Here is a 144,179-nt window from a genome sequence, read left to right as displayed (position 1 = left end):
CACCATGAGCTTCAAACAATCCTAAGCTACATGTATTCGATACTGTGCTATCCAACTAGCCACGTTTTTGTGAGACCAATTTGTGGTTTTTCCTTTTGTAGACACTGACCCGCGATCTGGAGCATCAGGCAACCATGCTCCAACAGCAAGCTACGGGAGAGACAGGACAGCAGGAGGTGGAAGTCCCCTCAATCCTCGTCAGTGTACCAATCATAAGGGCAAGGTCTGTTAGATAGCCAGGTTTCTCACAGTCATAGAAAAAATCCTGGAAAATCCAGGATCCAATTTTATGGTGCTGCTAAGGCCAAAAAAAAAAAGTCTCCGGCTTCTGGTATGGAGCTTGCCAAAAAAGTGGTGCGGCGAGGCGACTATTTATTTTTTTTTACCTGATTTTTTTGCTTCAAATGTCGGCTGATGACTGCAAATGGTGCCCGACTAAACTTAGTGCAAATATATGGGAGTCCAGAGAGGCCACATAAAGCTTATTCTCGACCATAACCCAATCTAAAAACACGTTAAAATAGTGCAGCAGCAGGATTCCAGTCAAACCAGTGAGTTTGGCGGTTTTGAGACATCATCTTTCATTGAAAAAAAACCTTTTTCATTTTGCCGACGCGCATGGTTACGGCGAGGCGCGCGCATACCAGAAACCGGAGACTTTATTTTTTGGCCTAAACACAAAATGTTCTGCTAACAGAGCCTCTGTATATTCCATGAAGACCGTAAGCAGTAAAGCACGGCAAAAGGCAGGCTTACCTCAAAGGAAAAAGTTGCTTAAATCAGTGATGTAACAATAAAAATCTCGATGTACGCACAGATGTAACACATCCACGCCATGAAATAGTGCTTGAGGTAAGCACAATTTTTTGCCACAGTAAGCACAACTTTTCTGCCAACTGTTCAGCAGCGCCATGGGCTACGTGGCATAGACTGCAAGAAAACACACTTCTTTTTTATTAAAGTTTCTGCAAAAAAATGTAACAACCCACTAACATCCTTGTTTTTTTTGTTTTGCAGATTAGTCAATTATGAACCAGTCACGCCGCTCAAGAACCTCAAAGCAAATTACTACGGTAGGTAAAACATGTTAATTTGGCTTCAGATTAGCTTTGTACAACGTACAACTGAAACTGAATGAGTTCCAATTAAAATTTATATTTTCTTCTACCTCTTCTTTTTCTTCTTCTTCTTTATTATTTCTGGTAATAAAACCAAGGATTCCTCAAAAGTGCCCTAGGCACTGTAGCTCCCAAGCCTGAAGAAACCTGTAGAGAGAAGACAATGAGAAGAAAGTACAGTTTTAGAGGTGGGAGGAAAACCCCAGAAGAATATGCTGGGGGAAACCCACGGAATCAAGCAAGGGCTGAAAACCTTATCCACATGTGGACCAGGGCAGGAATTGAACCCGGCCACAGAGGTGGAAGGCAAGGAAAGAACCTTTGTGCAAACCTCTTAGGTATCTCTTAAGAAGAAAAGGAATGACATCCATGAAACTGAAGCAGTTGTTTATCTTATCTACCCTCATTTTAACCAGTGTTGTAGTCAAGTACCGAATACTGCGGAGTACTTAGGGTACCGAGGACAAGTACAGTGTTGTAGTCAAGTACCGAATACTGCGGAGTACTTAGGGTACCGAGGACAAGTACGAGTACAAGTACTTGTACTTCTGAGTGGGAGAATGAGTACTTCCCAGTACGAGTACGAGTACTTGTATTTCCGAATACGGCCATACGGCAAATGGTTCATTGTGCGTAATTGGCCCAGGCCCAGTCAGACCGATACACAGACCCACTCATGGCTAGCTGTTAAATGTGTTTGTCCTGATGTGCACAGAGGAAACTGAGGAAAGTTCGATATCTCCGCAAGCCAATCAACCATTTCAAACTGAAAGTATCGATAAAATAAGGCCGTCATAAGTCAAGCTATAATACCATTTTGTTTTCGAGTACTGCTATTCGAGTACGAGTACTTTGATGATCGAGTACAATTTCCACATGTCGAGTACGAGTACTCTCCTTTCCGAGTACAAGTACCGTCATTTCGAGTACGAGTACTTTGTCACTCGAGTACGAGTACGAGTACTCTTAAAAAAGTACTCGAGTAGTACTCGAGTACGAGTACCGAGTACAAGTACTACAAACTGATTTTAACACTGACTTGGGTTGTATTTCTCCCCCAGGCAAGTTTGTCACAGTAAGAGGAACTGTTGTCAGAGTGAGCAACATTAAACCTTTCTGCACTAAGATGGCGTTTCAGTGCAATATGTGTGGAGACATACAGGTATGTTAATTACAAACCAAACTCCAAGAACCCCATAAAAAAGCCAAAGTCAGTTGCAGTAGTTAATACAGCCAATAGTTGCATGCGTTCACTGAGGGTATAGGCAGTTCACCTGTTTCACTGTTAATCTTTGTGCAAAAGTGTAATGCAGCTCATATGTGTTGAAAAACAGGGTGAGTCAAAAAAAGCGAAACCCAAATGTCGGAACTATTGTTTTAGTGAAGTTGTGCATGTAGCACTTTCAAAATCTATTAATCTAGCATATGAAAGCCCAATTCATAAGCTTTTTTTTAGTACAAGAATCATTCAAATCACTTATGTGCTTTTCAAGTTACGGAGTTTTAAACACAACCACCGTTTTAAAGTTCTGTCCACGGATCACAAAGAAAGGTGTGCGTTCTTTCAGCAAAACGAAAACAATTCACACACATCCTTAATATGTGATTTGTTATCGTTTTGCTGAAAGAACACTTACCTTCTTGTGATCCGTGGACGAAACTTTAAACCTGTGGTTGTGTTTAAAATTCCGTAACTTGAAAAGTATGTGAGTGATTTGAATGAATCTTGTACTAAAAGAAAGCCTATTAATTGGGCTTTCATATCCTAGATTTTGAAAGTGCTACATGCAGAACTTCACTAAAACAATAGTCCCGACATTTGGGTTTCGTTATTTTTGACTCGCCCTGTATACTATAATTGTGTCATAAGAACCTTATACTAACTTTTACTCATAGAGCCAATTAGGCCCATTAGTACTTGACTTATCTTCTTTTGAGGCTGGTTCATACAATGTACTTCCCTCAAATGCAACTGCCATAAACACGTGTGGCAACAATTTGTGGCTGAAACTATAATGTGTGTGTTTGTCTGAATTTGCAGTGTACGAATAGTCTCATTTGCATTCACTTTCACACTAAATGTGAACTAGCCTTTACACTGTACTTGCCAACTGCTGGCAACTAATGTTTCAATTTTAATGAAACCTTTCATATCAATAAAAAAATCTTTATCATAATTTCTCTGTTTTGTTGTCACATTACAGATCGTTAATTTACCCGAGGGGAAATATACTTTGCCGACAAAGGTGAAAGAAGTTGAGTTATTTAGAAAAGTGCTGATTTAGGGTGTAAATCACAGTTTAAAGCCGTGTAGAAACATTTGCAATTACCCCAGAAACGATTTTATAGATTTGCCGAGAAGATCTTTGCTCAAAGTGAAGATAGGACTGGTACCAAATTCCTTGTGTAATTATTTCGTCTGAAATGATTTCATTTGGGAGAAATCAATCATTGAAGGTGGTCTATAAAACTTTGCCTGCGAGCACAGTTTTTTTACGTGCCTTAGCAATGGAATCTGGTCACGACACCCCAAAATTGTGCACAGGTTTTTTCTGTTTTCTCAAAATGTATACAGGCATGCAACTTTTCCTCGGATCAGCTGATAATTTCCTCTTTTTTTACTTCCCATGTGTGCCATTGAAAATCGAAAAACACTGTACAAAGTCTTGGAAAGATTTGAATTTCCTCTTTTTTTTGTGACTTCCCAGTTGCATGCCTGTGTATAGTATCCATTGAGTTGAAATGCTAAGTTAGCTGTTATGCACCCTGTTGAGCGATGTTGTTGCTTCACTAAAAAAAAAAGGCATAAAAAGCAAATGGTCCTAGGTTGCTGTAAGATTGGAAATGCATCGTTACAGGATCATTTTGACAGAGTCAATCCTAAGAGAGCACTTTCTCAGATTTAAGGAGGTTTTTTTGTTAAAGAACAATTGTAGGTAATGGCCCTCCTTTCACTGTGATTGCACCTTTATCAAAGTATATAATTGTATTTATTTATTTATTTATGAATCTTTGCAGGGATCAAAAGAAAAACCATTTTCAGCAGCCATTTAATTGTGCTAGTGTTTAATTGGTAAAGTTTCACAAGGGTAATTCTTCAGGAATTTGTTTTGATACAAACGGATATAGACTGCAAATTTCTTTATTTTGTAGAATTTTTTTTGGGGGGGATAAGGAGTATTTGACCAGATAAGGAGAACCGGCAGTGCCTAGTGTAAATGAGTGTGTGAAATCTTAACCATAATCAATGACATGATCATGTACTTACTATGTTTGCAGCATAGCATCAACCCTAGTCAGACCAAAGGTTTTGTGCTTAATAACGAGCTGTCAGATCCCCCCCCCCTCCCCTGTGGTTGAAAATACCCATATGTTGTCAAATTGGTCAAGGAATGTTATTTGTAGGAAATATCAATTTGTGACTGAGTTTTTGAATTGTTATTGTCAGTGTCTTGCCCCGGGTTGTCGTGGTCGGTCCTTCGCTCCCAAGCAGAGCTCACCCCTGACTGAGACAGTGGACTGGCAAATGATAAAAGTACAGGAGATCATGATGGATGGGCAGAGGGAATCAGGACGCATCCCTCGCACCGTGGAGTGTGAACTCACCTGTGATCTAGGTACAGTGCTAAATTTGACCATAGACCCCCTCCCCCGCTCCCCAACCGCAAGCCCTAACTCTGCCCTTCCTCCATTGTTGAGTGCATGGTCAAATGGTTACAGTATCCGCTCCGTTTACAAGTACTCCCTCACCGGCAAACAAAGTACAGTTGGAGGTGACCGACTGACGCCATCTTGCCTGACTGCAATTTTGCCGCGACGCGTGACCGTACCACTGCGTGTACAAGTGCAAATCCCCTGGTGTACGTGCGTCACACACACAAGCAACGGTGCACGTCAACCAGCTAAATGTCCCGCCCATGGGACGTGGTTGCTTGGTAAAAGGGCGCCGTCTTTCGTTGGCGCACGGAGCTCATACCTGGGTGTGAACCCGGATAGGGGAAGATGTGGCTTGTGTTCTTTGGCAAGACACTTTGCTGTAATTGCTTCTCTCCACTCAGGAGTATAGATGGGTGCCTGTGAGTGTAGAGACTTATTGTGCTGATCTGGTGCTGCTGCAGAACACAGGTTCTGTGGCATGATGAACACGGGTAATAATTGGGAAGCACTTTGAGAAATTAGTATAAAGCAAGAACAGTTGGGGGTGACAGACTGACGCCATCTTGCCTGACTGCAATTTGCCGCGCGCGAGGCGCGGCTGTACCACTGCGTACATAGTACAAATCCCCTGGTGTACGTGCGTCACACACAAGGAACGGTGCTCGTCAACCAGCTAAATGTCCTACCCATGGGACGTTGTAGGTAAAAGGGCCCCCTTTTTCGTTGGCGCAGGAGCCCATAAGCAGCCCATTATTATAATGATCATTATTACGGGGAATGGTACCTTAGGGGGACATTCCCATAGTGTTGTGCATAAAATTTTTCCAACTTTAATGACCCCCAGCTAACCCCAATTTCAATCCCTCACCTACCCCAGGAATTCTGGTATATTTACTTTTTGGACCATGAGCAATCGATCTAGTCTATTTGCAACATTAACATTTTGCCTCTAAATAGGAGTTGTGACATGAGGGAGACATTGAAATGTCTCCTTAATGTCCGGTGTCTCCCTAAGGTATAACTTGTGACGAAAAGTGTCTCCATAAGGGTACAGTAACAGGAATGACATTTGACCGTAGTTATGCAGCTTGTGTACAATAAATAGACAATTAATGACTGAACTTGCACATAGAAATTAGGATTTGGATGATCGCCAGAGAGTGCCCTCATCTTTAATTTCACTGCCATTGGAGGGCTGAGTTGTGTGAAGAGGTAAGGCCTCAGTCCAGCATAGTTCGGGATTCTGTTGACTGCTCTTTTTTTGGTGCCGTTTTCCCATTTAGTTGACTGCTGTGTTCCTGGAGATGTGGTCACCATCGGGGGAGTTGTCAAAGTGTCAAATATTGATGAAGGTATGAGAATCTATACCCTTGGAGGATAAATGGTGAATGAAGTGTCTAATATAAAACAACCCAGACTTACAAATAGAAAACCGCATTTTTAGAATACATTATACGTTTACACTTGCTGTCCAATTCGGGCGATTCACAATACAGTGCGCCACCAAGAGTTTGCCACAGAGAGTTAATTTTTCCCAGTGCATTGTGGGAGACGGTCGACAATTCGCAGTGCGGGACATTTGAATTTGTTTGTTTTTTTCCGGTCAGTAGTTTCATAAGCATATGATTCGAGTACATGTTTGCCCTTTACTTTTCTTTGTATCAATGTAGTGATTTTTGATAAGGCGGCAGAACACTATGCCCCAATCTATAACAAATTAGCTCAATTTGTCTACTGATACTTATTCAAATGGGCCATGTTTTGTCGACCGTAAACTTGAAAAGTTGACTCTCCATGGCAAACTCTTGGTGGCGCATTGCATTGTGAATTGCCCGAATCGACACACACAGTCTCTCCTAAAACAGTTTGGTTTGCTTCAATATTGTCCTTCACCGACATAATTCATATATTGACTGTATATACTACGTGTCAAAAAAATAGCCCCACTTTTGATCCTATATAACTCTGTTGTTTACGAATGGAATTTAACCAAAATTTAAGATCATGTAAACAAGGTATGACATTTTATGGAGCAATTTTCATCAGCTTTGTGCAAGAGGGTGAGATTTAAATGCCATACAAAAAAAATATCCCACTTATAGATTGTCGATACAACACTGGAGACAGTGGCAGAAGGGGCGTGCTGTGGCCGAAAGCTTCTGAAGGAATGCAGGATCACCCCTGATGTCATTGCACACCTCAATCGTTTGGCGCAACACCCGATCGAGGAGGTGTGCAATGACATCAGGGGTGATCCTGCATTCCTTCAGAAGTTTTCGACTGAAGCACGCGCCTTCCACCACTGTCTCCAGCGCTGTATCGACATTGGAGGACGCCAAGTCAAAAGTGGCAGATTCTGAAAGTGAGTATTTTTTTCGCATGGCGTTTCAATCTCACCTTCTTGCACAAAGCTTGAAACTCGCTCCATAAAATTTGTCATGCCTTGTTTACATGATCTGAAATTTTGGTTCAATTCCATTGGTAAACAATGTCAGAGATATTTAGGATCAAAAGTAGGACATGTTTTTTTGACACCTAGTACTTTGTGCTGTATAAGTGCATTGAAGCTGGCTTGGGTGGGACTCGAACCCATGATCTCCTTCAGACGCAGACATCTTTATAATCCAAATAACCACGAGGTCGTTGGAGTTGGCTGGTTGGTTTTGCATCCAATGTGGGCAGCGGGTACCGCAATCAACAAGTTTTGATGGAATTGCATAACCCATCGGTCCCTGTACTGCCGAAAACCACCCTGCCTGTTACTCCCTGTACCACCCCAAACCGCCCCAGCACTACGTTTTATGAATTCATCTGGGAACAAATACAATGTAATACAATGTAATACAATGTAGTAAAGGTGCTAGTGGAAGTTGGTGAAGGGCAAATCTCAGTATTAATTTTTATTACATTCTGTGAATCAGAATTCCATCAAAAATGTAGTTTTTGTCCAAAAGTTTAAAAACAATCAGTGCTAGGACATCCTCATCTCATTACTTCCAAAATTTTAAAAACTGAAATTGAAATTGTTATGCCAGTACACAGCTTCATATTTACCAAATTTAAGACAAGTTTGCGGTAGCACCATGTGAATAAATCTCTTTTGTGAGTATGTGTGGTTCTGAAAAGAACCGGAGGGACTCAACCTTTTGAACAGTATGCTCTGCCCGTCATCAGGAGAATTTATTCACATGGTGCTACCGCAAACTTTTCTTGTCTTAGTATCTTTCCACCATCATGCAAACCTTCAAATCTCATTTACCAAATTTGCTATGTCTCAAAGAATGCTGAAGTGAAAGAAAATAATTGTCCCCTTTTGTAGGGCACGGACGTAACAAAGACAAGTGCATGTTCCTGCTGTACCTGCACGCCAACTCGGTCCAAAACCAGAAGCGTGGCAAGAAGGCTGCTTCGGCTGGTGAAGGCTCCCCCTCTCGCACGGGAATAGCCATGGACTTCACCTTGAAGGAGCTGTATGCCATTCAGGAGATACAGGATCAGAAGAACCTGTTCCGTCTCATCGTTGGGTGGGTACTAACACTGACATTTAACAAAGTTATAAAGCATGGATGGATAGCTTTAACCAACAGAATTTGCTGTACGGCCTTAATTAGTATAAAAATATTGAGTGGCTCAGAGTGAAATGGGAGGAATGTTTTCGCATGGTTAAAAATCTGGACGTTTTTTATTTCACGAGGCGAAGCCGAATGAGATGGAAAAGTCTAGATTTTACCGAGCGATAATATTTCTCCCATTTTACAATTTAAAGCCACTCAATATTTGTTTTATAATACTGTCAAATAGATCCTTGTCATTTGATTTGAACTTCTTTTTCAATATAAAATTGGTGGGAAATGTATTTCTCTCTTTCAAACCACCCCTTCACGGAATGTCTGAACCCAACTGGCTCTTGGAACAATACGTGCTACGCGCAATGCTCAACGCGCACACCAGCATGCATTTTGCACACAAATACCGTGCCATGGAACAAGGATGATCCTAACTGTTGAATAGTAAATCCCATTCACCATGGGCGAATGGGACTTTTTGAGCCCCGGCGTGAATGGGAGCATTAATGGATCTCACGTGATGTGAGTTCCACCAATCAAATGACAAGGATCTGTATGACAGTTATATAATTGTATATATGTGACCTGTTCTGTCAAAATCAGACTTTTCTGGGCATAAGGTCGAAAATGATATTTTTACATATTGTTAACATATGTTCTTTTTCCTTTTAATTGGTGGTTTAATTTTTGAAACCAGTCATTCCTAGGCAGAGTTATGCTATTTGAAAGTTCATTGTGTCGAAAAGTAGAAAACAGAGAAAATGGCCATGAACGTCATAAAACAGTTATTTCTTTAACTGATATACCTTATCAAAATCATCAAAAATAGTATATGTAGAATTCAAATTACGGTTTCAAACTTTTATAATATATTTTAGACATGTTCAGGATTACAAATATGCAAAATTTGAAAATCGATAAAAATCACCCCCCACAGCATTTTTGGCCCTATCTCAATTTCAACCTCTGCCCAGAAGCGTCTGCTTTTGACAGAACAGGTCACATATTTCGAAAACATACATGGCACAGAATGAAACAAATACTTTTGAAAATTGATCAACAAACCAGAGAATGTATACAGGTTACCAAGATCTTATGGGCTCCGTGCACGAACAGCAGATGTCTTTTATTACCACTTGGGAAAGCCCCAGTGGGGGAATTCACACTGCATGCGCGCGTACTGGTTCGCGCAATGGTGGCACGAAGTATACCCAACTAGTTTTAATCTGAGTGTGGTTGCATCTTTGCGTGAGCGTCAAGCGCCAACGATATTGCGTTCGGGCATCCGTTCCAGTGGTCTCTCCAAACTCTCTCTCTCTGTAACATTGAGGGGGTACTTGTGCGCGGAGCCCATACAGTACCCGCTAATATCATATTTTACTGATCTCATAACAGGGTCAGCCTAGTGTCCTCTCAGTGACTGACACTCTGACTCACTGACTGACTGCCACTTGTGTGAGCCGAGCAGTGCTGTTGTATAGGAGCACCCCGTAACACCAATGAATGGGTTAAATCTGACCTTTACGTGCAGACCAGATTCATGAAAAGACTTGTGAATAGCCATTCTGAATCAGTTGAATGAAATGTGTGCTCTGGGAGTCTTGTTCCATTTTTTTTCCATTCATAAATACCTAAGACAGTTTACCCATTCCTATTGGTCGAGAGCCAGTCACGTGGATGGTTTTAAACGGTTGATAAAACACCACTTTTCCGGTGTCATATCAAATTTGGACTCCTCTGAAATGGTTCCTTTAACCCTTTTATTGGTTGAATGTTCACAATCTTCACTTAGGCATGCGCAGTACTACCAATGAGTCCGTATTTCGAGAGTCCTAAATTTACACTACACTTGCACAGACGCGTTCCGCGCCACATCGCACAGTACGCACGTACCAATCTCCATATAAGAAGATATTTACGACAACTCGTATGAGGCACATACCATAACATAGCTAGAGGGGTATTTAAAAAACATAAAGCCTTCGGCTTGGGCCATTATCAACGCCCAGGCCCCTGAGCCAGTTCTAAACAAGTACGTTTAAAACCTGTCAAGCACATATTTATTCCAATAGTAAAAGATAGGCCAGGATTTTTTTAAAGCTATAGTCCATCATTTGCAGCTATCCAAAAAGTAACCGACGTAATTATTGTTGAAAAACGTGCTTGGTTGAAAGATAGTAAGGGAACTAAACTCCCTGTGAAATTATTCTTTCTGGCAAGCTGTCATTTTGAAGAAATTAACGAAAGAAATTTCCGTTAGTAGTTTGTTTGTTTTATTCGGCGAAGCGCGCGCAAGCGTTCGCACTACGCACACGCGCGCACGGTTGCTATAATTTGTTGGATTGGTGCGCGACATCGCGTACCGGTAGCTGCATTCGGCTCAGTGAGAACGTGTATCGGACGCTGAATTCAGGCCCAATTCAAAACATCATTCAGCAACTTTTGATATGAAATCAGATCCTAGAATGCTGTTTTTCTCGGAATACACAGCTGAAGCTGAGCTGAAACTTCATCAGGTTAGTTGTTCGGCACCCTTCATTAGATTTTGAGCACATTTGTTGCTTCAAACGAACAAAATGCACAAATTACAAATGATGGACTATATCTTTAAGTTAATAGGGAGACATTTGAAGATGCTTAGCTACTATACTATACTATTTTATGTCTCGGGAATAATCAACAAATACATGTACACAAATTACTAAAGTTACAATGAATACATAAAACAAAAGCTTTAGATACAAAAATAAACAAAAACACCCCAAAATACCATTCAGCTCCCGAAGGATTGCCCAAAAGAAACATTGTTTCTGTCTAGGGGTTCTCCAAGCTGAATGGCATTTCAGCTACATGAATAATCAAACTTTTTTTCACACTTTATTATACGTAAAAAATATGAGATGAGTATATTGTAGGCATGTAACTTGAAAACCCTTGAATATCTTGATATTGACATCATTTTGAATAAATGCCACCATTGACTTTCCCCCTCAGGTCCCTATGTCCAGCCATCTACGGTCATGAAATGGTCAAGGCGGGTCTGATCTTGGGCTTGTTTGGAGGAACTCATAGGTTTGTCAATGACAAGGTGAGTAAATGGGAATGACCCGCAGTGAAACATGTAGCATCCACATGGTAAAGATTTTATTGTAAGGTTTTGCCCTTCACCTCCAGTTTACCAATTACCATATCGGCTGCTATATTAAATTCAAACTGGCAAGCTGACCTTGGAAAGCTTAACGGTCAAGTGGTTAGACATCTGCACTAATAAGCAGGATGTCATGGGTTCAAGTCCTACCTCAAAAAAGTTGAGAGGTTCTGCTCTCACGCAACTTAACCGAAAATTAAAGTATCAATGTTCATTTGTAAGCAGTAAATCTACAGGGTGAGTCATAAAAAGCGAAACCCAAATGTCAGGACTATTGTTTAAGGGAAGTTCTGCATGTAGCACTTTCAAAATCTAGGATATGAAAGCCCAATTCATAAGCTTTCTTTTAGTACAAGAATCATTCAAATCACTCATGTGCTTTTTAAGTTACGGAATTTTAAACACAGCCACCGTTTTAAAGTTTGTCCACGGATCACCAAAAAAGGTGTACGAATACAATTCACACACACATCCCTTTGTGATTTGTTTTCGTTTTGCTGAAAGAACTCTTACCTTTTGTGATCCGTGGACAGAACTTTAAAACGGCGGTTGTGTTTAAAATTCCGTAACTTAAAAAAGTACATGAGTGATTTGAATGATTCTTGTACTAAAAGAAAGCTTATGAATTGGGCTTTTACATCCCAGATTTTGAAAGTGCTACATGTAGAACTTCAGTAAAACAATGGTCCCGACATTTGTGTTTTTTTGTTTTACTCATCCTGTACAGTCATGAGGTTCTCTGTGCTAATGTATGCACTGAATTTTAAATAGCTCTCGTGTGCAGTTTTAAATTTGACTGTCAGCTGAGTGTTGAAGTAGAAAAAAAAAAAAAAATTCAATGAAAAGAAGAATTGTGCTGGTGACTTGTTGTATGGAAATAGTTTTGACAATAGGTAGCACGATTTATACAAACTTTTAAAAATACCAGTAACAATTGGACATACAACTGTATGTAGTTGAAGCTTACTGAGTTACATGTGGGAGCTGTTTACTTAGTTGCTTACGGTTGCTTCAAGATTGTTTTGTTATCATACATATACTTTGCATGATGCAGGGGCGAGATTTCAGGTTCAAGATTTTTCTTGATTTCAGGATTTGTAAAGAATCCCTTTCAGAATAATCCTGAGATTTTACCATAAAGGTGTTTTTACCTGTAAAAATGTATATAAAACAAAAGAAACGGGTTATTTTACGGGATGCCTTTAGGCAAATACAAAGATAGACCCTATGTTACTTTGGGGTCCTTGGCAGGCCCAAACCGTCTACTGATTATTTCATGAATTTTTCATTTTCTTCCAATCTCACCCCCGATGATGGTAAAATTGGTTGAGTAAATGGCTCTGTATTGTTATAATCTCTTGGATTGTACAGAACCGTATACCAGTACGTGGAGATCCACATATTCTTGTGGTCGGTGACCCTGGACTTGGCAAAAGTCAGGTAAGTGACTCCCAAAGAAGCTTTGTTCAGAGCCATCTCAGTAAATATCGTCTCGCCCACTATGCGGGGGGAGGTGGCTTCGCCATGTGTCGCTCATGAACTGCTCGTGAACAACTCATGAACACACAGGCACATCTTTTACACTTTATAGTATAGCGTTGATAAGTCGAAGGAAAGGTTTATCCGCAGTATGCCATTTGTATTGGATGACTACTTCACACGTGTAACTGAGATAAAAGTTTCTTATTTCAAATTTTCTGAAGTTTTGTGTACAATGTACAATTGTTGCCTGCTGTGATGAAGTCCATGGTGTTCTATATGCCTGTACAAAGCCTAGGACTCACATGTTTTGAGTTTTAAGAAGTGATAATATGATAATTAAAATATCAGTTTCGTAAAGACCTGATTTTTTTCTGTTTTGACACCGCTATGCATTTTACTGTAATTAAAGAGCCCTATTCTTTGGTCTTTGATGAAATTTGCATCTGCGTTGATTCATGCGCGGTTCTGCATTGTCACGCACATGCCCTGGGTAACATCACCTACTTTGTGCGCAGGGTCTATTCTAGCTGTGTTGTACAAATCAGCGGGGACCAAAATGTTCAGTGGTCTTTTGGAATGATGAAAGGTTATGTTCCCGGGTACCATGAGGTGATGTACTCCGCAGAGTCCATGATACTATACGTCATGTGAACAGCTCTCAGCCAATGAAATTTCATAATCTAATACCATAGTTAAGATATTAGGGTTAGATTAGCTTCTCTAGTAACGTATTACATATTTGGATGCTCGTTATACAGATGCTACAGGCAGCATCTAACGTGGCTCCACGAGGCGTGTATGTCTGTGGTAACACTACCACCACCTCTGGCTTAACGGTCACCTTATCCAAAGAAGGAGGGTCTGGGGACTACGCACTGGAGGCTGGTGCCTTGGTGCTTGGAGATCAAGGTAGGCTTAATGTATCAGGTCAAGTTGGTGCTGTGGTCGGGTCGGCAGTAGGGTGCTGAGAAGTCGCCAACGCGCTGTATCCTCAGCTGCTCTGATGCAGGCTGTGGCTATTGTGTGCCCGGTCCAATGTTTGCTATCGTGATCCAATGCATGGATGGTCTGCTTGGAGATCATTTGCTTCTAACATCACCGGTTAAGATTGTGTTCTCCAGACTGTGTTCTCCAGTGGAGTGTCGTGGCCTAGCGGTTAAGAGCATCGGACTCATACTCTGGTGTTTCGGAGGCAACAGTGGCGTTGGTTCGAGTCCGGGTCGACACTTGTGCCCTTAAGCAAGGCACTTAACCAAATGGGACGTAAAACCGTAGGTCCCGTGTGTTGTGTAATGCAATGCACATTAAAGAACCCGGTAACACTTATCGCTAAGAGAAGGGGTTTACCCTGGTGTTTCTGGCCTCCTGTTAAAAGTCCCACACGGAGTATTTAGGAGAAGAGCCAACCAAGAACCAACCAAAAACTGATGTGGCCAGAGAATCTTCAGCTTTTTGTTTAAGTGTAGCAGTTGGTGGGTTCAACATATGCGGTTTCGCCTGTTCGTTGAGTTGTAACTGAGTTCCAGACTTGTAACTGAGTCAGTCACAAGTCAGTCACAAGTTAAATCACAAGAGAGATCAAAAGTCAGGCCACGAGTGGATGATCAGTGACAACGGAATGCTTTTGTCTAATTCATTTGAATAGCTTGTGATGACTTGAGACTGAATTTGTGACAGAGTCTCTAAGATTTATTGAATGTGTCAGTCAGTTTCTAGAAGGGTGTTGCCAAGATGAAAGTCGCTGGGATAGAAAACCGAGACACATCTGACCAGTGTTCAACTAACGTTGACTGCCAGTGTTGTATTATCTTTGAAATTGGACTGTGTGATTTTTTTTGTTTTGTAAAACCTGCTGATTGGTTGTCCTATGATTATCTTGCCAGGTTGCTGTTGTATCGATGAGTTTGATAAGATGGGCAATCAGCACCAGGCTCTACTAGAAGCTATGGTAAGCACAGACCAGAATCTGTGGCTGTTTATAAATTTCACTTCATTTGAAGAAAGAATAGTGTGAAGTAAATTAACTTTTGATGGGGCTGCTAAGTACATGATTTTCTGCTAAAGAGTTGTCATCAATTTCAAAGAGACAGAAGTCACAACAAAAAGCACTCCGAGGAAGAATTGCAAACCGCAATGTATATATACCCAAGCAATATCACGTCTACACTGGAAACACCCTTACAAAAAAATCTTTTGCATTTTTTCGGCTATATTTCCTGCTCAATAATAAGGGAATAAATGTGTGCTCCGGAGGTTTTTATCACTCGTTTAATACCGCTTAGAGTCTGGGTGCTGATAATTACCCGAGCCGGAGGCGAGGGTAATTATCAGCACCCAGACTCTAAGCGGTATTAAACAGAGTGATAAATACCGACCGAGCACATATTTATTCCCATTCATAAATACCTTATCCGTAAAAAAATATCAAATAATTCGTTCAAAAAATCCCGATTTTGTTCAACAAGTTCACTTCATGCTTTTTGAAACATCCCTCTAGCAAAATAATGGAGTGTTCAGCTGGCGAGTAAGATGTAAACAACCCTTTTATGGAGATTGACGCGCGCGTAACATGTTCTGCGCGATGTCACGCAAAACGCACCTGGGGCGTTGCGTTTTGAATTTAGGACTATAAAATTCTGACTCGCTTGTAGTGTTGCGCATGCCTACGTGAGGATTGTGAACGTTCAACCAATGAAACGGTAAGAGGCACTGGATTTTTAGGAGTCCACATTTTATTGTGACACTGGAAAAGTGTTTAAGACCAGCTAGCCATGTCTTTATCATCCGTTTAAGACCGGCCACGTGACGGGCTCTCGACCAATAGGAATAGCTAAACTGTCTGAGGTATTTATGAATAACCATTAAACGGTGCCGTTTGGCTCGATTCAGTATCTGCGATAGGATGCAGTCCCTAAAACGAACTTGTGAATGGAGAGTTGGAAAGTTATGAGGTCTCGGATGTTGCAGTGGTTTTTCCTCAACTTACATTGCCTGCAAGGTTCATAAATACTAAGTCAAGCACTTAGGATGCCATTTACATAGTGCATTCACTATGTGAAATGAGTTTCTGTCAAAAGGTTCAACTCGGTGCCCTTATCAGTGTGCTTTGAAGACATCAGGAGAATTATAAACACCTTTGCCTCTTCTCAGAAACAGTTTTCTTTTTAGATAGTCGCTACACATGGTCTATCCATAAACTTCTCCCATACTCTTTGCCATGTGACTGTCAAATTTCATTTGAACAAGGTGATACAAATTTTCAGTCGTTCTGTTCTTTGCTCTTCATAATTATGAAGTTCCCGCTGCCATAAACTCTTGAAGTTTTGTCTTTTAATATGCTGTGGAACAGGAACAGCAAAGTATCAGCATTGCCAAAGCTGGTGTGGTGTGCAGCCTTCCTGCAAGAACCTCCATCTTGGCTGCTGCCAATCCAGTGGGGGGACACTACAACAAAGCCAAGACAGTGTCTGAAAATCTCAAGTAAGCAGTTTATTCAATCCTGCACCATGCACATGATTAAAGCAACAAATTTGTTGCGCAGCTGCGCAATAAATGTACGTTTGATTTTTATGAAACTTGGCGTATCCGCGAAACGTTTCTTGTTAGGATAGCCACGGCTTTTTGTGGAAGTTGTAGGTTTATATTTTTGCATCAGTCACAAAGCAGTTGTTGCTTCACCCCTGCCTGCCTTATTGAAAATGGCTTTGTACTGACATTCTTTGGAACCGCACGACAACTGTCTAAACTGTCACTGTTAAAGTGGCATTTCATTTACCTCAAAACTATGAATGTGAATTTCTTGTAAACACCGCAAAAAAAGACAGTCCACACTCATTGGAGGGGTCATAATTTTGAATCTGATCGTCTTATGATAGCGTCATTTGTATAGACCTTTGGGGAATTTTTTGAGCTTCATTTTGCTACCCCGTTTGCTACCAAAGACTGTAAATCGTCCAAGATTGACAACGGTTTATGAAAAATTATGCAGTTTGAAAACTTGCAAATTTAAAGATTACGTGAGGAGAAATTGCTAATTCAATTCGCGTGCTCCCATGCATACAAGCACTGTGCGATCGGTATTCCCTGCCATTCGTTTCGGGCAGTGTGACATTGTCACACAGCAATTTCCACTCGTCTACTCTTTAAATTTGCAACTTTTCAAACTGCATCATATTTCATTAACCGTTGTCAATCTTGGATGATTTACAGTCTTTGGTAGCAGACAGGGTATCAAAATGTAGCTAACAACATTCCCTAAAGGTCTGTATAAATGACTTTATCGTAAGACGATCAGATTCAAATTTATGACCCCTCCAATGAGTGTGGACTTTCTGTTCTTGCGGTGTTTATTAACCTAAAGTGAGTAGTATTTCATTCTGTGACGAGCATGAAAAGATAGTCAAATTGTCTGATTGGTATTTGTACGCCTCAAGACTTATGCCACCTAAAAGGACTGTGTAAAATACGCTGTTAACCCTCACCACCCCAACCCTTCAAAATCCAACTGCACGTTTTGTTGGAATCTGTTGGGGTGGGTACTGTTCTAGTAAACTGATTATTCTTTGTATGGGGTCAGGCATACCACCAAAATCAGAGTCCAACAGTTTGGGTGTTGAGTTTACCATAATGGTGTTGGATTTTTGCAAGAGTGAGGAATTTTCCTAGTAAATCACTCAAAGGGATTAGGGTTACATATAAATCATAGACTGATGCACTGCAAGACTTTCCTGAAGTGCATCATAACTGAAATGTTGCTCGACCTACACACTAAAATGTGGTGGAAGTGGAGTAACACCATTGGATAAGGTTTCCAGAAACCCAGAGGGCTAAAATTTTGCGTGGTATATTTTTTAGTATAAATGGTCTGATGCAATCATTTTCATGTCTGATACGACCATTTTTATGTCTGATTTCAGGATGGGCAGTGCACTCTTGTCTAGGTTTGATCTGGTCTTCATTCTCCTGGACAAACCTGATGAGGAGATGGATTCTATGTTATCGGAGCATGTCATGGCCCTCCATGCAGGCAAGAAAAGGTATGGGTCTCATCAGCTAGGCTGCCATCGGAACCAATTCAATGGAGCCTCTTGGCACAGTAATTTGTAAAGCTCTGAATAGCTCTGTTGAAGGGAAACAGATTTCCATCACATCACTAACAAAATTTGCTTGAAAGTCAAGGTAAACCGAGCCTGTTCCCAGAACCAGTAAAAAGGCAAACAGTTGATGACAACCAATTTGTCAAAACTCGGTCACAACTTCAAAATATCATATTTGGCTTCTTTATCATTTCTATGATGTTTTAATCATTTTTAAACATATTCTGCGTTAAAGTTTATTTGACTAATGGTACGAAATTTGTTTTTGTGTGTCGCCCAAACAAAGTTTTGGAAACACTAGTCCTAAATTATGTATGACCCGTATGACTGTGGCCCGTATGTAAGTTAAAGTTTAGGTTGAGTTTTTGAAAAAAATGTATAAATTCTACATGCTTTCCTGGTTTTTGATGAAACTTGGATGCAGTGACCCTTGGGTGGAAAGACACAATTCTTCATCAGATTACTGAGGTCAAAGGTCATGTAGGAGTCATTAGAGGTCATTGTTCAAATATGCTTGAAATGTTTCTTAGTCTATAGAATATCATGGATTTTAATATAACTTGGGATGGAGTGATCCTTGGGTGGGTGTTCATCACATCTCTTCCGAAATTGGAGGTCAAAGGTCACCTCGGGGTCATTTGAGGTCGTTGTTTAAAACTGCACAAAATATCACTGTTTTTACGAACACAAAACATATAGAGATCGATCACAGAAAAAGGCGACAAGTGCGGTGGGCGGATCACTTGTTATAGTCCTTTTTGTACCTATCTCACTGACTGACTGACTGACGTACTGACTGACCGACTGTCACTTGAGACTTAATAATAGACTGGTTGTAGACTGGTGAGGAGAGCTGGGCAGTGCTGTTGTATAGTATCATCCAATAACACCAATGAATGGGCTAAATTAGACGCATTGTGTAGACCAGAAGCATGAGAAGACTAGCAGTGAATATCCGGTCCTTTTCAATTGTCATTTTGTAGCTAATGTACGCATGTTCAAAATGAGTCCAACAATTGAGAAGCACATGGTCTGTTTGCTGCCACCAAGAGTCTCAATAGTCTCCCATTGAATGGAATCTCGTGTTGCCTAAGACCAGCCTTACTAGGCTTTCCTTGTTTTTTTTGGGGGGGGGGGGTTGAAATCCCTGGTTGTAGCGTAGTTTTCACTTGTCTGTTTTCCCCATAATTTCCAGAGCTACAGAAGGCGCCCATTCATCAATGGACGCTCAGGCCACCGATCCAGAACAAACCCAAGCCCTGAGGCTGTGGGAATCAGACAGGCCTATATCGGAGCGTCTCAAGGTTGGCCGGGGTGAAGCCTTCGATCCGGTCCCACCCCAGCTGATCAGGAAGTACATCGCCTACGCTAGGAAGTACGTCCACCCAAAACTGAGCAGTGAGGCCGCCACTGTGCTACAGGTGAGTGGAAATATTTAGAAATGGTGAGACTGCTCAGTGCAGTAATATGTAGACTCCATGCATGAACTGTAGATGGGCTTTGTGATCAAGAGATGGTAGGGACACATTGGGTATTAGAATACTGCATGGGCGGTTCATATCCAGTCAAGAAGCACTACAGCGCGTCCCAAAATACCTGCGCCTTTTTTTGCGAGGCTGTAGCGTCGGCGCGGAAACACGTACCGCCCTTATTTTTATACCATTTTAAAGCTTGGAATCTTAACTTAATCCCTGCTGAGTATTGGTTTGATTTTCAAAAGGGTTTTGAATTATTCGTGTTCAAATAAAGGCATGTCAAAAACAAACTCAACCGATTTCAAGGAAAAATCAATCATGCGGTACATCAGATGCAAACTCGAGTCAGCAAGCTGTTGAAAGAACTAAAAAAACCAGTTGATTTTTATTAAAAACACATTGAACTTGAAAGTGTAGTCTATGTGGATCGAAAAGAAAAGGAAATGAGATCGTCACATCATGAACATGATGAAGCATTTCCACATTAGCTGCAACTTTATATAGGCCATACTGTTTTAGAATTAATGATATAATTATTATGTATATTTCTGTTTGTTTTACTGTCTTTGGAATTGTAATTGTAACTGTGTACATGTGATGTTTTTGTGTGTATTTTCATATGTATATGTAATGTTTTTAGGCACGCAAAATCACAGAGCATTTCACTCTATATTTGTGACAGTAAATAAATAATGAATGAATGCATGAATTAGAAAAAAATGCGCATGATTGATTTTCCTCGAAATTGGTTGAGTTTGTTTTTGACATGCTCTTATTTGAACACGAATCTTTTCAAAACCCTTTTGAAAATCAAACCAATACTTACCAGGGATAAAGTTGAGATTCCAAGCTTTAAAATGATATAAAAATAATGGTGATACGTGTTTCCGCGCTGACGCTAGAGCCGCGCTTAAAAAAATGTTGCAAGTATTTTTGGATACGCTGCATAATGATACCAAAGCACAAACAATTTGTCTTATTCATGTTGTATGAAACCATCCTACACTAAACAAGATTTTTCTATTCTAATGAAGGATCACTGAAATTCTGTTTACAATTAGTTAATTTCCATTTCAAAATAATCATAAATTCTGTTTCAACCATACAAGTTAAAACAACTTATTTGCCACTTCACCCTTCGTGTGTCATCAAGTAGATGTTAAAGATATATTAGGATCATTTCCTTTTCATGCATTTTGTTTGTTTCCAATAGAACACCACTCAAAATCCAAAGAAGAGCGTTCAAACTTAACCTGTTGAACTTTCAGCTCAGTGGATATTACAGTTTCAGAAAAACTGAAAAACCATGTACAACGAGATTTTGTCCATAGCACTCTTTATTTCCAAAAATCAGTCACTTGACTGATCGTTGGAAATCACCCACATTTTTTGATTTCTTCTAAATGACAGCTAGTCAGATGGAACAGTTTCACGGGCCGGGGTGTTTAGTACCAGTCCGATCTTAAATGCAAATGATCCTTTAACTAAAAATAATTGTGGACAAAGGTTTCTGTGAAAACAAGTTAGCTGCAAATTTAAGTGAACAATTGTGCCTCAAGCGGTACATTACGATTGGAACTGAAAATGTGTATTAGTTTTCAAGTTTTTAGCTTCTTTCCAAAATGCTCAATTCCATTTCAAAAACGAATTCTGTCAATTAAACCTCCTGTGCAACATACATTCTGTGCCAAGTAGTCCTTTCAGTCAAAATCAATCCACTGTATCGAACAGTTAAGAGCTCTCAGCCTTCATAAAGCAGGTTTGACTGGCTGTGACTGTTTATGTAACTTGATACAGCTTTGCTTTGACTGGGGGTGATTGATAAGCCAGCTGTGCCCACAACTTGCCTGCTTGGTCTGTTCATGGTCTGTTGACTGAGTTTGACTAGTCACAGTGCTTGCTTGACATATGATCTGACTGCTGGTGACTAGCCTTTGTTAAAAGTATAGCAAGGGAAGTGGATGGAAATTTTGACTGTCTGTGACTCTTAAATAAGCAGGAGGGTTAAGCTCCCTTTTGTTGGCTGAACCGGAAGGTCGGTGACGATCCTAATACCCACAAACCAAAGGCATTGGGGAATGGGGCATGACCAGCCAAATGAGTTCTGCTACATGTATTACTTTCGTCATCTGCTTAATACTCTTACTCGAGGAAGTGATTTCACTTCACTGGATTTGATACAGAACTTCTACCTTGAGCTGAGAAGGCAACACAAGGGACGAGACAGCACCCCAATCACCACCAGACAACTGGAATCACTCGTCAGACTGACTGAAGCCAGGGCAAGACTAGAACTCAGGGAGAAGGCAGAACAACAAGATGCCGAGGATGTAGTAGAACTCATGAAGTTCAGGTACTAGACCTTGCCATGACAGGCACATCATGCATGCCATGACATCAGCATGCTGTGGGGTTACAGACCAGTAAATAAATTGCCATAGACCCAATGATAAATGCCCTCACTTAAAAAAAATCAGGAAAAATACTCACAGCTCTCCAAGGTGTTTGAGACACACATCAAATTAAAGCTTATACAGGGTGAGTCAAAAAAAGGGGAACCCAAACCCTCAAAAATGTATTTCGTATTTAAAAAAATAAGTAGCACCAAAAATAATGATGACTGGAAAGCCAATTTCAAAAGCCACTTTTAGATGAAAAAATTACTGAAATTGCTCAATCCGTTCAAAGAATATCACCATTTAAACGCAATGACCCCAAAACCTGTCTCGTCCAAAAAAATCAATTTATTGTGTGTTTTTGACTGTTTGGAACAACAAAGAAAATGACACAGAATACTTGTTTCAACAACTGCCACCAACTGTAGCACACAATATTTTGATTAACAACCCTGGTTATGCAAACAATATGATTTATAAAATCTACTTTTTTAAAAGACAGGCCTTCAAAAGGACTTTGTTGCATATTGTTAACGTTTAAACTAAGATTTCATCGCTGGTGATGTTTGAAGACAATTGTGATGACGATTGTTGAAATCGCATTTTTTGGACGAGACAGGTTTTAGGGTCATTGTGTTTAAAGTGTGATATTTTTTGAACGGGATTGACCAATTTCAGCAATTTTTTCATCCAAAAGTAGCTTATGAAATTGGCTTTCCAGTCATTATTATTTTTGGTGCTACATATTTTTTTAAACATGAAATATAATTTTTGGGGTTTGGGTTCCGCTTTTTTTGACTCACCCTGTATCATCTTACGCTTTCTGTTCAATTTTTTTGGGGGTTAACCAATGATTTTGTGGGGGAATTTTTAAGGCAAAGATCATCACCCCTAAAAGTAGGTCTGAGATCTGTCGCCATTTTGAAAAACGATCCTTCCTTTCCATTGGAAAATAGAGCAATTTTGGGGCCTAATTTCACCCAAATTTCATAAAAATGCAAGCTCAAAGTCCTGCGAAGAGCCTCCACCCTTCCGTTTTAAAAATGCTCAACTGCATTGGCCACAAAACCATCAAATAACAGAGAATTTGAGGTCATGCAGATCGTGATTTGACCCCCGCAGGAAATTGGGGCCTAGTTAGTGGCCTGCAACCTTTGCGTTGCAAGCTAAGTCCTTACCATGAACAAGGAGGCGTTTAAACCCTAGCACTGCTCTTTGGTAAAGTACCCTCAAATATGAAAGGAAACTTGTGTTTCGTTTTTGTTTTTATCGCTAACTTTGACATCTTTCCACGGGTAACGGTAATGTCACTCACGTTTGACATTTTACATAGGTAGATATGTACATTGGTACAACCCCAAGTTAACTTTTTGCAAAAGTTGTATTGTATGTGGCATCTTAGGGGCCATTCAACATTTTCAGTGTTTTTAAACTTTGATTTTTTTTCCTAATTGTTTTGACCCACCCACCCACCCCAATTTTACAGGTTGCCTAAGTAGGTTTATTTTGTTGACGCGATTCGTAACCGACACTCATGGCGTGTATTAAGGCAAAATGAACCTGGTATCCCGCTCCATTTGTACGGTGCACTGATTTTACGCATGCTTTAAGTCTAACTTCACTGGTCCCCATGCATATGGTGCTCCGATTGACGTATACACAGTCCATTGCACATGTACCGGATGCATACTGTACCCGTATGGTACGGGCAAAGGGTTTACGAATCATAGGGAACGCAGAGAGTTGAATTGGCAAGTCAAAAGAGCTATTTAATATCTTTTTAATTGAAAAAAAGTGAATTTCGATTAACAAAAATTTCAATAAACTAATTTGACCCACCCACCCACATTTTCGATTTTTTTTTTGAAATTTAAGAACATCGAAAATTTTGAATGGCCCCTTAGGTCAGGTGATCTACTGGTATGTTCATCAGGAAAAGTAAGAAGCAAAGTTGGATGAATTTAATCAGCCCTGGGTCTCCTATCCTGGCTCTGCTAAATGAAAGCAAAAGATTTCCCCACAAATGGCATTCAAAACCTTTCTTTTTCATTGTTTGAGAAGTTACTATTGAAGTAATTTGGTTACTGGTACCCGATTCCATAATCCGGAACCGGTTCCTGACATCAGCAGGCGGGTACTCGGGTACCCTGTTCGGATGCACACCCCTAGATAACTTTAAACATCTTGAAGCTACACCCTTAGTATCAACATGATAGCATTCAATTTCAGAAAACTACATTAATGTTTTCTCTGTTTTTTGTTTTCTGCTAGTATGATTGACACTTATTCAGACGAGTTTGGGTTTCTGGACTTCCAGCGATCACAGCACGGCTCTGGCATGAGTAGCCGCTCCAAGGTATGATGGCAAACTTTCAAATCCTGAAAATTCCTGAATCCTAAAATGCTGAAATCTCTGTTATTTCAAGTTTTCAATAATGACAGCCAAAACAAGTTTTATATTCTCTAATTCCATCAAGTGTTGCAGTGTAGTTCTTTTTATCCCTGAGTCTGACAAGTATGCTCAATTTTAACATTTGAAAAAATGTGTAAAAATGAGTAACTGGTCTTTTTTATATTTTTGAGGAATCTAAGTATTTGGACAAAAAGTAATGTAAAGATTGTCAAGGTATTAAGCCACGTATTTTGACCACATGCAATTTTTTTTTAGCACAGCTGCTTGTCCAACACACATATTCCTACTTATTCAAAGTACTAATTCAAAATAGCTTTAGCTGTTCGACTTGATTCCTATTGTATTATTTTTTATTTTAGTAATCCTATGTGGACTTTGGATTAAGACGAGTCTATAGAACTGGTCTCAGACTTTCTGTCTTTTAGCACTTTTCTGTTCAGAAATTTCACGTTCATGATATAGAGTGACAGTTTTCTTCAAGTGTTCAAGTTTGTTTTCTTTGAATCTTTTTCAGGCCAAACGCTTCATCGCCGTGTTGAATAGGGTGGCTGAACAAACCTACAACTCGCTGTTCTCAGTGCAGCAGATGAGAGACATAGCAAGGGTGGGTAACACTCTAGAATAGACAGGCTTAGTTGATGTGGCTATGTGTTTTACATTTGCTTTTCTGAGGTTTATTTTTAGGGGAGGGGATTTTAGCTCCAGTGTCTTGACTGCCCTGTGGTTAGCTGTATGGACTCTCATACAGCCAACACAAGTACTTCAATAATGGACACCATTTGCAAAAAAATGCACTTTTGCCAATATAACATATGAAGCAGGTTTATTGAAAAACTAACCTGTCAAATTGTAGGTTAAGGAGAATACACAAGAAAGTGTGAATTCGTAAATTAAGAATCCACATTTGCGAGTGTATTCTCCGACTTAAACCATTGCTTCAAAAGAAGTATTTAACAGTCCAGTGAGTCGTGGCCATTTAATAGGGTAATTTACAAGGGAGTTCTTCGAGGCTCTTATACGTAATCAAGCATTGTGGTGTGTTCAGCATGTGTTGCCACACCTGTACAACCAAGTTGTTTTGTGTGTAGGCTCCTTCCGTCAACATGGATACTTCAGACGACGATTTCTTTCTGACAAAAAGTAGTTTTTGCAGTGTCGGTGGAGAATCTGACAGTGAAGATGCATTGGTAATTCGGAAGGAAAGTTTTCATGCAAACGGTCGTATTAATGCTCATTGTGGAGAACAATTGTCCAACATGTTCAAAGTGTGGACTCGTTATCCCGAATGCACACTTTGCTAAAGATTCGTCGTTCCGAATCCACACTTTGTGACCAGTGTAAGATATTCGTAGTTTCGAATCCACACTTTAACAATAGTGTGACGTCATAGCAATGGTTTAATACAGTAGATATCGTACTTTTTGAGAAAAGTGTGAAAATGCAACATCATTTTTCTTGACGCAAAGCAAGGTATCCATTGAAAGATGGTAAACTAATCTAAATTTCATCAATTGGGGGCAGAATTGGAAAAAAACCTGAATGAGCCAAGGCGTAATTCCTCTTTTCTTGAAAATGACAGCATACCAGGCGCAGTGATTTCACAGGCAATGACAGTATGCACGATCCTATCCACTTGCAATCAAGTAGGACAGTTCATACTGTTTTTAGCAGTTTCGTTTTTGAATGATTACAAATGGTGTCCCAAATTACCAATGCTTAGTTGCAATTATCCCTAGTACAGTTTGCCGGTTTGATCAATTTCTTCGTTTAACATTGTTTGTTGAGTAATTAATGTTGATTGTTTGAGGTTGCTTAACAGTGAATTTAGCCAGTTTTCCCTTTTGTTGTCTATTTCATGATTTGTGCTGGTCCCAGAGGGCTAGCCTAGTGTCCTCTTTGTGCTTGACTGGCTCACTGACTGACTGACTGACTGACTATCACTTCTGAGGAAGACTGGTCTCGGACCAGCTTTTACGAGGATTTCCTATTCAAGTACAGTAGACCGTTGCTATACAGAACACCGCTATACCGAATGTTCGTACATGTGCAGGCAGTAAGTCAAGTCTCCATGTGAACGGCAAAAGTGAATGTTAAATTTCCATCATGTCACCACTATAGCTTTTCAGCCATTCTGAATCAATCAATTGGAATTGTGTGCACTCTGAGACCAGCTTCACTAAGCTTGCCTCGTCTTCTTGTTTCAAAAAAAGATCATGGGTATGCCATTGTGGCCCGGGTTTGATTCCCGGCTCGGGTAATATGTGATTCGAGTTGTTGGTTGATTGTCTCCTATGCCAGGAAGGTTTTTCTCCAGGTTCTCCAGTTTTCCTCCCTCCAAAAAAATATACACTTTCAATCTGGCTGTGCTCCGTGATCAGACATGGATCGTATGGCGGCTGCCTAAGGCGCCTTTACATGCCTTTGGTTTTACCACATATATATCTGCCTCCTTTACAATTCAGCTTCTGCTGCAAGTAAGGACAAAATTCTCAGTATCTTGCCTTAACGTCATGAACTCTTTATTTCTTGACAGGACGCCAACATCAGCATGCCTGACTTTGAAGGCTTCGTCGCCTCTCTCAACAACCAGAACTACCTGCTGAAGAAGGGCCCCAGGGTCTATCAGCTGCAGACGGCCTCGTGTTGACAAGGGCGGATCCAGAACACAATTTTGGGGGGGGCCAAAAAAAAATTTGGTCCCCCCAAAAAGTGGGTCAAAAAAATTTCGGCGTGGGGTTCGGGGCCCGTAAGGGCCCCGAAAATTTTTTGGATTCTAGATGCTCTGTGGTGCGATCTGAGGCAATTTCTGACCACTTTAACCAATGTTTTTTGAGGAAAAGATGGTGGTGTACTCATTGCCTGCCTTTATTGCGATGTCACATGAAAAAAAAAAAAATTGGTTTCGTTTTGGGGGGGGCCATGGCCCCCTTTGGCCCCCCCTGGATCCGCCCTTGCGTGTTGATGGAGGTGAATCTTTCCTCATGTTTTGAATCTTCCTTCAAGGAACACAGCTCACAATGCACCACACTTGTACATGCGTTTCCAACTTGGAACAAGCTGTTTTTTGCAGCACCCTATTTCATGAAACTCATCGTAACTTACGATGCATAGCAGCGTCTTATCCCTACGATGCGTCGCAGCTGCGACGTGTTCTGTGATCCATTTCACAAAACAAGTTGTAAGTGTGACGCGTCGTATGTGTATTTATAGCACAACTCGGTGACTGTTTTATGTATTTAGTAGCGTACAGTTAATAGTCGTCTGATATTCAACAAAGAGTCGTTGGATCTCCGCTTGAAAAATGGCGGCCGTGTGATGCAATTTCAGGGGAAAACAAGCTCTCAGTGGACTGTGTAGCTACTTTGAAAGTTAAACTGCACTATTCCAGGCTATAATTCATAATTATTCAATGCATTTTCTATTTACAACTTCACACACATTGCCTCAGAATTATAATCTCGTTTTTGTAATGTTTATGGCATAAAACTGGCTAAAAAAGGACTCCTCTTATTTTGCGATGACCACTAGACACGTCGTAACTTGCGACATGTTTTAAGCCATTGTCAAGGAGCTTAGGACGTGTTCAACTCATCGAATGTTTCGTGAAATGGATGATACGACGCGTCGCGAGTTGCGACGTGTTACACGTCGTAACTCCAGTTTCGTGAAATCGGTTGCAGGTCACAGAGGGCCAGCGTAGTATCCTCTTTGTACACACGTCTTTATAACTCACCTCTGTCCAAAATATAAAATAAGAAAAGAAACTTTTCAGGGTTTTACAATCGAACTGTTTTAGTTCAACAATTAACTCATAAGCACTTCAACTATGAGCAACTCAACAATTAAAGGAACGGTTTTAGTTTTGTTAGATTGAGTTATTGAGTTTGAGAGAGGGCGCTGTAACCAGTCAAAACATTTTTGAGTATAGTGCCCGATCCTGCACTATGCTTCGGAAACTACATGTGCGCGATGTCTTGACGCGCGTCTAGTTGACACTGACACAAATTTCATGCACTAGCCTATATTAGTGAACGTCACGTGACCGTGTTTCAGCCAACCAGGATAAAGAACTAGCAAGAGGTGTGTTATAATGTTTTCTATTGACCAGTTTACTTCATTGAAATCGTTGCGCCTTTTAAACTCCAGCATAAGTGCTCAGTCGTGTTTTGTTTACACGTATATTGTTTATTGTTTATAAAGTATAGCAAAAGTGTTTCAAAAAAATTGAACAAGAAAGATGATTTAGATGAGACTTTGTTTTCATGTCTGAGAAAGCTGTAATTTATTGTTGATGTATATTTGCTGTAAATAAAATCCACAAACTGGTATACTGAGAAATTTGATTCTGCCGTGTAAAACCTACAAATAAAACCTAAAATCAGATAACCGTTATGCGGTTTGAAACAAAAAAATTGGGACAACCAGATTTTGATATCTGTCACCACTCCAAAATTTGGCTAATTCTAATTGTTTTATATATACCTATAACAAAATCTCTGATTTCTCCCATTATTTGGCATCCGTGTTTCCAGGAAATGTTGACAATGTCTTCCATTGAAGAGAAGCTTTGTGGTTGGGTCGACTCTTTAACCCCATAAAGTAATCATGCTGTAGATATCTTTTTTCTCTCAACATTTCCTGTCCGTATTGCAACACTGCTAGATTTTTACAGTGTTCCTCAACAGGAGGTTGTACGTGCAAAACGTCATGTCGGCTTGTGTAAATGAATACAGTGGACAGACTCATACATGTTGGTAGATCTGGGTCAAGTGGAAGGTTATCATTATATGATCATGTTGATGACATGGAAAGTTCACTGAACAACTCGATTCACCAGAGCTCTAACCAAATCCTGCCGGATTAAAAGTCAGGATTTTAACCACAGCTTAAGTGCAAAACCGTGTATGACAGGATTCCACGAATGAGATAATTTTTTTCAGGTATTGGTTTGCATGTGAAGTGGAAAAACATACCCTACTTTTTGACATGTATCTGAATAGGTGAAGATTATGTAGGTGGATGTTGACTGTTTCTGTTCAGTTCCATTGTGCAGGATTTGTAAATAACAGAGTCTTATAGAGCGCCAATATCTGCTCGAAAGTGCTCATGGTGCTTGCTCAGAACATGTTGTTTCAACAGACCAGATGCACTGAACAATGTCATAATGATTTAACAGCTACTTCTTTAGTTTGTCTGGGGTTTGTCTTAGAGCCAAGACACACTAGGCTTTCCCCCCCCCCCCCCCCCCCGGCATCTTGGAGCAATCAGATGCAATACAAGCTGTATACATCCCCAAGACGAATGAACTACATTTCATGGAAAGTCTTGAGATCATTGCCAGGACCGAACATTTGCCCGACGTTTTCTTTTAGGAGATCGCCTAGACCAAGCTGCTCTCCTTGTTTATCATGGACCTTGTATCATTTGTTTGTTTGTAATTTTTCGGCAATTGGCCGGGATAACCTGTGAAAGTCTTCCGACTTATTTCCAGTGGGGTCCGTTGGTAGAGGATGTGGAAGGAAACTAGTTTTAGTGGTTGGAGGAAAACCCCAGAATGGTATTCTGGGGAAAACCCACGGAATCGGGCAGGGACTGAAAATCCAATCCACATGTTGGCCCAGGCGGGATTCGATCCCGGGTCACAGCGGTGGAAGGCAAGGAAAGTAACCTTTGCCTTACTTGTTCAAACTGCACACAATTGTATTATTGTCTAGTTAAAAAGTGGTTTATGTGAGTGCCTGGTTAAGAATTGGTCTATGTGAGAATGCAAAGGATACCTTACTTAGCTAATTGCAAATTTAAGGGTACTAGGAAAAAAAAAAAAGGGTAATTCTACAGCATTTTATAGCACTATCCCTGTAACAATGAGGAGCGTTCAACAAGTCTGTTTTACAACCATGTTTTATTGAGTTTATAACACAACCCTATAAACAACTTGTATCATAACTACATTACTCATTACTCAGTCAATTCAACAGAGCCCCCTGTGTCATTTAATATGAATGCCAATTCACATAATTTCAAGTAATGCTTATTCTTACAATCTGGCAAGGGGAATTTTCATACAATCAGTTAACAATTTAGTGGAATTAATCTTAATGAGAGCCTAATATCAACTCCCTCTGCCCTCATTAAGTGTTGGTTTAGTTCAGTTTTTTTTTATAATTAAAGGTAGCTTTGTGTGGCAAACACAATAATGGCCCTATGCCATAACCATGTCGTAAGCCACCTGCATGTATATCTGTCACATGAACTTTGGGTTAGCATTTTGTGCAGTTTGTTTTTCTATTGAAGAAACAGAATTGCTCAACATTTTCAGTAACGTGCACAACAGCTAACCTGTAGAACTTTCAGCTCAGTGGATACTATACATTTTGAGAATATGGAGAAAATGTAACTGGATTCCGTTGTTTGTGTACGTAAAAAAAGTGCTTTGAAACCACCTTAAAAAATTGTCGTCTTCAAATGATACCATTTCAAATGGAATCATTTCAAAGGTTGTTTGATACCAGTCCTATCTTCCCTTTGAGTAATGTTTCTGTTATTAAATCAGTAGGTACTATTCTCAGAAAATTGTAAATTATCCTACATGCTTCAACACTTTTAGGGGAAGTTTTTTCCCCCCCCAAATCTCAGTTTCAGCTCCACATTTTTAGGCCACTGAATCGGGGCCTTTCAGCGTAATTAGCTCCGTTTTCTGGAACAAGAACACTGAAATCATCTTATCGGATGCGATTTTTTTTGCACTTGGTCCTGAAAATTGCTTCAAAAAGATTCAGGAACAATAGCGTTGGATGAAGCTTGAGTTTTGGACATTGTCATGAACCCTCACCATCACTAACCCAGTATCTTCTTGTATGTACTCAGATATTACAAAGTTGCTGGTCTACTTTTGTAGCCAATGCTACAGTTTTCAGTTACAGTCAAGCTACAGTGGGCATTTTTACATTTACAGCATTGTATTGTATTAAACTAGTTCATTTTTCAGGCAGTAAGCCTGTCCTGCATCACATGTCTAGCTATGGCACTTAAGATGCACGGGTAGTTTTATTCAATCCAGTTGAAGATATATTTTCAAAATGGTTCTGAATGTTACAAGACAGAGGCAGACTGATAGAGTGCATAAATGTAACTCTTCCAGATCAGCCATGTTTTTTTAACAAACGTGCAACTTTTCCTCAAATCAGCTGATTTCCTCGTTTTTTACTCCACACTTTTGCCTTAAAAATTGAAAAAACACTGTAAAGTCTTGTTAGGATTGGAAGTTCCTTCTTCTTTTTGTGAACACCCTGTTGCACGTCTGTTTTTAGCAGAAAATTGGTTTGACAATCATGTGGCAAGTGTACTTTTTGTGTGTGAATCACAAAATGGGAATATATTGTCAAGAGTTTCCCCGTGTTGCACCATGGCACTCAACTTTCCTCCATGCATGTATGTGCACACTCTGGCCCTGTAATTCAGTGAACAAGATCAGAAGCCATTATGAGGTGGAACCATGTTCGCATGCTGCATGCCTTTAAAGACGAGGCACGCATGCATTTTGGTAACCGTATTGGTTGAAGGAGTCGCGAGTTCATGCATACTACCTAAGCATGACTTGCTCAAGCCTGGTTCCACCTCCGACAATGGATGGCGCCAAAATAGTCTATACTGCTATGTGATGCAGTGCATGCCAAGCTGGAGTACTTTTTTGTTTGTCTGAGCATTTCAAATTTACAGGCTATGACTCTGCTATAGGCACAATATTCAACATGTCCAGAGAACTCAAAAACAACAATTGCTTCAGACCAATCTTGTTATGTTAATGAATATGTTGCGAGGAAGGAAAATTGAACAATCCTTTTAAGTGCGAATGAATGTGCCAAATGTGTTGTGTGCAAAATACTACAAGGCGAGTTGAGGTAGATGCTTGGCAACAGATACAGTGATACACCTGTTGTATTGGTCAGTTGTGCCTTAAGACTATTTAGTGCTGCACTGTAAGTTTAGATCAGGCACATACACAATTTCCTACTGTGCTTAACTCTACGGAAACAGGGTTACAAAAGTCTCTCATATTTGTGTATTTTAATACAGACCATTAGTTACGTGATTGAGCAACACCTGCTACAATTACATGTAATTTTATAGCTAGATCACATTATTTTACAGCTAGATCACATTAGATTATCACTGTAGTCGTTCAACAAATCCAGTACACCTGCGATATAAAGGTAACGTTACAAATATACTTTCAGCACCACACAAGGGAGCGATATTAATACAACTGTTTATTTTTTAAAAGGTTATATATATACTTCAGCCAATTTCAAAGGTAACATACTTATACAGCGATTATATAGCTATGCTCTTTTTTTTCGCCATAGCAGATCAAGGGCAGTACGGGACTGGATTCCTACTTACAATACAAACCACAGTATTCTCAAAATACCAAAAACAAGTCAAATGGTCTTATACACCAGTTTTTATTTTCAGAACTTCTGAACAATATCACGCAAGGAAATTTCAAATAATACAATAGCTTTTCCCCCACATACAACTACTTTGAGTTAATTCACGCAAAACAGTGTCAAAAATGAACGCAAAAGATTCAAAAATTGTATCTTAAAAAGAGTTTAATTTCAACTTTGAAATATTTCATTTATGTTCACGTGTCCTGGACAGCTGGACTTAATAACAGCGGTTTCTCCTTAAACTCGCACAAAAAATGCCCTTCTGTAATAAAACACAGTGTAAATCAATTTGTTTTCTCATTAAAATAAAGGAGTAGATACGATTAGTAGGCCATTGTTTTGATGAGAAATATGTATAAACGTGTTCAAGTGGTCAAATACTGTGCATGCACTTTTAGTATAATAATTAACACTGTATTCCACGTTTCGTTGTTGCTGTACAAACAGCTACATAGTATTAGGAAGGCATATATAATAAAGGCAATGTACACCATTTGCAGACATTCCAAAACGAAACGGTCAAAATATTATGAAATAGCTTATTTGATTGTAAGTAGATAATAATAATGTGAAGCATCCTGTGAAATCTTACTAAGACTTAGTGCCTGGTATGCTGGCAATCTCAAGAAAAAAGGAATTTTGTATCAGATGGTTCGGACAGAACCACTGCTGTGAGAAAAAAGAAGAATTTCAAATGCTACATCCGTTAATATTTTCCATGCATGGCTCCGGAAGATACTACAGTTTGTAGTACAGTTTATAACATGGGCCAAACTTCATACAGCTATTTGCTGTCAATAGTTCAACGCTGCTTAAAGGGGCTCTCAACACTTTATTTAGCTATGTTTGAATGAGGAATTTGTGAAATATGCAATTTTTTTGACGCAAAAATTTCGGACTAGTTTAAAAATTACTACTCCACTAATCGGTCCATTTCATGAAATTATGACATATGCAAATGGTGTACAGTACCTTTAAGAAGCAACCTAACTTGGGCAGTCATATGTATCAACAAAAAAATTTAACCAAATTCTAAATATTTGCAATTTACAAAGCTTTTTTTTTTGTATGAAAATACTTAAGGGTTAACAGTGGTAAAAGTTTGTGCTTTTCTGCACAAATTAAAACACAACATTAAATTTGTTTTTACTAAACTGGCAGGCAGCGAATGTACACATAGGTATTGAACCTTAATGTAAAATCGTTCTCTTTGAATAAAATGACAAATTGAATAAAAAGGGGGAAAAGACATGTCTTACACTTTATTTACCTTATATTTTTTCCGTATTAAAAATACTTCTAAAAAGCTGTTTTGTGCGATAATGTGTAGGTAACCACTGACAAAAATCGTACACTGCCTTTGTTTTTTACTAAAATGTTAATAGTATGCCTTAACCCCCCCATAAACTTCAAAAGACACCAATTTCAACACCAAAGAAACTTATAACAGAATCTTAAAATAGAGCCTCCCCCTCAACAAAAACATAAATCAAACATTGCCTTGACTTTGTGGCTGTAAAAATGGTAATGCATACTCTGTGGTCAGTAGATTGATCCATTGAGTACTGTTGTATGATGTTTTGACTAATGAAAACCGTGAATAGTATCTGACATGCATGCACAAAAGTCCGACATGCTTGCACAAAAGTCCGACATGCATGCACCTGCAGTGTGGCATGGGAGAGGCCCACAACGGATCACTCTACTGTGTCACAACCAGCTCACAATAAACAGTTCCCCTCCTGCCTTCACTTAACACACCAACCAAAAAAACCCACCATTGTTCAAACCATTTCTTTCAAAATCATTGTGCAAATAACACGGTGAACGATAAAACATATACATGTACCATACTGGTACATTACAATTCATTATTACAATATACGTTGTAAGTCAAGTCGGCTAAACACTACTATATAGTTTGTATCATAAGCTTACCTTAATACAAGAGTAATTTCATGGAAATAATCTCATCAGCAGAAACACACCTCATCCCTGGCTTGAACATGTCAGAATGTTTACCTTGATCAAAAGTTTAGATGTGAAGCTTTGCGTTCACAGTGTATACACTGGTACACATTTCAAATGTGCACGTTGGTGCTCATTCGTAGTGTGCTGACACATTTACATGGCATACAACAAAATGGCATCCTGGCGCACAAGTGTTATACAAATGTATACAGTTACATGCATTCACAACAGGCAATCAACAATGCATTATATGTGTGCAAATTGTCTAGTAGTGCACATTGTGAAGTGTGCCAAGGTTCACATCTACTGAGTGTTTTTGTTTCACATTCAAACTAGATATCAGTCAATGTGTGCAATTGTAGTGCTGCACACCATCCATTCATTCTCACATTCCTTCCTTTGATTCATGTACAGTACTAAAATATATGGATTCAAGTTGGTCACCAACACACTCTATTTACATAGCAATTTTTGTACACAGGTGCAAGGGTGATTTTTTTTAAAATCACATTGTGCAGCCGTCAGCGACTAGATTCCTTGCCGTACCGTTTAACTTCACGGTACGTCCAATGCTCTCAGCAGCTCTTCACCTTGCAGGAGACCAGCGGAGGCCTGCAGGGGAGTGTTGACATCCAGGTCATACCTAGCAATCAGGGGCAGGTAGCCGCCAGCCAGCAAATCCTCCGCGTCCTCTCCGGGCGAGGGCTGGGTCTGGAATTTGGGGAACAATTCCTGCTTGCCGCTGGAGATGGTGGCCAGCAGGCCCGCGTTGTTGACACCGCCACCTCGTTTGTTGACCACCTGTCAAACACAACAGGACACCACCGTTTTAATTCTACATGAATACATTCTAGGAATACACTGATCCATTAAGGCTCCACCACTGCACCGCCAACAACACGGGCGTCTCTTCATTGCTGCAATGCATGTTCCAGCCGTATATGTCAGGCATGTGCGCGTATGTCAGGCATGTGCGCGTATGTCAGGCATGTGCGCGTATGTCAGGCATGTGCGCGTATGTCAGGCATGTGCGCGTATGTCGGATTTGGCGCACGCATGTTGGACAGTTATCACAGCTATGATTTGGCAAAGGCGTCATGGAGCAGGGTGTAATGGACCAGAATATTGTGCCTGTGATCAAATGCCACAAATATAGTCTTGTTTTAAGACAAAAAGATAAGAAAACAAAGTTTATCATTTTCAGTATTTTCCCACAAAAAAAAGGCCTACAACTTCTTACAAAACCCCCAAAAACCTTCAGGTTCACTCCTCACCAAGGAGTACTTCACTCAATGAGAGTAAAAAATATGAAAGACTACAACACGTGCATTTCGAGACAAAAGAATCTATTTCATTGTACATGTGAAATCTATTTTATGACGTGTCAATTTTAAAGTTACACTTTCTTCATCACTCTCTTCATTGAAATATAAATTGTAATTGTCTAGTAAAACTGTCTGTCAAAGAATTCAAAAACATTTGAATATATATGTGTGACCTGTCATCACAAAATGAGCTTAGATTCAGACTTTTTAAGAATTGAGATACTTAGTTATTTGGATTCTGCAGAACAAGAGCTTTCCAATGGTATATAATGTTTAGGGGCACTGAGTTCAGTAACGGAAATATAGACCACCAACTTACTTGAAGTTGTAAACCTGATTGAGAAAATGGCATTGAAATATCCTGCAGTTGTGTTACAGTGAATGCAGTCAACTAATAAAACAGGATGAAAATAGGTTTCAAAGAAGTTTGACAGAACTAAAAAATCGGACCAAGGTAAAACAGGACTAACAGATTGAGGTTCACCTGGAAACAAAAAAAATCACCAACTCTTCAAATTTTGGCTTTGCTCCAATGTACTGCAAAATTGCATTTTCCGACTTTAAGCTCATTTTGTGGTGACAGGTTACATATTCAAAAGAAAACTGCACATTTCAAAGTATAATCCTTTACAACGCAACCCAATTTCTTACCTGTTGAGCAACTTTCTGCAGCAGCAAGGAGTGGCCAAAAGGGTTGTTGATGCTCCTCCCACCTGGCTGAAACAACAGCGACTGTAAAGTGCTCCTCTCTTTACCGCCTCCTGGTTAGAAATTAAAGATCATGAACTTTTATTTTACTGACTTTAAACTAGGCACAGACAAAGACCCTAAGGTTAAGATGGTCCTAGACAAGTGACATCATCTTCATGGGTCATGTGACGTCATCTTAAAGGTGATAATTTAAAGTCTTATATCTAGAGAACTATAACTGATTGGCTTGAAACTTGGTATGTACTTGGTCAGGGATGTGTTACAGGTAAAACAAACGAGCAATGTCACGATGGCGTCATGATGGGTCATAAGGCGTCATCTTAAAGGTGCATATTTTAAAGTCCTATATCTAGAGAACTACAAGACTTGCCGAAACGGCTAGTAAGTCATGGAACTAAGTTTGTGCCTATGATTAATTTATGTACAAGAACAAACATAAACTCAGGAATTGACCTATCGCTGTTTGCGAGTTAGCCACGCCCCTTAGACAACCATATGGAATTTTTGTACACTAAGTTTTGTTTGTCTCAGATTTTGAGTGTTCCGCCTCCATTTTGTATATCATGTAATCGGACACCATTTCACAAGCTGCGTTGACGCGATTCTGCAGCGATAGGTCAATTGTCTTAAGTTCTACTCCAACTGACCTGGAGGCTGCAGTGCATCCAGCTCCACACCTCCTGGATTGTTCCCACCCCCTGAGTCTCTTCCTCCCTCGTTCAGTCGAGCCATTTTGCTGTACAGGCTGCCGTTACGGGTCTCCAGTTTCCTCTTCAGAGCTTGCTGTACCTCCGGTCTAGGGGGATGCTTGCCGGGGAGAGCTGGGCTGATCAGTGGGGAGCGGGTCGGAGGAGAAGCTGCCAGTGGAGACTTGTTGGTCTCCCAGTAACCCTGCTGCTTCTGCTGTTGTGGTGGGGTCGGCCCGACCAAGTCGTCGTCACGGCACAACCACAGGTTGGGCAGGCTCTGGCACAGCTTGTTGACGGGTGTAATCGGAGACCCGACTGACTGGGGGCTGTACGGGGACAGGGACTGTGGACTGTAAGGGTTGCCCACAGAAGTCAGGGAGCCAGATGACGGACTCAGCAATTCTGGCTGCTGATCTTTGAAGGATGGCGATATCATAGAGTCCATGCAGGCAGTGCTGTTCCTGTGCGTTAGAAGAAAATGGTCATTCTTAAAGGGTCCATGCGATGACTTTTCTTATGAACATATTTTTAAAAACTTTCTACCTCTCTTAAATATATGAACACTATTTGACATCCCTTTTTGGTTGATTTTATTGAAAAATACACTTCTTTAAACATTCCACACTTTTCCAGACAACTGAGGGCGCTGTTGCTGTGATGTCATTTCAGGAAGACACCGCTCAGTTAAGGGTTTTTTTTAATTAAAATTGTGAACCCAAAATTTACTCATTTTGTGAGAAAGGGTTGCTCATTGGTTTACTGCCATGTACTTACACAACAACGAATCACCAAGGAAAAGAAAATTTATGACGGCAATATATCCAAAATTGTAGCAACTTTTTGTTCTGAAATAGCTGTAACACTGAGGTTTCTGCCCGGAATGTCATCACAGTTTTGCTCATGAATATGGAAATTTTCATCAGCATAAAAACCTAAAAGGCATCAAAATACCCTTGAAAATGGCAAAACGAAAATTGAAAATAAGGATAAATGGCACTCAAAGGTGCATTTTCAAGGATAGCATTCAAAAAATTACATTGCATGGGCCCTTTAAAAATAGGCACATAAGCAAAATATAGTTTTTTGTAATCCATTTGGAAAAGATACAGTCAAATCATAGGGCTGTCATTATACAACGACACAATCTACAATTTCAGTTTTAAGTTTCAGTAGACTTTTTTCCCCAACCTTTTTGCAATTTTAGACTTTTTCATACGACCACTTACAAATTGTTTCCAAAGAGATCCACGGGCTCCCAGGTCTCCGGCAGCTGGGTGTCCACCATCAATTTGTCCCCGCTGAAGTCAAAGTCGTCACTCATGGAGATGTAGGGCGCCCTCATTGCCAGGTCATCGAGTTGGCCACCAGCCTATGATAGACACAGAATGAACGTTAAGCGCGGTGTAAAGTTGTTTCAAATGTTCACTCATGATGCTAAAGCATTACAAATTGAAGGCATCAGCAGGTTTCAACTGACTGTGATCATTTGCAGCATTCCAACAGCATTAGGTCTCTCTTTCCCTCTTTTTTTTTGAAACTATCAAATCAACCACCAAAAAAAGCCACTCAAGTTAAAGAGCTTCTAAAATAAGGAACAAAGACGGGCAAAAGGGTCGCTTGCAGCTATACCCCAAAATTACACCTGGGCAGAGCAAGACCTAATCTGAAAGCATCCACGAAGGACTCGTAACAGATCATGTTCCATGAAGAACCCCTTGGCCAAGGACAGGTGATCAGCCCAGTTTTTGTGACGATACCTCTACTACCCAAGTGAGTTTGGATATTGTGTAGTATGCAACTGCTGGCAGAAGTGATCAATGCTTCACTACAAAAGGGGTCCCAGACTTACCTCTGCGGTGCAATCCAGCAAGAGTGGATCTTTGCTGGAGCTCATGGGGGAGTTCTTGTCCGGGAGAATCAAGTCAGGGGTGGCCACATTCCGCAGGGAGGAATCCTACACAAACAAAAAACAAGCAAAAAACGACCAAAGAGACTGTCAAAGGAAGAAGACTAAGATGTATTTCAGACATCTAGAAATGCAGCACTCGGCTTGTGCAGTTTTGGACAGTTGAAGACTGAAATTCAGCGGAGAGACACTGATGCTTGTGTCCTCAAACTTTACACTAACTTGATAGTTGGCAGCTGGATTCAAACCCCTGACCTTCTGATCATGAGTCACAAACCCTAACCACTAGGCCACACTCCCACCACATGGGTCTGATCCTGATACGCTACCTCTAAATCTCTCATTTTCTCCTTGTTCTCACCTGGTTCATCATGACTCCCCCGTCTTTAGACTGCTTTTCCTTGTTGCCAGGAGCCAAGGGAATGAAGGAAAAGAACGGCGTAAACTCCTGCTGTCCGTCCAGCGGCTCTGGCTCCTGCATGAGGTCAGTCTCGGGGATGCTGGCCGGAGGGCTGGGGAAATCCAAGGGGACCATGGCGCTGCCCGGGGTTGGGGCCAAGTAAGTCAGATCCTCCGGGTTCATCACACTGCCTGAGGCAACAACGAATCAAAAAAGAATTCACTCAACTTTGGAAGCCGACAAAAAGTTTGTTCATGTTGTCAGTTGGTGTAGTGACAACCAGTGCAGTGGTTAAGTCCATCATGAGTCCATCACAAGTCATCCAGTCCTGAGATCATTGTTCGTCTTGTGCTTCTTGTGAATAGACTTGTGAACTGATCTGTGATTTATTTGTGACCGAGACTTGTGATCGGACTCATGTTGGACTCCACTACAATACTGGTGACCACTGGCATGCGTTGAACGATGGACGTAGCATGCAAGATGCCAATGGCAATATTAATTACATAACTAGGTGCTCAGTTCAACAGTGTTCAGTGTTTAGACTCGACTGAGAAACTAAACACACTTGTTTTGACAGTGTCTTCATTGGGAGGGAGTCGGTGAAACTAATATATTTAGTTTCAATTTGTTTTTTTCTCAAAAACAACACACAAAATATACACTTTGAAGCGTAGTGTTGGATTTGAGGACCACACAATAAACGAAAGTAGCTAGTCTGTCCAGTATGTACATATCAGTAGTTTGAACTGCATTTAGAAAACTTATACAGCAATGAGTGAATTTTTACTGTAAAAAAGATCGACCCCCAGTTGACTTAAAAAAATATTGATGTTATTGGCAACCAAATCTGCAGCATGACAAAATACTGAGTTTCTTTTAAGAGGCATATGTTTAGTTTTCAAAACATTAGTATAACTTCACAGATAAAGTGGATAAAACGATTAGTAATGGAAAGTTATTCCACAGTTTCCACTCCTTTTAAAGTTGTCTACCCGTGCTATTCAACACATTCAATATTTTGTCTCCAAACAAATTTTGAATTTGTATGTTTCATTTAACTGGAAAAAGCTACTTTTTTTTCTATTTTGGATGTTTTAAACCCACTGAAAATAGACTTTTATTATGGGTTTGTTGTGCTTCGATAACGCACAAAAATTTACGCCTGAATTATTGCAGGCCGCAAATAATTCAAAATTCGTAAAGTACATTGTAAATATTTCAACGGATTTTTTGTTCAATGTCTCACTCAAAAGTGAATAACTTTTGTACTGCTTGAAAAATATAGCAAATGTAATGAAAAACAGAATCTATTTTCAAGCTAAAACTTGAAAAAATAGCACAGGGACAGTAACTTCAATGGCTTCTAATGCTACAGGCCCAGTAAGCGGCACCAGGCCGGCCTGCCGTCCCTCAACCACATAATCCCCCTTATAATCACACCACTCCAAAATTCCAGACCAAAATATGTATATCCCACCCGAGGCAAGGAACGCGCGACACATTCGACCCAGATCCGACTTCACCGCTGTCCACATCATTGAATACGTAATGTAATACACACAAGATTATTTGAAAAGGTCGCAGGGTTAAAATCATGCTCCGGACTTTCTGTGCCTACACGGCTTAATTCACTGGAAAGGACCCTCTCCAAATGTACACGGTCGAACAAGCATTCTGAACATACGAGGCCAAGTCAGAAAATGTTGACCGATAAAAATGCATTCAAGCTCTTGTGGTTATCAAAGTCCTTCAATTTTTTTCCAGATACATCAAAGAAGCAGAAATAATCTCCCAATAATAAAAACAGCTGCTGTGACATCCATGCATGCATGTGTGAGTGGGCAAAAGTGAAAGACTTGTATTAAATAAATGTAAGTGAAGGAGAAAAGTGGACGGAATAAAAAAAATACTGCGAACAAGAGGCCTGAAGACATCTTGAAGTGATTATCTCTGTGTTACCCATGACAATAACAGCTGTTCTATGAATGTGGGTCTTTGATATGCAAAAACCAGCAACAAGACTAATCATATTACTTCTACAAATCGTCTAGAAGGATACTTAGCATTGGAATAATAAGAGAACAGGTTACAATAGACTCCGCAGAGGTGGTACAAAGTTGATCCTTTTTCAGTATTTGTACTTTGAGCATTTCAAACTGTATAGCATGCCTACTGTGCTCGCTACATTAAACAAATATAACATGGTTTGAGGGTGGATAGTCGATATTAAAAGCTCCCTGAGGTATTTGAACTTGATTAACTAGTTTCCGAGGAGAAGCTGAAGGAACTAGTTTGTCAACTTCCAATACCGAGGGGAGCTAATATCGACTATCCACCAGAAATAAACCATGTTGTATTTGTTTTACCATACCTCATACATATTCAGTTGCCGAATTTTCCCGTAACATAAAATCCATAGAATAAATAAAATCTTTGGAGAAACTTGTCCAGCTCACCAGAATAATATTATTGTTCAACCTCAGAAAAAAATCAGTTTGTTTGCAAAACAGTAACTCCTAAGAGTTTGTACTGCATTATGGACAACTTTTTTAGTAGAGGAGGCATCTTTATTATCCACAATGTTCTCCAGTTCAGCATCCACTGAGCTCGGGAAAACGCTAATTAACATTTACGTGTGCCGCCATCTTTTCATGTGTAGCTAGGGCGATGTTCACACGTGCGTACTACACCCGGGAGATAGTTCCACGATTGCTTCGGGTAATGGTGAATGGACCAGTGAGAATTCGGCTCTCGCTCATGAATATGTATGAGGTATGTGAGTGCTGGACCCAGGTAGAAGCCGTGTGTGATTCTTGCTAGTGTGACAGGGGTTCCTGAAACTTCCGTGTTGGACCCGGGGTCAAACACAGAGATGTTTGGATAGTGTGAAAGGCCCTTTGGCTGCAGTCTGGCACTACTTACTCTTGGATCCTGTCAGGTAGAGTGGGAACTCATCATCATCCATGCCATCTGGCCGAGGCATAAAGGTCTTCTCTGTGCTCATCTGCATGGCTTCATCAACCTGGTGAGTGGACAGCATTACGTCCTCATTCTCCACACCACTGGAAGAGGGGACAAAACAATCAATCAATAATTGAATAACCGTATCGGTAAGATCAGGGCCCAATTTCACGCCGCTGCTAAGCACAAGATTTTCTGCTTACTGAGCCTTTGTCTATTTTGAAGCGACTGTAGGCAAAAAGCAAAGCAACTAAACTTCAGAGGCAGAATTTGCTGAAAACAATGACGCAACAAAAACAAAAAGTATCCAAAATCCTGGAATCACCTGCAGGATTTCGCTGCGTTGTGAAAGTTAGGGTTCAAGGAATCGTTACAAGTACTCAATCGATTGATGTTGTATGCTCTTAAACCAGATTCAACATTTTTAGAAACGAGACTAGGCAAGCCTAGTAAGCTGGTCCTGGACCAGCCATACAGCGTTTTCGAAATGACTGGCTTTGGCTTCATCTTCGGCTTAAGGAGATTTTAGACCCCCAACTTCTGGAACTCCAGCTACATTTTGGCGCCTGTTATGCTTCAGAAACATTCAATCGGTTGATAGGAAGCCAAAAGTTGGAATATTTTTGTTTAGTTTGCCTCTCAGTGATTCAGAAGTCGGAGGCAAAGCCGAAGCCGAAGACGAAGGAAAGGTTTAAATAAAAAACCCAAAGTCAGAGCACACAAAATCCTATTGAGTTGATTCAGAATGTCTATTCACTGGAAGTCTTTTCATGTATCTGGTCTACACAATGGGCCGGATTTAAGCCATTCATTGGCATTACGGGTAATCCTATACAACAGCACTGCCCAGCTCTCCTCACCAGTCTGCAACCAGTCCGAGTCACAAGTGACAGTCGGGGAGTCAGTCAGTCAGTGGAAAAGTTACAGAGGACTGGCCCTCCAAGATAAAAAAAAAATACTTAAGTACGAGTCAATTAGGTACCTGATCATGTAGTTCACACAGACCACGCACTGTGGCTTGTTGGTCTTGTTGTTGTAGATGACCGTGGCCTGGGTCTCCATCCATGCAAAGCCACTCTTCTTGGCCAGGAAGCGATAGCGTCCACTGGTGGCTTGGCCCTTGGCAAACACTAGAAAAACAAACCAGGAATTTCAGACAAGAAAATTAATTTTCTGGCAGAATTTCTACGAAGGAAAACTGTAAACACAATTCACAATATGTGTTACAATGCGTTACCAAGCGGTTACCACAGAAAAGGCTGTTTTTCACAGTGAAAAAAAAATGGTACGAAAGTTCATATCCACACACAAAACTGCATTCTCATTGCACAATGACTTACCATTTTTGGTTTTGTTTTGTTAATCCATGTGAATTTAGATGGAATTTTGAGGGCATTATAGTTGCATTTTTTAATCAAATGTGAACACAATCGATCCGGACCAATTGTAAAAACATAAGAAGTTAATTATAACTTGAAAGACACTGGCCAACAGGTTACTCATTTTTAGGTTTTATTTGCCAGAATATCAATATTTTTGTCTCAAACCAGGTGGGGTCACAATCTAGTTTTTCATCTTCAGGACTATCCAATGCCCCGAAGCTCCCCCAATTAACCATGCAGAGTTACTAAAAAAAAAAAAAAACCCACACAAGGGCTTTTCAGTCTGTTATTATGCTGCTCATTAGTTCTACAGAAAAAAAACACCACATATGAAACCCATTGCTGCAAATTAACGACAGGGCATCAAGCCATGCATGCTAGCATACACAGACTTTATTTAACCTGCTATAAAAGGGGACTCATTAGCAAATGGGCAGTACACCGAGAGTGCTTTCTTTTCCCTCGTGAGCCGCGCGGTGGCAGCGCAGCGTGAATAACCCAACAGTGTTTTGCACTTAACAGAATTACCGTTATTTGTCTAACGTCGGTTGGTGGGCTAAGTAGTGCATTTCAATAGGGCGAAAAACACAGCACCCTACTGAATTGACTAAGGCTACATGTGACACTGTGGGTCTAATCAGTGAAAGCAGGCAAGAAACACCAGCCTCAAGACCAAAGGCACTGCCCAGCAAACCTTCCCTTGACGGCTCGTACAATTGTATTCATAAAGTTCATGGACTGCAAAACACGAATGACCCACAACTAGATATGGCAAGAGAATCCACTGGAGAATTAGTTTGAAAAATATTTTTTTTATCCATTTCAACAAATTTGCCCACTACCTACGTCTTTTTCCAACAATACATGTTTTTTTTCTGGAAAACACACACTGTAGGAGAACCGTTTTAGGCAAGAGACCTGATTCTACCATTTAGCATTTTCTAAAATTAAACTTGAAAGAAAAGTGAATGACACAAGTGATCTGGATGCTATGAAGGCTTTTTGTTTTTATAACCATATACAGGTAGGCCTGACAACAAATATTACTGATGTGAAATCTGACACAACAGATCAAGCCCAACTGATTTCAAGCCGTCAAATGCACTTTTCTTTCAGTACAAAATATGGTCAGGCAAGTATTGTAAGTTTTGAATTTCTGACCGTAGATTTTGCCTAGTGATACCAAGAAGTTGCTTATGCTCAGAACACTCACAATCTTTGTGGAACCTGTCGATGGTGTGACTGTCCAAGGCATGGTAGAAATCATAGAAGGACTGGTTCGCCAAGTCATCGGGATCATAGCCAAGCAGCTCTTGAATTCTAGGAAAAAAAATAAGATTAAATAAAACAATTAAGGATGTATTGTCCTTGCTATTAAATTTTTCTCTCCTAACGGATTTTAACTGTTAATAAAAAAAAAGCTGCATCTTCATTCTGTGATCCCCATTTGCTATTTCCCGGGTTTGTTGCACTGCCTATATGTTGCTAGCATCGTGACTTTGGGTGTGATCCCTGGCTACCCTGCATACACGGGTTCATGGTTTCTGACTAGCGCCCCTTGAACAAAGACATAGACAAACTGGGGAACCACCAACATAGAGCTGGGTAGCTCAGTTGGTAGAGCACCGGAACGGCAATCCGGAGGTCGCAGGTTCAAACCCCACTCCAGTCAATTTCTTTGTTCAACTTTAAAATTAAGAAAAGTACTTGTTTCTTTTGAGGCGTCTGCAACACTCTGAAAAAAAAAAGAAGACATTTATTTGGGGTTGATTTTATCCACAAACTGATGCGCTCCCTAATTATTCAATCCCGACAGGATTACCGGAACTAGTTTACCCTACGAACTGAATAATTGTTGAGTTGCAAATAATTCATTAATTAGATTTTGTAGTTGGAAGTCCTATTGGGAAGTGAACAACTAACCGTTGGAGTTGCAAAGTCTCGCAATTAGGACAGACAGATTTCTATTCGTTTTTAAATCAGATTGATTATTTTCCCCAGGTCTTTGCCTGCTTGTTTTATGGCTTCTTATCAAATGTAGACGAAGTCCTATTTTATATTCCACTTTGTTCGAGACTGTAATTGCGTGAAGCATGCGAGTGTGCTATAATATGTGCACTGAATTGGAACATGCCTGACTGTTAATGCTGGGCGCATGTGATCAATAATCCTTTTTATCCAAGGGGCAGCTCAAGCTGAAATTGATTAAATTTAACAGCAGGTGGAATGTGATATGGAAACACCTTTCAGGTATAAAAGTAATTATCTCCAGTTGTTGGTGCTTCCAAACAGTGCCGCAAGAGAGATCTGCACAAACATATTTTCTTTTTTACCATTTTTTGTTTTATCCTGCTGTTACTATTTTTACAGAAATTGACGGTGGCGCGTCTGTGTCAGTTGTCAAAGGAATGGTTCTGAGACTTTACTTCCCTTTAAAAAAAAACTCCATAGTCATGACTCAGAAAGAATAATTCCATCTACTGCAATAAAAAGAAGGATTTGATTTTAAACAATGAAACTAAGAAAATGTATTTTTGGGAAACTAAAAAAAGTCCTCTCGAAAATTTGTACCCTGCACCTTCAGCATATATTTATCTTATTGAGCTACCAAATTGAATTGCTTCAATTGATGTTGCGATTCCGTAACTATATCCGTGAAAAAACGAGTTATGACTTCCGTAAAAATTGCCACTTCTGGGTTTTTTTGTTTTTTTGGGGGGGGGGGAGAAAGGCTCTTAAAACAATTGTCTGTCTGAACCAGCATGCCTTCCAAATTAATTAAAACTATGATTTCAGATGTGAATAGAAAAGGCTAGATCTTAATTTTAAAAAAAATAATTAATTTGCTATTTGTTTTCTTTTCATTGTTTTATAAACCTCATCCAAAATACTGTATTTGTACTCAACTGGTACAAACATATAACAAAGAAATTTTATTTTGTGTTTGATTTTAAACACGGAAATAGTTAAAATTCGTGAATTTTGAAAATCTAAATTAAACTTAAATTTATTCTATTCAGCGTATTTGGCTTTGATGAATAAATAAAAAAAATATAAAATTATTCTAAAAATACCGAGCTTGCTTTGAGAAGAAACATGCAGGTACTGCCCATCCCAAAGCATTCAGTACATGTCCAATATGACACCGCATAGAGAGGTACGGTGTACATGGCTGCCTATGCAATCTATTGATCCAGTTGAACTGTTCAATTCAAGGGTCCTGTTGTCAAAATAGAATGTACCTTGCTGGTTGCATGTTTCACATTTCAGAGGTTTAGCATGGCACAGCAGGTGCAGTGTGAAGGGCAGGGACTCTGGCGTCAGCACTGTAATACATGACGCAGCCGCTTCAAAAGGTTCTTGACATGAGGTTTAAAGGGGCACATCTTCATGGAATGGCTGAAAATTTATGTTCTATCAGATAGTTTTTACTTATCCAAATCCAAAAGTCAGGTTGAGAGGAAACTAGCCTAATGTCTCACTGTTCCTGAGAAAAGATGATATGAAAAATGTATGAAAAATATGAAACTTCCCTTTTGTTTTGTTTTGTTTTGTTTTTTTGTAAAGTGCACTTTGGAAAAAATTAGAAATGTTCCATGCTTTGCCCGACAACTGAGAATGCTGTTATTGTGATGTCATTAAAGCACACAGTCCTTCAGTTTAGAGGTTTTCTGTTCATTGTAAACAAACAAAAACTGCTCATTTAATTTTTTTAGGCATACAAGTAGTTTGCTCATTGACTTCACTGTCAAGTACCGAAACAACAATGAATCGCAAAGATTGGAAAATTTACCACAGCAAAAAAATCTGGCAACTTTTGGTCTTTGAGAGGTTGTAACACTGCAGTTTCTGCCTTGAAAGACATCACAATTTCGCTCATGAATAACACACAAAATAGGCACCAAGTCACTCCAGAAAATGAAAATTTGAAATTTGAAAAAAATTGGAATTTAATGGAATTTATTACAATTAAGGTGCATTTTCAAGGATTGCATTAAAAAAAGTTTTTGAATGGCCCTTTGAAGCCAGGTGAACCCTTCACACAAACACGTGCACACCCACCGAGCAGGATGTCCTGCATATGAAACCATCCTTCCAGGCTCCTGTAAATGTTGAATTTATGGGCCAAAAAACAAGAGCAGCCTTGAACTGGCCCAGGTGCCTCACGTATCATATTTCACTAGAAACTTGAGACCAGGAGAAGAAAAAAAAGAGACCGAAAATCTAGGGACAGTCGCGACCTGATGTCAGTATGCACATTCAAGGATGAACGTATTTTAGTGAGATTGTTTAATTTTTTTAAGAGGGCAGGAGGGGTTACAACCATTCACCCTATAAATTTTGACTTCTTCAAAGTTCTCTCACTGACAGTGTATTGTGTAATGTGAAGTTCACCTAGACCTCTTGATGCAGCTTTCTTACCACTGGTTCGTTCGCGAGGGACGCCCAACGAATCTTTATCTGAACCAGCTGCGTCAACACACGAGCTTCCCACACCAAGCAATGCATTTAAACATCCGTTCTAGTGGTCTCTCCCAACTATCTCTTGTAATTGTTGAGGGGTACGGTACTTATGCACGGAGTTTATAGCGTTACACATCAGCCTAAGGCGGAACCGGGTACCCGAGTACCGGACAGTTGATGTCAGGAACCGGATCCAGATTGACGGATCGGGTACCCATAATCAACTTTTCAAATTACTCAGTAGGTCCTCAGACAATGAAAAAGTAATGTTTTGAATGCCGTTTGTGGGGAATTTTCAAAGTGATAACCAGGCTACATGGAAGAACAAAACAGGTGTCACGTTTGTGACGCCTGCAAAAGTTGCAGTTTTCACCATAAAGCTATAAAACTCACTGTACATACATGAATTGCTGCATTGACATGGGACATGGGACATGTACCGTAATTTTCGGAATATAAGCCCCGGCTTATACGTTGATTTTGCCCATGAAAATGTTTACTGCGGCTTATACACAGGGCGGCTTATATGCTGAGCCTTGAAGAATAAAAATGAGATTCAAATGTGTATTTAATGTACTGGTATTTATAATAAAAGATCTGTTGCTGATTTTATACATGTACGTGCCACAACAGACGGCCTGCTGCACATACGGCCATGCGTGAGTGAAAGCTGTATTCATTGGTGACCGTACCATCACAATGATGTGGTAGTATTATCTCACCAACTTTTATAAACAATCTGAACAGATACTTCCGAGATTTGAATTTTTGGGTTAGGTTTCTTTAACAGATACCCGATTTTTTTCTCAGGACTCTCAACGGTGAATTAGACTTGTTCCAGCCTCCCCTTGGCCCACAAATTTGACTTGGATGACTACCTAGAACCCTTAGGCAATTGGTCTGGAAACCAGTTTTACTAGGCTTGCCGGAAAAGTCTTATTGTTTTCTTACCTGTCGTCGCAGTATGTGAACTTCATGTCCATGCTGTGCCTGGAAAGGAAAGTCTGTTTGTCCATGGGTATCTCTATGTTAGCTGGATGGTGGATGGGCATAGCGATGAGGGACAGACAGCTGAGCTGAGGCAGAGGGTAGCCGTTGGAGGTCATCATGGATGGGGCCGCCTTCCAGATTCCATTGCAATCCACCACCTGAGTATTCAAAATACATTAGATCAAAACACAAAAAATGAGAATGGAACATCATCTTCATGTAGTCATTCGCCCTGAATGTCTTGGCTTGTTTTTTTAGGAATACATTTTTGTAGGTCTTGAATCCTCAAAAATTTCCCTGTGCAGGAACCCAAGAGACCCATTTAATGGTATTAGGCTCCGCCCATCTGGCACCACAGAAATCAACAACAGCTATTGATATTTTCACCCACATAATGCCATACTCTTCATTCCAAATTTAGGATTACATATATTCTTTCTAAAAACTAATAAAGGGAAAAAAGGCCTCAAGCCTCATTTCGTAAGATCTGGTTGCAATTTTTATGCCTGAATCTTCCAATCCATACGTGAAAAATTCCTCAATTAGTAAATGTTGATCCTTCAAAAAAAAAAGGGCTTAATTTTGAAGTTGATCAAAGGAATTGTATGAAGTAGGGTTTGAACCCGCTACCGCTATCGGATCATCGTTCCAACACTCGCCAACTGAGCTATCCAGCCCAATGTTGGCAGTTCCCCGTTTTGCCAATTGATGTATTTGTTCAAGGGCGCAAGTCAGAAGCCATCAACCCATGTATACCATGTACCAAGGGATAACACCCAAAGTCATTGGATTACGCCCAAAGTCATGTTGCCAGCAATATCAGCAAAGCTGCAAATAACCTGGCTTTTCTAATAAAGTAGTGCTAGTAATGAATTATCTTGAGGTATCGGACCTTGTATGTGGCAGCCTTCAGGGTGACGATCTTTCCCTTGGCCGTCAGCGTGCACTTCATGCGCATCAGGAACCGGTGCTTCTCCCGCTGTTGTCGTTTGACGGTCTTGCTGCCGTTGGCCTGGCCCATCCAGTGGTGGTCGGCGAGATGCTCCCTGATCTCCTCATGGTCACAGGGATGGGAGAAATCGTAGATGCTCTGCCCGATCAAGTCAATCTGTCAAAGAGAGATAAATAAGTCAACAAATACATGAATTAGGCCAAAAAAAAAAATAAGTCGGTCTCTGGTCAGCGCACGCGTCGATTTTAATCATGCTCGTCGATCTTTTTTTTTTCCAAAATGTTCCGCGGTAGCTCCAACAGCGCCCTCTATTTCCGCACCTCAATTTTTTTTTACCAAAGAGCACCAAGGAATGGGAAATTGCACCAAGGCAAATGATCGAAAGCACCAAGGCAAATTATGGAGGACACCAATGTACATGAGGACACCAAAAAAGCAAAATAGTACCCACCTTGTCTGTACAATCCAAGCTTGAAGAAAAAAAAAAAAAAAGCAAAAAAAAAAAAAAAAGCCGCGTGGCCGCGTCAATTCCGGAACTTTGGTCTGACCAGAGACCGAATATTTTTTTTTTTTGGCCTTACACAGATTTTCTATACAGTTTCTAGCTTTCCATTTGAGGAAAAAAAATTGAGTCTGTGCAAGTTTTGAGGTGCAATGATAAATGTGATATTTCAATACTGATTTTACATTTCACGGGGAAAAAAATCATGACAGTGAAAAAGGCATTTTATCATAAATTAAAACTACCGATAACTATGATAAAAAGTTTGACCCACAACAGGGAATTTCATGCCATTAATGTGGCCTTCCCCGTGCTTTTTTGGACTTGCATCCCCAAAAACTAGATTCCTTTTCGAAGTTGCTATTTCTAGCTAGCAATAAAAAAATTATTCACTTTTGAATGAGACATCAACCAAAAAGAAATTTGCCCAAGTTTAGTTATTGAATTTTTACTTTACAATTTTGAATTATTGGCTGCCAGACAATAATTCTGTTCTGGTGGGGTAGGCTGGTTCCTGCCCCACAATCAGTATCAACAATGTACCGGTATGGACCGGGAGCCAGTCAGCTCAGACATGTCAGAAAATGGATCTGTTTGTGCCCAAAACAAAACCCTTTTTTCCCCAGAGGTTTGCAGATGTCCAAAACAGAGGAAGAAAAAAAGGAGACTTTTGGTTGGAATAAAATATACCTGTGAAAACTTAATTAACAGACAAATAAATTGAATTTGTTCAAGAACACGGGAAACGCTACTTTAACAGTAGACATGTACTGAACATGGACTATTCTCATAATTGTATACTTCGTGTTCACAAGTCACTAAAAAAAAAAAAAAAAAAATTCCTAAACTTTACAAAACTCACTGCAGTGTTTTTCAAGTTTTGATAGCATACAAGAGCAGTTAAAAAGGAAGAAATCAGCTGATCCGAGGAAAATTCAATGCCTGCGTTCAAACATCAAACGATCAGACACGTCCTTTGTTAAGGTCAAATTGTTGACAAGGGAAAGAGTTTTTCCTTGTCAACTTCCAGAATACTCTACATGAACCCAAAATGCACTAAATACTATGGGTACTTGTACACACACCGTAATACACAGATATGCATCACCGCACAGTTTGGAGGACATTCTAGATAAAAAGGCCCAGACACAAAAGCCTGTAACCTGTAGTTTGAAATGGGTCGATTCAAAGTCCGCTTTTTTGGAAACAAACAGCCCTATTATGTTAACAGCCCCATTTTGCCATCTATGTACATACATTTGACAGAAACAAATAATTAAAGAAAATATTAATCACCACAAGTACATGTAACACATGTAGTAGGGCCTATAAAAGAGTTTTCAAAGTGAGTTGTACATGTAAGGAAACTTTTACATGGAAGTCCATTAATACATGTATTGCACATGACATGTTTTTATCAATACATGTACATGTACATGTACATATGTACAAAAACAAACATGTCATGTGCATGTACCATATGCATGCACATACATGTACATGTACACTATACTTTGCAGAGTGCATTTGCTGTAGCTGACGTCATTTTTTAACATGTCCGGTTGATAAAAAGTGATTTTTCCAGCATGTCCCGGAAACTTTTAAGGACAAAAGTATAGGTTTCATGTTGATACATGTAGTCCCTTTCTCAGAATGTCCACAATACGATATCTAGCTTTTGGTGGTTTTGAACCCAATTGTGCAATACTATTCACATTCTAGTCATTCATGTCATTTCAGGTTCAACGGCCCATGTTATTTTCCCCATATGCTTTGCTCATCAATTGACACAAAGCTCTTGGCAAAAAGCCAGGTAGGTTATTGACCGCATTGTGTGTACAAATATGTACGTCATATTAACATACATGAATACCTTAATTTTGAGTATAAACGTACACTTTACATATACCTAGATATATGTACAAATGTATACTGTACGTTCAGATTTCAGATCTTGAAATCGTATAAACAGGTTCATTGTACATGTTCAGCATGGTGAAAAAGATTTTCCGCATTGGGCACATGATATCCTCAATCACTGGAAACCACAAAGGGTAATGACTTCCAGGGCAACAGGACGAGGCCATGTAGATTTTAAACTTTGCTTGAAATACTGTAGGCGATTGGTCCATGTTTGTTTTCATACAACGCAGTAATTAATTCTTTACACAAATGAAACTTAAGGTTCAGTAACTTCCACTATGAGAAAAAAGCTCTCTTCACAAGTCTTCACATTTTTTATTGCCCCTCAAAACAGACTCAGCAAAAAAAACAGAAAATCCCCCTGAATAGGTGCCATTACAAATTGTACGTGTACAGGATACGTATACAGCTAGGGAAAAGTTGACTATGACATCACCATTTTGTATGATAATTTCACCAGACTTAATACATTTCAATATTTTGATGTAAGATATACATTATGTACATTGCCACTTCCGAGCCACACACATGTATCCTTTATGCGCACCATTTTCTATTGGTACCTAATACATTCTCACAATTTATCGGATGGAACTGAGTCTACAGTGCTTACACTTATAAACTTACAACAAAACCCAATGTTAACCCAAACAGAACTCAACCCATCAAACCCCAACGGCATATTTTGTTGGAATCTGTCAGGATGGGTACAGTACCCCTAGTCTTTTACATTGGGTTGGCACACCTCCAGAAAGTCAGAAATATGTGACTGCAGTTTCCCATATGGTGTTGGAATTTGCCAGGATGGGTAGGGTTGCTAGTAAATCAAGCTAGGGAGTTAGGGTTAACAGAATGCTATGTAGGACTTTCAAAACTTGTCAAATAGTTAAGAATTATCAATTTCTACACTTAGGCCAAGTAAAAAAAAAGAAAAAAGTTTCTCGTCCCAGCTTAAAAAAAAAATGAAAGAGGCCACCCCCCTTCCCCCCCTTCCCCCCCCCTCAAAGATGGCAGATGGATTCTTCCATTCTCTTCACTCTTTTGCCGATACAAAATTGTGACCAATGGAGCCGTCAACCTTTCTACATAGCTACAATTTTGTTGGAAACAAACAAAAAGGACAATATATATTGATAATATTTGCAAAATATATTGCAAATGTATGAAGAAAAAAAAACCCCAAAAAACAAGGTGCGCGGGAAAAAGGAAGCAGGCAGGGATGAGAAATTGGTTTTTTTTTTTTTACTTGGCCTAATTCGTAAATATCAATCCCATACCTGTTTGAGACCCATGTAATGCGAGACGTTTTCGGAGATGAAGATGACGTCGCCCTCTTGTGACAGCATCATGGCAAAGCCGTCCAGAGCCTTGAGGTAGTAGTTATCGATGAGCTGCTCGGCCGTGAGCGGTAGGTCTTCATCGACGTCCACCGGTTCAGACTTGATCGCTGTTGAGATAGTAAGACAGTCACGGCAAATATTATTGTAAATGTCAAGGTTAAAAAAACAAGATGCAGTGGTCACAAGTTGACATGCAAGTTCATGTGTATGCAGTATAGCACATGCTCTTGGCTGTCCATTAAATAATTATACATGTACACTTTTCACGTAGACTCTTTATAGTATGGAGGTTTTTCCCCAAAATTTTGCCTGGGAAATTTGGAATTGAATCCGAATGGAATCACGATTCCCAGACAGAATCGGAATCGATTCCAAAAATTGTGGATATGGCCAAGTCTCATTTATACTAAGCCTCACCCCAGTGAATCCTGCAGGTTCCCAGGGTTTGAAATTAGCGGTAGCCCGCTAGCCAAATGCTAGTCAAAACAGCGGAGGGCTAGTCAAACTATTCCAACTATTCCTTAAGTAGCCCGGCTGGCGAGTCAACAAATTATTGTGATATGGCAAAGATGAAAGGGCAGGAATAAATAAATCATTAAATTCAGAAAGCAAACCTGTGTCAATTTGTGTATAATTTTATCAACTGTTCAAAAGGATTACATTATTAGATCTCTTTATTTACAACACTGACAAGATTGCCTCAGAATAGATCAGAAATCACTTGGAAATGGTTAAAAACGGATTTTACTTATAAATACTAACTATTTTCGTTACAAGGTCCGTATGGATCACGTCTGTTTTCACATCGCATACTTGCGTGAGAACGAAAATGATAACGACGCAAACATTTACCTGCCTACATCTGATGGATTCTAGATTTATTCAGGCTCGTTTGGAAGTAAATATCCATGAATGTCAGAAACTGTACAAGTACATAGATGTACATGTAAAAATATAATTTGACCAATTCTAAAAAAGGTCATACAACATTTGCAAACATAAAAAACAAACCTACCAACTTATTATGAAATACCGGTACCTTACTGGACTGTAAGTGAATAATAGTCTCAAGCATCCTGTGAAATCATGGCACCTGGTGTGATGTCATTTTCAAGAAAAAGTTGAATTTTTGTATCAATTTCCAACAATGAACGGCCGACCATCAATGGAAAAATACTGACTTTTTCAAATACTGTATGCCCCCCATTTACCAAATTTAGTTAGTCCACATTTTGTTTGCAATCAGTTACACATCCGTGAACAGGTGCAAGCCAGCTAGTCTAGTTCCCTCAACTAACAATTCTCCGATAAATTGCTCTGTTTCGTCTAATGTACATGTAGGTTCAGGGAACCAGACTACAAGAGCAGCATTTTTTCCCTTTGTTTTCCAGCATGTATGAAACAATAATTGCTGTAAAATACTAACCCACAAATCCATTCATTTCTGAAAATTACAGCAAAAGCAAATGTTGAATGTTATCTTAAACTATTGTACGTACATGTACATGTACACATGTACTTCATAAGTACCAATGGAGATCATTTCATGTTCGTTACAGGTGGAAATCATTAAAACAAATTTTATTTCCTGGAAAAGATAACACAAATCTGTTTTCAATATATACCGTACCGATGGACTTTGCAAAATTTGGATATCATTTACAATTACCAAATTACAAAAGAGAAGATGACTACATAAATTGTAGTTGCATACATTGACACATTTTAAAGCAATTAAATTGAGGGCATAAGTGCAGCGCAGCGGAGGGCACATTATTTCAGTGTCAGGTCATGAGTTCGGTCGGGTCACAATGTTGCAATAACTACATGTTCACGTCCATAAATCACAATTTCCTGAAAATAAAGATGTACATTGTATTATGCACACGTACACACACCAGTGAGCTATACATTTATGTATCCTGCATACAGTACTAGGTACATGTACGTACATGTATTTGTTTACTTGGAATCTTATAAACTGTAACAATGTTGATTGTTCTCCAAATGCTACCATAAATATTACACTTTATGAACATCAATTGGCAAATATTTCACACACAAAGGAGGGGTGGGGGGTGGGGAATGAAGAGCATGGTGTGCTATTCAAAACAAATACAACAAAATTCTAAATGTGTTTCCTGTATGCCTTCTGATAGACCTTATGCATTGGAGAAATCTATTGAGGGTTTTCTTTATTTAAATGTACATGTAGTAATAATTAACACACAAAAAGGCAACTCCTGCCTATCCAAGCAAGACAAAACCAGTGCCCTCCAAATCCGCCTTAATGCATACGTACGTGTACATGTAGGGTCTGTTACTGATGTCTAAATTAAGATCATTGTTAAGGCAAAAAAAAAAATAGTTCTGCTTCCGGTTACCCTACCAACCCTTTTTTGACAGCCCTACCCTATTTTTTTTGGGGAAAAAAGAGGGAAAAATACATGAAAACCATCAATTACTACCTTTCACCCTTTACTACACGTAAAGTTACAGACATCTCCATATGAACGTATGTAACCAAAAAATTGCCAAAAAAAAAATTAATTTCCCTACCTACCTACCCTATTTTCAAATGCCATGTAATCGGAAGCAGAACTATTTTTTTGGTGTGGCTTTATTGATGACAAGGTATCGTGAATTTTAAACTTGACAAGTACATTCATACATCTAGGCTACGGGAAGCACTACGCTTGTCACGGCACAGTTTTCTCTCGCAAGTTGTGGGACATGTACACTCAGTACTAGTAAACTGTAAATGTACATGTGCAAGCAAGAACATGTGCACAGGACAATATTTCATGACAAATGTTCGGACTTCAAATTCTTAAATGTTTGGGTCCTTCTTTTCCAATGTGTGATACCCAGAGAAGAAAGAGTGGAAACATCATGTGACTCGTCACGTGATCTCTGTTTCGTTTTTAGTCTTACCTTTCGGTGTGAAATGTTGGATCCTGAGGTAGCTGAGGAGCAGTCGCATGATGCCAGCTTTGTCCAGCTGAGCGCACATGCTGTGTGGCATGGGCAACTGATGGGCGAGCTCATAGAAGATGGCCGTTTCATTCTCGCGTCTGGTCCGGGCTGCATTGCGCGATTTCAACTTCCTCTTCTCCGAATTCCTGTAAGGCGAGAAAATTGGACAGAGTTACCATCCACTGGAACATGCACATGGAATCTCCACTTCAGCTTTTCCTCAACAAATTGTTAAGATGTTACACACATGAACATGTGTACATTACGCGTATGCAAATCCGAAACTCTAAATCATCGCTATACTATAAAGAAGAAAGGAATGTGTGTCAGTTTGTCTTACAGTCACTACGTGGGCATGTGAAAAAAAGATGTCCACATAATGCAGGTTGTGTTAACGTTATGTGGACTAAGCCGTGTCCACATAATAATTATTCGCCCTCTCTGGAAAACAGGTTTAGAGGCATTTTCGGGTTAGGGTTATACCGTCGCAGAATGAAGAGAAACATTCAAGGAAATCAAAAAAGAAAAATTGGGGTTTGAAAGAGTTTTCCCAGTTTAAGTAAAGTTATTTTTTGTACCGAGATTCTTAACTACACGAAAACAAAGGAATGTCCACATAGCGTATGCAAAACAAGCAAGTGTGTTTTGGTTGCTCGACAGTGAAGCGGGCAGGCATCACAGCCTACATACTGAACAATAGCCTAGGGCCTACCAAATGATGTCCAAAATACGGAAATACCGACAACCTCAGTATGGAATTTCTTTACTGCAATTTACCATCTTTAATGTCGTCAGATGTGTGCAAAATCCCTTTAAACAAGTGACAGAAACAGTCCAAGTCTGCACTATATGGATTTTTATTGTTTAGATGCCTTGTCAAGGTACCGGTATCTAGATAAGATAAAACTTGTGCTTATTTAGTTGTCCAGCAGAACCTTTGAAGTTCTGCCCATCCTGCCTGTTTGCAGTTTCCCTATCACCGTGTTGTATTTTGACAACATAAGAGCCAGCCCAAAAAAGTACCTAATAATATCAACTACCGCGATATTTTTGTGACGGTATACCGTGGACTCTCACGATACAACACCGCACAAGCCTAATCCATGCATACTTAAATAGTAATTAACAAATGTGTTCATGTATATATTTTGTGTGTACTAGCTCTATACACTGTACATCATGCGTAATGTAAAATATACAACGTATCGGTAAGTACGGACACTGAAACTGATCTGACCAAATCAACACCTTGGTTCAACTGAATAACAAACTGCACTTCCTAATTACACTGTGAACTAGGATCACTGCTAATGAACATGCAAATCTAATGCGTCATACATTGTATGCAGTACATGTACAATGTACATGATCTAATACACCGTGCCCTCTGGAGACATGCACACAATAGGGAACAAAAGATTGTATACGTCTCCACAGGGCAATTTCTATATAGATGACTACATGTACGTCTCCACAAGGTTTTTACAAAAAAGATTCTAGATTTTACTCAAAAAGTAGGAATTTCCAAGGTGGGTTGATTTGTCGCAAATGGAAGAGTTTTAGAAAAGGGATATTAAGTCCGAATTTCAGCGAAGGAAATTAATTCTGGTTAATAGGCCTATAAGAGCGGTTTGAAACCACACTTTCAAACTCAAAAACTTTACTACATGAGAACAAAGTAATGTCTCCACAAGGGATACAAATTTCAGAATGCGTATACACTGTACATGTACACACTTTTAATTCTGCTCTTGTTGGGTCAAGCATGGGTCAAGCATCGGTCAAGCATGGGCCAAGATGTATTCTTGTGAGGATGTAAATGTACAGGTACAATGCATTGTACACTGTACCATATAAAAACGATACTAGCAAATATTGTGCTGGTAGTTTGTTGCCAACAGAAAGCCTATTTGCAAAATAATTAAAAGGGGGAGATCAATGTAAAAATTGCATATACATGTATTATCATTGATTTTGACAGACTTCAAATATTTATTTTAAACCAATCACAACAAATACACTATGGTGATGTTCTTACAAACTTATCCTTTTTAAGTACTTGTATGTACATGTAGCTATAATTTTTGTTTTCCTTGCCAAATTCATATGAATACCAAATAGCAGAGAATGCTGTTTGTTACAAAGAAAATACAATTGAAAAATCGAGAGGTAGATATTGTGAAATCACAAAATATATATTTGTTGAAATAGCTAAGATTGTTTACATACTATGTACAGTGTACACGTACATCTGAACTAGCCCTAACCCCCTAGGCCTCTTTGCTAAGAACCATCCTCAATCCTCCAAAATCCTCCAAAAGCGCCTAAATTCTTCAAAATTTTCAGACAGTCCTGCCTCAAGATGCATTCATCCTCAATCCTCCAAAATCTTCCTCATCCAAAAATGTTGCAAGTGCTTAAATGTTCAAATGAAGGGTACCCAGCCCCTCAATCCTTCAAAATCTTCAGACAGTCCTGCCTCAAAATACCATTCAACCTCAATCCTCCAAAATCCTTTTCTGAAAAAATACCATTCAGCTTCAATCCTCCAAAATCCTTTTCTGAAAAATACCATTCAGCCTCAATCCTCCAAAATCCTTTTCTGAAAAAATACCATTCAGCCTCAATCCTCCAAAATCCTTTTCTGAAAAAAATACCATTCAGCCTCAATCCTCCAAAATCCTTATCTAAAAAAAATACTATTTCAGCCTCAATCCTCCAAAATCCTCCAAAACCACGAGGATGATTTTGGAGGATTGAGGAGGGTTAGGGCTAACTGTAAAAATGGAGGATTTAATTTTAATAAAAATTAATATGATTCACGATGTGTACTGACTACTCTCATAGATTACCACAATCACATTCACTACGGTACCAGTATTCTTTTCAGTTGTACTAATTACAACTTTCATGAGAAAACTTTTAGTCTTTCATTAAAATGGAAAAGAAATCTGAAACAGAATGTCATTTTGATTGTGATGTCTCAGACTGGGACATGTATCCATGTTGCGTCCTGACTCCACTTTTTTCATCATATATTATCTCAATGAAGGTCAGTCATTGCAAAAAATTGTTGAAAAATGCACTCAACTCTCCATAGACTTTGTACACAAGTGGCGTCAGGATATTTCTCTTTCCTGCATGGCAATGTTTCTTTAAAACACACTTTTTAACAATATTAAATAAATCCATGTTTTACACTGGGACAATATAAGCACATATGCCAACGTTTAATTACACGTTTGCTTGAAGAAAAAATCAAGAACGGCAGTTAACGTCTTGGTAAAAGTGTAGTTTAGGACAAGTGACTTTAGTGATCAAAATTACAAAAACCTGGCTGGAAAATTGATAAAAAAGGAAAGATTCCCATGATATAACTGGCTATCACTAATTTTTCCCTTCAGTGACTTAATATCAGCCATCAGAATGTGATAATATGTCCTAAAAAAGTCAAAATTACCAGGGACAATATTAAGTGTTGACTGAGAAAACAATTTCGAAATTTTCAGACCAGTCTAATAATAGCGTTTGTGCACAGGGTGACAAGTGATAAAGTCAAAAGTCTTGAGGCTAAGGCTGCAAAAGTCAGTTTGGAATAAGACAGTCATTTGCAAAAGTCATTTTTGAATGGAACTAGTAAAAAATACAGGTGTCCTAAACTACATTTTCACCAATATCTTGACCTGCTTATTGCTAATGCTAAACCAAAACTAACCTCCACGACAATGACGACCAAGTGTAGACTACCCATTGTGTGCTCTGTTTATACTGTATGACAGTACGCGTATTTCGACTTGCCATTGACCGGCGTACAAAAACGTGCTCAGACCTCAGTGGTTGAGTAATTAAAATTATTCAAAAGACACAATTTAATGAATATAAGAACCCTAGGCCTCATTACAATGTATATTCAACTATTACTAATGAATTTAGAGGCAATTAACTTCAGTATTCACAGTTAATAATACAAATTACAATACAAATTTTAAGGCAATATTTTCAACTCACCTCCTCTTCTTTTCTTTTGGTGGCGACGTTGAATTTGAGCTTGGACGATGCATAATTTCGGTCCTTTTCCCGCAAACTTTCGTCCTCGGTAAGTCGACTTGTGAATCCTAGACAAAGGAACTTCTTCGGATCAACAGGTTATCAATCTACCTATCTGATATGAAGAGATTCGGTCGTGAATAAAAAGTACTAGTCCAACATGTAATGCCACAGTCTCAGAACACTGCCAAGGATTGTCCGCATTGCATGTTACCGTACGTTCGTCTGATAAACTACAGTGTGCGAGATAGAGTCGAGTGCAATCTAGAAAAAATAAAAATAGTCTGATATGACGACATTGTGGTAAACTTCACACAAGTCCTCAGTTCACGCTGAGGAAGCCTGTTCTGATCGAATAATAATTGGAAATTCAGATGTTTTATTAGCGAATTCTGATTTTGTTTACATGACATTTCAATGACTAAGTTAGTTTTGAATTACACCCTGTGACGCTTACGGATTGTTTTAATCCTGTCGGAGCTCATAACACCTGGACTGAATCAAGTCTAAATATCACATGGCTTGGGCCCTGTTTTCCAGTGTGGCCTAGACGCGCACGTTGACGTCACGGCGGTTTTCTCCCCCAGGATGTTAGACTTGCGTTCTAGCCTTGTCGTGGTCGTCGTCTGTTGCGCACTCGTTTCTAATTAAACATTGCGCGTCTGATCTGTTGTCTCCAGCCAGCTCTGTCATTGGTCTCCTTGTTCAGGTCTATGCTGCCTAGGGGTTTGAGGTCGTTGTTAACAATTGTGTCTAACCATGTTCGTTTCTTCCCCCTGCCGGTCTTTTCACTTTCTTTGTATTTCGTCATGTGCAATCTTTGCTGGTGCGTCTTGTAGCAGACGCAGTAGATGACCGAGCCAGCTCAATCTTCTGTTTTTGAATGATGTTTACACTCCACGGCTTTTGGTTGGTTTCAGCATGGAGAAATATTTCTCCATGGTTTCAGGTCTTCATTTGATATCTTTTCTGGCCAGCGAATTCCTAGTATGTATCTTAGATGACGTCTGTGGAAAGCATCAATTTGGTTCTCCAAGGTTTTTGTTCAAGTTGAAAGTTCACTGTTGTACAGGAAGACGCTTCCAGCATATGCATTGAGAATTCTTATTCTCAGCTGTGGGTTGATTTTCTTGTTGTATAGTATATATAGCCTTGTAGTAGCAGTATAAATATTCATACGATAACGATCGCGGCCAAGCCACATGAACCAACGTGAACAACATCAATAACGACTTGAAAAGAAGTCTAGCTTTGCAATGGCGTTGTTGGCCCAGATCGTCAATACGTCCTTGCCCTTCTATGCGGATGCACCCCTGTATTAAAATTCCCATAGACACCAGTGCTAAAAGCCCATACTTCAAAATTCTTTTACAAATACTACAAACTCTCACATGTATTTAAGCTGCACAGAAAAATGATGATCAACATGTAATCTTTTATTTTATTTTCATTTTTATTTTGTGGCTGACCATTGACTTTTCGAGGAGTTCTCACTCAAAGAAGACGACCCCTATTTTTCCCAAAGCGGAAAAATAGCCATCTTGACAAACGATCCCTCCACAACATGGCAAAATAGCGCCACTTTCGAGCCCAATTGCATCCAGAATTGGAAGCCCCAAGTCCGGGCCAGAGGTTCATTGCCATAATCTCTTCAATTCCCCAATTTTATCAGGCGCGACTCCAATTTTTTTCATAGAAATACATAAAAATAATATGACCCCCCCCTGCTCTGACCCACTGCAGAAATTCCCGGATCCACCCCTGTTTATGGCTCTCAGAAATCTCTAGTGATATAGAATATTTTGAGGGTATAACTTTTATTCATAACTCGCCTATACTAGTAACATATACCCATACAATGTAGTAACATACATGTGAAAATCTCACATAATTTTGGCCTAACCCAGCAGGCACCAAACGTCAGACTGACGTTGTATAACGGTTGTATTATGGTCGCAACGTCGGATCAACCATTCCTAACCGAAAAACAACGTCTTTTTGGTAGACCAAAGAAAACGTTGTCATTATAACGTCTGCCAGACGTTGCTTTAGTGTCGACAATTTAACGTCAGAATTTGACATAACAACAACGTCACAATGTAGTAGGAATTTGGTCACAAATAATACGTAACATAGTTTCAACCATGATATGACGTTGTTTTGTCAACGTCTTTACAACGGCCTGAAAAACAACGTTGTATTATTGTCATTATTATGGTTCCCTCTAAGACGTCACAATTATGTTATGTTTTCAACCAAGATATGACGTTCGCTTTCTAACGTCGTTTCAACAAAATCAAAACACGACGTTGAATTGTGGTTGGCCGTTGGTTATAATATCTGACGTCGTACATATGTCATGCTTTCAACCAAAATGCAACGTCCGTTTTTTTACGTTTTTTCAACTACTAAAGCATTGACGTTGAATTATGGTCGGCTGCTGGTTACAATATTTGAAGTCGTTATGAGGTCATGTTTGCATCTAAAATATTACGCCCGTTTTCTAACGTCGTTTCCACGATTCAAATAACAACGTTGAGTTCTGGTCAGGGGATGGTTAAAATATTTAACGTCGTTATTATGTCATGGTTTTCACCAAAATATAGCGTCCGTTTTTGACGTCTTTTCAACGACTCCAAAGCGAAGTTGAATTGTGGTCGGATGCTGGTTATAATATTTGAAGTCGTTATTAGGTTATGTTTTTAACCATGATATTACGTCCGTTTTCTAACGTCGTTTCTACAATTCAAATAACGACGTTGAGTTCTGGTCAGGGGATGGTTAAAATATTTAACGTCGTTATTATGTCATGGTTTTCACCAAAATATAGCGTCCGTTTTTGACGTCTTTTCAACGACTCCAAAGCGAGGTTTTATTGTGTTCAGCTGCTGGTTATAATATTTGAAGTCGTTATGAGGTCATGTTTGCATCTAAGATATTACGTCCGTTTTCTAACGTCGTTTCCACGATTCAAATAACAACGTTGAGTTTTGGTCAGGGGATGGTTAAAACATTTAACGTCGTTATTATGTCATGGTTTTCACCAAAATATAACGTCCGTTTTTGACGTTTTTTTCAACGACTCCAAAGCGAGGTTTTATTGTGGTCAGCTGCTGGTTATAATATTTGAAGTCGTTATGAGGTCATGTTTGCATCTAAGATATTACGTCCGTTTTCTAACGTCGTTTCCACGATTCAAATAACAACGTTGAGTTCTGGTCAGGGGATGGTTAAAACATTTAACGTCGTTATTATGTCATGGTTTTCCCCAAAATATAACGTCCGTTTTTGACGTTTTTTTCAACGACTCCAAAAGCAAGGTTTTATTGTGGTCAGCTGCTGGTTATAATATTTGACGTCGTTAATAGGTTGTGTTTTAACAATGATATTACGTCCGTTTTCAGACGTCGTTTCCACGAATCAAATAACGACGTTGAGTTCTGGTCAGGGGATGGTAAAAATATTTACCGTCGTTATTATGTCATGGTTTTGACATTTTTTTCAACTACTCGAATAGTGACGTTGGATTATGGTCGGCTGCTGGTTATAATATTTGAAGTCGTTATTATAGGTCATGTTTTCAACCATAGTTACGTCCGTTTTCTAACGTCCTTTCGACGATTCAAATAATGACGTTAAGTTCTGATCGATGGATGATTAAAATATTTAACGTTGTCATTATGTCATGGTTTAAACCAAAATACAACATCCAAACGTACGTCTTGGCTCCGAGCCAAAATTCCTGCCCCGCGCGCCAAATGACCAAAACATCGCGCGCACCGCGCGTGCGTAAGCATTATTTATGCCCTGTATGTGACCGGCCTCTTGCATTCCAATGCTACACGAGTCTAGCAACTTCGAAACACTTCGGGAAAAGACGTGGTGGGTCAACATGTGAAAGTTTTGTGGGCACATTGCAACAGTATATTGTCCTACAGTATATGCCACTTGTTGACAAGATATTGTGTTCCTGCTAATCTTAACTTCAAGTCAAGATACGACATCAGGATGTATGGGACAAGCACAAGATTTTGATTGAACTGCAATTATCAAGATTTATAGAAGTATGCAGGCCTAGGCTACATGGTCGGCTTTTGCAATGTACCGGTCTGAAAAACGGTAAGTTTCTAATGCGATTGTTTCCGAGTTAGGGATTTGAAATTTCTTTTTAAGGACGAGATCGAGTAGTCTTGAAATGTTATCCTGACAGTGATATGTACAATGGGTTCCCTTCTGTATGCCTACTTACTTGTGTAACATAAAAATCAATGGAAAAATACTTCAACTTCTCATTGTTGAAAGTTGTTAATGTTAGATGCTATTGTCAATTCTTATTTCAAATTCAAAGTTACACTTACGGTGCCCTTTATTTTAAACATTGAAATCTAGACAATCTAAGCTAATCAGCAGTCATGCATGTTCTGCCCGCCTTCCATCATCATGTCCAAGCTGCATTTAAGCCTAAAACTGCTGTCATTTAACGCACATCTCAACATGAGACAAATTTCCTACACTATGTTGATCGATAACTGAAATATTCCAAATCTCACTACCGCACTAACTCAAATGAGGACCTTGTGATGCTTGCAGTTTTTAAAATTTAATATTCTTCTAATTTTTAAGTTTTGTTTATTTTCTTGGAATCGCATGGAACTGCCCAGTATACTTAATATGTGCATGTCTTCTTCATAAGAATAATTGTTTCCTTCGGATCTCCGAAAATAAAATTGCCGCTGCACTTAAATTGGCTTACATAAAGAATCTATTTTGTTTTAATTATTGACGAGTCACAAAAAAAATATGTTTGAATGTGTTGGTATTCAAGAAAATTCACAATTTCATTCATCTCCTTTTAATTTCCCAGCTCATCTCTGCTCTTTGCAATTGATGGAGAAGAAACATACTACCCAAGCCCTACCATACGTGGCAACAATCATCAGAGAAAACATCAAGATCGACGGCCTGATGTCTTTTACCTCCACACATATTCAAAAAAGAGATTAGATCTCATGTCTGTGTTTTAGACGTCTAAATAAATTACACTTTTAACCATTAACTGACCTAAATTCAACCAAGAATCTGACGTCCTGTCGACGTCCATTTAAACCAGTTAATCATGGTCAGACTGACGTCATGATTTGACCATTATACGGATGTTAGATTTGGGTCATGTTTTCAACGTCTAAGATACTTTCAAAATCAATTATAAAATGACCAAAATCTGACCATGAAATCTGACGTCAGATTAACGTCAATCAAACCAGTAGGATTGCAGTCACAACCCGACCATAAACAGACGTTACTATTTGGTCAGATTTCAACGTCTAAATAACTTACAAAATCAATCAATAAATGACCAAAATATGACTATGAAATCTGACGTCAGTTTAACGTCAATCAAACCAGTAGGATTGTCGTCACAACTCGACCATAAACAGACATTATTATTTTGTCAGATTTCAACGTCTAAATAACTTACAAAATCAATCATCAAATGACCAAAATCTGACCATGAAATCTGACGTCAGTTTAACGTCAATCAAACCAGTAGGATTGACGTCACAACTCGACCATAAACAGACGTTATTATTTAGTCAGATTTCGACGTCTAACTGACTTTCATAATCAATTATAAAAGGACCAAAATCCAACGTCAGAATTGGTCAGAATCAAACGTCGCTTGGACGTTAAACCGACCAAAAATGCCTGCTGGGTAATGTCAAAGGATGTTCATGAATTATCTATACTTCATTCCTTCCTCCATGTCTACTACACGAACACAGGAAAAGGTACACATTAATTGAACTTCTAACCGGAAATCGGCATACGACACGGAGCTTTGCTGAGGAAGTTGATTATATAGACCTACTTGGTAATACGGTCAGAGCTAGCTGCGCAAGGAACATTCCTTGCATGCTCATTGATATGATCGACCATAATGTATAAAGGACACAAGGGACTACCCATCCGCCCAAAGCTGACAGTATGAATAGAGGGCATCCAGGTCTCACCTAATGGAGACAATACATGTTTAGGCCTGCCATTCCTAAAACTGCGCATGAATGAGTACATAAAAAAAAATCAAGTGGAAGTGCACAATAAGCTCTGGCCGTACTTGCATAAAACTCTAACATGACAGCTATATCAAAATGATCCCTGCCAGAGTTTAAAAATGCGACGCCAAAAAATGCGAAGCCGATGGCACATATGGAACACCATACTTTAGATTTATACCTAGATTTATAGCGATTTGTGATAAATACAGTGTTTTTATACCACGTGACTATAACATTACTGCACATATTTTTTCCCTCCATTTACAAAATTTGCATAAACATCTTTCCGAATTGTTACAAACAATAATTGTTACAAACAAGTTGTATTTTGTGGGAAACCTATGGGGCTTATTTTGGTCAATTTTCCGGGGCTCCTGCCAGAGATTATAAAGTTGGTGTATACGTGCTTTAAGAATTTCAAATCAATTGATACTTTTCTAGCATTACATTACTTATGAGCTTTCCAAAGAGACATCGCACGCCAAAAAATCGGCCCACGACCAGTAATCAATCAATTTCAACTTTCGAAATAAGAACGGGACGCTCCATGCCCCCCCCCCCCCCAAAAAGAACCTAGTTTGTTTTTTAAGTGACGGCACAATAAAGGCAAGTACTGCGTACACCACCATCTTTTCCTCCAAAAACTATTGGTTGAAGTGGTCAGAAATTGCCTCAGATCGCACCACAGAGCATCTAGAATCCCCCCCCCCCCCATTTTTTTTTCGGGGCCCTTAAGCGGGCCCGAACCCCACGCCGTAATTTTTTGGCCCCCCTTTTTTGAGGACCAAACTTTTTTGCCCCCCCCCCAAAAAAAAACCCCTGTGTTATGGATCCGCCCACTCACGAACATGGCATGTACTGTATAGGGTGTTCATGTGTTGGTGATTTTTGGTTCAAAATTAAAGGTTTTCTCGTTAGCGGTTATTGGTTATTGGGGAATCAAAATAGATATGTTCTTCTCAGAAAGTTTTCATATGACAACTTTTAAGTACGCTGCTCTTCTGTTTCTTCAACTTAACGTGCAGCGTACTGAGAGTGAAGCCTGCCACTCATCATAATAGACTTTCTAGTGTCTCAACTGCTACTTTTTTTTTCGAGCGATACAAAAGTTATTAACTTTTGAATGATTCGAAGACAAAACTTGGCCCATAACAATAAGTTGTGGAATAATTACATTACAAATGTCAAATTATTTGCGGACCGACAAGTCTGCAGATCAGTCTAGCAATGTAGCCTGGTCCCGTCCCCGCCCCTTTTAGAAGTACTGTATAACGCTAATATTAATAACGCCCAACGCCACCCACCCATTCAGTCACATGCATTCTTTCAAGTCGTCATGCACAACATTAATTTTTAAGCATGTCAAACCGTCCTTGCCCTTTCTTTTCTACCTCCAGGATATTATTACATTGACAATGATGTATCAGCTCCCAACACGGAAAGCCGGTGCATCTGCCGTGTACACGGAACATTGACCTTCAGGCAGGAAATCCATCCACACACGGAACATCCTTGCTCCGTGCTTGCGGCTTTTGGCCGAATACCCTCGATGAACTCGGCCGTACGACAAGTCTCTTCAGTTATCTCGATAAAAAACACCGACAGCGACTAGACAAATTAAAGTAGGTCGATGAGAGAAGATTGTTTTTGGAGATGGAATCTACGTGCTATAAATAATAAGGCATATGAAACTGCGTAGCCCGTGGTATATCTTAAATTGCATGAAAATAATCCATTTATACTTATTCAATGATTAGTGTACAAGATCACTTGATCCAGCAACGAACATAGGTCATTCCACAAATTTAGGGTCCAAAGTGTGACATGTTTCCTGTCCCCCTTACATTGGCACTTTGTTACCATTCAAGTTTCATTAAGAAAGACCGCAGTTGATTGTTTATTGATTAATTGTTGGGTAGGTAGTTTGCTATTCATACTCCCTCTTGCAGGACGACTGCATTAAGGAGTACATCCAGAATTATAAAAATCAAATCATAGACGTCAGAAGTAAGGGTGCAACAAGTAAATAAATTCCTATAGACACAAGTGACAAATCTCCATACTTCGAAATTCTTAAAAGAAATACTCAGAACTCTTATATCACACATGTTCAGGCTGCACAGCAAATTGATGATCAACATGTCTTCTTTCATTTTCCTTTCAATTTTTGGTGGGTTGACCAATGACTTTGAGAGGAATTCTCACCCAAAGAAGATCACCCCTAATATAATATAAAACGAATATGTCCCGACCTGAAAAAAAGGATCCCTCCACAACATGGCTAAATAGCGCCACTTTCCGACCCAACTGCATCCGAAATGCTCAGAATTAGAAGCCCCAAGTCCAGTCCAGAGGCGCATTGCCTTTATGTCGTCAATCCCCCACAGTTCTATGGCTCTCACAATTATCTAATACAGAATAATTTGGATGTACAATGTATAACAGTTATTCATGAGCTCGGCGGACGGATTTTTGCCCTATTTACTTGGTTGCACCTGTAACAGGGACAGGGAAAAAAATGGACCCCAAATTTAAAGAGGACCGACAAATAAACGGAAAAAGTTAACAATCAGAGAAAGAGAAACGACTTCCTACTCGTTAAAGTTGCAATTAATTTTTATTGAAGCAACCACATGGTACAGTCAATATCTGACTGGTTTAAACAGAAAACGACGGTAGACAAAATGGAATTCTAAATATTCAACAATGACAAAACGTCAAGGATTTCTTACACTTATCGCAGAAGCAAAACAACCGCGACAGTAAAATTCAATATAAATGACTGATTTTAGTCCGAGTCGGTTTGGGAAAGTTAGGTTTGAGCCTGAAAAATATGTCTAGTTCGGTGATATTCATACTAAACAACCAAATGTTTTTTTTATTTATAAAATATAAGATAGCAATTGATTTATTCGTCAAAATTTTTCTGCTCGGACAGAAAAATCCTGAGGAAATACCTCGCTAAAATTGCTTACTTTTGCGTGGAAAACACCAGAAATCCCATGAGAAATATTAACAGAACCCTAGATCTTCTAAATCTGGCACAGGGCTTACATGATGAACACACAGAATTTAAACTCTGGGGATTAAATTGCAAAATGAAATTCAGTGTTTTTTCGTATAATTGTGTACTGATTAAGCAGTAAAATGTACACAAACCTTGCCCGTTCCTGTGGACAGAAACACCTAGAGCAAACATCAGGGCCCTGGGTAGGCAAGTTATTTTGCAAACAGAAAGGGGTAATTTTTTTGTGGGCGGGGCAAGAGAAAAGAACTGTTTTTCTATCTCCTGTCTCACTGAATAACTGAAACATAAAAAAACCTTCAACCTCTTTATATCATTAATCATTCGAAAATATTTGTAGAAAAATATTTCCAAATTTCTATAAACCTTGAAAAGAATTTGGAACAATGCATAAACCAGAACAATGTAACTTAGGCCTAAGTGCTTGAATTTTTGTTAGGCCTGTGTGGCGCCCTCAACGGAGAGTGCACATGTTGGATACTTTCAATCTATTAATCAATACAACATATTGGAGGATAGCCAATAAACTTTTAAAATACAAATAGTAAGTCAAAGTCTGTTGACAGACGATGGGTGTTTTTAAGGTGGATCTATTTTAATCAATTTTACATCACAGTAACAATAAAAAAAGCTGCACCAGTATTGAAAAACAAGCAGTAAGTACACGTAAGCATGTACTTGACACTGACATACATTACATATGTATAGAAGTATATTTAAACACTTTCATCTATTAAGAAATGTTAATAGTATACAAAAAGTGGGAGCATGAAGTTGAACACATTGTATGCCTGATGCCAAATTTCAACGCCAAAATGTACAAACAATCTTTACAATGAGACTATTGTCAAACATTATACATTCAAATCCTGATGTCTGTCTATTCTATTACGCTCTGAATGAGTATCTGGTTTAATTCCTTGTGAAATTACATTTGAAAATTCTTTCACCCAAAACAGCCGACAAAAAATATAACGATTCAAAACATCTGTAAGACAATGTTGCCACCTACATGACCGGTCAAAATGCCCCACGTGTTTCCGTGGTGTTTCACAAACACTTATTCGCTTAAAATCATCCTCAACAAAATTCATCCAACTCAAGACAATATTCTCCACACATATCACTGATTTTGTCAAATTTACAGAACTGTACATAATATTCACAGAGTAGACTTAAAGGAAGGTTAGTTTGGTCGATGGTCTTTCTTTTTTTTTTGAGGAAAATACACAATGCTAAGATAATTTAACTCCAGCTGCACTGTATGTGTCCTCCATTCGCTATTATACAACAGAAGATAGATTAACCCGATATGTAATATGACACGTAGGTTTGTCCAAATATTTACAAAAGTAAGCTTCATTTTACATTGAAAACCTGCATCTGAGAAGCCGTGTTACTGGCATGACCTGCTTTCATAACTAAATCAAATCCACAAGTGAGGGAAAAAAACCCATATGCAAACCCATTTAGACGTAGCCATTTTATTTACACCATGATAATGTGGTTGTGCTGGTAAGTAGTTGATGATGAGACTTAGGGTGTTTTTGAAATCTTGGCTTCGTCTGTGAACTGGGCTTCAGGATATTTTAGGCCCCTGATGTAAACAACTCCGGCAACATAATGAGTCTATTTTTCTGTTTCAGGGATAACCTTATATTAGAGGCAGTGGTTTCGGTTTTACTCATTTCATTCTGATATTTAAGGCTGCTTAATAAATCTGAGGGGCCAGAGATGATGCCATATCTCAAAATGAAGCCACAGCTGCAACGTGGCCGGGCTTTCGTTAACCCCCAATATAGCTGTTCCTGTCAAGTTTATGGCTGTAATACTAGCTTCCTGCAATAGGCACCGGACTGTTGCGAAACAGAAATCAAATGAGTGAGCACCTTAAACAAGATATCCATAAATAACGGCGTTATTGCTGCGACAGTAATTGGTTAATGCACCGCTAATGGATGGAAAAGGGAAAAAGCCAACCATCTGAAAATAATGACGATTTGAACTTCCTAACCTAAGTGAATTTGCCTCAAGCGTTTCTTCTGATACATGTAAACGTACCAGTACCTGACAAATTCTAGCTTTTTTCCCCGTATCCTTTTTTTTATGGCTAGCTGATTTTTTTTCTGTCAAATGACTGCCAGACTTGCGAAAGCTCTTTCCTGTTTGCGTCACTTCAACCAAAGTAACAGCGGTACTAAAAAAAATAAAAATTTGAGAGAAACAAAATGAGCACCAAGCTTTTTAACTTGACATTTGAGCACCAATTCTCTCCGTGAAAATCACCGTAACAAATCTACTAAGAGACTTAAGAAAACTCTCCGCTGACTGCCTCTTAAATGTAAAATAACCAGATGAGTGATCACATGCATGTATCGATGTAATAACCAAAGCGCGATGTTTCTTCTTCTTCCTAAACCCGCTGAAATTGGACCTCTTTCCCCTCTTAACTTGTCAAGCATGATACTGCTTATTCATGGGAGAATCATTGGCTTGAACTCAAGGCAGACTTTAAGGACTGTTACCTTGTGATGGAAAATTGATCAGTTAAAAGGTTTGCCTGCACATGAACACTTGGACTGAAATCTCGAATCAAGGCTACAGCCTAAATCATGTCAAGGAAATCGGTGGTCTAGGCTGGTTTTTAAAAAATATTTTTAAGCTCCTTACAAAACAAAGTGCACACATTATTGTAAGTTGAGGGCGTGTTGCAATTTCCGTCATGCCTACAAATAAGTGGTACATTCTTCAGTATATCATGCAGTGTTGGAATTGTGTCCTTTTTCTGAATATTCAGCAATACACATGTGACAGGCTTTTTTGTTTTTTTTGGTACTGCAGATGGCAATTTAGCACGAGATATGCGTGTAAATTGTCCTTGTTTACCTCAAATTACCTGCAAAAGGTGTCGGGATACACTTACATCCAAGGAAGTGATATAATGGAAATCAAGCCCAAGTACCAGGGTTTTGTTGACTGAGTATTTCAAATGGGTATAAAAATGAGTATTTGGATGAACAACTAATACAGGAATACAACAAATGAATATTTTTTTTTTGGCAAATTGACTCAAGGGCTCAATTCCAAATCCGTTAAAGAAAAAGCTAGACATTTTCAGCCTACATTTTTGATCCACAATATCAAGCTCTTCATGCTTTATTCATTTAAGTATATTTGCCAGATGGAAAAAAAAAGGACACATTGAAATTGTTAGGGTTTTATGTATATTCATGAAATCTGGTTGCCCACACTGAGCAAACGCACCATTTGTTTACAGGGCATGACTTTGAAGCATTCGCACACGTTCTCTTGGCTTTAGTGAGTATGCCACACAGACCATTGACAGTTTTAGGCCCACAGGCGATACAGGTGCCCTACCCTGGACTGTATAGCTGAATGTATCCAGGTCTCATAAATCAACTTCAGAGCACTGCCAAGTTGAGTCCTTTCCGCTTGACCCAAGCTCTTTTCTACCTTATCAGCTGCAAGAATTGTGAAAATATCTGGATGGAATTTGCAAAGACACACCACAAGGCAGTGGGTAATCAATCCTGATAACATGCCGTGTCTACGCTTACACGTATTTGTGAAATCACGCAGACTAAGTTGAAGAAATGTCAAAAACAGTGAAAAATCTCTCAAATCAGTTCAGGCCATCAGTCTAACGAATTTCCTGTGTAAAACAAATCAGATTTTGAAAGCCTCTTTGAAAACGAACCAGTAGGCACAAGCAACCAGGATGACACACTGCAGATTTCCATTACATTTTTACAGAGCATTTCTTGCTCAACATTGGAAAAATGCTTTCATGTGTACAATTCAATTTCATTTCAGGTTGGTTACAGCAATGTGTACATACATGTCCATATAATTTCAAAGTCTAAGTTCATATATACATACGCACAGTCATTAAATTTAGTGTCATACGTCCGTAAACTGATCCGGACCATGTTTATTCCCTTTAACTGGTTTCCCGCCCTTGTTGCTCCCACTTCCACCTTTCGCTTGACTGTGGCTGTCCCCCAGCTCTGGTTCCCGTAGCAACATCTGGTTGATGGGTGGGGCTGTTGCTATGGTGAGGTCAGGGCCTGATGGGATAGCAATGTCAGGCATGATCTCACTCAGTATGGGGACCACTTGGGCAGTAGCTGCTACCTGCAAATAGCAAAAAGTGGTATAAAAAACGCAAGTTATTGCACAATTTACTGACAAATGAATCATTACTTAAAGGGGATATCAATGTACAACATTTGCTTTTACTGTAATTTTTAGAAATGGATGAATTTGGGGGGTTAGTATTTTACAGCAATATTATATATTTTATAGCAATACTGACTTGTTCAACGTTTTTGGGTTTGTAGATGCTGGAAAAACCAAGACAAAAAATCATACTTTTGTAGTCTGGTTCCCTGACCCCACTTAAGATGAAAAAGAACAATTTATAGCTTTGGTGAATTGTAAGGTCAGGGAATCAGTCTAGCTGGCTTCTACCTGTTCACAGGTGTGTAATCGACTGCAAAGAAAATGCGGACTAACTAAATATGATAAATTGGGAGCAGTATTTGAAAAAAGCAAGTTTTTCCAATGCTGGTCGGCCGACCAGCATTGGAAATTGATACAAAAACACCACTTTTCTTGGAAATGACAGCACACCAGGTGCCATGATTTCACAGGATGATTTAGACTGTCATTCACTAACAGTCCAGTAAGGTATTTCATGATAATTTGGTTATTTTGTTTTTGATGTTTGCAAATGTTGTATATTCCCTTTTTATGTTTTAGAATGAGTTAATCCATTTGATAAAGTGCCTGTAATGTAAGTGTACTTGACAACTAGAAATTTGGAAGTGATTTTTTGCTGGTTGAACATTTACTGAGAAAACATGTTACGGGACAGTATTTTGAAAATTTTGCTTTTTCTTGAATCACTTTATAAAGCGTGTTGAGAGACGTTTGTGACAATTTAGACACATCTGTACAAGCAAGCTCCTTTAAAATAGAACTAAAATTGTTAATTGAAATTTCCAAAATACACCTAAGGAAGGGTACGTTATTGTGTTTTGTGATGAAAATTTGTCACATATGTCGGTTTGTTATTCTCACTATGACATAAAAAAAAATCCCCCCTCCAATAAAATCACGAGATTACTGGAGAAAATCTATTACCAACAACCATCTAAATTAACCCCCCAATGTGCGTGGGTAGGCTGTCTGAAGCTGCAATGAATGACTGATGAAGTGTAATAACCTACGGTGAATTTTTAATAAAAAAAAGAGAGAAACGTTCGCCTTTCCCGGCATTGAGTACTTGCTGCAATACCCCCAATGAAATGCCAGTGCTTTCTGAAGGCTGCAGGCTCAAAATCTTTCTCTTGTCAATATTCTCTGCTCTAACAAGTGTTAATTATTCAACAGAATTAAGATGATCGGGATATGCTCTGATACAAAAAACAACAATATCCACAACAGGAATCAGAAATCGAACTATAAACATCAAATCTGCAGCTAAGTCTTTCCCTTCGGTATAAAACCTCTGAGATAAATCTAGAGGGCACTTTCGAATTATTTAGCATTCAAATACTCAAAACTTGGATTGATCGAATAACCAAAACACGCTGATCAAACTTTACATGCGCCAGCCTAAGTTACATCGGGGAATTAAATCGGATGCTTATCGGGCTTTGCGTGATGTGCTTGTGCCGGTCGAAAATTGACAATGAGCTTTTGAGCATCAAGTGTACCTACATCACCATATTTTTTCAAGGTAGCTGACCGGTCGATATTTGACAGATTTTAAAGATGCATATATTACAGCTGACATTTCTTGTGGAAGCTATGAAATCCTGCACGTTAAGTGACTGCTGACACAAATCTGGCATTTGACAAACATCTTCTCGAGACCGCTCAAAATTTTTGGAAAAATTTGAATTGGAAAAATGCTACTTGAATATTTGGTGGATGGTGGAATAAACAGATATTTGGTTTACTCAGCACAGCCTTATTTAAACCCTTTCCACATCACTTTGCGACGTTTTCTTGCATTTACAATAATTTCACCAACCCCAAACAGCCCAAATGAGTATACATGTAGTAGGAGTTTGTGCAGCTACATGTAGGGTGTTTTTTTATGAGAGTCACCCATCATTAGGCCCTTAAGGGCCACTCAAGGTGACTGCTACACAAAGAAGGGATAGAAAAGGAAATCTATGGAAAGGAAACAAATACTTCAAGTATAAAGATACATACTCCTTTTACATATTTGAATTTTCTTCAAGACCCATTTTCTTCTTACAAAAGTATGCATGATACATGAACGTCAGTTGTCATTCTGAATCAAATATAAATTCAGTGCATTTGACACAAACAAAGGGTTGTTCTTGTACAACAATTCAAAATATAGTTCAATACAGTGTGCACTGCATTGAAAGATTTTTGAGCTGGTCTCAGAGTGCACAAAATTCTATTCAATAAGCCAGTTTGGTATTCCAACTGCGCATGCACACAATGATATGGGTCACGGGTCATTCGGGATAATCGAACGCGCATCAAAGGCGCATAAACGCGCAGGGAGATGGGTGCACGAAACTTGCGTGTTAATAACGAGCAGAACGGACGTTCGCGTGACATCACATAACTTCACATCAGCGATTTTATCCCAAATGACCTTTGACCTAGACTAATACCAAATTGGCTCATTGACTCAGAATGGTTATTCACTGGAAGTTGTTTCATGCATCTGGTGTACATTATAGGCTTGATTTAATCTGTTGCGGGGTAATCCTAAAGGATAGCACTGCCCGGCTCTCTTCAGCCAACAACCAAGCTAAGACATCACAAATGACATTAAGTCAGTGAGTCAGGTAAAAGAGGACTATGGGCTCCTTGCGTGAACAAGAGAGGGCGCTTCACTACCATTTTCGAGAGCTGGACACATCACATGCGTGTACAACTCATTTCATTCTGCATGTGCAAAAGAGCTATAGCATCTTTGCATGAGCCTCCGGCAACGACAATAATGCGTTTGAATGTCACTCCCAGTGGTCTCCCCCAACTCTCCCTTTCTTACCGTTGAGGGGGTACTTGTGCATGGAGCCCATAGGCTGGCCCCTCTGGGACCAGCAAAGAATGGCAGAGTCTTAACGTATCGTCAGAGTTGACTGCACCTTTCAAGCACTTAAATCACATGTGTGTGTCATGCATTAAAAAATAGCGCGGGCCTGTCAAGTCGGTTTATTTCAAGTCGCGGAAAAGTGGAACATCAGGGATAACAGCATACTTGTGTGGGGATCAACACCATGCGTCAGGCTCATCATGTGATTTCCATAGGGAGATGTGTACAGATGTGTTTGCTTCTACCCATGTACTGTACAGCAAAATTCAATGCAGCATTAAGAGGTACCTAGGGTACTCTAAAGTGCAGATTTATTGAAACTGCATTTGAGGCAAGATTGTGAAGAAGAAGTGAGGGAGGAAGGATCTAGACGTTGGGGGGAGGGGCTTGAACTGGGAAACGACATTTAAAAACTGGCAACCCAAATTTGACATGCAGTCTACATTGTCTTGAAAACAAAAAAAACACCACTTTACCCGAGGGATTACAGCCATGTTCAAAAGTCCAATAATTAAAGTAATTTTTTTCACAGACATCAGAGAACTCATAGAAACTTTCATCTCTCCACAAAAAGAAAAGAAAACTGTTGAACTAACAACAAGTCATGTGGGCAAAATGTAGGATTGCTACATATCCTAATACCAGTACATACACATTACCAAATGAATAATTTACCTAAATTCTACAGATCCTGTATTAGCTACGCGTAATACAAAGTTTACAGGCATTAGGAAGGACAGCGCCAAGTGTACACAAGTTAACAATTGTTGACTTCTGTGATTTTTGACACCCAGGGGCCGGACACTAAAACTGCTCATGAGACTGAGCCGTCAAGGTTCTCAGTCGCGAGGCCAGCAGAGGTAATTCATATGCAATGCAATTTGTCTATTTCTGACACAGAGTATATGAGTTAATTTACATGCAAGGCTGTGTATGTTATTTATATGCAATGCAATGTATATGAAGTAAATGGTTATTTTATAGACTGGATACACGGGCATTACACCAATGATATTACAGACCTTGAAAGACAAGATATATTTGGTCAAAAGTCTCCAGTAAAGACTTAAGATGATAATTGCTCTTCAGAAAGGTGACCCAAGAGCTGAGCTGATGAAAGACCCATACGTGCTTCTTTCATAGAAAGATAATATTACCAGTTCTGTGTAAGAAATGCTTTTGAATATATTGAATTTGCACTACAATACCTGTGTATTACCTGTGTAAAGCCTGTGTGATGTCCTTGGAAACTGCATTAAGTATCAATATGAAGAAAACAAACATTCAGATTTCAGCTGTGTTTTACACAAAGCTTGCAGGCTAACATGTCAGGTTTGGCATCCCACCCAGGCTTAGACGGCTTTGAATAAAAGATTGACTTTCAGTGCGGCGTTCAATAACCCGTTAATAAGATCTCCAATATATGTGATGTAGAAGATGCCAAACAAGTCCATAACGCTACTAAACCCATGATGCTTAAAGGTACTATACAGTGTACAACATTTGCAACCATCAAACCAAACTATAAAACTATTATGAAATACCTTACTTGACTGTAAACCATGTATAAGTGAATAAATAGTATCAAGCATCGTGTGAAATCATAGCACTTAGCGTGTTTTCATTTTTAAGAAAAGTGGAATTTTTGTATCAATTTCCAACGATGGTCAGCTGACCATTGTTGGAAAAAAACCAAACTTTTTCAAAAAACTTCCCCCAATTTACCAAATTAATTAGTCCACATTTTGCTTGCAATCGGTTATACATCCATAATGGGTGCGAGCCAGCTAGTCTGGTTTCCTCCCCGACCTGACAATTCCCTGACGTCTATAAATTGCTTTGTTTGGTCGGAAGTAGGGTCAGGGAACCAGACTACAAGAGCAGCATATATTCCCTTGGTTTTTCCAGCATTTATGAACACAAAACTTAAACAGGTCAGTGTAACAATGTTTGCTATAAAGTATTCACCCCCAAATCCATCAATTTCTTAAAATTACAGCAAAAGCAAATGTTGTATATTACAATGTATATATATAAATTTAAAAGTCCTGAATCCTCCAATTCAAAATTATTTTTCATTGATTGTTTCTCCTCTTACACTGGGCATGCAGATTGCAATGTGTACTCAGAGAGAGAACCTGTTAATATAGCCATATACAATGTAATTTCCCAATATTCACACCAGTGAAGTTCAGCACTGGACTAAAAATAATTCAGATTGGGAAAAAGGGAAGGAAAAAAAAACAGATATCAATTTTGAAGAGATTACCACAGAGGCGGTAAGGACAAAGGCCGAGAGTGGAATAAACAGGCTGAGATCAAAAGATGAGAAACTGAAGAAGATGGATGGAACTTGGATCAAGTAGGAGAGGAAAGTCATCACTCATCTATTGCTTGGGGAGAAAAAAAACCTAGAAATTGGAGAGGGAGGGTGTGGAATATAAATTGAGAATTTGAACAACAACAAAATTGGAAGAAGTTTGAAGTTTCTTTTCTGAAAAGGATTTCGCTCAGAATTGTTGTAGCTCCTAACTACATCATGTATGATGAATGCCTGGCCATGGGGGAGAAGATAACAAAACGTCCCAAATGAAATCAATATTGCTATTTCAATCATAGTCGGACTCCGTTGGTGCACTCTGTCGGTCAGGGGGGAAGGGTTTGCGGGTTTCCATCGCCGGCTTTAATCCCCGCCACTTTCATTTCCTTCAAAGCCCGGCGTAATTTACAGCGCGACCTTTTCGCCGAGACAAGGCGGTGAGAAGGAGAGGGATTCCTTAATCAATGTATCATGTGTGTTTCTCCCTCATCTCACGGTTGCTCCAACTTTTTCCCCGGCCAGTCTGTGTATTATTTCAACACTGTCCCCTCGTATTGTAACAATCATTTCAAAACAATCTGGCCCAGAAGATGGAGTTGTAATGAATTGATATTCAACGTGGTCGCGGCAGCCCATAAATGCAAATCTACTGGCTCTCTCTGCTCATTATTCCGAAGAACAGCATTAGCACAGGACTCATCCATCTCTAAATCTTTTAACAGTATTTGTTATCATGCAGACGCCGAGTCTAGACTTAAAAACACCCTAATGAAAATCAATGGAGAAGACCTCAACATAAGGTTCACTAAATTAATGCTTTTCCGCTTTGGCTTTAAAGCGTATTATTATCAGAAAAGCGTATTTCAATTCTTTATTATTCCAACTGAAAAATCAAATAATAATATACCGGTAGTTGTTTGTCCTGCCTGAAGATTAAGTTATTTTTATTTTGTGAACCCTGCTATGCATGGGGTTCAAACATGACAAGCAAACACTGCGGGGGTGACTGACCCTTGATGTCCTGAACATTACCTTGTATCGGTGAATCTATTCTATACAGAATCCCTTATCAAATAATTGTTGCCTTGTAGACAGCGCATGATTCTTCAGTGTCACACAATTGAGCAATCCGTCCTTGCCTGCATGCCCATGATGCAATTTAGGGTTGTTTGCTGCAAGATACCAATTAGGCTCACGATGTAGTCAGAAATTTGATTTTAACGAGTCCATATTCATGGTAACCCTCCTACTATTTAAACAGTCGCAGACAGTCAAAATTTCCATCCACTTCCCCTGCTATACTTTTGACAAAGGCTAGTCACCAGCAGTCAGATCATATGTCAAGCAAGCACTGTGACTAGTCAAACTCAGTCAACAGACCATGAACAGACAAAGCAGGCAAGTTGTGGGCAATTACCCACAGTCAAAGCTAAGCTGTATCAAGTTACATGGGCAGTTATGGCCAGTCGATCCTGCTTTATGTGGGCTGGGAATTTTTAACAGTTGAAAACAGTCACTTGATTGATTTCGACTGAAAGGACAACTTGGCACAGAATATACATGCATGTTTGCACAGGAGGGTTCATGTACATGTACATGGCACACTATACACGTACATGTATCACTCGGACATTTGGCCATACAATGTATGTCAATTCTTTCAAATGCAATACCTCTATGTATGAAAGCTATGATCTTGAGCTTCTGCAACCACTATCCCATAGTTATAAATACACTCTAACACATTTTTACTACTTTAGGCCAAAAAAAGGTTTAGGCCAAGTCTCCGGTTTCTGGTATGGAGCTTGCCCAAAAAGTGGTGCGGCGACGTGGCTTTTATTTTTTTTCTTACCTGACTTTTTTGCCTCAAATGTCGGCTGATGACTGCAAATGGTGCCCGACTAGACTTAGTGCAAATACATGGGAGTCCAGAGAAGCCACATAAAGCTTATTCTCAATCATAACCCCATCTAAAAACACGTTAAAATTGTGCAGCAGCAGGATTCCAGTCAAACCAGTGAATTTGGCGGTTTTGAGGCATCATTTTTCATTGAAAATTAATTTTTTTCATTTTGCCGACGCGCATGGCTACGGCGACGCGTGCGCATACCAGAAACCGGAGACATTTTTTTTTGGCCTTATAGCTAATACTTATTGTAACTACATGTGCAAATCAAGTGCAATCGCAAGGTGGTTGCGGTAGAATGTCTTGCTTAAGGACACAAGGACTACGATCTACTTTCTATTTTACAGAAAATCAACAGCAAAGATTGTTATTCTCTTTATGTTTGAAAGGAGGGGATACCCATTGGAATTTGTCCATAGACATGTGTGGACATGTGGTTTGTTGGCAATAAAATGTGGATAAACAGTATCATTTAACAATTGTGGGATATACTGTTTTTAACCCCCGAGGGATGCATAGCACCCAAGGCTATGGGGGGGGGGGGGATTAAAAACAGCATATATCCCACATCATTGCAGTCAACAAAATGTGCAAAATGATAACTGGTTGTAACTTACTATGCAAGAAATAAATGAAATCAGTGCGGTGTATGTAACCCTTGATAACTGCAGGTTTTACTGCCAGACATGCAACTGAGCAGTTGCGCAATGCATGCAGTTCACTGTCGCGAGTGTGCATGCAGGTTCTACACACGCGCGCGCAATGCGCATTGTACATGTAAAACAAAACATGCAACAAACATACAGACTGGACACGTGGAAGTTCTCGACCCACGAAATTACAGTATCCAAGCACACGATATAACATTTAATTGTTTGGACCAGCTCTATTGTTCAAAACTGACACACACTGTATAGGACACAATCACAATCCTTGCAAAAATGCACAGTCATTACTAAAGTGCAACTTGATGGGTGCATTGCCCCTAGTTTTGTTAACGCTGAAAGGCTTCTGTACTGCATTTCAAGGACAACGCTTCAGGTGAAGATTACATGTACATTCCTATTGGTGAACTTGTCACGTTCCTGTCTTTTGAGTTCCCTACATATATTTTCAATTGTAATACTGCACGTTTACAAGTGAATGTAAACGTACTTGTACACAGCGGCGCACCCAGGATTAGATTTTTTTTGGGGGGGGGGGCCTCACAATTTGTTTGAATTTGTTTCAATTTGTTTCAAAAATGTTGCCCAAAATTTCTGGCCGGGGGGGGGGGGGGGGGTGGGGGGGTGGGAGGGGAGAAACGGACTATTTTGACATTGGTGGCGCCGTAAACACCCCTATTATGCTACTCGCATAAGCCACATACATATCACCACGGTCAAATTGTGGGACTAAAAACAAATTGAACCCCCCCCCCCAAAAAAAAATTGACAACCATGTGGGGGGGGGGGGGGGCCCTCAAGCCCCCCGAGCACCCCCCCCCCTTGGGTGCGCCACTGCTTGTAGATGTATGTCCATGCCTGTCATAATGAACCATATTCTACAGTTACTTCAGATAAGAAACCAGTTTTCTATATTCACCCCCCCCATCCCCTCATACATGTACTGTTCCCAAACAACATTTGAGAGCATCTGAATATTACAAGCTACATGTATGTAGGATCATCAGTGTTGTTGACTTGAGTCGCTGACTCGGACTCGAGTCGGACTTGAGTCGCAATTTTTTTGACTCGAGCCTTGACTTGACTTGGGAAAAAATGACTTGAGACTTGACTTGACTTGAAAAAATATGACTTGGGACTTGACTTGACTTGAATAAATTTGACTTGCTGACATTAACACGTTTCTTAAAGTTCCAAAAAAACACAAACCTCTGGGCGTTCGTGCGCACTAGCATAATCGGTTGAAAAGAATAATACAGATAATACGTAGCGAATCAGGGCCGGCATGCGATAGCTGGGCATCCTGAGCCTGCCACACGTCAAGTACACGACTATCTATATGCGTGTGTTATGGACAATCATACTCAGCCTCATGCGAGGTGAAGTTTGTGCCGTGCGTAGTCTGAGTCCCATCCGTTGTTATAGAGCGTTCATTCCATTTAAACCATTGCTATGACGTCACACTTTTGTTAAAAGTGTGGATTCGGAACTACGAATCTGTTACGCTGGTCACAAAGTGTGGATTCGGAACGAAGAATCTTTAGTAAAGAGTGGATTCGGAATTACGAATCAACACTTTGAACACGTCGGACAATTTCCTTCCGAAATTACCAATGCATCTTCACTGTCAGATTCTCCGCCGTCACTGCAAAACCTACTTCGAGTCAGAAAGAAATGATCGTCTGAACTATCCATATGTTGACGGAAGGAGCCGGGAAAAATGTTGCAACCTGACGCCACTTTTTTCTTCATACATGTATATCATCTCAATGAAGGTAATTCTTTGCAAAAATGATGATAAGACAAGAATCTAGGACTGAGAAATATTTCCAATTTTGTTAGGAAATACTTAAAAAAAGTTCTTGACTCTCCATAGACTTTGTACACAATCGCGGAAGTGGCGTCAGGTTGCAACATTTTCCCAAGTCTTTTCATCTCCACTCACTGTTAATGCCAATACTTCTTTTGACGCAATGATTTAAGTCGAAGACCATAGGCTACACGTACACATGGAGTGGTTTACCAGTAAGGGTGCTAAATGCAATTAGGGTTTAACGACTGGAAAACGGCTGCTACCCCCAAAGCAACAAAAAATCACATCATGTATTAAACGAAAACATTCGGAAGGACATAAGGTGTTTGAGAGAGGATGTTTGAAAATTATGAATTTTTTTTATCTCCTTACATTCCCTTCTCCGGCTCCATCGTCGAACACATAAACTGGTTCCCATTAGTATGTGCATCTAATATTAAAAAAAAAAAAATGACTTGAGACTTGACTTGACAAGAAAGAAAATGACTTGGGACTTGACTTGACTTGTGAAAAATTGACTTGAGACTTGACTTGACTTGCTAAAATTTGACTTGGGACTTGACTTGACTTGGAAAAAAATGACTTTGTTACAACTCTGAGGATCATTTACAATTATCCAAAAACTATCCTACAATTTTTGACAGAATCCTTGCTCCAAGTGAAGATACGTGTAGCAGTTATATCAAATACCCTACAACTGTATCGTTTGGAAGAAAACTAACTTTGAAGGTGGTTTCAAAATAGGATGCCTGTGGGCACACCAGGCCTTGCAAAATTTTTAAAAATGTAGTTGCTCTTCGGGGCAGGGGTGCTTAAAATCTGGTTGCCCGAATTTCATTTTCAGTTGCCCAATAAAGAACTTTTAATATTGGCCCAAACTGAAGGCCAAATCCTAAGAATGTACATGGCTGCTTTACCTGAAGTGGCTCAGGGCTCGCACTTTGGCTGTCCAACATTCCGGAACAACCAAAATATTTTGTACTCGGCTGCTGTGCTATCGCCATTTTGCAAGCGTGAGTGGCCGGCAGTGGCTGCGTGCTTGTGTACGGTACCAGCGCTCTGCACCGTGCTGGTACGTGGTGTACAGTGGTCCGGTCATAATATTATTGGAAACACACGTATAGGATTGCATTCGCTACCTACACACATTACGTACGCGAAACGCTACATGATGTAGCCGGACCGTACCGCTGTTCTGTTTTGGCTGGTATCCGTTATTGGTTTATGCTTAGATTACCAACATCAAATGGCGATAGCGCAGCAGCCAAGTCAAAATGTCGATATTATCATAATTATTGTTCAAAACTGTGCACATGTATGGGATTCTGGAACATTCAAAAATCCCATGGACTAAAATAAAGTGTAAAAATGTACGAGTATTGGTGAAAAAAAGTGGTTGCCCGTCGGGCTGGCAACCTGGAACTTTTGGCAGTCCGACAAAATATTTTGGTTGTCCCGGGACGTCGGGCAGGCGATTTCGCAAGCCCTGACACATTTGTGCGTTAGCAACATATTTTTACAAAACCCAATAAATTGTGCATACTTTTATCTGTTATCTTGAGCTGAAGTTCAACAGGTACAGTTGTGGTGTGCACCCTACCACATAAGATTCTGAGCCATTTTGTTGCATCAAACAAAAATAATGCAAATACTTTGTACCTTTATAATTACATAGATAAACCTACCGGTAGTATGTGAGAGGTCATAGAGATACTGAGGTGCTGGCTGCTCTCTATCATTGTATACATACATGTATACAGGGATCCTGAAGTTTTTTTCTGGACTAGCAAACCCCTCCGACCCGCCCTACATACATGTACATCATCTATGTACCCAAATGTACATGTACTGGCACGTACCCCTTTTATTTCTCTATGGTACCCCAATCCTGAGCTCTAATGACCATGTGTGAAATATTCAGAAACCTTTATAAAATTGTGGTTGCCACAATATCAACTGAGTTTTGCCTTGGGGAAATATGATTTTCAAGCTCTCAAAAAAGCTAGTTGGAGCACCCAAACTGTGCCGTGCCCCAATTACTGAGGCCCAAGTTGGCTTAGCCTGTGCAGGCTCATCATACATGTACATGTACATGTATGCCAGTTGAAGTTGGTCAGATTCTAATATGGGCACTATGGGCAAGAGAGCAAGGTTGGGTGGGGGAGGAGATGGGAAGGGGAGGGGGTGGCGGAGGAGGAAGGAAGGGGAGGGGGTGGGGTGGGGGAGGAGGAAGGGAGGGGGGGGGGTGGGGGTGGGGGAGGAGGAAGGAAGGGGGTGGGAGGGGTGGGAGGAGGAGGAAGGAAGTTTTTTTTGGGGGGGGGGGGTGGGGGAAGGGATGGGCTCAACCCCGGACCCCTTGGATGTGCCATTATTCTGCCTGCATGTAGATGAGCACAGTATTGTTTCTACTATCCTCCGTGCAACAAAATGAATTAGCAGCAATTAAACCTTTATGAATTTGTTGTTTCAAAATGTAGCCTCATGTGGAAACAAGTCAGGTGTGTTTACAAACACAAATGCCCCGCAACCGTGACTGTTCCCATGACATATAACGCCACTCTTTTAACATCAACTTACATGTACCTTGGTCACATGGAAAGTTCATTGACAGCATTAGTGTTTTCTGTAGGTTTATATGAATTAATCCCTATGATGATGATCTCAGAATAAATACAAGATTTCTATTGTTTTAGCCACTGTGACCTTGACCCTTGAACTTGCGACCCCCAATGCAATAGGCTTCTTCGGATTACCAAGAACAATCCACAAACCAAATTTGAAGTTCACATGTAAAGTATTTCTCAAGTTATTGCACTGACAAAATTTCTTTTGTTTTAGCAACTGTGACCTTGACCCTTGACCTTGCGGCTCCAAATGCAATAGGTTTCTTAGGATTGCGAAGGACGATCCACAAACCAAATTTGAAGTTCACATGTAAAGTATTTCTCCAGTTATTGCGCTGACAAAATTTCTTTTGTTTTAGCCACTGTGACCTTGACCCTTGACCTTGTGGCTCCAAATAAGTTATCGCGCTGAGAAAATTTCTTTTGTTTTAGCCACTGTGACCTTGACCCTTGACCTTTCGGCCCCAAATGCAATAGGCTTCTTAGGATTGCCAAGGACAATACACAAACCAAATTTGAAGTTCATATGTAAAGTATTTCTCCAGTTATCGCGCTGACAAAATTTCTTTTGTTTTAGCCTCTGTGACCTTGACCCTTGACCTTTCGGCCCAAAATGCAATAGACTTCTTAGGATTGCCAAGGACAATCCACAAACCAAATTTGAAGTTCACATGTAAAGTATTTCTTAAGTTATCGCGCTGACAAAATTTCTTTTGTTTTAGCCACTGTGACCTTGACCCTTGACTTTTCGGCCCCAAATGCAATAGGCTTCTTAGGATTGCCAAGGACAATACCCAAACCAAATTTGAAGTTCATATGTTAAATATTTCTCAAGTTATCGCGCTGACAAAATTTCTATTGTTTTAGCCACTGTGACCTTGACCCTTGACCTTTCGGCCCCAAATGCAATAGGTTTCTTAGGATTACCAAGACCAATACACAAACCAAATTTGAAGTTCATATGTTAAGTATTTCTCAAGTTATCGCGCTGACAAGATTTATCCTGACACACACACACACACACAAATCCCCCCACCCACCCACCCACCCACCCACGGAAGGACAAGGCGGAAACACACAGCCCCTCTGGCTTCGCCACAGGGCATAAAAACAAATCTACTTTCAACACTTGAGAAGAGAACAAGCTCTATCTGAAATATATCTGAAGCTGCAGGGCATCAAATTCGTGTTCATGCATGAGTCACATGAGTGTGCCAAGTAATTTGTGCAAGGAGTAGTGTTTTGAGTAAAGAAAAAAATCAGGTTTTGACCCCAGTGACCCCATGATGACCTTTGACCCTTGTTTGGTCATGTGACATGTTGGGGCTGGGCTACCGATACTTTTGACAAAGTTTCAGTCAAAATATGTAGGAGCAATAGACAATGTCAACGTTTGTTACTAACTAACTAACTAACGGACTAACGGAGAGGCATGATGATTTGTTGAGCTGCTATCCCGATGCTAAAAAGGGGCAAGGACGGTATTCAATGCAGCAATGCACACGAATGATCAGTTGAATTTACTCAAGGTCGTTCAGGCTTGTTGCCCTACACTGGCCAATGAACCTCCTGTCGATCCACATTAAACACATTCTGGCTTTCAGCCAACACGACATCCGAACTTGGACTAGATGTACATTGTAAATGTGCACGAACTTGGCCTAGATGTACCTTGTAAATGCCCCTGGTGCACGTACACCATAGATATGTCAATATCATAACAACAGCAATACCTAGCATGATAATAGAGACTGCAGCTCGGACAAAAAGTGCTTGTTAAAGGGAATGTGCAACATTTGGTTTTGCTGCAATTTTCAGAAATAAATGGATTTGGAGGATTACTATGTTATAGCAAATATTGTTACACTGACTTGTTTCACGTTTTGGGCTTGTATATGCTGGAAAAACCAAGAAAACCAATCATGTTCTTGTAGTCTGGTTCCCTGACCCCACTTAAGATTAAACGGAGAAATGTAAAGACCTTGGGGAATTGTAAGGTCAAAGAATCAATCTAGCAGGCTTGTACCCCTTCACAGGTGTGTAATCAATTGCAAAGAAAATGCGGAATAACTGAATATGAAAAATTAAGAGCAGTTTTGGAAAAAAGCCAGTATTTTTCCAACGCTGGTCGGCCGACCAGCGTTGGAAAAATACAGTTTTTCTTGAAAATGTCAGCACACCAGGAGCCACAATTTTACAGGATGCTTGAGACTGTCAATCCCTAACAATTCAGTAAGGTATTTCGTGATAATTGGATCATTTCGTTTTTTGATGTTTGCAAATGTTGTATCTTCCCTTTAAATCACCGTTTTGCGTGGTTATTACATCTGACAGATTGTGGGCAATGCGCACTTCATTGTTGAAATAACTGCACAAAACGGCAAAATGGTGATATGACCAGCTACTTTTTCCCCAGCCACAAACCTACCTCGTACTTGTACCAGTTGGTCCCTGTTTTTTGGGAAACGTGCAACCGGATAAAGGAAAATATTGTGACTACTCTACCGAAGCCCCTCGGCATTTTGGGCAATGTTTCTGTTCCTCTTCCTCCTCCATTCAAGGAACGTGTTGGAATATTCTTTTGTAATTTACCTTTCAGGAAGTTGCAGGTATTAATGTGTGACTAGGCTCTACCTTCCTCAATCCTGCAAAATCCCGGAACCTCAAAATGGATTATATAATATCAAGGGGTACTATTGAAGAGATAATCCAGGGGCATAGCAAGGTCATTTTTTATTGGGGGGGAAGGGGTAACAATTTTTTTGAAAATGGCACTCGCACATCCGTGCTGAAATGTAGACATGTTGTTTTTCTCTGGACACTTGGCCTCCGTAAAATCAAATAGTGAGGTGGTGGGGGGGGGGGGGGACCTGGTACCATCTGTCGATGGACAATGTATGGTGCTTTTCAGGGCGATACATGCGCAAAGTTAAAAAACCGCACCAGTAACTGCCGATGGCACAAAAAAGGGCACAGCTTTTTTTTTTTAAAGGGCACTTGTTCAGAAACAAAAGAAGGGCACTCTTTACAAATATTGGGGGGGGGGGGGGGAAGCACTGGTGAAAAAAGGGCATTTGAATGGAAAAGGGCAGTATTTACAAAATATTGTGTCCCCCCCCCCCTCATCTTCCTATTCCTAAGATGAGCTTGAAATTAGTACTCACTTTAGTTGGGACAATTGCTCTAAATGAGATAGTGTCATAACCAAGGACTGTTTCTCTGCTGAGTGAAGACTCCTGGATCACACTTATTGCACAAGTGGCTAGTGTACGTGCGCTCAACATTTGACAGTATTGGGCATGACGTACAGTCTGGACTGCTTAAGTCAGTGTGCCAGTCTACTGAATTTTATGACCTACATGTACATGTACAATGTGGTTTAGTGGTCCATAGGGCCTTTGGCACTATCCAAAATCTGGGACCTGGATCCAGCAGAAAGATTTTGAGGTCCCTTTTCACAGTGGGGAGTCGGGTTGGTGTAGTGGTACTTTCCTCGCCTTCCACCGCTGTGACCCGGGTTCAATTCCTGCCTGGGCCAATATGTGGATTGGGTTTTCAGTCCTTGCCTGATTCCGTGGGTTTCCCTCAGAATATTCTCATGGGTTTTTCCTCCCACATCTCAAACTGTAATGTCTTCACAATGTCTTCTCTTTACTGGGCCCCATGGGAGACCAGTGGATTCCACTGAATGGGCTACCTTAAGTTAAAATAAGAATTAAATAAATAAACACTAACCAGAATCTAACTCAGCTTCTACAGGGGCCAGGCTCTCTAGATGGATAAAATACAAATTGAGAAGCTCTATCTAGATTTTGTGAAAAGGCCTAAAGATTTTTCACACCACTTCAGCTAGAAATCCCAAATCCCGAATTCCCTGAATCCTACAAAAACTCCACTTTGTAGGAAACCAAAGATGTATACTTGTTTATTTTTTAACCACAATCAACAGCAGAAGAACCGCCAATTACAGGAATTGAATCAAAATAAGAAATATACCAGCACACATTGTAAATATAAAAACAATTACATGTAGCTCTATAAACATATACAAAGTATACAAAGTATAAAAATATAAGAATAAAAAAAAGAAAGAGAACATTACTGTTTTTGTTTTTTTAAATACTCTATCGTTCAACTTTTTTCGGGTCAAGGGGATCAAGCTCTGTGTAACGCAACAGGGCTCTACCTTCTGAAATCCTACCAGAGACTGAGAGGGTTAAGCTCGAAAAAAGTTTGTGCAGGACGCTTGTGAAACCCTGAAATTATTTTTCAACCCTCAAACTTCCCCTATTCATCCAGCCATTACTACAAGTACCCACAAACAGGTACATATTGTATGTAAAATGATAAGCGAAGTAACCAAAAAAATACTGCAATTTAAACTTGCGCTGGCAGTATTTATACAGTCAGTTAGTAAGCACACTTTTCAGAGTACCGAACCAAAATCAACAATGACCTCATTTGACCCTTAGGTGACCTTTGACCTCAAATGTCTCAAGTCATCTGAAGTCCCCCTACCCTAAGATGATTGTCACCAAGTTTGGTTGAGAGTGAAGTCTGACTGTTGATGACAGCACTTTTCAGTTTACCTAACCAAAAACAAAAATGACCTCATTTGGCACCAGGGTGACCTTTGACCTGAACTATCTCAAGTCATCTTAAGTCCCCCTACCCACAGTTTATTGTCACCAAGTTTGGTTGAGATCGAAGTCTGACATTTTATAGGACAGCACTAAACCGTTAACCTAACCAAAATGGAACACACGGACACATACTGAAATTTGTATCCTTGTGGATATATTTCTTTGTTCTTGTGTACTCAAGTTTTTCGAGTTTGAAAGTTCAGTTTCAAAATGCTCTTATTTTAACCAGAATTAATATCCTTGGCTGAAATTCAAGCTTAACATCCCTTTTCTAAAATTGTACCATTTGCGACCAATCAACATACCTTGGAAATTCCTAGTTTTTGAGTAAAATCCATATCTATTTCATGAAAACCTTGTGGAGACCTTTTCATCTATAGAAATTGCCCTGTGGAGACGTATTGATCTTTTGTTCCCTTTTGTGTGCATGTCTCCAGAGGGCACAGTGTATCAGATCCGGTAGTAACACATATAATACATGTACACACAAAAGGAATACACTATCACAAGATCCCCCTTCCTTGAGCCACGGGGATAAAAAGAGGAATTCCAATTTTACAGTGTTTTCAATTTTTAATGGCATTACATGTAAGTGTGAAGTGAAAAACAAGCGAATCAGAAGATCCCAGGGAGGTAACATGATAAATATGCACTAAACGTAGGCAGTCGGGCTGTTGACAGGTCAAACCAGTTTGATCTGCATTGTGAACAATGCAGTCATAATAGTCTGGTGGCGTGGTAGGGGGTAATATTTAGGTTTCACTGTTGCCAATGGTAGCGGGCCTACAAAGCGTTATCTCAATGGAACCAACAACAGCCCGGCGTAACCCTAAACCTTATCATTCAGGTGCAGGAGACCCTTGGAAACTTGTGGGGGGAAAAATCACCAATGAAAATGTGCAAGTATGGAAAAAAAAGAGTACCGATGTTTGTTTGTTCCAAGTGTGAGGACAGATCAAGATACCGGTGTGACAATTTCACAGGCAAGGGTACATTGTACATATATACAAAGTTAAAAAAAAGTCTGTACTGCGTGTCAAAAAAAATGTCCTACTTTTGATCTTAATAACTCTTTTGTAAACTTACGAATGGAATTAAACCAAAATTCCAGATCATGTAAACAAAGCATGACACAATTAATGGAGCAGGTTTCATCAGCTTTGTGCAAGAGGGTCAGATTTAAACGCCATACGAAAAAAAAATACTCACTTTTAGAATCTGCCACTTTCGATTTGGTGTCCTCCAATGTCGATACAGCGCTGGAGACGGTGGCGGAAGGCGCGTGCTGCAGCCGAAAACTTCTGAAAGATTGCAGGATCACCCCTGATGTCATTGCACACCTCCTCGATTGTTTGGCGCAACACACGATCGAGGAGGTGTGCAATGACATCAGGGGTGATCCTGCATTCCTTCAGAAGTTTTCGGCCGCAGCACGCATCTTCCGCCACCGTCTCCAGCGCTGTATTGCCATTCTGAAAGTGAGTATTTTTTTCGTATGGCGATTAAATCCTCTTGAACAAAGCTAATGAAACTTGCTCCATAAAATGTGTCATGCCTTGTTTACATGATCTGGAATTTTGCTGTAATTCCGTTGGTAAGTTTGTTCAGAGTTATTTAGGATCAAAAGTAGGACTTTTTTTTGACATGTAGTACCGGTATATAAGCACAAACTTTGGGGAGAAGTTTGCATTGAAACAAATTCTGTTGTTTGTTTGTTTGTTTCAACCCATGTGCGAATTACATATCTCCGTTTTGGTTGCATGAACGTTTGCAGATTTGGTCTCCACTGCTCCCATAGACGGGTGGACCTTTTTTTCAGTTCACCTCTGTTTAAATCAACAAAAAAAGGGCTATAACCTCTAGCATCAGGGCACCACATCTCATAGGGTCAACCTTAACAAAATGCCCTGGAATCCTTACAAAACATTTTTTTTTTGTAGCCTTGTCCTGTGCCGCATGATTTGCTTTCAATACCATCGGCTTTTAATTTGTTTACTCCATTCAAAGAATTTTACAGCATGGGGAAAAGTTTGACTCCGAAAAAAAAAAATTTGGTAGTGATGTTCGCCCACAGGTTTGTGTTCGCCCAAAGGTTTGTGTAGGTAAAATTGCAAAGTACAAACATGTACCAACAGAACTGGAACGTACCGGTACATGTACATGATGGCCCACAAAAATGATATAACATTGTGATTTGAATCTTCACAAATGCAGTGCGCAGCTTCTTCAAGGGTAAATTTGAAGAAAAATAGTAAAACTAGTCCACAGGACTGGGATCAATGGAGTGGAGGATGTGGGAGATAGGGGTGGGGGTGGGGTGGAAGATGGGGGTGGGGGCTGGGGATTGGGGTGGGGGAGATTGAATGGAGGAGATGGGGGTGGGGGAATGGGGGTGGGGTGGGAGAGATGGAGGTGGGGTTGGGGAGATGGGGGTGGGGGACTGGTGGGGGCTGGGGATTGGGGTGAAGGATGGGTGAGATTGGATGGGGAGATGGGGTTGGGGGAGATGGGTGGGGGCTGGGGATTGGGGTGAAGGATGGGTAAGATTGGATGGGGAGATGGGGGTGGGGGTTGGGGAGGTGGGGTTGGGAAGATGGGGGTGGGGGATGGGTGGGGGCTGGGGATTGGGGTGAAGGATGGGTAAGATTGGATGGGGAGATGGGGGTGGGGGTTGGGGAGGTGGGGTTGGGAAGCTGGGGGTGGGGGATGGGTGGGGGCTGGGGATTGGGGAAGGATGGGTGAGATTGGATGGGGAGATGGGGGGGTTGGGGAGGTGGGATTGGGGAGATGGGGTGGGGAGATGGGGGTGGGGGATGGGTGGGGGCTTTGGACTGAGTAGGGGGATGGAAGATTGGATGGGGTGGGGTGGGGGAGATGGGTGGGGGATCAGTAGGGTGTGGGTGGATGGTGGATTTCAATGGCAACCAAAGTGACACAATCTATGAAGACCTACCTGTGGTGCCTCAGATGGCTCATTCTGCAGCTGGAGATCCGGTGGCTCGTTCCACTTCCTGCCGAACACCTCCGTGTCGGTTTCCACTTCGGCTTGCTCGCTGTACTCCCGGGGGTAGCTGGCAAAGATCTCGGTGGCCTCGTCTGGCAGACCGTACTCCCGTACGATGCGCATGTGGATCTGCCGGGCTAGGGCCGCGCTGTCCACGCAGCGCAGGCTGTAGGCCCGCTGTGCTGTGCTGCAGCGGTGCAGGTCCTTCTCGCGGGCCAGCATGGCTTTCACTGTGGCTTCATCCAGAGCTGTTTTCCGAGAAATATAAGATCAAGAGAGGTTTAAAACTGCAAAAAAGAAACAATGAATAAGGATACCATACAACTTCTTTTGTCTTTCATGTTGAGCATTCTTTTGCTAAATAGTATCTTCGCATGCCAATAAGTCAGGGTTAACGCACCAGGGAGAGCATGCGCTATAATGTTACTTTCATCTCCATGATGGAATAGTAAGGGGTTCGAATCTAGATATTATGCATGAACATACATTGTATTACTTGCTTCTCTCCACCAAAATAAAAGTATTAAGTACAAACCGAAACTGACATCAGCTCAGGAGTAACTTGCGATAGTCTGCCCATGATCAAAGGGAATTATAAAATTAAATCATCTTTAAGGGGCCATGAGATGAATTTTTCTTCGGAACCCCTTTCTGTGCAACTTTCTACTCCACTTAAATGCATGAATTTACTCTTTGACGTCCCTTTTGGTTAATCTTATTGAAAAGTGCACTTCTTTAAACATTTAAAAATTTTCCATGCTTTTCCGGTCAACTGAGGGCGCTGTTGCTACAATGTCGTTTCAGGAAGACACAGTTCACTTTAGGGTTTTCTGTTCATATTTTGAACCCAAAAATTTGCTCCTTAAAAACATTTGTGCAAAAAGTTTGCTCATTGGCTTGCTGCCATACACTGACACAGCAACGAATCACTAAAGTAAAGAAAATGTACGACAGCAAAATATAAAACATGCTGGCAACTTTTGGTGCTGAAATAGCTGTAACATTGAGGTTCCTGCGTGCCTGAAATGACATCACATTTATGCTCATGAAGATGGAAATTTGCATAATAATGGTTATTAAAATATCCCCCAGGAATTCCTGTTTAAGATTCTCATGCCTTATAAAATAAATTACATTGCATGGGCCCTTAAACTTAAGCACAAACTGAAACTGACAACAGCTTAGGAGTAACTTGCAATAGTCTACCCATGATCAAAGGGAATGATACAATTCAATCTTCTTAAGTATTTTTTTGTGAAGGATATAGAAGTCATACACCCCATGTGCCATGTACTGTAAGCTCAGGACAGACTTCAGTTTGCACTTTGAATACTGTATGTAAATAATGTACATGTATCATTTAACCCATTGACCCTGTGAACTGTAAATGCTGAACAAACATACCGTACATGTACAGCCTGTCTAAAAAAAAATGGTATAATCAGAAAAAAAAATTGGTTAAATATGAAATTTCAAAATAAGTCATTCTTACTTGGCATAATATTAAAGAACAAAGACTGGGCTTTCCAATAGTGTTTGTTTGATCTTATTTGCTTTTGTCAAGTCAGATATATAATCAATTTAGTGCGATACACCAAAATTGATTTGGTGCCACTTTTCTGCATGGGCAGAGTTGTTTCGAGTACTGTGCCATGCTGTCTTGAAGCTCACAAAAGATTGCAACTTGGCAAAAGAAACAAACTTGATTTTTGTGTTCCGCAGTAAACTGGAGTTATCTCTGGATTGACAAAAGCAAATGAGATGAAACAAAAAGTATTGGAAAGCCTTGTCTTTTTTCTTTAATGTGATGCTCAAAACGACTTACTTATGTTGAGATTTAATATTGAAAAAAAAATTGTTTTCGATTGTACCATTTTTTTTGAGACAGGCTGTATATCCCTTGGGAAACATCAATTGAAATACACAACCGTACCACTACATGTATAATATGTACTTGTACTGCAGTTGGCTTCAAAGAAATAACAAAAAAAAATATTTACAAAATGGTAAACAAAATTGACACAATTGGTTTCAGTTTATTTCAGTCATTTTCCTACGGGAAGTGACGGTTGATGCATTAAATATTAAGAGCATAAAGAACCCTTCCAAAATACTTATTTCATTATGAAACTCCTGATTTTACATAAATATCAGGTTTTGAGGACTGGCAAACTTTTTCTCCCCAAATTTCACAGAAAGATACTTAAATTTATGATGACTTCTTTTATGAATCTAATTTATGGGTATATTACAGATGATTCATTTCCTTACTATGGTACTTTTTATTTAAAAATCATCAATGGAATTCTTTTTTACAATGTATGTACTACAGAAAACTCGTTCCAACCCATATATGTAAGTTCAATACGTCAATGGGCCTTTGTAATGAATACTGCTACGGGCATCACAATAAATGCGTCACAAAAAAGTGCCAGACAGAAAAACTGTAAATCTAGAAATTACGTTTCGGTTTGGTCAGTCGGCCGGAACCGAGCAATGATGCCACTTGCAGGCTGCAGGCCCAACAAAGCCTTTTCCAAGTGTACATACCGTAATTCTGTAAAAACCCGATAGTACAGCGTACATGTACATGTATGTACAGAGTACATGCAGGTATTTTCTACATGTATGCATGAGGAATGTCTTCTGAGTTTAATGCTCTTACATTGTATCCCTCATGAGCGGTGCTTAAGCACAAAATTTGCTTACGCACAAAAAAAATTGCTTAGTAAAATCAAGATACATGTATCGGCCAAAACTCCATGCGATTGTTATGCCAAGTAAACAACAGCTAACGGTAATTACCAGTCACAAGCAATGTACATCGCATGGAGTTTGGGCCGATAACCTGATTATATTAAGCAAGGTTTTTTTGTGCTTAAGCAAATTTTGTGCTTGGGCAGCTCTATGAAATTGGCCCCTGCTATTTAAACAGTCACAGACAGTCAAAATGTCCATCCACTTCCTCTGCTATTCTTTTAACACAGGCTAGTCACCAGGAGTCAGATCATTATGTCAAGTTAGCACTGTGACGAGTCAAACTCAGTCAACAGACCATGAACAGACAAAGCAGGCAAGTTGCAGTCAAAGTCAAAGCAAAGCTGTAGGCCTATCAAGTTACATAAACAGTCACAGCCAGTCAATCCTGCTTTATATGCATGCAGGCTGGGAATTCTTAACTGTTCAAAACAGTCACTTGATTGATTTTGACTGACAGGACTACTTGGCACAGAATGCACTGATGTTTGCATAGGAGGGTTAATGGGCTCCTGCGCACAAGTACATGTACCCCCTCAACAGTAAGGAGTTGGCGGAGGCCACTTTGAGTGTCTTTCGAACGAAGCCCGGCCTGATGCTCACGCAAAGACGCTTTATACATGTAGCTTTTCGCCTATTGAGAATAAAATCAGTCGCACATACTTCGCGCAATACGTGCGCGAACAGGTACGTGCGCGAACAAATACATGTACGCGCACACTGTGTGTACCACGTACGGGGCTCTAGAAGGTGGTACATGTAAATAAGCCCGTAATCCATCAAAACAAACATCTGGTACCGGTAGATATAGCTTTTCTAACACAGTTTTGCATTTGAAACATTCAGTAAAAAACTTTTAATATGTTCCTATGAATGTACATTTTTCATGTTCATGTACTGCCTCTGGACTACCATTATTTTACTTTAAAAAAAAAAAGGGCAAGTTTCCATATTTAATATTCTGCACACAATCCAACGTTAGTCGTAGAGATTGTAACCGATTGATTGAAGCATACCCCTTGTCCCTCTTGTACATGTAAACACTTTTAATTTGCACTCGTAATTACATGTATGTATGTGACCGTCAACTTTCTGCTGTCCCCACAGCGTCTTCGGTCCCCATAATACCATGGGCAGAGATGAAACTGGCCTTGGCAAAAAAAAATCTGAAATTGGACCTTCCGAGCTGCCACAACGTTGTGCAGTGCAGCGCAGCACATCAACGTGGGACCCAGGGAATTTTCCATGTCAGAGGTCAGTATTTAACCTTTCTCAAGCCGGAATAGGATCTGATCAGCATTGGTCTAGGTGTTTCTACCGTAGAATCACTCCATTCACGACTGGTAGTGGTAAAAGAGATTAAATCTACTACACTTGTGCAAATTTTTACATGCTGTTTTCATCGACTTTTCATGGACTTTTTATGGAAATTATAATGAAAAAAAGAAGAAAATGTGTAGAAAAATGGTTAAATACCGGTACTCATTTTTGTGGAATCGTAAAAAAATCTGAAATTTCATTGGAAAAGTTGAAAAAAATCTGATTTCAGATTAAAATCTGAAAAATATCATCTCTGCATGGGACAACTTGTGTCTAGTCCCCACAACTATGGAACAAATCAACTCGATAAAGCAGATCCTTGTGAAATCTGTTTATTAAAAATGCGTCCTGATTATCAAGGACATAACATCAGACAAACATCCTGTGAGTTAGGTCTCTTTTTTCATTAACGTGTTTAAATGTAAAAGGCCAATGGCATTTCCCGTCAGAGATAATCAAGTCAAATTTGAATTGAATTGAATTGAATAGAAGAGTCTCAGTTCCAAGAACTCCCAGATGTCAACACTCGCTACATGATCAACACCGGTTGTCGTACTTTGACCTAGAAACATTCATGTATCCACCTACGCCTGCCCTACAATGTAGCACTCTGACGTGTGGTCTGATTATCTGATCATGCGTCTGAAGCCATGCGCTCATAGCAAGGATTGCGTAGTAAACAGGCACTGGAATATTCCAGTTCAGTGACTCACAGTAGTCACGTCCTCCAATGCCCGCAAACAGCAATGGTGAAGAGGAGAGCGCCCTCTGCTGACAAAGTAATGAAGCCAAAGTTCAGACAGGTGTGTTTACACACAGTGATTTATAGGCCCTGGATTCTACGCCCAGAATGTGCCAGAAGGCCCTTGAGTACACATTTCAATTGTGTCTGACGAAACTGTACACAAATGATAAATGGCCACCTCTACTACTAGACTTGTACAAGTCTGCCCAGTACATACAAGTATGTGTGTATTAATGTGCAAACACATGTACATAAAAGTTTGCTAACCATGTGAAATATTATACACAAAGTTGATTCAATAGTTGCTCTTAATCTGAAAATCAAACAATGTACGCATGCTCTTACTTCAGGATGTAATGGGGAAGAAGCTAATGATGTAATAAGGTACATAATTGTACCACAGTGTTATTCAATTAGTAATATTGTGGTGCTTATATCTATAGCACTTTATACCAAAGGTCTCAAAGTGCTTCACAATTATTACACCTGTTCATCAGGCGCTGAGGCCAGTTTTGCCAACAGCTCGAGATCAGCGCATTCTGGTCTCTACCTTCAAAGGTACCCATTTATACTCCTGGGTGGAGAGAGCCAATTGTACCGTTAGTAAAGTGTCTTGCCCAAGCCCCATGTCTCTCGTTAGGATTCGAACCCACGTACCACGGCACATAAGTCAAACTACACCATAAAAATTGGACCACATCGCGCTCCAATTCAATTAACGAAACAGTCATCTGATTGTAGAGCAGTGCGTTGATGTTATCAAACTGGGCTTGTGTAGCTGATGCTCCTCCAAGTTTTTTTTTTTTTACAGAAATTGTCTCCTTTTTTCCCCTCTTCCAAGGATTGCCCCTGTTCATTATGTCGTCATCAGGGTGGTGTGATCTATGGGACCTACACAGCACCCCAGAAATGGGCTTGAATTTCACGTAAAAATCTGGGTAGACAAAGTAGACTAGTGGCTGAAAAATGTTTCTAGACCACGAGCGTTTTTGTGTCACGTAAACAAAAATTTTGGGGACACTTTCCTATATTCTGTGTGGCCTTATACATATCCCCATATGTACCGGTATGTTAAAGTTTAGGTTAAGTTTTTGAAAAAAATGTATACCTTCTTTGTTTTGCTTTCATGGATTTTAATGAAACTTGGATGCAGTGACCCTTGGGTGGGAAGACACAATTGCTCATCAGATTACTGAGGTCAAAGGTCATGTAGGGGTCACTTGAGGCCGTCGTTTAAAAATGCACAAAATTTGACTGTTTTGAAGAGCACAAAACATATAGGGATCGACTGTGAAAAAATGTGACACATGCGATCTGCGGATCACCTTGTTTTACTAGACCTGAAGACCGGGGCACTTTTAAAGTAAAAAGATAAAACTTAAGTGTACAAGAAGTTTTGCCAATTTTAGTAGCCTTATACTACTAACAAGGCTTAGAAGTATAAAACATTAGCAGGATTAACCCAACAGTCCTGATTCCTCAAATGTTCATACAACATTTTGCACACCTTTGGGTGTTATGGCTTATGATCAGCAGTTTCAAAGAACAAAAGAACACTGGTTTGATTCAGTCTTAGAGAGCACTAGACCAGCGCTTGAAGGGTCCATTGCAATCATTTTTCTTACAAATACATTTTGTGCAACTTTCTACTCATCTTAAATGTATGAAAACTATTTGACATTCCTTTTTTGGTTAATCTTATTGAAAAGTGCACTTCTTTAAAAATGTCCATGCTTTTCTGGACTACGGAAGGAGCTGTTGCAGTGATGTCATTTCAGGAAGACACTGTTTGGTTTAGGGTTTTTTTGTTTAAATTGTGAACCCAAAATTTGCTTATTGAAAACATTTGTGTATTGGCAGTATTAAATACTGCCATGAACATGTACAAAAATGAATCACCAAAGAAAATAAAATTTGTGACAGCAAAATATCTCAAAAATACTCAACTTTTTTAGCAATGTGCCAAGATACCGGTAGCTAAAACATTGAAGTTTCTGCTCGGAATGACGTCACAGTTTTGCTCACGAATGAGGAAATTTTCATAAGCATAAAAAACAAGAAAGCACCAAAATGCCCTTCAAAATGGCAAAATAAAACTTGAAAATAAGGTTAAATGAGACACAAAGATGCATTTTCAAGAATTGCATCAAACAAATTATGGTACATTGCATGGGCCCTTTAAAACACTTGGTCCAGTGGTCAAAGTGTTTACATGATTGTTTTGAATAAAAACTTAAAAATTAGTCATTGTTGCCATATTACATGTACACTGAATGGTCATTAACTGAAATACATGTACATGCACAGGTATCGGTACATACATGTAATGATGTACATAGCCAGTATATCCACGGCAATTAAGGCTAAAAATCAGAGGAAATATCCAACAGCCATGGCCATGAACTACGTCCAACTAACCTGCTGAACTTCCTGAGATGGACAAGGATCGAAACCCACACTGACATTCTCTCAATTAAATGGCTGACTTTCACTTATCATGTCATGATCGTTTACCGAGTGGCACTTGATTCAAATTGATAAACTTTGGTACATGTACTTCCCACAAATTTTTAATAGAGACTTTGATTCCTGTAGTTGTCGAAGTTGTTTATCTCAAATATTCGTCACCTATGCATACTATAGACCAAGTTGAGCACGCTATTCCTATCACTCATGGAGGCCCCCCACAATGGTGAACGCATTCTGCCAGCTATTGTACCGGTACGAAGCAACTGCCCATTGACATGTTAACTGAACAATAGCTTGCAAATGCTTTGGCAGTGAGTGACAATGTACAACAATAGCGTGCTCGGAATGGTCTGTTAAAAAGAACTTACATCGTTTATACAACCTTATGCGAAGGCTGATTTGTAAGGGTTATGTACATGTACATGTAATACTATATTTCAAATGAAACAAGCTCAAATTACCGTCATACAGACATTTTGATGTTCCAAGGCAAAATCTTTGAACATCAATTTCTCCCGTTTTGAAGACCGTATCTTCATGCCACTTTCGGAGTTTGTTTCCCTTATAATAATCCAACTATGTGCTAAAAATTGTTTCGATATGTTCAGTATTTTTCATTATAATTGGGAAAATAGGCTTGGGTACGTCCATTTTGCAAAGCTGTAACAAATGGTGTTTGCAGTATCTATCAATCTTTTCAAGTCTCACTGATATTAATAAGGTTTCTATCCTTATACTGTATGCAGGCCTGTCGCCAAAGGGGGGGGGGGGCCTAGTAGTGACAGGCCCCCTTGGCAAGCAATCCCCCCCCCCCCCCCCCCCCCACGGCAAAAACGATACATATGAATTTTTGTATTTTGTATGGTAGTGGGTCCCCCTAGTTGGTACTATGGCCCCCCTGGTGCTCGGGGCTGGCGACAGCGCCGCATATGGTGTGCAGTCAAAATTTGTACGACCCTCCTTCACGAGCAATTAATTAATAGATGTCAACTTTTTGGCGGGCTTCCATTGGTCGATACCAGTGACCAGTACTGACATTTCTACATCAATAACGGCAATTTTTTTCACTGACATGAGGTTTATGATTTCTTCTACTGTTATAATTTAACATTTCAATCATACAGAGCATATTTTTTTTGAAAAACAGAACGTTCAAAGCAATGGGTTTTTTTGGGGGGTGCTCTGTCTGTGGCGTCCATGTACGTAATCGGATTAACTTTGCTTATCAACGTATGACGCAAAGCCTTCGCAACCATAAGGCTGTATAATTTTCTTACCGACAAGATTCACGGAAAGACTCTCTATTAAATACATGTGTACTACAAGTCAATGTGGGGCCATCAATTACACATGTACATGACCTTTGATAATAGAACGGACAATTAATACAGCATGAACCTAACCGTTTGGCCTTCAGGAGGTCACTTAACTTCAACTTCAAGGTTGACATCCTGCATATTATTGTCCAGTACCGGTAGTTAAATCATCCGACCTTCACTTGCATGCAGTTCCACACAAACACAAAAGCACTTTGGAAGATTGAGGGGAATTAAAACGCGTAATTCTGGTGCCAAACAGTTTAAACTGCGGAGTCGTTGTGGCATGCAAAAAAACAAATGCTTACAAATTTCAACTACCAGTACATTGTATTTCCAATGATGACTTTTGGGTAAACCAGGATTTGTGGCACCAACAACAGCTTTCTGTAAAAGGCAAACACCACATTTGGGGGGCGTTCTGGCAAAATGAGACAGAACTGGGCAGAGGTTGAAATAAGGATTTGTAGGTATTGGGAAAGAGAATAAAATTCTCCTTACAATACTGTTTGTTGCACTTCAATCGGACACTCTATTGACAAGTCATGGCTGTTTGAAGTTTACATTTATATGGTCAAAAAAGTAAAATATTGAAAAAAGGCAATTAAAGTTTTGAGTTTTGTATTTTCTAACCCTCCTCAATCCTCCAAAGTCCTCTAGGCAGTTTTGGTGGAATTTGGAGGATTGAGGATGAATGCAACATCTATAATTTTGCAGGATTGTGGAGGATTGAGGGCACATGAACATTCAGTACCGGTTGATTTTTGAGGATTGTGGCTGAATGGTGTTTGAAGAAGAGGAGGATTTTAGATGATTGAGGATGAATGCATTTGGAGAGGCAGAGCTGTTGGAGGAAGGTTTGAGGCAGTGGGGTATCCTTCAGAACACAACTGCACAATATTGGAGGATTTTGAAGGATTGAGGATGTTTCCTAGCAAAAAGGGCCTAGGGGTTAGGATTAAAAACACTTTTATTCCACATTTTTTATACTACATCATATCAAAGATTACAAATATGAGTAGGCATAAATCTGGAAATCACAAACAAATCACCCCCATGCAGTTTTTTTGCATTTTTCTCCACTACGACCTGTGCCCAGTTCCATCTCAGTTTGCCCGAATGCCTCACATTTTTCAACGAATGAAGGCCTGTGAAAGTGTCAGTAAAAATATGTATGCAAGTTCATACTGGATGGAATAAAATTCAAAATGATGCATTTTCCAGAACTGTGCCTTTTACAGCATTTACATGTACACGTAGTTACCGGTACATGCATTAAACAAAATCTTCCTTCTTTGCCAAAAATAAATAAACTTCATTCTCCTACATTTGACAGGTAATAAAACGTACTTAATCAAATCCACAAACGTGCTGTTTATTCTAGAGATATTAATGTACATTATAAGTAAAAACACTCCAGGTTCACATGTACATGTATATGTACATGTATACACACGATGTAATAACATGTACATGTAGAGATGTCAATTGAGTTGCTGACAAAAGAGGGCGCTATTTAACAAATCTGGCAGGTGTACAATGTGGTTTTCCCCAAATGAACTTCAGCACTTCTGTTCATTCACATACTGGGACAATTATCTGAAACGGTTTTTAAGCCTTGACCTACGGTAGCACTCCAGATTCTGACTATTCTGCGGGTGCCATCTATAGGGTGTTCGGGAACCCGTTGTTGTATTACAAAAATGATATTACAACAGCGATTGACCAATCAACAGCTAAGGTCGAATTTCTGCTTTTTTCTATTAGCCTATAAAAAGGGTGAGTATGCTTCTCAAGCCAAAAAAACCTACAAACTAAGCCTAAATGTGAAAATCAAAATTTGACAAAGTTCGACATGTTTTTGTACGTGGTGGAAGTGTGGCCTACCGGTATGTTTACGGAGGTAGTCCAGTAAATTGGCCACATTTATGGGGCTAGGTAACAGTGAAATATGAAAACTAGACTAGGCTAGCCTAGTAAAGTTGGTCATAGACCAATTTGGTATATGGGGTCTTGGTAGTCATCGGAGTCAAATTTTGGGGACAATGTGAGGCTTGAGCAAGTCTACTTCACAAGCGACAGTCAGTCAATGTTCAAAAGGACTATAGGCTGGCCCTCTGGGTCAAGCAAAGTGACAATCTTCCAAGAAACAATCGTCTGCCTAAAATGTTTTTCGCTGAACAGATGTAGACGGATAACACAATCCAGTTGAAAATGAGACCAAAAAGTACTGATAGTGAGGCGTTTTTGCATAATGAGATGGAGCTGGGCAGAGGTCAAAATGAGGGTTTGCGAGTATTATGAAAGAGAATAATATTCTCCTTACAATACTGTTTTGTATTAAAGTTTTGAGTTTTGTATTCATGAAAGTGAAAGATGCCAAATGTTTTTCTTTAAAAACACTTTTATTCCACAATTTTGATACCATTTCTATAAATTATGTGTAGTAGACATATAAAAGATTACAAATATCAACCCCATTTCTTTTCTTTCTTTTTTTCTTTACTATGGCCTTTGCCCAGTCTCGTTTTGCCAGAACGCCTCACAGTTATCCTCCCCTGTCACTGCTTCAGAGTAAAAGTGAAAACAAGAGGGAACCACTCCTGTTGCCTGAGACTCAACTCGCAAATCCAACAGCTGACCACAGATACATGTATGATGGACATACATGTTTAATACAAGTGTTCTTCCTGCGTATCCCTTCTGACTGTATCTCACAATTTTGGTTCATGTGCTTGACAAAATAAACTGCAATATTTCAAAAACTTATGGTTTCTATCGGTATATGGCAGAGACCTCAAAAAGTGGGGTGCTCTGAAAAGTTTCACTACTTGTCTCTGGATTTGTGATTGGCAAACATGTATACTTACTTGGGAATGCACTCGTGACACCCGCGGGCGGACATGACTGTAACCGACTCGCGTTGCTCTCTGATGAGCACTCGCCCCTGTCTTCTAGCATATAGAGGGCGTCTGGGACATACGACATGCGGATGCGACGAAGACGAACCGAGTCAATGTCTGAGACCATCTGCTCATCCAGGATACTCTGTGTTAGAAGATGTAATGAGGTAAGAGCAATGCATATTAAGAATGGTTGACGAGGACAAACACCAGAGCTGTCATTAACAGCCAACAAAAATCTATCTTATAATCATGCAGTCTCAAGTTACCAGACATCTATTCACATGTGTGTAAGGTTTCACCATAATTTTGTAAAAATTGATCCCTCGTGACTTATTTGACATGTGATTGAGTAGACAATTTTGATACACAAAATTGGTTATAAACAAGAAACTATCTGATATAATTATTGTTCTGAATGTTTACCCATATCTGCAAATTTTTTGTTCAGTTTATTTGAGGTATTTTAAATCTCCTGCTGTCTGAACAGTCACAGACAATCAAGCAAATCAATCCTGTCCCTGTCATGCCTTTTACACAGGCTAGTCACCAACAGTCGGATCATATTTGAAGGAAGCACTGGAACTAGTCAAATTCAGTCAACAAACAAAAGCAGGCAAGTGGTAGGCACAGCTGGCTTATCAATCACCTAAGGTCAAAGCATAGCTTTATCAAGCTAAATAAACAGTTACAGCCAGTCAGTCCTGCTTTATGTAGGCTGGGAGCTCTTAACTCTTAAAAACAGTCACTTGATTGATTTTGACTGAAAGGACAACTTTGCACAGAAAGCATGTATGCATAGGAGGGTCAGTGATTTTCGGGCAGTACAGCTCATTTAATCATAACCACCTTGAATCCATCAAAATCCATGTTTTGTATTTCGGCGGATTCAGGATACCTCCGTATTGAAAACTGGGGAATGTTGATGGATTAAGGATTGTAAACCTAGCGGTACTGCGGGATTTTGATAGATTCAGGATACCTCCATACTGAGCAGTCATCAATGCCAACATTCTTGGCATGACATATTTGGTGGATTTTGGCGGATTCGGAATACTTTCTAGTAAAGATCAGGGGTGTGAGTGACCACTGATGAAAATAGCTGAAAAAGGTGTAAAAAGGCTGAACTTTGGAAATCTCCTATACTTTTGTACACAGCAAGTGAGGGAAAAAAGCTGAAATCCAAAACCAAAAAAGCTGAAATCAGCTTTATAGCTGAGATTTCACACCCCTGAAAGATACCCAAGGGGTTAGGGCTACATTAATATCAGCTGTTTGCACGGAATCGCTAAGTTGGAACAATAGCAAAGCTGTACTTGCGAAAAAAAGAATAAGGAAAAATAAAAAACAATCTTTCTCTCTTCCACTCAAAGGGCCCATAATAATGGGGCTTACCTTTGAGGTGCTCAGGCAAGACATAGCCGACCTTGGGAAGCTTAGTGGTCAAATGTTTAAGACATCTGCATTAAACAGCAGGAGGTTGTTGCTCAGAGTTTCACACAAGCAAGCTTGTATTTTTTTTCTCTCACAAATCTTGGACAGCCGTGCTTATAAAATTATGTTGTAAAGGAAAACCATGTGTGAAAAATGTGCGCAGGTACCGGTACCTTTGCCTCCTCCACGTAAGGCGTGAAGAGCCTGGGCCGGGGGTTGTTGCGCCGTCGCTTGCCAGCGATCCACAGGTTGTGCTGGGGCGTCAGCTCATCCCCAGGCAGCATGTGAGAGGGCGGGGTCGGGATCAGCCCCCGCTTGATGGCGCTGGTCAGCGTCTCGTGACTGCGGGGGATGATGTGGTCCAGTCGGACCAACGGCAGCAGGTCGCTGATGATCTCCCGTAACTCCTTGTTGTCCATGTCCCGCCGTTTGATGCCCTTGCGACTGACGCTGTGCTGGGTGTTACTCACCAGGTTGGGCTCTGCGGAGAGATCAATAAATGCAACACCCGGTTCAAATTACATGCGTGAAACAGATCAAGCTCAAAAAGCCCTTTTAACCTGCTTTTAAACCTAACCACAAGGCCCTTTTGGCTAGGATGCATGCTAAATCCTGTAAAATCCTCCAGCAATCCTCCAAAATCATGTGTTATTTCCTGAATTTGTTCAGTGGAGGATTAACCACTGCCTCAATCCTTCAAAATCCTCCAACACGTTGCAGCAGTGAGGATGATATGCAGAAGCAGTGCGGATGGCATGCAGTATAATGTAGGCCTATACATTAAAGCTATTGTCCATCATTTGCAGCTATCCAAAAAGTAACTGACGTTATTATTGAGGAAAAACATACTTGTTTGAAAGATAGTAAGGGAACTAAACTCCCTTGCTGTAATTTTGAAGAAATCAACGAAAAAGGGTCTTTCCAACGGTGCGTCTTAAGACGCACCGTTGGAAATTTCTGTTAGTAGTTTGTTTTTTTATTCAGCTGGCGTTGACATGAGGCACACGTGGGCGCAGTTGCTATAATTCGTCGGATCGGTGCGCGACATCGCGTAGCTGCAATCGGCTCAGTGAGAACGTGTCTCGGACGCTGAATTCAGGCCCAATTCAAAACACGATTCAGCAACTTTTGATTTGAAATCGTGAACCTAGAATGTTGTTTTCTCAAAATGTACAGCTGAAGCTGAGCTGAAACTTCATCAGGTTAGTTGTTCAGCATCCTTCTTTAGATTGTGAAAACTTGTGTTGCTTCAAACGAACAAAATGCACAAATTACAAATGATGGACTATACCTTTAATGTTGTGCATTGGGTCAGGTTGATCAGGCCAAACTGACCCGAAATATTGAAAATATAAACCCAATCTGAACCGAAATCGATCTATACAACCCAAATCTGACCTGACCCGACCGAACCAAAAATTGCCGTCTCTCAGTAACTAAATCGTACCGTACTGTACAGTGAAGACTCATAACATGACCTTCTGGTGGGCCTACACATTATAGACTGTGCGTGATAGACCGCAAACCGCATGCACATTGGCATGGTGGGTTGGTGTTGGTCGTACCGGGCACAGTAAATCTGTAATAATATTGCACCGTGTGAATTTCCCAACTATTTCAGTTTATTTCGGTTTATTTCAGGTTATTCACAGGATGGTTTCCCGACCCGACCCGAAATATTAAAAATATAAACCAAATCTGAACCAAAATCGATCTACACTCCCCAAATCAGACCCGACCCGACCCGACCTGAAAATCACAAACACAAAACCAAAACCAACGCGACCCGACAGAAATGATGGAAAAACACAGCACATCCTCCCACATGAACTGGCACTTTAATGGTCTACAGCCTTAATCCTCAGAAATCCTTCAAAAAAGGCCCGGTGGAACTAATGTTCCATGGCTAGGATCTTTTAAAGGAAATGTTACCTCTGTCCTCCATCCTTCTAATGAGTTGGTGCTCTCCCCACTTCACAACAGCCTTCAGAACTTCAGCTTCACTGGCCTAGTGCAAAAGAAAATAAAGACCGATACTATGAATCACAACAGATTAACATCAATTCCAAACTTGATTTCAGAGTCATGACTCAAATTCTTTGGGGAGACAGCTCGCTATTCACAATTCCCCTGCCAGTCAATTCCTGGCAATACATGTCGTTAGCAATAAGCCAACCCATAAGGCCCAGCCCCTTGTAGGGCCATGTCAAAAACATTGAATATTTAAATACTTGATCATCCACCGCGAATATCTGAATAGCATTACTTGAAAAATGTAACTGGTCTCAAGAAGATGCAAAGAAATGCCTGTGACACCAATTTTATCAATCGTACACATGTACAAGTTTGCATCGTTAAAATCTTTCTAGTATCAGCTAGTCAGGTACATGTATGTCAAATTTTAATACGTTTTTAATATTCATCCAGCTCATTGTGCATGCAAATCCTGATCACTGGACCATTTAATTTGAATGCCCCATCGAGTCTGATATGCCTTGATGTGAGCATGATGTGCAGGGCTGGAATGTGCTATGAGGCAATGGAAGGGCACCCATGCTGTAGCCCAATTTTTACGACAAGCTGCTTTCAAACATGAGCTGCATGTTTGAAAGCAATAAATTATCACAGGAAAACCACCAAAACTTTCTATCCAACCTGCAAGAAATCTGACTTGATGGCCTTCTTGAGCAACGCCTTGCTGAGTTCGAAGAGCACCACGGAGCCGCTGATTGTGGAGAACTCTTCCCTGAGGTAGTGCATGGCCTGCCGGTGCACCCAGCGGGAACCGTGGGGCTCCGCGCTCCAGTTGAGAATGGAGGACAGGTTCTCTGTGCTGATGGCATTGGCAAGTGTGTCTTCACAAGCTGTGCAAGATTGATCAGAAATATAAGGAATTAATACATGATTTTGTCATTCACGGACATAGTTTTATTAAGACCGATCTGAGCACACTATCAATTCCATCACAAAGGCCCCCTTCAATGGTGAAGGCGTTGTGCTAGCTATTTTTCAGATAATCCTTCACGGGGTGGTTGCCTTGTACAATAGCATGCACAATGGTTTCTCCATTAGGTTGTGGAATGCTGAAAGTCGTTTTGTTTTTTTATATTTCTTTATTGTAGAGTAGACCCATATATATCATATGACAAAGTCCGATTCTTTTGTAATGTGCGTTTATATGTTTATAGAACTGAAATTTATCGAGTAATTTGTTGGTCGGCGAGCGCATAATTGAAATCAACAGTCGTCGGGTTCTTCGTAAAATGAGAAAAATCGTGACGTAATAAACAGGACTCGTTTATACTACGCTGCATCGGGAGTCCTGTTTATTATGTCACGATTTACTATGTTTTGTTTGCTGCCCCCAACGACAACTTTTACACAAATTGCACGTTCGGGTCGAAACAGGACCTGAAAAATAGCTCTCAGAAGTACCTTTTGTACTCATTTCATGACAGACACAATAGTCGTTTTTACTTCATCACACCTTAGGCTACATATACCTGAAAAATGACAGAAATGTCTTTGAGCATTCCACAACCTCTTTAAAGGGGGAAACTCATGGTGATCACATGCCTGGATTTGATACTCAGTGTTGCTTACTTCTTGCCTAAAAACAATTCATAAGCTCACTCAGGCGGGACTCGAACCCACAACTTCCTGCTTACTGGGGCAGACATCTTACCATTGGACCAATGAGCTTGCTGCGGTTGGCTGACTGCGGTCAGCAGTGGGCATAAATGCTTTAAACTCACTATAAGTAACTTGTAAAAAGGGCTATTGCCGTTTTATTTCCCCAAGATCTGATTGCCTCTGGTCAGATAACACAGAGACAATGACCATTGGATAGTGAAATGTACAGTTCAGAAGTTGAAATCATGACAAGACATTTAGACACTTGCAATCATTTACAATATTTTGGTATGGACAATTTTTTTATACCGACAGTCCATTTATGTGCTTATGCCACCTCAAAAGTCACTTTTGTCAGATTTTGGGTGTCAAATTTTACCCTTTGAAATGCATGGAGCAGTATTGCTTCTTATATCAAATTCCCGACAAAATTTCCCCCTCTCCCCCCCCCCCCCAAAAAAAATACCCCCAAAATGGCCTGGTTTTAACAGGAAGGAACATCACCACAACCAAAAATGCAGTTAAGTTAAAAAGGAACTTTTTCCTTTCACATGACTGGAATTGTATTTGATGTCCACTATACTGTTCAAACCATAACCCTGCTCCAAGTTTATTTTAAAAGACTATGATGAATACATCAATCAAACAGCTTTTGAAGTGTAAAGTCTTCCTAATGGAACAGGGTCAACTAGAATCTGTTGTTAGATGTTGCTGGATTTAGCATGGTTAGGGTTATGGAAACAATCATTCATGGTGATTAGGAGGGCAAGATTTGGTATCAAACAGTTCCTCCCGATCATTAGTTTCAAGATTTGCCCATGAAATTTGTGGTCATGTATACATACCTTGTGCCATAGATCCTAAGTCCAGGAACCTTGCTATTTGGTAGAGTTCCATGGCCATCTCCACTCTACTCATGGGTGCTTTGCCTGCCGCCATGGCCTGGGCCTCCCCTAAACTCCCAACACTTGGGCTATCCGGCAACACCAGTGACAAGTCCAGCACGTCCTGGTAAATGGCGTACAGTAAAACCTGTGCGTACTTCTTTGGTATGATAGAGTCGTCCAGGACGATTTTGGTGGGCGCCTGTAACGTTCTCTCGGTCGAGTCCTCCCCCGATCGCTGCCTCTTCTGGAGGAGGTTGCGGAAGAACGGGGAGCGCGCAGCCAGGACTGCTTTGTGGCATCGCAGCGAGCTGGTTTTGTGCGGTGCTGGCTGCGCCGAAGCTGCTTCGGTAGGAACTTCCGATGTCTCCGGTTCCAAGTCAGAAGAGAAGACAAGCACAGCATCTGTGAATTCTCCCGTTTCAAGCAAGTGCCTGAGATCGTGCTCGAGAGGGCTCGGGGTGCCAAATTTCTCCCCTAGCTGGATCAGAGTGTCCAGGCTGTCCAACCGCGAGTCTTGAGCTATGAAATCCCCGGAGTACAGATAACGTAACAGGGCTGAGAAGGTACTGACACTGACACCACTTAATCGCAGCTTGACCGGCACCTTGGCTCCGTACTTGGGAAACTGGGACATGAGTTTGCGGAAGTAGGGACACCGAAAGGACAAAACAGCCCTGTGAACGGGGAAAACGGTGTCACGGAATATGAAGTCAATATCAGAGCAGAATTTATAGTCATACAGATCCAATAGGTCGTCCTTCAAGGAGGCAGCACTAGGGCGAGCCAGGTCGGTCTGAATGGTTAGTTCCTTCAGAGCTGCGAGAGCGTCATATTCCTCCACGAGTGCGTAGACATCCGGGTGGTTCCATCCAGACGCCATCTCCCGCATGGCTCGGGCGTGGTCCAGAGACTTGCCCGTCCTCTTCCTGCGAACAATGCGCTTCTTAAGCGAGGCAAGGCTGGTCTTTTTCTTCTTCTCCTTTTCGTGTTTGGCCGGGGGCTGGGGTTGGGAAGGGAGCTCCAAGGTTTCATCTCCATGAGGATGCAGATGATGATGCGACGGTTGACGAGAATGCGACGGTCCGTGACGCTGAAATTCGGGCGGAGAGGCAGAGGGGCCGGCACGGGGTGGAAGTGGAGAGGTGGTCTCGCTACCACTGGTGCCCCCTCCCCGGTCCCCCTCTTGAGGGTCCAATGAGGATGGGTTACTCCCCATCATGGAGACTACTCACCAATAAATAATAACTTCACTGTCAATGCACAATGCTCCAAAAGTCAACTCCAGGCTATATCACATGGTCACTTCCAACAGGGAGTTAAGCTGGCCATACACTCACCACATTCTGATGATCCATGTAAACAGCCTTCTAATTCAATAAATCACTCATAGGCATTCAAACAAAATTCACTTCTCGAATTATACATACATGTTTACACATACATGTATGCAAATATCAAGAACACAAGCTTAACACTTTCCTTCACATTTCGCTACGTCCATGTCGACTGACGCGTGCAATATCTGGGTAAATGATCCTTACAGACAGTATCCACGACTCAATGAAAATTCTCTGTCATCCAAACCGTGCCGTAGTGCCTTCAAGTAGTGCACATGTCTGTACAGCACCGTAGTATCTAAGCTATTAAAGCAGCACAGTGAAGCCAGTGCATCTCTAGGGGGACACCGTGCATAAAAGATTGCAAGTAGGCGTGGAACACTGCATACAGTAGCTTACTATCACAGCTCGCTAATCCTACACGTGTGTGTGTGTGTGACTAGCCAGAGTATTGCCACAGGCTCAGTGCGGCTGAGTCATACTGAGATCTACTCCTAAATGTTGCTCTTCCTGCACAGGACACGTCAGCGAGCTTGTCCCCGGCCTTTCCTGCAAGACAGAAAAAAAAGAAGCCCAGAATGAAATGAATGACTGACTAAAATTGATTCATCAGATAACTGCAGGAGTAGAAGTGATTTGATCCTATGTGCTGGCCTTACAATCCTTACTGCTCAATTGTACACACATGTACATGTACATGTATGTACATGTACATGTATGAACATGCACATTTATGTACATACCGTACATGTACATATGGGTTCAAATACATGTCAACACATTTTTACGCATGTACATGTGATTTGAGTTTTCGGTATTTAAATTTTCTGTGAACACATCTTACCGTACATGGATGTGGGAATACATTGTAGTTTGTACATGCATGTACAATGTTTATGTTCAATGGGTACTGCGTACATGAAGGTATGCACATATTACTCCAATAACAACCCACCCTCCCCGAGTTGAATGGCTTTATACCTCGCAAACTCTGTTGTAATTTGTTATCTCAACAGCAATTGCAACATGTTTGTTAAAAAATCCCCCCCCCCAAAAAAAAACCCCATATTTTTTTCCCCTTCAAAATCACATCCTAAGACTAGTTCATAGACCATTATCATGTTGCAGCCATCTTGCTTTTTCCATTCAAATCAACGTACATGTAACCAAAGCGAGACTGGAAGGAAAAATAGTCTGGTTACTTTTTGCACAAAAACATTAACATTCAGTACTGTTGTTGGATACAGGGAACATGACTGAAATGGTGGCAGCATGATAAAGGTCTATTCCATCATTGCAAAAGAATTGCAAAAAAGAAATTTTGTTGTCAACAAATACAAGCTCAAATACATACATATGTGTGAAATGTAACAACAGCTATTTGGAAGTGGTGATGTAATATTTGTTTGTGTTGCAGTATTGTATTGTCTAACTCATGGTGTTTTTGCCCATATTGTTTCATTCAAATGAAACTGAATCTTAACACAAACTCACTTGTAGAACTCTATGTTACCCTCCTGACAAATCTAGAGCAAAAACTGGCATGGTCAATCAATTATGTGAACATTACGGTAACTGCCGGAACGAAACAGGAAGATAGTTGGGTACATGGAGACATGGAGAATGTTCCAGTACATAAGTGTGCATGACCTGCAAGGCCGGTGTCCTGAAATGCACTGTGGTTACAATCCATGTAATTGGGACAGTGGTTTCCCTAGTTAACCTTGCATTAACTCTCATATCCTACTTACATGCTGGGTAGTAACCACAGGGAGGGGGGGGGGACTATCCAATGTAGTCAACCAGACTGCAAAGTGATGGAGAAATTACGTCCTTGAGGGAGAGGAAAAAATGAGTGCTATCAAAACAAACACTGGCAGGGTTATTGAGTATTTTTAGAATTCATCAAGGCTGACTTGTGTGCATCCTGGAAATTAATGTTAAAAATCTGCAATGACATGCATGCATCTATACACGTGTATGTTAAAGGGAATATACAACATTTGCTTTTGCTGTAATTTTCAGAAATGGATGGATTTGGGGGGTTAGTATTTTATAGCAAATATTGTTACCCTGACTTGTGTGAGCTTTTGGGTTCATGCTGGAAAACCCAAGAAAAACAATCATGTTCTTGTAGTCTGGTTCCCTGACCCCACTAAAGATGAAACTGAGCAATTTATAGACGTCAGGAACACAAAAATACCACTTTTCTAGAAAATGTCAGCACACCAGGTGCCATGATTTTGTTTAAACTGTCATTCACTTACAGTCCAGTCAGATATTTCGTAATAATTTGGTAGTTTTGTTTTTTGATGTTTGCAAATGTTGTAAATTCCCTTGTACATGTGTACAAAATTCACTTTTTCTTTTTTAAAGTAACCACTTAACAAGTACCGTATGCACCAGAAATAAGATACAAATATTAGTAGTGATAGTACAGCACCCGATTTCACGAAGCGCTGTGACGCGTCGCAACTCGAGTTACGACGTGTAACACGTCGCAACTCGCGACGCGTCGTATCTTCCATTTCACGAAAGTTGCGATGTGTTGAACGCGTCGTAAGTTCCTTGACAACGGCTTAAAACACGTCGCAAATTAAGACGTGTCTAGTGGTCGTCGCAAAATAAGAAGAGTCATTTCTAAGCCAGTTTTATGCCATAAACATTACATTAACGAGATTATAATACCGAGGCAATGTGTGTAAAGTTGTAAATAGAAAATTCACTGAATAATTATGAATTAGACCGGAATGTTAGAGTTGAAATTTCAAAGTAGCTATACAGTCCAATGAGAGCTTGTTTTCCTTTAAAATTGCATCGCACGGCCGCCATTTTGTTTTACGTTTTAACAAATTTTGAACTGAGATCTGACGACTCTTTGTTGAATATCAGACGACTATTTACTGTACGCTGACTAAATACAAAAAACAGTCACCGAGTTGTGCTATAAATACACCAACGGCGCGTCGCACTTACGACGTGTTTAGTGAAATGGATCGCAGGACGCGTCGCAGCTGCGACGCTTCATAGAGATACGACGCGTCGCATCGCTGCGATGCATCGTAAGTTACGAAGAGTTTGATGAAATCGGATGCAGTACATGGACAAGTACACATGTATGCAAAATACATGTCTGAATTACATGTACTTTTGGTGCTGATCGATCTCTCATGCAAAATAGAAAAGTATGAACTGTTATTTAGTAAACATTATTCAAGATTAAAAACATACAACAGTTGATGCCTGTTATGATTCTATGACAGCAAAAATTGTGCAAAGTTAAGAAAAATCTGTGTCAAACAATTTGGGACTTGTGTGCCACCTTTTTTCAGGGGAGCTTCATGCAGTGTCCAAAAATGATTACAGATGCTCAATAAACAATTTATAATCTATGATTAAAAAATCCTGGTGGGCCTTTCCCCATCATGACAAGTATCACAAGTGGACGTACACGTTTGCAAATTCTACAAGTACAATGTACATGTCTAATTCTGTTTACGCTATAAGTACATGTACAAACTATTCCCAGCTGTGATTTTGTAAGACTTTCTAAGAAAACATACATGTAGTGGTACTCATTAATGCCCCAAGGCCACTAGGCAAGTCTTGCGGTGTGAATGATGTCCACAAGGCTAGACAGATTCAAAGAAATAAGGATCTAACCAATTTGTGCACTGTAGGAGAAACAGTGTTTGACACCATACTGATGCTTGTAAACTTATACTCCTATCACTCTCATAACTGTATGTCAACAAATGTGGTAGCATAATTATGGCTGCATCATTCATGTTTTCATGTACATGTTATGCATGTGTAAATAAACATAAAAAGAAACATACATGATGTACATATACATGTGCAGTTGGCATGTTACAAAAGGGAATGTTATTACATGTACATGTAACTAACCCTACTACAATCTAAACAGTCACAGACAGTCAAAATTTCCATCCACTTCCCCTGCTATACTTTTAACACATATACCGGTAGTTACCAACAGTCAGATCATATGTCAAGCAAGCACTGTGTCTAGTCAAATTCAGTGAACAGACCCACCAAGCAGGCAAGTTGTGGGCACAGCTGGCTTATCAATCACCCACAGTCGAAGCAAAGCTGTATCAAGTTACATAAACAGTCACAGCCAGTCAATCCTGCTTTATGTACACTGTAGGTTGGGAATTCTTAACTGTTGAAAACAGTCACTTGATTGATTTTGACTGAAAGTACAACTTGGCAGAGAATGTTTGCATAGGAGATTTAATGGATGATATTGCAAGTACATTGTACAAGTCATTCAGAAGTACAATAATGACCATTAAAAATGTAAACCTCCTAGGCATGACTGTTTGGTACACACCTACACACTCACATCGGTAACCTATGTACATGTACATGTAGATGTACATGTACAGTATTATGTACATAGAGACCATGGACCATGTACATGTCAATGCGTGCATGTTGACATTTCTTGGCATTCTACCAAATACATGTAGTTCATGTTGTACCATGCCCTTTAAAAATCTGTATTAGAATGTTACCGAGGTGTCTGTACTATCACAAGATCATTTTACATTCACTGTACCTGTATAATCAAATTATGGACATGAAATCACAGTATGTGTACATGCAGAAGAATTCATGCAGTGAAATTCAGTGCGCCAGTTGAGAATTACACACAACACAACAGTACACGGTTTGGCCACGATCACCATACAACATTACTATGAACATACAACATTACTATGAACATACATGTATAATATAAGTACAACATGTACGTGTAATACAATACTCAATTTCCCTAGTCTGAAGTTTCTGGGTCATTGGGAAATTTAAATAGCTTTCCCTTGCAATAATAATACCAGTATACCGGTAACATGGTGTGACGTTACTCCGCAGTGGGTGTGAAAATGTCAAAATACAAGGCACTCTGTACATACCGATACATTCAAATGATTTATACACGTAACATACAATATACACAACAAATGTACGTGTACCGGTACATGTATTTGTTATGTTCAGGCATGCATACTGTACATAAAGCATGTACACATGTACATTATACACAAATGTATGATATAACTAAACTGCATGCAGGGTTTGCAGATTTCCAAATGTTGTCTTCCTGGGACGATCCCAACTACAGTTAGGATCGTCCCAACTATGGAATTCCACCAAATGTACATGTATAGGACCATTGCCATAGTTGGGACCATTGCCATAGTTGGGAACATTGCCATAGTTGGGACCATTGCCATAGTTGGGACCATTGCCATAGTTGGGACCATTGCCATAGTTGGGACCATTGCCATAGTTGGGACCATTGCCATCGTTGGGACCATTGCCATCGTTGGGACCATTGCCATCGTTGGGACCATTGCCATAGTTCGGACCATTGCCATAGTAGGGACCATTGCCATAGTTGGGACCATTGCCATAGTTAAGTTGGGGCATAAACCCCTACTTTCTTTAGAACTTCATATGTATTATAAGCAACCCACTTGAATTCCACATTATACAGTCAAGGCCTCGACACTCATTCACATTACACTACATGTTTGTGTATCAAAACAACATACGCTCTTGAATTTCAATCAGTTTCAATTCCATGACAAACAGGAAATAATGTGGTTTCGAAATTCAGTTACAATGTATACATGTACATACACGCACACCATTAAAACAAACACCACATACAGGCACGAAGATATGCACGCAATAAAAAAAAAACATGCACAAACGCTTGTACACAGTTTTATGTAGAAAACAAAGTAAACATGCAGATGTATGCACACATTATAGTTCATAAGAGATTTTTTTCCCCTTTTCCCAAGATACATTATACGGTATGATGTACATGTACATGTATGTAACTCTACAGCAAGAAAAGAGGAAGGTTCAAAACAATGAAATTCTTGACAAATCATTGCTATGGAGTGATGTACAATTTTTGATAAATGTTTTAAATCAAATTAGGTTTTGCCCTTCACCGACGTTTAAACACTGTATACAGTATACTCAATGTGTAACCTCCCGAGTGAAAGTTGGAAAAAAATCACTCGGGTGTGTCTCGAACCCACGACCTTCTGCTTTCTAGTGCAGACCTAACTTGATTTATATCACCCCGGCGCAAAAAAAATTTCCATCTTATGATAAATGTTTTGCATATCACCATATTTTGAATGCTTTACAAGGAACAAATTCACTTGGAAACAAATTCACTTGCTTGCGTGTGGGCAAGACTCAATCTTTAAACTAGTCAAGATGACTTTAATACAAGCACAGTAATAAATCCTGGAAATTTTCCAGAAACTTTTTTAGAGAAGGAAGAAATTTGTCGATCCTCCATGATTCAAGGAAAGTGGCATTACTGTGCAAAAACCAGACATTCAAGCTCAGAACTATCCAGATCAATACAGATTATCCCATGCAGCTAAAGAGTGTGATAAGCTCAGTTAGGCTAATCCCACTAAGCTGTTAATCCCATTATACCCTTCAAAGGGACGGTTACAACAACACCAATTGTCAGACCAACCATGGAACTACAATGTGCCTTTTCATCACACTGTTCAATAACTGCCTCATAATTTCCATCCACAGTACAAATGTGTTTACATTCACGACATGTAAACATAATCATATACATGTGAACTGTATACATCGCACAAAGGGCAGTTAATGCATACACCACCCACAAACTCAACAAAAGCAATACATGTGCACCCTCCCCTTGCTTTTCATATCAAATTTGGGGGGGAAATGTTTGGACCCACTTTTTTTGGGAACACATTTGTTTGGCCCCAACTGAAATACACTATCAGTTATACTACAGCTCTGCTAAGTATTATCCTTCAAGGCTACAAAATCTAGAATCTCTTTTTAATTTAAAAATCAACTATTCACTGCTGTATCCTCCAAAAAATTGTACACCATTTCCAAATTCACAAGTTACGAGTCTTTGCATATCACATGTACCTTATGAGTCAGATGATATTTTAAACTGATGTGCAGCAATATGTTTCTAATACAAGCTTGAAAATCCCTTAAGCTTCAATATTATTCACTCATCCAGAAACAAAATTACGCTACTGAGAAAATTTCAACCAATTTTGCAATTACACCAGTGCAATAAAAGCTCAGCACTTCGCAGCGCAAGGCTTAGTACCCAGTTTTCGTTCATGTATGCTACAAAATTCTTTCTGAGTCATCAGTCAATTTTTCTGGTTCCGCCTGACGGACCATCCGGATCATTATTGATTGGCCGATGCAGGGTGACAGTCAGCCTGGTGCCGCATTGAAATTGAAGCCGCCTTTAACTTCCAGTCATTAATCCAATCGCGTTTATTGCGTAAATCGTGTGGCTGTGCATAATACTGCAGTATTATTTACAATGTAAACCTGCAACGGAGTTTGTCTTGTTCCATTTGTGTATTGTACATCTAGTACATTTACCTGTACATACTGAGGCAATTTGGCATTACAGCTGCACAAAACACAAACTTGTTTATATCATTAAATATGACTGTATTATTACATGCATTTATTATTATTTCTGAGGTTGGAACACTTTAAACTGATCACATGTGTACAGTACAGGGTGACCCCCAAAAAACTGGAGCAAGCACATATTGTTAAATTTCTCAAAAGCACCTAACATGAGTTTTTCATTTTGATGGAGCATATTCATTACACTCTTGTGTATAATCAGTGAAAATGTCATGGAAACTCATTCATGCAAACCAGAGCTGTAACAGATTATGAAAGGACAGGTAAACATGTGTTTTTCAACCAGTCCAATGGGAATTACACATTGTATTGGAAATGACTCAACTGGCACTCTGCAAGGGTTTTTTTCATTAACTGTGTAAATCATATTGGAACGGGTGAAACACATATTGCCATTTATATTCTGTTGTACATGTATCTCTGGTCTGCATTTTCATCAAATTTTCGCTGTGATTGTACACAACAGCACAAACAATATAAGGCCAAAAAATTAAAGGTTCTGCTTCTGGTTACCCTACCCTACCTATTTTGACAGCCTCTACCGTACCTTAAAGGGAAGATACAACATTTGCAAACATCACAAAACGAAATGATGAAATAATCACGAAATATCTCACTAGATTGTTATGGAATGACAGTATAAAGCATCCTGTAAAATTGTGGCTCCTGGTTTGCTGTCATTTTCAAGAAAAATGGTATTTTTCCAATGCTGGTCGGCCGACCAGCGTTGGAAAAAACTGGCTTTTTTCAAAAACTGTTCCTAATTTTTCATAATTAGTTATTCCGCGTTTTCTTTTGCAATTGTTTACACACCTGTGAAGGGGTACAAGCCTGCTAGACTGATTCTCTGACCTTACAATTTTCCAAAGTCATGCTTGCTCTGGTTCATCTAAAGTGGGGTCAGGGAACCAGACTACAAGAACATGATTGGTTTTCTTGGTTTTTCCAGCATCTACAAGCCCAAAACGTGAAACAAGTCATTTCAACAATATTTGCTATAACATACTAATCCTCCAAATCCATTTATTTCCAAAAATTGCAGCAAAAGCAAATGTTGTACATTCCTTTTAATTGTTTTGGGGAAAATGAGGAAAGAAAGCACACCCGAAATCAAAATAGCGTATAGAGTATAGCACACACACTGTACACTGTATTTTTACAAATTATGAGTGACCCAACCTGATTGACTGGTCCCTGTAAATCAGAGCTGACCTCAGTATGAGGTCACAGACATATTATGATAAGACTTGGGCCACCTGCTTGGGGGTAAGCAGGGCAAAACCAAACGTTCCAGGTCAATATCGGGTCAACATACATGTACATACGTGTACCATGATTAAGGATAACAGGACATGAATGAAAACCCTATGCAACCACAAAGTTTATTCCAATTAATGCCCCTGTTTACATACATACACGTATTGTACGGTACACTGGCCAAATTTCACCCCTCTGCTATTTTACAATTATACAGTGTTCATGTGTAAAAAGTTCATTCACTTGTGTGAGGGATACTGTTACGCCTCAACTAGACCATTGGTCCCAACCTTAGTTGGGACCATCAAAACTAAGGCCAAGTAAAAGAAAAAATGTTTAGCGTCCTGCCTTTTTGAAAAAAAGGAAGGAGGCCCTTTTTTTCTCTTTTTTTCCCCCTCCAAAATGGCCGCCCGACCGGGCTATTTTTCAAGATGGCTGCCAGCTTTTTTTTAAAATAGCGGCCACTTTGACTCAGGAAATGACGTACCAGCTTTATATGGGCTAGATGCAAAAGGCAAAGAGGCCAAAATGATGTAACTGTTTAAAATTTATCATTTTCTTCGGTTTACAAAAAAAGAAAAAAGAAAAAAAGGAGGCGGCCTCCAAAACGAAAGTGGGCGAGGACGCTAAACATGTTGTTTTTTTATATTTGGTCTAAAAGTGTTCCATCCTGAACACCTAAGTTGGGATGGTACATGGTCTAGTTGGAGCGTAACAATACTAAAGCGGGGAAAGGGGTTAAACAGGCTGTTACAGGTACCGGTACTTGTAGAATAACTACATCTAGTAACTACATCACTGCATACAATCAATTTTTTAACAAGTTTAACATTTTGTTAAGTTCCCCTTAATTTTTTAACATTACTTAAATCCTCAAAAATGATACCGTTTACAGCACAATTTAATCTCCATCCAACAAAATAAGGTCTATATTACCGGTACAGACCAAAGCCTTTTTCATCACATTTTAGCCAGTGTTAAAAAATCACTTCCAATAATAGCACATAAAATGCTTCTGGACTTTTGGTAAAAGATTTATGATTTATTTACGCACTTTACAGTGGTGTATACGTGTATCAAGATGAAGATTTTTTTGCAAAGGTTCTTCAAGATGGCATCACAGAAATGTACACTAGACTCAAGAGGACACTTCCTGCATGGCTCAGTCCGAGTTGAAGAGCTTGTCAGTGCTGCCTAAATTAATTACACTTGGGAGGCAAATGGAAGAAATGTTGGGCCCTTAGACAGCTGAGGCAACGGTTGATGCAATTCCGATACAGTCAGCCTGTCGCCGGACTGCTGACAAGCAAAGAGAGAGGCTTCACTGTGAATCTCAAGACAAGACTAGTGGACTGAAGTAGGAGCTGTCACCCCAATGTCACCCCAATGACTCATTAATTAGCCTACAAAACATTCGGACAAGTTGACACTTAGGTTTTTTATAGTGATGGGAGATTTCAAAACTCGGTTAGGCCACCAAAAAAAATACTCGGTCTCTGGTCAGCGCGCGCGTCGATTTTAATCATGCGCGTCAACCTTTCTTTTTTTTCAAATTAACACGGAAGCTACAACAGCGCCCTCTATTGCTGCGCCTCCTCAAATTTTTGTACCAAGGAGCACCAAGGAATGGGGAAATTGCACCAAGGCAAATGATAAAGGGCACCAAGGCAAATTATGGAGGACACCAATGTATAATGAGGACACAAAAAAGCAAAATAGTACCCACCTTGTCTGTACAATACAAGCTTGAAAAAAAAAAAGCCAAAAAAAAAAAAAAAAAAAAAACACGTCGCCGCAACAATTCCGGAACTTCAGTCTGACCAGAGACCGACTACTTTTTTTTTTGTTGCCTTATATCCACTTTTTCTTTCAAACCAATAACACTTATCCAACCTCACCAGAAGAATTTTCATTTTTTTTTATTTAGCACACAGTCTTGAGCTGTAATGCTGAGAAAAAAAAATGGGTGGGAACTCTCTGATCATTCCAATGGGCAGGCTACCCATGAACCAACAAGACTGCTAGCGAGTGAATGTGGTCACAATCAGAGATTGGGGAGAAATTTGGGGGATGTTCCAAGTTATTTTCTTTAGCTTGTGTCACAAACAAATGGAAGGCTGTTTTGTGTGTGGTAATTCTGATCCATGTACATTTATAAGCTGTATCATGTTGTTCGTGCTTTAACTTTGAACATGTCCGAAGTTCAAATTCAATAAAAGCTGATTGCAAGATTTCAAGGGAGATGCTTCATCCAAGGTACAGATGGGTTCCATAATGTTGTACTTGTTAAGGACAATAATTCAGTTAAGTGCGTGTGTGTGGGGGGGGGGGGGGGGGAGGTGTGAAGGGGGAAGGGGGAGGTGTGAGGGAGGGGTGGAGGTGTGAGGGAGGGGTGGGGGTGTGACAGAGGGGTGTGGGGAGTGTCTGGGGTGTGAGTGTTCGGGGAACGACCCATCCAAAGTTATAGAATGGTACTGGATTTTGTAGGTTGTTAGTGTGAATCTTTCTTGAGGGGTTGTGGTGCATCTGCCCTTGGGCAAAAACAAGACCCAATAATCAATTCTAATGTACGTGTACATCAAATTTAATATAAAAACAATCATTTCAGATCTTACAGCTTCAAAATTATATTGAGTTGACCACGCCCCCCCCCCAAAAAAAATTATTATTATTTTTTATCGAAGGAGTGAAGACACCTTTGTGTCTTAACATTTCAGCGAATAAATTAAAATATTGCGTATCTCCCTCGCAAGCCATCACCTACACATACGTTTTAGTTTTAATATTACAATGTGGAAATAGCGCACAATATGCTTAATCCCCATCCCCTTTTATGAAAACAAAATAAAAATACTCGAGCCATCTTGGCCCCCCGAAAATTTGTTTCTGGATCCACCCTTGCAAGTACTGCACGCACACACACTCATAACCAAGCTTACACGAATACGTGTGAGGTGTCTCAGCCCGTCCTTATCAAAATACAATGTACAGTGTTTTCAGCTGAACTAAAATGACTCATTTGAAGACCTTCGGATCTCATTATTCCATCCCCATAGGCCAGAAGCCTGTATGGTCCTGCATGTAATGGATATGGAGCCCGAAGTGACAATAAACACCCGTGACTTTTATTCTGGCTAAATTATCAATATGCATTTTGTAATCAAACTGTCCTTGATTAACGTTGCACACACTAGATTTGTGAAGTATCCTGTTACGCTTCAAAAATACATGTGCAATGGTGGATGAATATTGTGAAATAATCAAAGCAAACCCGTGCCCATGTATCGTGTACTTTACAACTCCCATCCGCAGGATTAAAATGCCATGATTAAAAACTAAGTACATGAAATAGAAAAACAACATATGTTTTATTTTTGGTAACATTGAAAAGCAAGGGGGTAGCAAGGTACTTTGTTCGTATACATATGTTCACAGAATACACAGTGCATGTAAATATTGGAGGGCAACTGGACAAGTACATGTATACAGACTTGTAAAAGGTTATTTTTCCCCCGAAACTTACAAGGTAAGTATTCAAGACTCAGAATTCCCACTGAAATCGTGAAGTGAAATTCCAGGACTTTTCCAAAACAAAATAAGGGATTTCCATGACCAATTCATATGCTGTTTTGGCATCTCAGGAGCCTACTTACAATACATTGGCCAGTCATCACACGGAGGCAAGGGACGTCCTTCAGCCTTCCAGTTTGACACAGGACCACTGGGCACCACAACAAAATTGCAATGGCGCATTGAACATGCAACAAATATGGGTTTTACGCACAAAGAGGAAGTAAACTGGAATGTAAACTGGAAGACTGCTATAGCCAAATATTAAATATCATCACGCGTGGGTTGGGCAGGATTCTATTGATGACTTTTCCTTGGCTTTATTTCTAGTATCAACTTTCCTGTTTCGATGACTCCTTGTTAAAAAACATCCCATGACTTTTCCAAGACTTTCCGCGATAGCTTTTAATAAATTCTAGGATTTTCCAAGAATTTTTCCATGAATGTAGGAACTCTGAAGCTTTGTACATGTGTGTACCCGGTAAGTGGGGATTTTCATTCCAAGAAGCATAAAACACAAAAAAATTTAACACCTGCAATCAATCACTACCACAAAAACAGCCCCCCCCCCCCCCCCCCCCCCGCAAAAAAAAAGAAGAAATATAAAAATTCAAAGTCGGTTTTATTTTTTGGTATATTGGCCCTATACAAATCCAATTAAATTGATTAAAATCACTGATGTACTGGTACTTGGTAGACCATCATATTTGTTATATTTGCAAGTACTTTTGGAAACATGCATCAGTAATGCTCCCTCCCCCCATGAAAACAAACAGGTTTTTTTTTTACCGTTTCCTTATTTTGTTAGGCTTACACATACGTGTACGTGTGTGGATTTCTTTTGACCCAAACCTTCAAATTAAGTAAACAAGCACTCAATTTTTGGAAATATCTGAGAGAACATCACTTTTAATTAGGCTTCTCCATCCACCCAGTTGAATCGAATGAAAATCTAATTTTCTGACAAATTCATAAACACGTAAGTGCATTGTAATAGGGTTTCAAGCCAAGTTGTAAATGAAGCCACAGACTTGCACGAAGCCGTAGACTGGCAGACTGCCCACCACTTAAAGCCCAAGGGGTGTTTGAACTACAAACTACAAAAAAAATCTGCTCAAACAACCATCTGCAAGCTGCGGCTGATGACTCACTTGATGATGTCATCTAAAATGCACATGTATGATTATACTTACTATAGCCATCTACATGGCAAGTGTGTTCACGCCTTCTAGTGAATAAAAGAAAACCATGAGACCTTTCGCCCTTCTTGCACAATTTGGCAAGAGCTGCTAGTCTCCGACCAGGCAGTGAAGCACTGCGCTCAAAGACAGGAATTACCGGTACCATTCGTACACTGCACTCTAGCTATACTGTACATGCATTACCGTACATGTACATGTATGTGTATGGTCAAGCAATGCCAACCGATACCATAGCATGCACATCTGTACCACTTGTACAATAATCAAAATTAAATAAGATTTTTTAACCTCTAAAAGGCTACAGTACATGTAATTAAAGGGAATACAAGTTACAACTTTGCAAACATAAAAAACAAAACTACCAAATTATTATGAAATACCTTGCTGGACTGTTACTGTTAGTGAATGACAGTCTAAAGCATCCTGTAAAATCAAGGCAACTGGTTTGCTCACATGTTCACGAAAAGTGGTATTTGTGTAGCCGACCAGCATTGGAAAAAAAATGGCTTTTTTTTCAAGTACTGCCCCCAATTTACCATATAAAACTCTGCATTTTGTTTGCAATCGATTACACATCTGTGAATGGGTACAAGCCAGCTAGACTGGTTCCCTGACCTTACAATTCCCGACATCTATACATTGCTCCATTTCATCCTAAGTGCTATAAACTACTAACCCCCCAAATCCATCATTTCTGAAAATTGTAACAGCAAAAGCAAATGTTGTACAATGTATATATCCTGGCCCTTTAAAAACCCACAATAATTATGTACAGTATGTTATTCTCTTACAACAGGCTGGATTTCAATTCCTGTGTAGTATCATAATGTAGTTTTATGGACAAGAACATGTACCGGCACTGTTACTGGACTGCCAGTGCTAAATGTCTCTCAACGTGTCCTGTAAATAGCTCATTATTGAAAGACTGTTTGTGGTCAATATGGCAGGGCAGTTCAACTTGCCAACCAAATATCTCTATTAAAGAAACTGTACAGGTTCAGGATACTTGTTGCCAGTGTGCATACCTTGAGATGCCTGCGCTGTTAAAACGGTTGATCCAATCCTTTAAGATGTCTTTTCATCACAGCCTTTTAAGATATTTATCCAGCCAGCGCCAAAGAATGATTACGATTAGAAGGAAATTGCTCAAGAAAAGAGAGAGAAGTCAGATTTGTGTTGAATAGGGTACAGTAGCCCCAGTGGAAGCTTCTGATTGTTTGCAAACAATGGCTTCGCTTCCCAGAGAATCAGCGGGGGCCTTGCGGGGGCAAAATGTTGACTCCAACAAATGAAATGTTTATCTAGAATATTGTCCGGGTCCACATTGATAACAATGGGTTACCCATGTCAATTGGCTCACATGACATGCCAGTGCATACCTGTGACAATCTGTTCAGGTAGAGATGTACCAGTAACGGTATCTGTATGAATTGTGGAATTTGGAATGCAAATTAGACAGCGAGATGCATACATACATGTACACACATACATATATCCACTGGACGCTATTCGTTTCATTAGGTTCTTCACTCACTTGTCCTCTACTGGATGTTGATGGAAGCATTCAGGTAGAACAGTCTCTCTGGATACAGTAAATTGGATCCAATGCAACAGCACTGTTGATGTTAATTAAGTCACTCGTCCTTCGGCCTGATTAGGAACATTCTATCTGAGTTCATGTATTATAATGCATTTTTCCAAATTGCAAATTACAAGTAGTGATACAAATTACTTATTGCTTTGCCCTGTTTCGTGATGTATTTTGCCAAAGAAGGAGCCTCATGACAACAAAATGTGTTTTTGAGGAAACTTTTAGTTTTTAGATATAAATGAGACAGAGTTTTGAAAAATGTAATCCCAGACTCTAGCACATGTTTAAAGCGCATATTTTGTACACGTGAGAGATTTTATAATAAATGTATATACCGGTACGCACCCAGATTTTGAGAATAAATTTAGGACAACGCTCTCTTACATGTACATGTACGCTCAGCCATCTGTTTATGTAAAGTAGATAGGTCTTTACATATGTGTTTTGCACTATATTATGAACAACAAACATCGATACAAATTTGAACAACAAACCTGTACATGCTGTTTCCATGAGGTATGTTTTCACTTTAATGAGGTTGTTGGGAAGTCAAGAGGTGGTGGTGTAACACAGCCCAAGTTGTAGTCTGTAGAGGTGTGTAACATTCGTATTTCAACCAATAGTTATTATTAAAACTAATGAATATTTTCCATCATCATTCTATTCTTCTGCATGTCTACGTACATGTACACATTATGTAAATTGCATCGTACCGGTACATGTATATTGTTACTGTATGCTACTGATTTTTAGGGGGGAAAATGGTGTAGGGGTAGTATTTTTGGTATCCAGCATAAAAACCCTACTTTTGGGGGAAAAGGTGCTCTTCCAAAGAAACACACAACGTTTTTGAAGACATCTTTAAAATCTAACTGAACTTATCAACACCTCAAACATTTCAATAACAAACAGTTGAACACAGAAATTGACAGGTGCAGGGTTTGAACCTGCGATTTCCGAAACTCCATTCCGGTGATACAACTGATCCAGGGTCTAACCCGAGTAAAATTGGAACTTGATCTGGACACTATAACAAATCATCAGGGTTCCCAACACTTTATGAAAACAAACTTCCCAGAGTTTTCCATGATATTTCCCTGGGAAATTTCCAAAGTCCATGAGGTGTGTTTTCACTTTCAAGCTTGGATTGTACAGACAAGGTGGGGTACTATTTTGCTTTTTTGGTGTCCTCATGTACATTGGTGTCCTCCATAATTTGCCTTGGTGCTTTCGATCATTTTCCTTGGTGCAATTGCCCTCTCCTTGGTGCTCTTTGGTAAAACAAATTGAGGTGCGGAAATAGAGGGCGCTGTTGGAGCTACCGCGGAACATTTTTGAAAAAAAAAAAGATCGACGCGCATGATTAAAATCGATGCGCGCGCTGACCAGAGACCGACTTATTTTTTTGGGGGGCCTAACATGTCCATATTATTGTGGGTTTTTAAAGGGCCAGGATATACAACATTTGCTAAGGTTTTTTTTCCCCATCCCCAAGAATATTCTTCTTTTATTATTCTAACATGTCTCAAACATTTTATTGCAGAGTATTTCATTTTCTATTTCAGATTTGTGGCTCTGGAGGATTTTTTTTTAAAGGGAAATAAAGTCCGAAATTGTATGGTCTGATTCCCATCTTGTGAATACGAAGTTACAACGATAATGTTGGCATGGAGCCAGACTAAAATTTGTCACCGGAAAATGTCTAAGTACAAAAAAATAGTAACTGTGCATGTTCAGTGCATATCCGGCAAGCTAACATTTACTAAAGGTTTGCCGTCTCCAGCAAAATATCCACTGCATGCCATACACAAATGATATATCCACTATCTTTTTTCATCCGAATGAATGCAATGTTCTGAAAAGACTGATTAATTCTTTGGATAATTAATAGGAGTCGATATTCCCGTTTATGTCAGCAGTACACTTGTTTTATTTTTAGAGCCATATATGCTGATGATACTTATTTATATCACTGTTTGAAATTGACTAACTTTGCGTGGTAGGCCCCATGGCATAAATGTGGCCAAGTTACTGGACTACCTCCGTAAATAAAGGCCACACTTCCACCATGTACAAAAACATGTCGAACTTTACTCCAGTAACTTGGCCACATTTATGGGGCTAGCCTACACACAGCCCAAAACTAAAGTAGTAAAATCAGCTATGCAAACCTACGGAGATGTAATGTAGGCATGATTCATTGCTTGTTGTACGTGTTGTGTCTTCGACTCTTCGTTTACGTATTTGTCAAGCAATTCATGAATAAAATCCACGGCTTCGAGACTTCTTCTTTCAAAAAATCAAACAATAAGTAAATGGGTACGGTAGTGACATATGAATTATTTGTTATTAAAGCATGACAATGATAAATACTCACCGTTTTTAAGAGGAATTATCAGCACAATCGTACGATATCACTCCGTTGTCACTCAAGTCAATCGTGGTGACATTTTAGCTGTGTACTCGACCTGTGTACTCGACCCCAGGGCGGAATTCTTATTGATTGAAAAATTAGATACAGCGCCTATTGCAACCTCGTTACTTGTTGGACGAGCGAGGTTGCGTCGTTGTTGAGAGCGGCTGTTTTGTAATAATATTTGATCGCAAGTTTTGTCTAAGTTACTTTGTAAATTATTGTTGTGATTGAAACACAGTCACATTTGATTTTTAAAAGTTATGTTGGAGAAACGGCTTTTTGAGGCCAAAATCCCGAATTAAAATTGTGGTTTTGGTTTTGGGGCGACGTTTTATCGTGGTAGTAGGCTAGTCTTAGTTCAAGGTCAAGTCTTTTAGTTTTACCATTGAGTTTTTAATTCTACCTTCATGGTTTTACACAACTAATTATAAACGGGGTGATGATTACCCCTTGGTAACATAAAAAGAGGATTAAACATCTTTTTCATTTTTATCTTTGTCTTTTTTTGGGGGGGGGGGGGGGAGGAGGAATTGCAGCCAGAAAACTCATAAGGCGTGAATCCATGAATCAAATTTTGCTATATTTATCGAGTGACATTATTTAGGCAATGTGCGGAAATGTGGGATTTTTAAATTGAAGGGGGTGTCGTAGCCACTCCAACCACCCCTTTATATAGTCGGGGGGGGGGGGGGGTTTGAGTCCCAAGGGGTGGTGAAAAAAAATTAATTCAAAACATTGCTGTTCATAAGTTTGTGAATAAACCCCCTTCTAAGAGACAGATGGCCGGTTCTATAAAAGATCTATGGTTCTCAGAATCACCCCCTTTCTTATCTTGCTAGTACCTTCTTTTCATGCCTCGATCCACAAACTTCTCACTGGTTTCCAAATTAAACCTTCAACAACACTAACTTTTTGTTCTCCTTTTTAAAAAAATCTGAATTGTTACAGAGCTGAGATAGTTGACTGCAGAATTGCTTCAAGTTAATTTGACAGTACCCGTACCGTTAGAATGAAGAGACCCATGCAAGCGGCGTTGGTATGCTTCACTGTCACGATGTCTCAGCTGGCATGCACCATGCGCCCGGCCCTTGATCAACCCAACATTATCATCTTTTTGGCAGATGACTTTGGGTAATATGGTAACTCTGTACTCAAATTGTACGTTAATTGCCCTCCAGAGTGGGCTCTGTGTTGGAATGTCATGTCCTAGCTGTTAAGAGCACCGGACTCATGCTCTGGTGTTTCAGAGGCAAACAGTGGCGTGGGTTCGAGCCCGGGCCTGGACACTTGTGCCCTTAAGCAAGGCACTTAACCATTATTGCTTCGTCCTTCGGATGGGACGTAAAGCCGGAGGTCCCGTGTGTTGTGTAATGCAATGCACGTAAAAGAACCCAGTAACACTTATCGCTAAGAGAAGGGGTTTGCCCGGTGTTTCTGGCCTCCTAGTTATACTCCCTTGTGGAAGTCCTACAGGAGAAGAACCATTCAAGTACCAAGTACCAAGTGCACAAACAAGAGAGGGCACCTTTTTACCACTTTTGAGAGCCCAGCGGATGGGGCGCAAAGTACGCACAAATGATTGCATTCTGAATGTACACAAAGCCAAAGGGTCTTCGCGTGAGCGTTGGGTGTCATCGGCGATGCATTCAAATGTCTCTCCAAGTGAAACTCTCCCTTTCTTACCGTTGAACGGGTACTTGTGTACAGAGCTTTTTTTTTTTTAGAGGGAAGGGGGGGGGGGGGAGGAGGGGGGGGGGGGTTAGAAAGGAGATTTGAGCAAGATTAAAGGGAATATACAACATTTGCAAACATCGAAAAATAAAACTACCAAGTTTTTGCGAAATACCTTAATAGGATGTTGGTAAATGACAGTCTAAAGCATCCTGTAAAATTATGGCACCTGGTATACTGTCATTTTCAAGAAAAGTGGTATTTTTGTATCAATTTCCAACGCTGATCGGCCGATCAGCGTTGGAAACAACTGGCTTTTTTTTCAAATACTGGCCCCAATTGACCATTGCACTTGTTTGCAATCGATTACAAACCTATGAACGGGTACGAGCCAGCTAGACTGGTTCCCTGACCTTACAATTCCCCAATGTATGTAAACTGCTCTGTTTCTTCTTATATGGAGTCAGGGGACCAGACTACAGGAAAATGATCGTTTTTCTTGGTTTTTATAGCATTTTCGAACCCAAAACCTCCAAAAAGTCAGTGTAACTATATTTGCTTTATATTTCGCCCCCCCAATTCCATCCATTTCTGAAAATTACAGCAAAATCAAATGATGTATATTCCCTTTAAGGAACCTTAATAAAGTTGGACCAAGAGCACAAATAATTCTATAAAATAGAAGACTTTCATATGCATCTGGTCTAGATATTGGGACAAATTTAGCCCATTGGTGTTTTAGGGTGGTCCTATATGATAGCACTGCCCAGCTCTCACCAGTCTGTAACCAGTTTCACAAGTGACAGTCAGTCAGTCAGTCGGTCAGTAAGACAGGTACAAAGAGGACACTAGGCTGCCTCTGTTGGACCCTCTCATTTGTTGCCATTGATTAACCAATCAGGATCGAGGAATTAAGTTTGCTTGAAGATAAAAGATTGTACAATCTGTCTTGGTAGCAGGGAGTGTGGCTTATTAGTGGTTAGGGTTTGTGACTCCAGATCAGAGGGTCAGGGGTTCGAATCCAGCTGCTGACCATATGTTGTGTCCTTGGGCAAGCCACTTCAGCCCCCACTCTCTCTAGGCAGAAGTATAAAGGGGATCCGTCATGAGCTGGGGAGCAATTACGCTGCAATGGACTGGCATCCCATCCAGGGGGAAAAGAAATATTCTCAGTCATTTCATGCCAAGGAAACCAGAGATAAACACTGGCCTGATCAACGCCATATTGGCTTAATGGTGACAGACTTTACTTTAAGCTGTCGTGGTACCAACAGTCATAGGTCATGACAAACTTGACGTGTAAAACTATTCTGGATCAATGAAATTGCTGTTTCACAAAGTTGGAATCTTTTTTTCTTCCTCTTATAGATACGGAGACCTGTCTTCCTATGGTCACCCCACACAGGAGTTTGGTCCCATTGATCAGATGGGCAGGGAAGGGATGCGCTTTACTCGGTGGTATGCCCCATCCCTGTTCTGTTCACCAAGTCGAGGTGCTATGCTGACAGGTGGGAAGTCATAAATGAATATTTTGAGGTGATCCCTGGAGTGTTCCTCAGTAGAATGCTCCACGGATAACCAAGGGATACAAGATTTACAGTACAAGAGTACAAGCAATCTTAGTATTTCATTTCGCTCAATCCCACACTTCACTCCCATAACTTCTGCAACGGTGTAACAGATATCAGAATTAGTATTGTCCCTCTTTTGTTTGTACTTTTTAGGAAGACTCCCATAGGTTTTGTACACGACCCCAATCGCGGACGTATGCTGGGAATCGTGGACGATTTGTTCTCTTTTGTTCTCTGGTATTTTTCGTCCACGGTGTGAAAAGATGAACATGTACAATGAGACGTGACCTATCTAGAATGTGTGTTGATGTTTGCGGGGAATTTCAGCTATCTGTCCATTCATAAGATTGTCAATCTGCTGGAACTTTGTGAGAGTAGCTCATTCAGCGTACCGGGTACACACTTTTTACACAGCTATATTTGTTTGTTTGCATCAAATGCCTTGCTTTAATTTTTTTCGAGATGGCGTACTATATGAGAAAGGTCTATCGTGTTACTTTTCTAACCGGGAGGCATAGCACATCTTTTGTTATGTTTGCACAAAAAGTTGCAATTCAGCGTTGCCGATGTGCATAGCTCTGTGGGTGAACCTGATCGAGGTTTGACCTCAGGTGCTTGTGTCCTTGAGAAAGATACTTTACCGCAACACAGTACTTGTCTTCCTCCACCCAAGATCACGGACAGAGCTTTATTATGTCAGAGTAGCTGCAAGAAAGAAGCCAATTAAGTCTCAGAAATGATTCATAAGCCAGACAAGCAGGGGTAATAGGAAATACCTGCTAATGATTATATATTACAATGCCATAAGGGTGCAGGTCAGTAAATCGGTCCGAAACTGCCTACGCCAGCCAAATCACGATTTATTTGAGCATACTGTGGGCCATAAACTTGAGGGTTGTAAAAAATATAGGTGGAAGCCGTGCACAGGACTGTGAGCTTGTAGTTCTGTGCAATTTGGATGAAATTGGGGCCCTAAAAGCGCTCTATTTAGCAATGGAGTGTAGGCATCGTTTTTCAAAATGGTGATGGGCTTCAGGACCACTTTAAGGGGTGATCATCTTCAGATGGAAATTTCTCCTAAAAGTCATCAGTTGACCCCCAAAAATTGAAAAGAAAATGAAAGATGATGAAATAAGCTTTAATTTGATGTGTGTCTCGAACACCTTGGAGAGTCTGGAGTATTTTTCCCGAATTTCTGAAGTGGGAGCATTTAACATTGGGGTCTATGGAAGTTTATTTACTGGTCTGCAACCATGAGGACTCCTTGCACGAACAAGAGAGGGCACTTTTTGACCACTTTCGAGAGCTCCCGTGGGAGCGATACATCCCGTGGGCATACAAGGTCGTGTGCATACGGCGTGAAGTACGTACAACTAGTTTTATTCTAAAGTTCACCAGCCGACCCGTAACGCCTTGGTGTGAGTGTCGGGCGCCTTTAGCAATGCGTTCAACATATCTTCCAAGTGTGGTCTCCCCAACTCTCCTTTTTTAATCGTTGAGGGGATACTTTAATGCACAAAGTCCATATAGTCTTACTTGTTTATAAACGTTTCTCTGTATTCAATCACAGGCAGGTACCCAGTGCGTATAGGTCTGTATGGCGAGCGCCAGCTACCTTTTCCTGTCTTCGCTCAGAACTCGTCCGCTGGATTACCCAAAGAGGAGATAACCACTGCTGAGGCACTGAAGAGTCTAGGCTATGCAACGGGGATGGTCGGAAAATGGCATCTGGGTAAAGATTGGGAGATTTGTGGCTTAAAGAAAATGCCTTAGAACAACGAAAATGACCTATGCGAGGCAGAGACCAGTATGAAAGGAAGGTGCCGGGGGCTGGAGTAACTGGCACAAGCGGCACAAATCAAAGAAATTGAAGCCAAATAAATATGAGGAGGGCCTGGGAGATAAATTAAAGAACAAAATCACAGAGACTTATCTGGAACGCAACAAACCCAAAGTCCCCACTGATGTTCCCTCGACCCGAAAAACAGCAAAATGACCGCACCCCAACCTCCAGCAGCACCGTTTGAATACATAGTCTCTGCCATATTTGAGCGAATATGAAAAGGAACTATGTACAACCCAAAAGAAAGTTTGCATAACTAATTAATCCTGGCTTGCTAGGCCAACTAGGCCTGGCCAGGATTAGAATTCCAAGTAAACATGGGTTTTGTTGAGCTGAGCTGGACTGATAACTTAAAGAATGTCTGCCACTAGAACATAAAGTTAACCCAGGCACAGCAAGTTTGTTACAATATCAACAGCCACATTGGATGTGCCAGTTGTACGCGGCATGCTTGCGTGCAAGCTCGTCGGACTGTTGTGCAAGCCAGAGTTGTAACGAGTCACTGATTTTTACGACTTGAGTCGAATCGAGTCATTTTAAAGAAGTGACTCGAGTCAAGTCGAGTCATTTTAAAGAAGTGACTCGAGTCGAGTCGAGTCGAGTCATTAGGCCAAAAGGTCGAGTCGAGTCGAGTCGAGTCGAGTCACGAATATTTAGCTCGAGTCAATTCGAGTCACGAATATTTGAACACTATATACCAAAATTTATAAAAGGAGGCCATAAGTTTAGCCAGCGTTCGAATCCAAGAGCTTTAATAAGAAATCGCCCAAAGCCAATGATGAAACAGCGAATTAGAAAATGTGTTTAAAAATCTGGTTCCTGGATAGTATTTTGTGCGTTCTAGAATCATGAGGTGGGAGTCTGTGACACATTGTATATTTGTACAAGAGTGCTATTCGCAAAGCGAAGTGAGCATAAATTTTGCACCTTAAGTCATTGCAAATACTTTTCGCAAAGTTTTGCTTTTATTTTTGGGACTCGAGTCTTATTGGCCTTCGCTCAAGTCGAGTCGAGTCATCTGATGAGGGACTCGAGTCGATTCGAGTCATTTGCTCGCATTGACTCGAGTCGAGTCGAGTCATTTACCCTTAGGGACTCGAGTCGAGTCGAGTCACCAATATTTGTGACTCGAGTCGGACTCGAGTCGAGTCATTGACTTGAGTCATTACAACTCTGGTGCAAGCATGTTGGACATTAATTATTGCTGTGATTTGTTAAAACATCATGGGCTCAAGGCCGTCAATCGCTTCTCAAAAGTGGGGGGAGGGGGGATATACCTTCATGACTAATGCGAGCGCGAAGCACAAAGCTCTAACGTTGTGGGGTTCGGGGCACGCTTATAAGTACCCCAGAAATTTTGGATTCTAGACACTATGGTGTGATCTGAAGCAATTTCTGACCACTTTAACCAATTGTTTTGTGTAAAAGCTTTTCATTTTCGAGTTTGGAGTCATTTAATCAGCTATTCTGAGCTATTGAGTCAAATGTAGGCTTACAATTTTTATTCGGGACGAAAAAGGGGGGGGGACAAACGATATGATATCTCCCCCCCCCCCAGAAATTTGCGTGATATTTGGTTGCGCAGTCGCTGCCGTGATTGGTCCAAGCATTGTAGGGCAGCTATGCCTTAATGGATCAATATTATCTTATGACAGTTGATGCCACAAATAATTCTACTTTGTGTTTTTCTGTTTCAGGCATCAATGAGTTTAATGCCAGTGACGGAAGTCACTTACCCAAGCACCATGGTTTTGACTTTGTGGGCACTAATCTGCCCCTGTCCAATGTCTGGCGATGTGATCTAACTAAGGTAGGCAACGTTTTGTTTTCCTTGAGAGAGTTTTTCAAAGGTTGGAATGGTCCCTGTCCACTTGAAAGTCAAATTGTATTTTGCAGTTTGTGTTCCCTAGTGGAACAAATCGTTATCAGTTGCACAGCCACAAGGCAATTAACAGTCACCGTTAGACACTTCTAGATATTCGTAGACAGTTTGTAGCATTCCTGCATTGAATACTTAAAGGTATATAGTCCATCATTTGTAATTTGTGCATTTTGCTCGTTTGAAGCAACAAACTTGCTCAAAATCTACAGAAGGGTGCTGAACAGCTAACCTGGTGAAGTTTCAGCTCAGCTTCAGCTGTATAATATTCCGAGAAAAACAACATTCTAGGATCTCGATTTTCAAATCAAAAGTTTTTGAATCATGTTTTGAATTGGGCCTGAGTTCAGCGTCCGAGACACGTTCTCACTGAGCCGATTGCAGCTACACTATGTCGCGCACTGATCCGACGAATTATAGCAACCGTGCGTCGTGTCAACGCTTGCGCGCTCTTCGCCGAATAAAAAAATGAACTACTAACGGAAATTTCTAACGGTACGTCTTAAGAGGCACCGTTGGAAGGCCTTCTTCCGTTGATTTCTTCAAAATGACAGCTTGCCAGAAAGAATAATTTCACAGGGAGTTTAGTTCCCTTACTATCATTCAACCAAGTATGTTTTTCAACACTAATTACGTCAGTTACTTTTTGGATAGCTGCAAATGATTGACTCTAGCTTTAACTGACCAATTACAACAGAAGTGAACCATAACACAATGTTGACAGTTGCCAGATTTCTCATGTTTATGTAACAGATTAATTGAAAACCGAATGCTACAAATCTTTCTAATGATGAGGTCCCCTTTTTCCTTGCTGATGTAAAAATCTGGTGTGATGTCTGACTCGTGTACGGTACAGTGAAGTACATGAGCTCATTGTATCATGTGTTCTCCATCAATTGGTACAGGTGTTTGAGTCTCAAGGCAGTGGAAGTATGCCGTTCCATTTTTTTTTTGGACCACCCTGTATAACCACGGACCATTTACACAAGCGCGAGTAGAACATGGAATAATGTTATGCATCTGTGTTCCATATGCCACATTTTCTTTGTTCCACGAGCCCGATTGGGCTGACGAATTCATCTTCGCAAACTTGATGCACAGTAGACTAGATGGAACACACACGCTGTACCCAAACTTTTCAGCGATTATCCTTCTACAGGAATGGTGCCCCCATCTTAGAATAGCGCGATGTGCGTAATGCAATGTTGACCGTGGTATATGGGATAATACCACACTGCTGTTGCCATGGATCGACCAATGATTGAGGATCAAGTTTGCTTGTCGTAAAGCCCAATGTTACACATACTTGTGGTATTAAGTTTGCTTCTGTCCCTCATTTCAGACAATGATTCCGTCCCCGGACAGAACCTCCTGTTATTTGTACTACGGCGACACCATACTCCAGCAGCCATTCAGCCACCATAACCTGACCTCAGCTTTACTCCTTGAGGCCAAGGCCTTCGTCTATGACCACCAGCATGAGCCGTTCTTCTTCTACTTTTCCTTCCCCCACACACACTCCAACATGTTCAGCTCGGAGGCTTTCAAAAACTCATCAAGGCGAGGTATTGAGAATTCAAAGCAGTAATGTCAAACTGAAATATGTAAGTAAAGTCTGTCACGAGCCAATGTGGCCCATCAGGCCAACGTTTATCTCTAGTTTCAGTAGCATGAAACGACTGAGAATGTCTTTACTCCCCCTGGATGGGATGCTAGTCCATCGCAGGTTACTCCCCAGCTACTGGATGGAGAGGGCAAATGGGAATGAAGTGGCTTGCCCAAGGACACAACATATGACCAGCAGCTGGATTCGACCCCCTGACCCTCTGAGCACGAGTCACAAACCCTAACCGCTAGGCCACACTGCCCCTGTATATTTGTGTTTACATTTGCAAAAGATGCAACTTTCTGGAACATTCCAATATTGTTCTGTGTTTTGTTGGCTAGGTGTTTATGGAGACAGCGTGAATGAGATGAGCTGGGCTGTGGGCGAGATGCTTCAACTGCTGAGAGATCTGAAACTGGAGAGAAACACCCTGGCCGTTTTCCTGTCTGATCACGGGCCAGAGCGCGAAATGTGTAAAGAAGGGGGTGTGTCAAGCCCCCTGAAAGGTAACAAGCCCATCCTCTGTAACAGGCCAATTGTGACTAAAAGGTTTTACATGTTTAAAGGGTTTGACATATTGCTCTGAATATTGACTTCCCACTAGGAGGGTTAATCAGAACATGGTCAAAATCTGTGTGCTGTACGTTATGCAGTTCATTTGCGAAATAGCGAAATATGTAAAGGCTTCATTTGTAGTTTGCTTTTGAATACAAATGCAGATATGGGAAGGGTTCTCCAAAGGGTACATTTGTGAACAAACGTAAATGTATCCAAGTTAATGCTGGTTTATAGTCGGTCGTGCGATACATGATGCCCTTTTCGGGCAGTTCATACTTGTAATTCACTTACATGTGTCCGTGTCCATGCATATCCTTTTTGAACAATACATAGTCCTACATGTACATGTACATGTACACGTCGGCAAATGATTTGTTTGATAATCTCAGTGTCATATTTGCATATTCATTATTTCTTATGGCTCAAGCAAGCCCATTGGTCAACTGATTGAGGTCAGCGACCATGTCAAAGTTCACTTATTTGAACTCTGTAGCGATGGCGCCAGCGTCCTTCAGCAACTAGTCGCTGAGGCTTCAGCCACGACTATAAACTGCGTTTAAAATGATCACGCGTCAGTTTTTCAGTCGTGCGACCATCGGACTGTAAACCGGGCTTAAGTCGTAACTTAAATTAATGTAGCTCTATGCGTAGAAGCCTTTGTTAATTGTTTCATTGTTTTGTCATTTGTAAGGATGGAAAGGAATGACATGGGAGGGCGGTGTGCGGGTACCAGCTATCGCCTGGTGGCCGGGCACCGTACCTGCTGACATCACCAACCACCAAGTCATCAGCTCCATGGATCTCTTCAGCCTCGCTATAGACCTAGCCGGAGGGACCCCACCCACAGATCGTATCATTGATGGGCGGAGCATCAAGGAGGTAATACTACACGGAGGACGATCGCCCGACCGTGCATTGTTTCACTACTGTGGCAAGCGCATCATGGCAGTGCAGCACGGCAAATACAAAGTGCATTACTACACGCAGGAGATCCGAACGGACGAATCGCTGCGGGCGTTTTGCGGCCCGACGGGTATCCCCGACGTCAGGGGGGACTACTACTGCGGAGACTGCCACAGTTCTCCCTGCGTGACAACCCACAATCCCCCTCTCCTATACGACTTAAACGAAGATCCCGAGGAAGCTTACCCGTTGCCGGCGCAGGAGCACGCGGAGGTCTTGCGAGAAGTGGCGCGTTTGGTCTCGGAGCACGAGGCTGGGATGGTGCATGGGACGCCACTCTTCAATGACGAGTTTTTTGGCTCGTCACTTATACCTTGCTGTAACCCACCATATTGTGCGTGTTAATGGTACGAGTAGAAAGGCTCGTACTACATGTTCCACTATCTTCAAGCAAACCGGAACCCTCGATCCTGATTGGTCGATCCGTGGCAACAACAATCTTGTATTATCTTGTATACCACGGTCCACACCACTCTCCGCGTATCACCCAATTCTAAGATGCACGCGCTATTCCTACTGCACTCAAATGTACTAGGATAACTATTAAAAAATTTGTGTAAAGCGTGCGTGTTCCATCTTTACTGTGCGTCGAGTTTGCTCGAAGATAAATTCTAAAAATGTGTAATTTTCAACAAATGCAGGACTGTATTTAAGGAATCACTGGGGAAAACAGTACATATTTAAATAATTATGCACATTTTGAAAGCTAATTTATACAAATTTTAATTATCTACGGAAACCTTTAACACAGCATAAACTCAGAATCCTCGGCATTGGACATGCAACTCAGCCACACATATTGCCAACTGTGACTTGTTTTCAGTGAGCACGTTTGATTACTTTTCGCGCTTACCCATACTTTCATCGCAATAAACGAACGATCTGGGGTTACTTGAGGTCGAACCATAGCAACCAGACCGGGTCAAGAGGTCATGTGGCGATTAAATCCCCTTTGCAAATGGATTTGAACCGTCCAAAGGGAGCCATGGTGGCCATTATACGTGCTCTTCCAAAGTGAACAAGAAATGCTGGCTATGTTTCAAATTAACTTAACTTTCCTCCCGTCGTGAAGTGAAGTGTGAAGTGAACCTGAGCCATAGTGTTATACTCGGACGCCATGTTTTCGCACTGTACTGTGGGATACTTACCAAAGTAACTGGCTCAGCGGGTCGGTTTAATACTTGGGCCAGGCTCGAGTAAGTGTGAGAAGTCAATTGATAGTTAAAGATATAGTCCATCATATTTGTAATTTGTGCATTTTGTTCGTTTGAGGCAACAAAAGTGTTCAAAATCTAATGAAGGATACTGAACAACTAACCTGATGAAGTTTCAGCTCAGCTTGAGCTGTATATTCTGAGAAAGACAGCATTCTGGGATCCCAATTTCAAATCAAAAGTTGCTGAATCATGTTTTGAATTGTTTTGAATTGCAGCTATACGCGATGTCGCGCACTGATCTGACGAATTATAGCAAGCGTGTGTGCGTCGTGCCAATGCTTGCGCGCGCTGCGCCAAATAACAAAACGAACTACTAATTTGCCAGAAAGATTAATTTCACAGGGAGTTTAGTCCACTTACTATCTTTCAACCAAGTTTGTTTTTCAACAATAATACGCCAGTTACTTTTTCGGATGGCTGCAAATGATGGACTATAGCTTTAAATCCAATACAGTCGGGCTTGCACGAGTAAGCGCAGGGGAAGCAATCGAACGCGGGGCACAAGACAAGGCACAAGACAAGCCTAGTGAAGCTTGTCCCTGAGCACAGAACATTCTATTCACTTGATTCAGAATTGCTCGAATGTTCGTAAAATAAGCTGTAGAGGTAACCTGAATGAAAAATCCACATTTGCCATTCACATGGACATGATGGAGACTTGATGTTTTGCCTATTCACTTGAACCATGTGGTGTAGATCCTGCATGACATAAAATACATAAACCCAGACCAGTCTAAGTCACAAGTGACGTCAGTCACAAGTCAGTCAGTTAGTCAGTCGGTCAGTTAGGTGCAAAGAGGACACTACACCCAGACCAATTAGTTTCACTATAATTCTACAATTCTTTTTGTTTTAAATAGGAAGTAATCTAAGTACTTAATTTATGTACAGTGGAACTGCACAGAGCACCAAAACAGCTAGGGTGACTCCAGCTAATAATTCAAATAGTAACGATTCCATACCTTGTTGAGGAATTGATTTGCAGCGATAACAGTTCCAGTTCACCACAGAAGAGTTTCCGGCCAATTCAAAACAAAATATGTAGAAAAAGTATCATTTTTAAGAGAGGGATTACACCTCTTAATGACCTTGTATTAGTGGTTAAGCAATATAGCTTAATAAAGGTATAGTCCATCATTTGTAAATTGTGCATTTTGTTCGTTTGATGCAACAAAAAAGTTAAAAATCTAAAGAAGGGTGCTGAACAACTAATCTGATAAAGTTTCAGCTCAGCTTCAGTATTCTAGGATCTCGATTTGAAATCAAAAGTTGCTGAATAATGTTTTGAATTGGGCCTGAATTCAGCGTCCGAGACACGTTCTCACTCAGCCGATTGTAGCTACGCGCTGTCGCGCACCGATCCGACGAATTATAGCAGCTGCGCGCGCGTGTGCGTCGTGCCAACGCTTGCGCGCGCTTCGCCGAATAAAAAAAAAACAAACTACTTTCGATGCACCGTTGGAAAGGCCTTCTTTCGTTGATTACTTCAAAATGACAGCTTGCCAGTGAGAACAATCTCACAGGGAGTTTAGTCCCCTCGCTATCTTTCAACCAAGTATGTTTGTCAACAATAATTACGTCAGTTACTTTTTGGATAGCTGCAAACGATGGACTATAGCTTTAACCCTAACCTCTTCAGTGATTTACTAGGAACCTTCCTCACTCTTGCAAAATCCAACACCGTATGGTAATTAACACCCAAACTGTTGGACTCTGATTATGGTGGTATGCCAGACTCTATGTAAAGCATAGTCAGTTTATTAGTGCAGTACTCACTCTAATAGATTCCAACAAACCACGCAGTTGGATTTTGAAGGGTTGGGGATGGTTAGGGTTAATGATATTCCTCAATCAATTCAGAATGGAATTGATTGGAATCTGTGACTCCTTGATTAAAGCTACAGTCCATCATTTGTAATTTGTGCATTTTGTTCGTTTGAAGCAACAAAAGAGTTCAAAATCTAATGAAGGATACTGACAACTAACCTGATGAAGTTTCAGCTAAGCTT

General features: G+C 40.2%; 5 protein-coding genes across 7 annotated transcripts in view; 2 read left to right on the top strand and 3 right to left on the bottom strand.

The window, feature by feature from the left end:
* Positions 1 to 27,503, top strand: part of LOC119742604 (DNA helicase MCM8-like) — a 34,552-nt gene extending 7,049 nt beyond the window's left edge. Inside the window, exons 6-24 of the mRNA XM_038218723.1 lie at positions 102 to 223; positions 1,018 to 1,073; positions 2,180 to 2,280; positions 3,323 to 3,364; positions 4,567 to 4,735; positions 6,059 to 6,127; positions 8,095 to 8,299; positions 11,336 to 11,429; positions 12,861 to 12,929; positions 13,730 to 13,880; positions 14,855 to 14,919; positions 16,321 to 16,451; positions 17,888 to 18,007; positions 19,263 to 19,488; positions 21,726 to 21,895; positions 24,210 to 24,294; positions 24,866 to 24,955; positions 26,885 to 26,990; positions 27,306 to 27,503. Coding sequence (XP_038074651.1) covers positions 102 to 223; positions 1,018 to 1,073; positions 2,180 to 2,280; positions 3,323 to 3,364; positions 4,567 to 4,735; positions 6,059 to 6,127; positions 8,095 to 8,299; positions 11,336 to 11,429; positions 12,861 to 12,929; positions 13,730 to 13,880; positions 14,855 to 14,919; positions 16,321 to 16,451; positions 17,888 to 18,007; positions 19,263 to 19,488; positions 21,726 to 21,895; positions 24,210 to 24,294; positions 24,866 to 24,955; positions 26,885 to 26,990; positions 27,306 to 27,313 — 2,079 coding nt within the window. The 3' untranslated portion in view covers positions 27,314 to 27,503. The remainder of the gene's footprint in view (positions 1 to 101; positions 224 to 1,017; positions 1,074 to 2,179; positions 2,281 to 3,322; positions 3,365 to 4,566; positions 4,736 to 6,058; positions 6,128 to 8,094; positions 8,300 to 11,335; positions 11,430 to 12,860; positions 12,930 to 13,729; positions 13,881 to 14,854; positions 14,920 to 16,320; positions 16,452 to 17,887; positions 18,008 to 19,262; positions 19,489 to 21,725; positions 21,896 to 24,209; positions 24,295 to 24,865; positions 24,956 to 26,884; positions 26,991 to 27,305) is intronic.
* Positions 27,504 to 30,234: 2,731 nt separating this feature from the next.
* LOC119742597 (hypoxia-inducible factor 1-alpha-like) lies at positions 30,235 to 61,609 on the bottom strand. Its single transcript, XM_038218710.1, has 14 exons — positions 61,308 to 61,609; positions 57,258 to 57,445; positions 54,261 to 54,430; positions 50,499 to 50,714; positions 49,568 to 49,764; positions 45,366 to 45,472; positions 43,753 to 43,900; positions 42,732 to 42,871; positions 39,768 to 39,997; positions 39,350 to 39,454; positions 38,727 to 38,869; positions 37,459 to 37,961; positions 36,752 to 36,861; positions 30,235 to 35,576 (listed from the first exon to the last, which is right to left on the bottom strand). The coding sequence occupies exons 1-14, from the start codon at positions 61,358 to 61,360 to the stop codon at positions 35,331 to 35,333; spliced, it is 2,556 nt and encodes an 851-aa protein (XP_038074638.1). The 5' UTR covers positions 61,361 to 61,609; the 3' UTR covers positions 30,235 to 35,330.
* A 10,932-nt stretch (positions 61,610 to 72,541) lies between these two features.
* On the bottom strand, positions 72,542 to 130,937 carry LOC119742574 (BTB/POZ domain-containing protein 7-like). 2 transcript variants are annotated; one of them, XM_038218677.1, is made up of 9 exons: positions 130,824 to 130,937; positions 127,881 to 128,000; positions 111,936 to 113,863; positions 110,113 to 110,321; positions 109,390 to 109,465; positions 107,631 to 107,938; positions 105,991 to 106,168; positions 94,463 to 94,761; positions 72,542 to 74,582 (listed from the first exon to the last, which is right to left on the bottom strand). In XM_038218677.1, exons 3-9 carry the CDS (start codon positions 113,194 to 113,196, stop codon positions 74,349 to 74,351), a joined length of 2,565 nt encoding a protein of 854 aa, XP_038074605.1. In that variant the 5' UTR covers positions 113,197 to 113,863; positions 127,881 to 128,000; positions 130,824 to 130,937; the 3' UTR covers positions 72,542 to 74,348. The 2 variants fall into 2 exon arrangements, with proteins under 2 accessions (XP_038074605.1, XP_038074595.1); XM_038218667.1 differs by lacking the exon at positions 127,881 to 128,000.
* Positions 113,754 to 118,774, bottom strand: LOC119741069 (heterogeneous nuclear ribonucleoprotein A3 homolog 2-like). The gene is made up of 2 exons (XM_038216723.1): positions 118,522 to 118,774; positions 113,754 to 113,863 (listed from the first exon to the last, which is right to left on the bottom strand). The coding sequence occupies exons 1-2, from the start codon at positions 118,772 to 118,774 to the stop codon at positions 113,754 to 113,756; spliced, it is 363 nt and encodes a 120-aa protein (XP_038072651.1).
* Positions 130,938 to 130,955: 18 nt separating the features above from the next.
* LOC119742586 (arylsulfatase-like) lies at positions 130,956 to 142,221 on the top strand. Of its 2 annotated transcripts, none has more exons than XM_038218687.1 (8): positions 130,956 to 131,033; positions 131,811 to 131,993; positions 133,902 to 134,041; positions 135,675 to 135,836; positions 137,645 to 137,757; positions 139,169 to 139,391; positions 139,774 to 139,938; positions 140,682 to 142,221. In XM_038218687.1, the coding sequence occupies exons 2-8, from the start codon at positions 131,872 to 131,874 to the stop codon at positions 141,296 to 141,298; spliced, it is 1,542 nt and encodes a 513-aa protein (XP_038074615.1). In that variant the 5' UTR covers positions 130,956 to 131,033; positions 131,811 to 131,871; the 3' UTR covers positions 141,299 to 142,221. The 2 variants fall into 2 exon arrangements, with proteins under 2 accessions (XP_038074615.1, XP_038074625.1); XM_038218697.1 differs by having other exon boundaries at positions 130,985 to 131,201.
* Positions 142,222 to 144,179: the final 1,958 nt, after the last annotated feature.

This window comes from Patiria miniata, unplaced genomic scaffold, assembly GCF_015706575.1.
Source record: "Patiria miniata isolate m_02_andy unplaced genomic scaffold, ASM1570657v1 HiC_scaffold_11, whole genome shotgun sequence".
NCBI lineage: Eukaryota > Metazoa > Echinodermata > Asteroidea > Valvatida > Asterinidae > Patiria > Patiria miniata.
This window is presented reverse-complemented; position numbering and strand designations above follow the sequence as displayed.

Coding starts and splice junctions, on each gene's coding strand:
- LOC119742597 (XM_038218710.1), bottom strand. CDS start 61,360: ATGCATCGTCCAAGCTCAAATTCAACGTCGCCACCAAAAGAAAAGAAG. Junction 57,446..61,307: donor CCAAAAGAAAAGAAGAGGAG/GTGAGTTGAAAA, acceptor CTCGCCTTACAG/GAATTCGGAGAAGAGGAAGT. Junction 38,870..39,349: donor TGCTGGATTGCACCGCAGAG/GTAAGTCTGGGA, acceptor TGTCTATCATAG/GCTGGTGGCCAACTCGATGA.
- LOC119742574 (XM_038218677.1), bottom strand. CDS start 113,196: ATGATGGGGAGTAACCCATCCTCATTGGACCCTCAAGAGGGGGACCGG. Junction 109,466..110,112: donor TCAAGTCAGATTTCTTGCAG/GTTGGATAGAAA, acceptor CTTTTGCACTAG/GCCAGTGAAGCTGAAGTTCT. Junction 94,762..105,990: donor TGTCACGAGTGCATTCCCAA/GTAAGTATACAT, acceptor CTCGGAAAACAG/CTCTGGATGAAGCCACAGTG.
- LOC119741069 (XM_038216723.1), bottom strand. CDS start 118,774: ATGCCCCAACTTAACTATGGCAATGGTCCCAACTATGGCAATGGTCCC. Junction 113,864..118,521: donor TGGCAATGGTCCCAACTATG/GCAATGGTCCTA, acceptor TCTGTCTTGCAG/GAAAGGCCGGGGACAAGCTC.
- LOC119742586 (XM_038218687.1), top strand. CDS start 131,872: ATGAAGAGACCCATGCAAGCGGCGTTGGTATGCTTCACTGTCACGATG. Junction 131,994..133,901: donor TTTTTGGCAGATGACTTTGG/GTAATATGGTAA, acceptor TTCCTCTTATAG/ATACGGAGACCTGTCTTCCT. Junction 137,758..139,168: donor GGCGATGTGATCTAACTAAG/GTAGGCAACGTT, acceptor CCCTCATTTCAG/ACAATGATTCCGTCCCCGGA.